The sequence below is a fragment of the Hydra vulgaris genome, chromosome 03, assembly GCF_038396675.1.
Source record: "Hydra vulgaris chromosome 03, alternate assembly HydraT2T_AEP".
Classification (NCBI taxonomy): Eukaryota; Metazoa; Cnidaria; class Hydrozoa; order Anthoathecata; family Hydridae; genus Hydra; species Hydra vulgaris.
The window spans coordinates 66,138,534-66,282,712 of NC_088922.1; the positions used below are offsets into that span (position 1 = coordinate 66,138,534).

At 29.0% G+C, this 144,179-nt stretch overlaps 5 protein-coding genes across 10 annotated transcripts in view; 2 read left to right on the forward strand and 3 right to left on the reverse strand.

The window, feature by feature from the left end:
- LOC100205428 (E3 ubiquitin-protein ligase TRAF7) overlaps window positions 1–28,075 on the forward strand; it is a 56,462-nt gene extending 28,387 nt beyond the window's left edge. The window contains exons 6-12 of the mRNA XM_065794013.1: window positions 13,966–14,070; window positions 19,158–19,235; window positions 19,555–19,641; window positions 25,507–25,642; window positions 26,798–26,946; window positions 27,073–27,192; window positions 27,316–28,075. Coding sequence (XP_065650085.1) covers window positions 13,966–14,070; window positions 19,158–19,235; window positions 19,555–19,641; window positions 25,507–25,642; window positions 26,798–26,946; window positions 27,073–27,192; window positions 27,316–27,366 — 726 coding nt within the window. The 3' untranslated portion in view covers window positions 27,367–28,075. The remainder of the gene's footprint in view (window positions 1–13,965; window positions 14,071–19,157; window positions 19,236–19,554; window positions 19,642–25,506; window positions 25,643–26,797; window positions 26,947–27,072; window positions 27,193–27,315) is intronic.
- A 20,117-nt stretch (window positions 28,076–48,192) lies between these two features.
- On the forward strand, window positions 48,193–73,747 carry LOC100212447 (bis(5'-adenosyl)-triphosphatase enpp4). Its single transcript, XM_065794014.1, has 4 exons — window positions 48,193–48,618; window positions 48,784–49,007; window positions 72,958–73,241; window positions 73,312–73,747. Exons 1-4 carry the CDS (start codon window positions 48,231–48,233, stop codon window positions 73,637–73,639), a joined length of 1,224 nt encoding a protein of 407 aa, XP_065650086.1. The 5' UTR covers window positions 48,193–48,230; the 3' UTR covers window positions 73,640–73,747.
- An 8,912-nt stretch (window positions 73,748–82,659) lies between these two features.
- On the reverse strand, window positions 82,660–120,003 carry LOC101237035 (uncharacterized). 4 transcript variants are annotated; one of them, XM_065791973.1, is made up of 6 exons: window positions 119,905–120,003; window positions 108,419–108,505; window positions 108,211–108,330; window positions 102,421–102,504; window positions 95,032–95,207; window positions 82,660–82,786 (listed from the first exon to the last, which is right to left on the reverse strand). In XM_065791973.1, exons 1-5 carry the CDS (start codon window positions 119,927–119,929, stop codon window positions 95,038–95,040), a joined length of 486 nt encoding a protein of 161 aa, XP_065648045.1. In that variant the 5' UTR covers window positions 119,930–120,003; the 3' UTR covers window positions 82,660–82,786; window positions 95,032–95,037. The 4 variants fall into 4 exon arrangements, with proteins under 4 accessions (XP_065648045.1, XP_065648044.1, XP_065648043.1 ...); XM_065791972.1 differs by lacking the exon at window positions 82,660–82,786 and adding an exon at window positions 86,776–86,885; XM_065791971.1 differs by lacking the exon at window positions 82,660–82,786 and having other exon boundaries at window positions 94,687–95,207.
- Window positions 120,004–129,986: 9,983 nt separating this feature from the next.
- LOC136078849 (histone-lysine N-methyltransferase SETMAR-like) lies at window positions 129,987–130,766 on the reverse strand. Its single transcript, XM_065794664.1, has one exon. It carries the CDS (start codon window positions 130,764–130,766, stop codon window positions 129,987–129,989), a length of 780 nt encoding a protein of 259 aa, XP_065650736.1.
- Window positions 130,767–135,042: 4,276 nt separating this feature from the next.
- LOC100215190 (probable E3 ubiquitin-protein ligase HECTD2) overlaps window positions 135,043–144,179 on the reverse strand; it is a 50,032-nt gene continuing 40,895 nt past the window's right edge. For all 3 annotated transcript variants that reach the window (XM_065794017.1, XM_065794015.1, XM_065794016.1), the window contains exons 12-21: window positions 142,826–142,933; window positions 141,855–141,987; window positions 141,682–141,770; window positions 141,178–141,339; window positions 140,518–140,592; window positions 140,215–140,302; window positions 136,546–136,652; window positions 135,750–135,865; window positions 135,403–135,552; window positions 135,043–135,308 (exon numbers count right to left, since the gene is read on the reverse strand). In XM_065794017.1, the coding sequence (XP_065650089.1) occupies window positions 135,188–135,308; window positions 135,403–135,552; window positions 135,750–135,865; window positions 136,546–136,652; window positions 140,215–140,302; window positions 140,518–140,592; window positions 141,178–141,339; window positions 141,682–141,770; window positions 141,855–141,987; window positions 142,826–142,933 (1,149 nt within the window). In that variant the 3' untranslated portion in view covers window positions 135,043–135,187. The remainder of the gene's footprint in view (window positions 135,309–135,402; window positions 135,553–135,749; window positions 135,866–136,545; window positions 136,653–140,214; window positions 140,303–140,517; window positions 140,593–141,177; window positions 141,340–141,681; window positions 141,771–141,854; window positions 141,988–142,825; window positions 142,934–144,179) is intronic.

Here is a 144,179-nt window from a genome sequence, read left to right on the forward strand (position 1 = left end):
GAGAGGAAAAGTTCCTGCTTTATCATTCTAACCAGGAAACAATTTAATACAGATTTAATTTTATACCAGCCTATTTAAAAAAGAAAAGGTGCTGGTCAACAGAAAATTTTTGCTTATCCCCAAAGTCTTTGCGTAGGAGGAGGCCGTTTACAAGACAATAAGTAAATGCAGTCAAATACTAAGTTGAGTATTTTTTAAAAATTTGTTGTTTTAATTTTAATTTAATAAACAAAATATCAACATATATACTTTTGCATTATTGTTTAGGCTTGTAAACACCTGGGTTTGAATTGGAAGAAGTTTTATTTTGTTGTTGCACAATATATTATACAAACTGAAAGCTGATGTAAACATAACTCAAATGCTTTTTTTTCTAAATTCTTTCTAGAGTTTCAAACCAATAAAAAGCATATAAAATAGTTTAACAAACTACCTTGTTTAGCTAATAGCAAACATATAGTATTTTCTCAAACTGCTGTCTATAATATATTAGTCTATAATATAATCTTATAAACCTGTTCTGAAAATATCTCACACAAGAAATTGATTTCCTGACATTTTTTAAAAACAGCTATGTAAAAAATCAAGAGTTTAGCCGAAGGCTATTTCAGACCATATTTCAAAAAAAACTATATCTTAACAATTAAAATACCTTAAATTAAGTTAAATGCCTTAAATTTGTATCATTATTTTGAAACTCTAAAGAGAATTTAGAAAACAAAACATTAGAATTATATATACATCAGTTACCAGTTAGAAAATCATATTGTGCGACAAAAAAGCAAAGCAACCACCAAACTCAAACCAATGTGTTTATCAACTTGCTCATGCAAAAGTATATATATTGACAAAACCAAATAGAAAATTATTTCAAGTGTTTAACACCAAGGAGTGTGTAAAAACTCAACACCAAGGAGTGTGTAAAAACTCAACATTAAGGATTGTGTAAAAACTGGGAAATAGAAGAATTAAGATAATGGCACTAAAAACTATAAACTTGGAGACTATTTTTTATAATATTTTAACTGGCATTACTATTATAGTATTTGATTGATTATAGTATTTATTATATATTATAGTATTATATTTTATAGTATTTTATTTTCTTTTAATGTCTTCATTATAATTTTGAAAAGACATTTAATGTCTTTTTTTTTACTGTTTGTTTTAACAGAATAAAATTTCATTTTTTTTATTTTATAAAAAGATTTAAGTTAATAAAGTTTTGTTTTGTTTTGTTTTTGTGTAAAAAACATTCAAAATTAATTACACACTCATACCACGGTGAACCAAGGAGACTGCCAGGTTTTATGTCATGGCACTCATAAAACCTTTTAAACATAAAAGCATTTGTCCTGTAGGTTTCAAAAATTACATTTTTAAAATCTGGACTAAGTACTTAAGGTCAAAAACAGGGCAAAATAGTAAGCCTGAGAGGTTCTTTGCCCCATATATAAAATTGGAAATCTTTTTTTTTTTAATATTAATAAATTTTTGTTTGTAATTAATCTATTACATCAAATTGTTTAGATTTTTTAATGAAAAAACTCTTGAAAATAAGCATAAATGTTTTTATTTAATTTTATATATAAATAACATCTACAACAGCATAGTTATAAATATCGGTAACAGTACATCCATATCTAAATTAAATCTAAAAAAAACATTAGATCTAAACAGTATTCCCACAAATATTCTTATAGATTTTAACTATGAATTTTCAAATTTTCTTTCTAAACTATTTAATACCTCATTTATAAATGGAACATTTCCTGATATTTTGAAATTATCTTGCGTTATTCCAATATTTAAAAATGGCTCTAAACTTTCATGCACTATCTACAGACTATTTTTCTCTTTTTCTCTATTCTCTTTTTCTCTTTTATTTCTCTTTTATTTAACTCTATTTCTCTTTTATTTAACGTTAGTAAGCTTCTTGAGAAACTTTTGTATTCTAGAGTGTACTCTTTTCTAAACTCATTTAATTGTTTAAATGATTTTCAATTTGGTTTTCAATCAAAACATTCTATTTGCCATACATTATTAAGTATAATGGAAAAAATTAGGAAAGGTCTTGATACTGGTCATTTCGTTTGTGGTGTTTTTATCGATTTGTAAAAAGCTTTTGATACCGTTGACCATAATATTTTGATTTCTGAATTAAATTATTACGGAATTTGCGGTATTGTAAATGACTGGTTTCAATCTTATCTTTCCGATCGAAAACTTTTTGTAAGTATTTTTAAGTATTAATGGTTTCAATTCTAGAAATAATTCAGTTTTGTGTAGTGTTCCTCAAGGTTCTGTTCTAGGTCTTTTTTTATTTTTAATCTACGTTAACGACCTAGTCAACTCTGTTCACTTCTCTTCAGTTCATCTGTTTGCTGATGATACAAATCTCTTGCACATCAACAAATCATATCATTCTTTACGTAAAAATGTTAATTCGGATCTAAAAGGTATAGTTAACTAGTTAAATCCTAATCTAATATGTCTCAACCCCTAAAACTATTTCTTTAAAAATGTTGAAATCAAAATCAAAATTGATGATAAACGGCTATATCCTTCAAGAGTTATTAAATATTTTGGTGTATTAATTGATTGCAATCTTTCATGGAACTTTTATATTAATGAACTAAGCAAGATACTAAGCAAAATCTCGAGCTAATGGTATGCTTTTGATAATTCGTCATTATATCAATAAAGTTACACTAAAGAATGTTTACTATGCATTATTCTCATATCATCTTAAATATTGTTGTCAAGTTTGGGGTCGAGTTGGAAATTATTGCATTAACAAGTTGCTATCGTCTCAGCGTCAATCCATTAGAATAATAAACTTTCAACCAATTAAATCAGATACATCAAAGTCCTTCAAAAAACTTTTCATTCCAACATTTCCAGCGCTAGTAAAGTATGCTGATCTTCTTTTTGTTTTTGAGTCCTTAAATAAAAACTTACCATCTCCTATCAGAAACTTGTTCACAGAAAGTAAACTATTACATTCCTACTCTACTAGAAATATACACAATAGAAAACTAAATGAACCATCTTTTAAAACCCAGAATTGTAAAAATTCTATTGTTTATCAGTGCGTTTTGAATGGAACAGGAGCCTTGCATGCTTTTTAAATGAGTCCAAAAAGCTATATCCTAAAATACCTTTACTCCATCTTAAACAATATCAGTTTAAAAAAATTCTTAGAAATTTCTTATTCTAACTTTAAGACAATATTCTTACAATCAAAATATTCTTTTAATTTTCTTTTTGTCATTACTATAATTATCATCAGTACTTTTTTTTTATTTTTTTTATTATTAAAACCTGCAAATTATGATTTCTACATGTTTTTTTTAATGTATGTTCTATGTGCTTTAATCTATGTGTTTATGGTCCAAATGTTTCAATGAATGTCTTTGCTTATTATTACTTATATTATGTTTAAAAATTGGTGTCACTCCTTTGATCAGATTTCTGTATGAGTGACACCATCCTTAATAAATCATTAACTTATTATTATAAATAATTTTATGCTCGTAACTACCATAGTATTAGTTATTATTATTATTTTTTCATTGTAGTTATTGTAAACATACATATTATTACTATAATTTGTATTTTTTTTTTTTTTTTATCTTATATTATTATAATATATTATCATTATTGCTATTATTACTATTATCAAAACTATTGTAAAAATGATTTACAGAAAATAAATACCTTATTGTTGTTGTTATATCAATACATGTATACACCTATGATTATTATATGAATTTATATACATCTATTTAGATATATAAATAAATGTACACACAGACGTGAATATACATATATTCCTATATATGTATAAAAATATATACTTGTATGTTTGTATATCATGTATGTTTATATATCATGTACATGTATATATGTGTACACACGCACTTATATCTGTGGCTTAATATAAGATAGTAAAAATCTCTTCTACTAAAAGTATCTCTTCTACTTCTTTTAACAAGCCACAGATATATAAGTGTATATGTAGATGCATCAACATTTTTTTTTATGTACCTAATATTTTAATAATGTGCATTCATGATATGTATAGATATAAAATATACATTATGTATTTGTTATCTATAAACATCATGTGTTTTGCGTATATATATATATATGTGTGTGTGTGTATATATATGTGTGTGTGTGTGTGTGTGTGTGTGTGTGTGTGTGTGTGTGTGTGTGTGTGTGTGTGTGTATATATATATATGTTTATATATATATATATATATTATTACTCTGTTCCTTAAGAACATTGAGCACTCTATATGTAGAATACACTAACTTAACTTACATATATATTTATATATATATATATATATATATATATATATACATATATATATGTATATATATAAATATATATATATATATATACATATATAACCTATATATATATGTACATATATATATAGGTTATATATATATAGGTTATATATATATATATATATAGGTTGCATATATGTATATATATATATATATATGTATATATATATATATATGTATATATATACATATATATATATAGGTTCGGAGTTTGACTCCCACCACGTCCCTGGATGTACCGCGCTCAACTTAGTTTCTCCGCGCAGCGGCCTTTCGTGTTTCGGAGTTTAAGAGTTGAGAGAGGGTTGCACCACGAAAAAAACACAAAAAAATAGTAGCCTCTTCGACTGTAGTGGCCCCCCTCGGGCCTTGGGGAGGTGAATAATCTAAAAAAATATATATATACACACATATATATATATATATATGTATATATATACATATATATATATATATACATATATATATATACATATATATATACATATATATATATATATATACATATATATATACATATATATATATACATATATATATATATATATACATATATATATACATATATATATATACATATATATATATATATATATACATATATATATATATATATATATATATATATATATATATATATATATATATATATATATATATATATATATATATATACATATATATATACATATATATGTGTGTGTATATTAGGATGTTGACTTTTTGGTATCTCCAGTTTCCTGTATAAAAAACAGATGAACTTTGGGTTGAAAGTAACTGAAAAGTCCTTGTTTTTATTTAATTTTTGAAAAAGGTCAACCACCATGACCCTTGATTACACACTGGCTCCCATATATCAGTGATTTTTTTTTCTTTCAAAGTATATCAACCTGGGTCTCAAAAGAATCAAAGTTTCATAGAGATTTCAGAAATAATGGTTTTAATTAAAGACGAATTGCTTAAATTTTATATAAAAAAAACATCAATTTTTTTACTAAAAATTAAAAAGGTCGTTTTTTAATTTTTAGTAAAAAATCCATTATCTTTTCTAAGATTTTATGGTGATTTCAAAATCCATAATCTTTTCTAAATGAAACTTTAAAAAAAAAAAATTGCAAACATTTTGTTTGCAATTTTTTTTTTAAAGTTTCTATAAAAAAGATTATGGACTTTGAAATCACCATAAAATCTGGTTCTTTTGAGACCCAGGTTGATATACTTTGGAAGAAAAAAAAATCACTGATATATGGGAGCCAGTGTGTAATCAAGGGTCATGGTGGGTGACCTTTTTTAAAAATTAAATAAAACCAATGAGTTTTCAATTACTTTCAAACTAAAGTTCATAGGTTTTTTATACAGGAAACTGGAGATACAAAAAGTTTACCAAAAAGTCAGCACCCTAGTGTTTATATTAGTGATTTTACAATTAATCGGCATCAGCTAAATTAGCCACTTTTTGCACATTTGGAATTGGTATTGGCATCAGCCTTTTTTTATTAATTTATCAATTTTCCAGCCGATGGCATTTTAATATTTTTATCCTGCATTATGATAATAATTAAATAATAAATCAACTAAACTTTATGCATTACTAAGAACTTTTTGGAGAAATTATTTGTATAGACTTTGTTTACAGGCAAATTTCTTTATTTTTAAGATGATGTTTATAAGCTTCAATTTAACAGCTGAATCTACTTATACTTATATTACCATAATGTCATTTTTAGAATTATTTTATTTTGTGTTATTCGATTGTTATACCTAAAAGTAACTTATTTAAGTATTTATATCTATATGTATTCAAGTATAGCCTTCTATATTTCTATATGATTGTTTAGATATCTAAATTACTAATAAATTAAAAAGTTACAGAATTAAAAACATCTATCTTAATACCATTTTCTTTTTAAAATTGAAATAAAAAGCGCTCCTCTAAAATAGTATTTATTTTTTAAAAGTTCAAATATATAAATAAATATAAACAAATTTAAATACTTTTTTTGCTCCAAAATTTACCACTGCTTATAGTAATCTGTCGCCATGATTTGGATGCTCTTTTTGTCTCTTAAACCTACTATGTTGGTTTAAACTTTGCATGAATAGTTTCTCCACATTGTTCAGCAAAGTTTCTTAATCCTTGGTTATGGTGTTCCGCATATGACTGTATGAGACACAGTAAAATGTGAACTTTCGATGTTGTATTAATTTTTTTATTTAAATTTAATGCAACCTCTTATGCAGAAAAAAAAAAGCTGTAAAATTTGTTATTGCTTCTTTGAAGCCAGGTTGTAACTTGCTAGCTAGAAAAACAACAATATTTTACATTACGAAAATCTTTTAAACACTGAGCAATTGGAATCAAACATGTAAAAGATTCTAAAATTTTTCGTTTTAAGGGAATCGAAGTTTTCTAATATTTTGTTTGAATTGTTTCCATCCCAGCCTCTACCTTGATAGCTTCTCTGAATGTTGTTTTTTGACTTCAGCCAATCATCAAATCCTGGTCAGATATCCAACAAAAAATTTCAAAGGAGTGAAATAAAGCCAAATAATAAATAAAGTTTAGGTGGAGGAACTAGTTGCTCAATCAAAGTATCTGGATCTAGATCAATACAGAAAATTCGAGGATTAATGCAGTTCATGGCCTCTTTCATGGATGATTTCACTGATTTATTTTCTAAATACTTATTGTACCAATAATCAATACTGCCAAGAGTTTGTTTTATCCCTGAATATATAACTTATTTATTTGCATATTGAGCCATAAAACGTCCTTGGATATTGTAAATTTGCAGTTCAAAAAGCAAACCGCTAGGCACCCTTTTTTAGATCAGGTTTATGCAATCAAAATAAACTAAATTTGAAGAACTTAATGCAAAACAAAAAAAAAAGTAAAAATTTTCTTGAAAAATATAAATTCCTTTTATGTTTCAAAAAGTAGAATCCTTAAAAGAATCTTCAAAGGTTAAACTATGCAATTGTTTCATGTAAAAGTTTCTTGTGCAGACAAAGGTTGCAAAACCTCTTATTCTTGGTTGTTTAAACCTCTAATACTTGCATTATTTTCTGAAAAAAAGGAATTTAATAAAAGGTTTTGACCTTTATTAAGAAAATGACCGATCTCCAATTTTTCGGTCTACAATTTCCCACAAATGTTCAATGGGATTAAGGTCCGGTGATTGTGCAGGCCATTCCAAGACCTCAACATTATTTTCAGCAAACCACTCCTTTGTTTTAGTGGCACAATGCTTGGGATCGTTATCTTGCTGAAATGTAAAACCAGATCCTAGCCGAAGTTTTCGAGCAGATGACTTCAGATTTTGCTTTAATATGAGTTTTGATAGAAACTTAATTATACAAGTCAAGAAAAATCGCTTCATTTCTGCTCAAAAACTGGCTGAGCAAGCTGAAGAGAATTATGGAATCAAATTATCCCATCAGACAATCAGAAATCGTACCCAAGACCAGGGATTTCAAGGACGACTTGTGCGTAATAAACCATATTTGAGTTAGAAACACATGAAAAGAAGATTAAAGTTTGCTAAGAAGTTCAAAAACATGCCGTTAAGTTTCTGGAAAAAGATCCTGTGGAGCGACGAATCGAAATTCAACTTAAAGTCATCTGATGGAGCCCAAAAAGTTTGGAGAAAAGCCGGAGAAGCCTACAAATTAAGCTGCGTGAGAGGAACTGTCAAGTATGGTGGCGGTAATGTGATGGTATGGGGTTCAATGGCTTGGAAGGGTGTTGGAAAACTCCAATTTATTGATACTATAATGGATCAGGTGCAATACAGAAACATATTAAAGCAAAATTTGAAGTCATCTGCTCGAAAACTTCGGCTAGGATCTGATTTTACATTTCAGCAAGTTAACGATCCCAAGCATTGTGCCACTAAAACAAAGGAGTGGTTTGGTGAAAATAATGTTGAGGTCTTGGAATGGCCTGCACAATCACCGGACCTTAATCCCATTGAACATTTGTGGGAAATTGTAGACCGAAAAATTAGAGATCGGTCATTTTCCAAAAAAGAAAACCTCAAAGTGGCAATTGAAGAAGCCTGGGAAAAGATTCAATCAGAAGAAACAAAATCTTTAGTTGAATCAATGCCTAGACGTCTAGAAGCTGTAATCTAAGCAAAGGGAGGCCCAACAAAGTATTAAAATAATTGTTTTGTTATATAATAATTTATTATGGAACAAATAATGCGTTTGGTCGAATATTTTTTTGACAATAAAAAAACGATCTAAGTTCATTTATTTAAAGACTGAAAACTTTGTGATTCATATTTTACATTGAAATAAAGAAAATCTATTTAAAAACATGTTCTTTTATTTTTATTAATCTTGAGTTTACCAAAAAAGTCTAAATTTACGAAAATACAGCACTTTTTTTAAGAAAAATTTTTAAAAATGTGTTTGGTCTGATAATTTTTTGAGACACTGTATATATATATATATATATATATATATATATATATATATATATATATATATATATATATATATATATTAGGGCAGGTCATACTTTGTTGTTTTTTTTGGCTATAGCATAAAAAGTTGTTCTATTGGTCCAAAATCTAGGGATCATAAGATTTTTTAAATTTTAAGCTTAGTAAGTACTTGCAACTTGTAGTTGAAAATGAGGAAGTAATGTGAAAATGCATATCAATTTTATAAAGGCATATTCTTATTAGTGTTCACTATGTTTAGTTTACAGGGTGACCGGAAAGTTCTGTCAGTAATCAATTTGCATACTTTCTGGTCTCCCATATTTCATTATTTACAAGTGTTTATCATTAAAATTTTTTATCAGTTTTGTATCAGTTTAGTACAATTGTAACTGTGCAATGATGCTTATCAATTGAAACTGAATTTTTCAATAGTAACTGAGTTTGTTCTTTCTATTGTAGTTATTATGAATGTTCATTGTTTGTTGATTCAACGACATTATGAGGAAGGACTTACGGGTGCTGAAATATTCAAATTAGTAAAGGTGCATGGAATTACTTAGAGATGTGTTTATCAAACTATCCAACGGTTGCCTCGAACTGATGGTGTTGAAGATCGTGTAAGTTCTATGAAAAGTTCGAACCCCAGATCGTATTAAACAAATACGCGAGAAAATTTGGAGGAACCCTGAAAGGACAACGCTAAAATTGGCTCTAGAGGAAGGAGTACCAAGGGAGTCGGTGAGGGAATTATTGAAATTAGACCTTGGTTTGAAACCTTATCGTAAGCATAAAGTTTATGGATTGACTGCAAATCAAAAGCTGGCCAGGTTGCAAAGATGCAAAATGTTGTTACGTTAGTATGATCATTGTGCGGTACAGAACATTATCTTTTCTGATGAAAAGTTATTCATGATGTAACAAAGTTTTAATGCTAAAAACAATGTTGTGTGCTCAACATCATTAAAGGACATACCTCAGTCTTCAGGAACAGTTCAGCGGTATCAGAATCGAAGTTCGGTGATGGTATGGACAGCAGTGTGTAGCAAAGGAAAATCACCATTGGTCTTTATTGAACGTGGCACTAAAATTAGTGCAGTATCTTATCAAGAGAGTGTCCTGAAGGCAATTTTGCAACCAGAAGCCAATTTGTTATATCGCAATGGAGACTGGTGTTTTCAACAGGATTCAGCACCAGCTCATACAGCTAAAACAACGCAAGAATGGCTCCAACAGAATTGCCCTAAGTTTATTGCTAAGGATGAGTGGCATCCGTCCTCTCCCGACCTAAGTCCACTTGATTTTTGCGTGTGGGGTATTTTGGAGTCCAAGGTCAATGCTAAACAACATCCCAACTTGGCCTCTATGAAACGAATGATGATCCGCGAATGGGAAAATTTTCCTATGGAAACCATTAGTGCTACCACACAATCATTGCGTCATCGATTATCATTGACAGTGGACCGAAAAGGAGACCGATTTGAATAATTCTTGGTATACTTACACTACATTTGTTACTTGATCCATTACTGTAATTTCAGTAGTTTATGTATATTACATTAAAAATAAATTGATTGTGAAGTACTGACGGAACTTTCCGGTCACCCTGTATATTACATCCGCTGGTACATGAAATGATATTAGATAAGTCTATGTAACCATAAATTAATCATACACAACCTTAACTCAACCCAAAGTAATCCTAGCATATCGTAAATTTACCCTTATCAAAACCTGTATTACGGTAATATATGTGTTTAGCATGTTCTGTTTTATATTTTAGATTGTTTATAAAAAGTGATTATTGATTCTTGCTACAACAGGGATTATTTCAATCAGTTGTTTATAATCAATCTTTTCTAATTGTCATCTGATATTGTTTGGACAAGTTGGTTTCCATTGTATTGAGTATTAATAAATGGCGTCCGTCAGCACAAGACTTTGGACTAAACACTCAGTTCTGAGCCAGCCTGCAGTTATAAAAAAAAATCAACTTCCTACATCTAGTGATGTTTACAGACTGTATGACTACTACTTAAAGCACAATAAATATGATTGTATGCAGAAGAGAGCAACAACACTGCAAGTATCCCAGTAATTGACACAAAGAGTGTAGTCAACCGTATAAAGAAATTGATTGATAAAGTTAGGGTCTTGCTAAATATCCCAGTTCTAAGAAGACATCCATCAACTACCAAGACTGTTTGAAATCATTACAAACTGTATTTGATATATGTACTTGTAAATGTGTTGACAGCGGTATACAAGAGAATTTGCAATGTATTTGTCCACTGTTGCATAAAACACCTCCAACAGAATGGTCTTTCTGGTTGGACTAAAAACCTGAAAGGAAAATGTATATAGGTGCTATAGATTTAAAAGCTACAGGTATGCTGCCAAAGAAAGAAATGAGAGCAGTCAAACATTTAAAATTTGAGCACATTCAGAAAATAAAATATGAGACAAAAATAAATTATATCTACAACAACATGAGTGATGATGCCGATGATGATGGTGGTGAGGACGTAGAACTTCAACTAAACATGGATGATGAAGTTCTTGATCATGAAATTTCCAGTGGTGAATCTGATGATGGTGTTGCAGCACCCAGAAACATGAAACAATATCCGGAGTTGTGCAAAACTTTGGACAGATGCAAGATTAGTAACAGAGATGCTTGTCTTGTAGTGAATACAGTGCTAAAAGATATGAAGCTATTGTCAGCAAAACTGTAATAGATCCTGCAAAACTTAGACGTCAGAGAGGTCTTTGGCGGCATAAAAAAGTTTCTAAGCATGTTGCCGAGATGCAAGAATTAGTTTGTATTGGATTTGATGGGAAGAAAGACTTTTGTTGAGAAGTCTGATATACGCAGAAGCATAAAGGAAGAATATTATACGTAGAAGCATAAAGGAAGAACATTATGTTATTGTATCATTTCCAAACAATAACTTCATTGATCATGTAATGCCAGAAGCAGGTAAAACAGCTGAGGTTGCAAATGAGATATTATCAATAATTGCAAATACAAATTCAGCAAGTACGCTACAAGCAGTTGTTTGTGACAGTGCAGTAACCAATACAGGCAAAGGAAATGGTGTGATTCGAATATTAGAGAAAGGCGTTGCAAGACCACTGCAATGGCTTGTTTGCCTGTTGCATGCTAATAAACTACCATTTCGGAAATACATTTCTGCTATTGATGGAAGATTTACAAGAGGTCTTAGTAGTTCCAGTGGTGTAATTATGAGTGCGCTAGACTTAGATCCCAAGGATTTACTTATTTTAAAGTTTAAAGCTATGTTGGGAAAAGTGGTTGAGATTAATGATGAGGTTAAGAACAATTTAAGTACAGATCAAAAATATCTTCTTAGAGCATGCTTAGCAGTGCAGCAAGGTTATACAAATAGTGATGAAATTAGGTCTTTACAGTACGCAATGCCTGGAAATTTAAACCATGCTAGGAGGCTGACAAAAGCAAACAGAGTTTTGAGATTGTATATGTCAAAAGAAATCTGTTACCCATCACTATACAAAATTGTACGCTTTATAGTAAATTTTTACGCTCCTTCATGGTTCTTTTTACTTGCTGAAGCAAGTAAAAAAAGTTCTTTGCACCATCAGCGCAAGAAGGATGACTCTTGATATTGAACTTGATGAGCTTGGAGCATATTGAACTTGATATTGAACTTGATATTGAACTTGATGAACTTGATGAGCTTGGAGCAGAAGATTGGAAAATATTAAAGCCTGTTTTGCAGAACAACAACTACTTTGCCCACTCTGAAAACATTCTTCTTTCCAGTTTTGTGACGATGATTTTGTGCGACATTTCTGTTGTGAAAAAATAATTAATTTGTGTAGTTCTTCTGTGCGTGTTTTTGATAAGTCAAGTATCAAGCTAAACGTCAATGCTTTGACTTATGTTAATATGATTGACTGGACTACAGCTAACCTCACACCACCACCATTGCTAGCAACTATTGAGAATGAAAAACTTCAACACTGTAAATTTGATTTCATTTTTGGTATACCCTGTCACTCTCAGGCAGTTGAGCGTGCTATCCAAGATATCTCTTTAGCAAGCTCAACCGTTTTTGGATATGAATCATGACATTGAATGATTTATACTTTTTTTTTATTTTTTTAAATGTGTACTTTTACTTTATTATTTTATATGATAGTAAAGTAACTTCGCTGCATTTTAAATCATATACAATACTGAGTGAAATGTTTGTTACCTATTAGTATTTTTTAAGACATCAAACACAAGCACTACTGATAATTTGTGTTTTACACTTTCTTATTATAATGTTTTTATTATTGTGTTAAAGAAAGTTTTAAAAGAATTTTAACAGAAAATTAAAAAAGCTGGTAAAAAAGTAACTTTCACTCTGAATACATTTTTAATGAGCTACTCTTTACTTTTTCCTAAGTAAACTTTCTGACCGGTAACGTTTACTTGTAGTCAACTTGTTTCTTGGTGCATGTCTTTTTCTTATGGACCGTGTTTCAGATTTATAGAGTTGAGAGAGGTTTGTAACCATAAATTAGGTAGCCTCCTTAACTATAGTGGCCTTCTTGGCCTTGGGAAGGTGAATAACCAAAAGAAAAAAAACTGGAATAAAATTTCAATAGTATCAGTACTTTCACTTAAGTTCAAAATTTTGTTGCTTTTTCCACCTCTGGCTTACTGTCATACTGAGAACTATGAAAACAAGTTTGTAGTCATTTGTATTAATTAATATAACATTTTATAATGGGATTTTAAAGTTGTATTTTTTATTTTAGTTGTATTGTTTGAGTTCTGTGCATTTAAATTTAAAAAAGTTAGAATATCAAATATTTTAAAAAAACTTTTAGCAAACATTTTAAAATTTAAATAAAGTAGCTCAATTATGATCGTTAAAAAAAAAAAGTATTAAAGTCATTGTTGATACTTTATACTAAATAGTGAAAAATTTTTTCCTCTTTCTACTATTTAGCCCCTCTATTTTTTTAACCCCTCTTCCTAATATTTAGTCCCTTCATTATTTTGTAGATTTTGCTAAGCATTCTTTTTTTAAGCATTTTTTCTAAGCTTCTTTTTCTAAGCATCAAGTATTTATTTTATGTTAAAAATGGAATTGAATTTTTTTAAATCCTTTTTATTTAGATTCATGCTATATGTACATCTGGTCAATATTTATATAGTGCTGGCAGCGATAAATCAATCAAAGTTTGGGATGCAAATACCCTAAAGTTGCTTTCTTCAAAAGGGGTAAAACTTTAGTTTACAGTTCTTGAATTCAAGTAAACCTAAATTTTTAAATTTTGTATAACAAAAAAGGTTTTAAAGATCATATTTAACAGGCTGGGGCTGCGCTAGAAATCAGGGATACAAAATCCTTCAGATTTTTAGGGACTTCGAGACTACAGGGTCAAAAAATGATGGGACTCTTTTTTTTATTTTGCAACTTTTTTGAGTCAATTTTAGGGATGAAATAGTCTTTGAAAACCTAAAGTAGACTAAATAAAGTTTCAATTATATAAAAAGTATAATTTATTTTTGATTTCATTTCTTTGCTCAAAAAAAATTTGCAGCAATTTTGTTGTAGCATAAAGTTTTTGTTTAAAGATATAACTAGGAGACTGGCTAGCTGATCTTAAGTCATTGAGTAGTCACGGCTGCTCTCCTTTAGCGACAGTAATAGAAATCGTGTTTAAAATATGCAACAAAATGCATATTGATTCGATGAAAGACTGTAGATCTTTTTGGTAGATCCCATTCAATTGCTTCATTGAAGTGAGAAGTTCTATTGGACAGAAAAAATTGACACGCTTCAGAGTAACCAGATGGCAAACCTCTCCAATAAGTTTTCCTTCATCCTCAATGTTCACATAGATTCAACTTCTTCTTTTTCACTCAATCTTCTATTAGATTCTAAAAGCCATATGAATGAAAAACTGTTCATTGTCTAAAAAGTTTGTGGAGTAACTGAACTTGACTAAAACAGTTCTACACTTTAACACTAGATTCATTGGAATGAACACCAGCAAGATTAAAGTTCTAAGCACTACATGGCATGTAAAGAATTTTAGAATTTTTCTGAAGTAATTGTTTATACTCCTTTGTACACATCAGACATGCTGGCTCATTTGTCATATCCTTGACTTCCACAGTTTTTTACATGGTAGGGACTTACAAATGACTTTAGAAACTTTATAAACCGCTATTTCAATGAATATAATTTTACAAATTACATATAATTTTTTTTTCAGAACATTCAAAATGGTGAAAAAATTTGAGTTAGAAAGTATGAGAAACAAGATTGTTTGTTTCTATAAAAGAAAATTTACAACAACTGAAATTATTCTTTATATTGAACATCATAGATGTGGCCGCAAGAAAAGGAGAAGTGTGTACTATTCATAAATTCATTAAGGTTAATGATGAAGGAATTAGAAAAAATCATGTTTGATCAGGAAGATCATTTGCAAAAGAATTTGGAACCGATCCTAAAACCATCAGAAATTTGATTAAAACAGACTTAGGTATGAAAGCTTATAAAAAATAATTGCTGGTCTGACATTTTTCTGCTGGTCTGACGAATTATCTGCTGGTCTGACGTTTTTCTGCTGGTCTGACGAATTATCTGCTGGTCTGACATACAGAAGTAAGCTTGAGCGTGTTAAGAAATGCAAAATGATAAAGAAATGGCATGGCCCACCAATAATTTTTTCTGATGAAAAATTATTTGTTTTTGAGTACCCTTTTAACAAACAAAAAAAAAGGAGTTTATGGAGTAAATTTGTAAGAAATCCTGCATATTGTAATATACCTTGATATCAAAATGCATCAGGAGTTATGCTTTTTGTGCATTCTCCAAGGAAGGAAACTTCCACTAAAATTTATTGATAAAGAAGTTAAAATCACGCAGTAGCTCTATTTAAGTGACTTTGAAGTGTGAAACCTAATGCAGATAAAATATTTGGTGATCATCCAAATACCTTTCAGCAAGATTCATCCCCCATAAAACAAAAATTTTGCATAAAGCAAAAACCATTCAAGTATGTGTAAAAAAAATTTTCCTTGTTTTATTCGAGTATTAGAATGGCCTGCCAGCAGTCCAGATTTGAACCCATTAAATTACTTTGCATAGGATTATATGTTTAAAAAACTAAAAAACGTGAAATGCAATAATTTTCATATTTTTTAGTTTTTTCAAAGAGATTTTCAACCCTGAGAAAATGCTTTTTAACTACCCATCTTTTATCAATACCATAAAAAATAACCAGAGCACAAAGTTGATTTACTCTGTATAATAGATGTCAGGAGTTCCTTTCATTGAAAATGGATTAGTAAATGGTTGTATGACCCTCTTTAATATTGCACCTTTAATGATTTCTCAATCATATTTTAAAATTTTAAAATAATTTTTACTTACTTTTTTTGAATAATCCTAAAAGAAAAATTTATGTAGTGAACTTGAATGCAAAAAGTTTATATAGTTATTTTAATGGTATTTAGCCAATTTAACCATACTGAGTACTCTTTTGTTAAATATTTTAAAACAAATCTTTAAAAAATTAAAAAATATATATATATCATCCTATTTTAATAAAGTAAAAAAAAAATTTGAACACTGTGCCTAGGATTCTGATTCTGCGCCCGCAAAATCAGAATTTTAAGCACATGAGCAGCTGCCATACGCAGCCTTATTCAATGCCTTTTTTGCTTTTACTGGTTTAAAATTATGTAATTATTGGCCAAACAAATTTGAATTAATAAACTTGTAAAAGTTAATAAGGATTAGTTAGGAAGCGTTCATATACCGATATAAAATTTAAAAAATCCCTGAGTAAATGAAAGGTAAATCTTTTTACCTTTCTCAAGAATAATGTAGAACTATTTGAAAGAACTTTTCCTCTAGTTTGACTCTTGAATCTAATGGTTGCACTCTTCCTGTCATACTAGAAAAGCAGGTTTATCCATTGTTAGACATTACTCATGCTTTTTTTGCAGAATTTATATTTCTTTTAAACTTTTGTTTATCAAGGTTTCTGTTTCAGAGTTATAGAGTGGAGAGAGGGTTGTAACCACAATTAAAGTAGCCTCAACTGTATTGGCCTTCTTGGCCTTTGGGAAGTGAATTAACATTATTAAAAAAAAAAACTCATTTACTGCTTATGATCCAGATAACATTTATGTCTTACAAAAGTGTTTTCTAGAAATATCTTCAATATTCCCTAAAATAATCAGTAAGTGCTTAACTTAACCTTGTTTTCCTATGTGCTGGAAAACAGGATCTGTGATTTTAATATTTAAAAATTCTGGAGAACACTCTGATCGATTTAACTATTTTCCAGTCACTCTTCTTTCTATTATTCGTAAGTTCTTTGAGTCTTAATTTAACACATTTCTGATCATCTTGAGTTTAATAACATACAATCAATACAAACTGACAATCAATACAAATTTTAATCAATCTTGTTCTACAGTTGACTTGTAAAGTGTAATAATAGAAAGGTCCTATCAGGCATAAGATGGTTGCAGTGAGGCAAGCGCTATTGCTTTTGAGGAATCAAATCAAAGGCTTTTGATAAAATTTGGCTTCCTGGTCTTCTCCAAAATTTCTCCATATGCTCTATTTGCTGATGATATCTGTCTATATCTTCTGTCTTGACAAAATTTGTCACTTGAATCTGTCCTCTTTTCTGTAACAGTTTAAGGTTTACAGTGGGTTGTAAATTTTAACATAACTCAATTATTGACAGTAAACAATTATTATTTGCAATATTGTTGGTATTACTTTAATGATAAATGACTCTCATTGAGTGTTGTTGAGTTCTCTTTGTTGTTGAGAACAAACATAACTATTATTAGCTGTGTGAATGCGCTTGGAAATTGCAAACCCCCTATGATGGTTTTTTCAAGAGTTAACTTTAAAAATCATATGCTGAAAGGAGCACCTCCAGGAACTATGGGAACAGCGCATAAGTGGATGGTCTAATGCAGAAAATTTTTTAGAGTTTTCTAAACATTTTATTTACCACATCAAATGTTCTGTAGATCAGCTGGTATTATTACTATTGGATAAACATAAAAGTCACGTCAGTATTGAAGTGAATGCTTTGGATGAATAAAATGGTATAATAATGCCTACTTTTCCTCCACATACAAGCCATAAGCTTTAGCCATTAGACAGAGGTCTAATGGCTAAAGTTTATGGCTTGTATTGGACCTTTAAAGAAATACTTCAGCACAGCTTGTAGTAATTGGATTTTGTGGAATCCAGAAAGGTCAATCACCATATATGGCATTGCAGAGAACATTGGCAAATCATATCCTTTGGCTTTTACTTCTTTAAACATTATAGCAGGTTTTTATGTGTCTGGTTTATGCCCACTTAATCAAAACATATTCACTGATTGATGAATATTTGAGTTCAGGTGTAACAGACAGACAAGATCCAGCATTAAATTGCCCAAATAATTATATTTCTGACAAAAAAAAGAGTTAAATAAAGATTTATCAGTAAACTCATGAAACAGTTATATCCCTTATATTTTTATAAAAAATGATTTGTCAGCTATAAAAGTAGACTTTTCTACATCAAAATCTGTTTTATGTATAACTCCAGAACAGGTCTGTACTTTTCCAAAAGCAAAGTCTTGTAAATCTAAAAGAGGGGGTAGAAAATCAGGTAGATGCTGAATTCTCACTGACACTCCAGAAAGAAACGCCATTTCCCTTTTATTTTATTCATTTCCCAAGAATTAGAAATGCAAAAAAAAAGGGAAAGCTTATTTCAAAACCTTTGATTTGAATTGAACCATCATAATTAAACAACTTTTTAATAATATTTATGTCTAACAAAATTTGTGTAACAAAATTTATGTGGGTATATCTTTGTTGTCTGTTTATTACAGAGTTTAACCTTTCAGAGAGTGGCCCTAGTTACAATTAAAAAAATGTTTATCGTACCAAGGTCACTCATTTTTAAACCCTTTTTCATGGTGGATCATTATATTTTAAGTCATTAAACCTATAATAGTACAAATTAATTAGTATAGAGATGTGGTCAGATTCACCATTAAGATAAGTCCCAGGCCTTGAATTAGGGTATTGAAAAAATCCAGCCTTAGGTACATAAACTTCCCCTATATATTTTTCAAAATTTATATAAGTTGTTTATAAAATTTTCCTTTAATAATATAATATTCAGTATTATTCTTAATAATACTAGGTATATATATTTTTTTAAGAAATTTGTTACTGTTCACTTTTTTTTGCTTATCAGTGAATGAATATTAATGTGTTACCTATATAAGAAAGAAAGTTATCATTTAGTAAATCTTGTTTAGGATGCACACTTAGATGTGATTGGTGCATTGTTGTCAACAGGAAAATACATATTTAGTGGTTCCTATTCATCAATAAAGGTTGTTGTTTTTTAGTTTTAAGAAATATATTTGGTTATGGAGTGTGATCTTTTTTTTTATTATTTTTTTAAAATATGTATCTATAGGACAGAACAATGGTAAAGAAATTTAAATTTGAAATTTTTTTTTTTCCTAATAATTTTAATACTTAATGCTAAAAACATAAATATATAGTAATTTTAAAAATGGTAACTTTTTTTTTATTGCATCATTTCTTGATCTAAAAACTTAATGCATTTTTTTTAACAGAAAATTTATTAACAGTTTTATAGATAGTTAAAAACTTGTCTGTGATGTAAGTTTTTTTTTTAATAATTAGGTTTGGCGGACTGTTACTCTTGAACTGTTGCATAGCATATCAGATATTTACCATTGGGTTCGAGCATTCGCTGTTTCTTCAAAACGAGTAATTTTTTTATTTAAAAAATATTTTTAAAAATAAAAAGTATTTTAAACAATATATATTTATTTTTAGATAAATAATGATTATTATATAAGATCATATATATATATATATATATATATATATATATATATATATATATATATATATATATAAATTTCATACAAAGGTCTGACCATAAAAGATAGAAATGTCAAACACTTTTAGGTCGGCATTGCTGAATACTGACCCAAATTCTGAGGTTTGTATATATATATATATATATATATATATATATATATATATATATATATATATATATATATATATATATATATATATATATATATATACAGGGCTCGAAGTAAGCGCCAGACATCGGACATTGTCTGGCACATGTCCTGTAAAAACAGCATCTATCGGTCATTTTGTCCGCCATATATTTTATGTGCATTTATTTTCTAATCATTTTATTGTTCCAAAATTATTAATAAATTCAGTATTGTATAAACTTTATTTTTTGAATTTTTTATTTTTTATACAAAACAAAATTGAGGTTAAACATACATTTTAAATTTATAGTTTAGTATTTATTAATTTTTTTTGACTGATGGTTTTTATAAATTTCAAACATATATTTAAGCTTTTAAAACCTCATTTTAATTTTTTATTTTTTTAATTTTAACATAAAAGTTATTTAAATGCATAAAAAAAGCAGTACTTTTTATTACTCTATTAAATTTGAGTTGTTATGTAACGGTTGTTTTTGCGCTTAAAAATTTCCCTACTAAAAGTGTTTATAAAGTTAATCCATGAAAAAGTTTGAAAAGATTTATAAAAATATATATATTTATATAAACGTAATTACATTTAATATACTTTGATAATTTAAATAAAATGTGTTTATTGTTAAAATTATTAATCTGTTACTTTATTTAATATACTTTGATAATTTAAATAAAATGTGTTTATTGTTAAAATTATTAATCTGTTACTTTATTTAATATACTTTGATAATTTAAATAAAATGTGTTTATTGTTAAAATTATTAATCTGTTACTTTATTTAATATACTTTGATAATTTAAATAAAATGTGTTTATTGTTAAAATTATTAATCTGTTACTTTATTTAATATACTTTGATAATTTAAATAAAATGTGTTTATTGTTAAAATTATTAATCTGTTACTTTATTTAATATACTTTGATAATTTAAATAAAATGTGTTTATTGTTAAAATTATTAATCTGTTACTTTATTTAATATACTTTGATAATTTAAATAAAATGTGTTTATTGTTAAAATTATTAATCTGTTACTTTATTTAATATACTTTGATAATTTAAATAAAATGTGTTTATTGTTAAAATTATTAATCTGTTACTTTATTTAATATACTTTGATAATTTAAATAAAATGTGTTTATTGTTAAAATTATTAATCTGTTACTTTATTTAATATACTTTGATAATTTAAATAAAATGTGTTTATTGTTAAAATTATTAATCTGTTACTTTATTTAATATACTTTGATAATTTAAATAAAATGTGTTTATTGTTAAAATTATTAATCTGTTACTTTATTTAATATACTTTGATAATTTAAATAAAATGTGTTTATTGTTAAAATTATTAATCTGTTACTTTATTTAATATACTTTGATAATTTAAATAAAATGTGTTTATTGTTAAAATTATTAATCTGTTACTTTATTTAATATACTTTGATAATTTAAATAAAATGTGTTTATTGTTAAAATTATTAATCTGTTACTTTATTTAATATACTTTGATAATTTAAATAAAATGTGTTTATTGTTAAAATTATTAATCTGTTACTTTATTTAATATACTTTGATAATTTAAATAAAATGTGTTTATTGTTAAAATTATTAATCTGTTACTTTATTTAATATACTTTGATAATTTAAATAAAATGTGTTTATTGTTAAAATTATTAATCTGTTACTTTATTTAATATACTTTGATAATTTAAATAAAATGTGTTTATTGTTAAAATTATTAATCTGTTACTTTATTTAATATACTTTGATAATTTAAATAAAATGTGTTTATTGTTAAAATTATTAATCTGTTACTTTATTTAATATACTTTGATAATTTAAATAAAATGTGTTTATTGTTAAAATTATTAATCTGTTACTTTATTTAATATACTTTGATAATTTAAATAAAATGTGTTTATTGTTAAAATTATTAATCTGTTACTTTATTTAATATACTTTGATAATTTAAATAAAATGTGTTTATTGTTAAAATTATTAATCTGTTACTTTATTTAATATACTTTGATAATTTAAATAAAATGTGTTTATTGTTAAAATTATTAATCTGTTACTTTATTTAATAAAGTAATAAGCAGAGTTGTTAGTCCTTGGCCTTGGTCTTGCCTTAAGGCCAAAAAATAAGACCTTGGCCTCGAAACTTTTGGCCTTGGCCTTGGTCTTGGCCTTGACCTTGATTGTTTTGGCCTTGGCCTTCATTAAAAAATACATAAAATTAAAGAATTTTTTTTTTTTTTAAACATCTTCGCTTCCAACAAGGCTGCAAGCAACCACTAATTAAAATTAGAAGTTACTGGAAGAGAAAGATGAAGATTGTAGAGCAAGATAACGATTGACGGACGACTTAAAGGATTGCAAATTATATGAATCAGGAAAGCATGATGAAGGAAGCGAATTACAAAGAGCTGTTGTTCGAGAAAAATAACTAGACGAATAAGCGTTTTTGGAGCACTTAGGAACAGTCACAGAAAAAGGATAAGACTTAATTGAATGACGAGTAACACGAAAATGAATTTTAGTAGATGGCACTAGAGACGCTAGCCCTTTAGAGCAGTGCCAATTATAGTATTTGTAGAAAATAGAAAGAGAAGCAACATTACGACGATGTGATAATGGTTGGAGGTTGGCTGCAAGAGCAGGTCCAACTATGTTTACAATGCGTTTTTGCACCTTGTCTAAAAGAGAAAGGGCATCATTAGAAGATCCGCCCCAGATATAGCAACAGTATTCCATACAAGGCTGGATTTGAGATTTATAGAGATAGAGAATAGAATCCGAAATAAGAAAGCGTCGAGCTCTATAAAGAGATGCAACCTTAGCAGATGCTAATTTTGCAACGGATTTAATATATGTTTTCCAAGAAAGATCGGAAGATGAAGAGTAGATGACTCATCGAGTACATCACCGTTCATAAATATAGGAAGATCTAACTTACTGTGATAACGATTGGCTGAAAAAATGTTTTATCTGTATTGACATTCACCAGCCACTGTGAGCCCCATGCTGTAGCAGAAGTCAGTACCTTTTCAAGCTCAAATGCCCCCTCCAAGCAATCAGAGGGTGTTGGTTTCTTATCACGACAAGAATAAATGGTAGTATCATCAGCAAACAATGCCACCTTCGATGTGAGAATATCTGGTAGATCGTTAATGTAAATTAAAAAGAGTATAGGGCCAAGGATAGAACCTTGAGGAACCCCTGAAGTTACAGAATAAGAAGAAGAGTGCTGTCCATCGAGGACAACTTTTATACTACGATTGGAAAGGAAGGATATAATAATCTTAAAGATGTTGCCAGATACACCATAAGAAAAAAGCTTATGGAGAAGACCAGCATGCCAAACTTTATCAAAGGCTTTTGAAATGTCAAAAGCGATGACCTTAACCTCTCCACCTTTATCTAATGCACGATAAAACCTATCGGTTATTACTGTTAGCAAATCAGCTATAGAACGAAAAGATCGAAAACCATATTGTTGGTCAGAAAGTAAGTTATTATATTAAATGTTTTCATTCTATATTTTACATAATTAATTACGTAATTAATCATTCTTTATTTTACGTAATTACTTTATTACCTTAAAGCAAAAATTTTAGTCTTTGGTCTTGAAAAGTTTTGCTTAGGCCTTGGCCTTGAAACTCTAATTCTTGGCCTTGGTTTTTTAAAATTTGGCTTTGTTTTTGACCATGTAACTTTTGGCCTTGGCCTTGCTACTTTTGGCCTTGTTAACAACTCTGGTGATAAGTATCTATTTAATATACTTACATAGTAATTAATGTATTTAATAATTTTGTACTTTTATTCCACATTTTTATTACATATTTAGTTATGTATTTAATTACATTATTTATGTATTTAATATATTTACGTAATAATTTATGTATTTAATAGTTTACAACAGAGTTGATAATGCCGCCCGGTGGCAAAGTAACTTTTTGCCGAAAGGGCAACTTTTTACGGAGGCGGAAGCTGTCAGCGGCGGCCTCCCATTCAATTTTTAGCGGCAAAATGTTCTTTCTTCCGCCTTCAGTAGCTTCTGCCCTTATATTGGCGGCCGCAGCTAGAGTTATGTTTTGGAGGCCGACGCCATTAGGAGGCGGAAGCCATTGGTTGCCGCCTCCAGAAAAAATTGTGGAGGCAGAATCATTTAGAGGCTGCCTCCAATGGCTTCTGCCTCCCAATTGGCTACGGCCACCAAATTGGAGGCGGAAATATTTGCCTCCTGCCGGCAAATGTTAAATATTTGACCTCAAGTTTTATTATATATGATTATTTGCAAAAAATTTGAGTATTTAAAAAAATTCTAATTTTTTTTAAACTTATAAATTAATTCAAATAAATAAGTAGTTTTATTATTCAAAACAAAAGTTGAAAGTTGGAAATTTACTTCTATGCCATTGGCGAATAAATCTTTTTAAAGATTTATTAAGATAATAAAAATTATAAAAACTAATTAAATTGACTGAATTTGGTTTTTTAGATCAAGTCGACATGCTAAAATTCTTATCTATTTTATCATTCGCCATAACGATAAATACTTATTTTTAATAATCGGATATTGTAAAAGTTATTGAAAAAATATCTGCTGTTTATTAAAATTATATTTTATTAAACAGCAGATTTTTTTATATTTATTGACAAAATTATAATTTTTTTTTTTAAAGATTTTTTAAATAGTTAATAAATCATATAAAATAAAACTGATGTCAAATATTTAACATTTGTTCTCAGTTAATATTTTAATTGCTCGTTAACTTAAAAGCAAACGTGCAATTATTTTTCTTTAAACCCGCCGGCGGAAGGCAAATATTTCCGCCTCTAATTTGGCAGCCGCAGCCATCTGGGAAGCAGAAGCTATTGGAGGCTGCCTCCAAATGGTTTTGCCTCCAAAATTTCTTCTAGAGGCAGCCACCATTGGCTGCCTCTAGAAGAAATTTTGAGGCAAAAGAAAGAAAATTTTGCCGCTAAAAATTAATTGGTAGACAGCTGCTGTCTGCTGTGAAAGAAAAGTTAAGGCGAGAATATTTACGCCGTTTATCAACACTGGTTAACAAAGCATTTCGCATAATATCGTAATTTTTTAAAAACGTAGTATATCGTAATATATATATTTTGCTTTTCAAATTTTAGTTTTTGGGCTTAGATTATTTCTTTTTCTTTAAGATTTAAGATTTTCTTTAAGTCTTTTTGATAGATGATTTATCTTAAAAATTTTTTTTTTTTTTTTTTTTCAGTGCATTTTGAAACGCCTAAAGTTATCAAAACAAATTGCGTTGTCAAGTGGTAAAAACAAAATATTTTAAGCGTGTTCAGGAATGGCGTTCTATCGCACTTCTTTAATTTTTATCGGACATGTCCGGCAAACTTGAGTCCGGTAGAAAAAAGTTCGTTATTTCGATACATACATAAGCACACAAAAACGCGCGCGCACACTTTTATATACATTATAGTTAATTATTATTATAATTTTAATATAACTTTTGTTATTAGTTTAACCATAGTACAATTAAAAAGATAAACCATAAATACAAATATTTTGTTCTGAGTTGGAAATTATTTTTAAAAATTTTGTTTCTCTGTTAGAAGACAGTCTATAGTGGCTCACACAATAAAGTTCATTTATGGAGTGCTGAAGAGCCGTTTACATGTCTTGGAGAACTTACTCACACACATGGCTCAGTCTATTCTCTTGCTGTTACTAACCACTATTTGATTATAGGTAGGTTATATTTTAATCGGGGCTGGATGATAAGACCTTGTCTTCTGCCAACTCCAGTCGAAACTTTTATGTTATACTTTTATATTGTAAAAAAATTGTAAAAGCTTCTTTTTTTTAATGACAAAATATAAAAATAAAAAAACAAAAAATCTCAAGTTTTGTTTTGATAAGTACTGTAAAATGTCACTCTATGTTTAAGTTTTGAATTTTGGGTTATTCACAAAAAGCTATGCTGCATTCCTGTCAATTTATTGATTTGTTAAATATATTTTGATATAATCAATTGTTACTACTTTATATTATTAAATTGGATACCAAAACATTAAAAAAAGTTATTTAACTGTTTTGTATTAGTTATATCAATAAACTATTTTATTTTAGTTTGTCTTAAAATAAGTTATAATCATTTACCTCATTCGAAGGAGTGATTTAAAGGAATCATTCAAAGTAGTCACTTGAAGGAGTCATTTGAAGGAGTCATTTAAAGGAGTCATTTAAAGGAGTCATTCAAAGGAGTCATTTGAATAAGTCATTCGAATGATTCCTTTGAATTTCTTCAAAATTTAAATGTAAAGTGGCATTTTACAGTATTCAAATACTGTATTTAACATAAAATGATATAGATATAGATTAATTAATGTAATATTATATATAATAATAATATAAATGAATTTAACATTTGACATATAGATGATTATAAGGTTTGATTTATTTATTTTTTCATTATATTATTATAAGTCGGACTTTTTCTAAATAGTTGATGCATCAAAAGATTTTTATTCTTCCATTCTTAATTATATTATACATACGTCGGACATATATTATACATACGCCAGATATATATTATACGTACGTTGGACATATATTCAGTCGTACAATATATATATGCATTATTCTTGAGGGTCCGAGTTAAAGGAAGTCTTCTATGTATTGTAATAAGTTTTTTATTTTAAAAACATATGACATTTTCATATTTATATAATGTTTTATAGTCTTTTTAAAGTGGCTTTACAATATGGTTTTAAAAAAATTATTATTATTATTATTGTAAATTTAAACATAGTGATATGTTGTTGAGCAATAACCTTGTAAATATTCAATAAAAATTGTTTTGTTTGTATAAGGTATCTTATTTTTATTAAATTTTATCGAAAGGCACATACAATCAAAATACACATTTATACAACGTTGTTACACATCAACATATAAAAGTGTTAAATGCTCATATTGGTATAATCAACGACATAGTTGTTTCACCAAGTGGGAATTTTTTGTTTACAGCATCCTATGATCACACAGTACAGGTAACTACTGGTTTTGAAAGTTTATGTGTAATGAGAATGGCTTCAAAATGTATGTGTGATAAGAAAGGCTTTATAATATATGTGTGATAAGAAAGACTTTAAAATGTAATAATTGTTTAATTTCAGTTGTGGGATCTTGTAAAACTACTTCCTGTTCAAATACTAAGCCGTCACGAAGGAAGCGTCAATTGCATGACATTACGTGGTGATATGCTTTTCACTGGATCTGAAGACCAGGAGATTAAGGTGAAGTATATGTTTCGCAAAACTACACAGTTACTACTTCTGCTCGTAGAAATTGAGGATTACCTGCTAATTGTTGTAGTTGAGGATTTATGTTTGTTATATTTTCTTTTTCTTTTTTTTTAGGTTTATCTTTATTATCAAGGGTTGGCCAGCAAAAATCTTATGGTTGTTTAGAATTCAACGAATAGTTATTCCATCATATAGCACTGCGAAGTCATTTGGGTATAATAATTTAATTGTGGGGCACATTAAACTTACAAAACTTACTTAAAATTTATAAAAACAGGAGTAGGTATAGAAGTAAATAATTGCAGTAAATGATTTTTAACAAGACCGCTATTCAATCTTAACAATCGACCGACACGAGGCTGTAATGGTTCTGATCACAAAGGTATGATAAATGTGTTTTAAATGTTATTTAAAATCTTTGATAAAATATCTTGTTATCGTTTTCATCACTGCGCATTTTTGGAAAATGTTTTTGAAAATGATGTTGTTTTTTTTTAAAAAGTATGAGTTTGCCTTGCATGTGTCATACATTTTTGCATTTGGTAAAAAAATTCCTGATTTTCAAACCTTTGATGTTAATTAAGTTGCATTCTATTGGAAATCCGTTGTTTACAAGCTTGGTATACTGCATATCATCAAAGAGGAACGAGTGAAATTGTCATTCATATTATAAGTGCCCGTGTACTTTATCTGGAATTTGGACTAGAGTAATACCAAATTTGGACATTCCAGTTTGAAACGATTAAGAATGGTTTAGCTTTTTAGTTAATTTTTGAAATGTTAAAAACTTTTTTTTGCGAAACATTCATTTAAATAGTTTAAACATGTTTTTTGAAGTGAATGGTAGGTTAATAAAGCAAAATAAAATAAAAAAGTTTTTTTTTGTTATTGTTTTCATTATAGTTGCTTATAAAATAATAATGATTGAGCAATTGTATATTTACCAGTTGTTTAGATCGTAATAAAAAGTAGGTAAAAAATTTTCATAGGATTCTAAATTTTGATCTTAGTTATTTAATAAAAAAATTTAAATACATTTAAAAAAAGAAATTTAAATGTGTAAATTTAAAAAAAGAAATTTTGATAGTTACTAAAATTGAATTGTATGCAATAAAAATATGGATTTTAATACATACTTTTTATAATTTTTTGGATCCTAATGAGTTAAACGTTTAAATACAAAGTAAATAAGTTACGTCCTTTATCACTTGAAACAGGGCTGTGGAACAGGTTATCAAATTGCGTTACTCCCGCTCTAACCTTAGCTCTGGAAACGCGGTTTGGTATTTTGTACCATAATTAATCTTTAAACTTTGCTTCATAAACTTTCAAAATTTCGCTTTACTAATATATAACTTGTACGTTTTATATTTTTAATTTCGAAAAGCGAACTGCTAACTAATAACACATAAAATTGTAAAAAATGAATTAACATGATTTATTTTATTTTAAATGAATTTAAGCAATCGCAAACAGTTTGTGTAAATTGTGGTGTTTCCTCAGGATCCGTACTAGGACATATGCTAATGATTTTTATAATGCCTAAAATATAAGGATAAAAATGCTTGTTGATGACAAACTTTTTTCGAAAAAGATAAAAAGTAACCAAAATTACTGCTGTGTACAATTCACTGCTCGCGACTGTATATAAAATTAATTTGTTTGAAAAAAAAAAAAGCTTCGTTATTAAAAGATAATCGAATTTTCGTACATAACTTTCCCGATGAAGAGAAAGCCCGTTCAGCTTCTATGCTCGCTGGGGAATAGTTAAAATCTGATCGTATACCAACTACAAGTTGGTACCATGTGTGCCGTCTTCGTCAAATATAAAAATTTCTTTTCGTATCATGTTAGTCAAATCGTAAATTTTTTGATTTGTTCTTAGTACTGTTTTCATCTCATTATTTATGACCGTGTCCAGCTGCTCTTGTAATGTCAAGCTCAAAGGTTTGTCTTCGCACATTATGGTATCTTTGTCATCTGTTTCGGATGGCAATGCTGTAGTTTCAGCTTGGACGGATGAGAGCCGTTGAATAAGATTCACAATTAAATTTACTAAAACAGTTTTAGTTAGCCGATCAAATATGATATCTGAACCAAAATTATTTTAGGCTTGATCTCCTTTATGAAGATATTTTATGAGATGAGATAAATTTAGCCGCATAAATGCCATGGTAGTATCAGCTGATAGAAGATTAGCATTTCTCCGACATAAAACTTTTACAGCCAATTTTACTGGTAGCAACATGGAAACTGTTGATAATATTAAATGTGATTCAGATTCCGTTAAGTTAATAGTTGAATTTAAGACAATCAGGGCTTTTTAAATGGATTTTTTTAATTTATAAAAACTTTGTAGAATAAAAAGAAAGCTGTTCTATCTTGTCTTATTATCTAATATTATTGGCAGTTCTTTGCCATGTTTCGTTTTTAGATTAAATTGAAGGATTTCATTTTTTGTCGGTTTCAGACGATCACCAACAAAAAATTTTTTACAACTTTTCTAACTTTGCTTATCAATGGAGCCAAATTATTTACAGGTTCATTTAAATTTGGTAAGCTCTGAAAAATCCTTAATCTGTCTAAATTTTCTTCATTATATTCATCTGAAGTCTCACCAGCACTATCTTCATCAGATTCAAACTGATCATCTGTCGAGTCCACGACTGTTATTTTATACAAGACGTCAACCATAGCCAATTGGATTCCATGGGTTAGACAAAGTTGTTGGTCGATGGACATTAATTGTCCCACTTTCTTCATAACTGAAACACCATCCGCGGTAATACATGCAATGGTTGTGTTCTTTTAGTAGGTTGTCAATTAACTTAACACACATTTCTGCTGGAATATGTCCATTAACTCGTGCTAAACCCAAATTCAAAAATCTTTTTCGAGAATGAACATTAATGTTCAAATAACGTCTATTTTTTACCCAAGTCCACTCGTTAAATGTAAGACTAAGTTGGTTACCTTGCTTTTGAAGTTCAGACAATTCTTTTATTATCAAGTTTTGAATTTTAGTAGCATATTTCATAACTATTTAGCGAATGGATTCGGATAACTTTAGCACATCGAAACCTCGAGCTATCAGCGATTTTCTTAGTTCATCGGATGTTATAAAAGCTCTGAATAGCAATCCATCGGTGGCCGACATTTCAGCTAAAACATTTGGCAGTGTATCTTCGTCTTCGTTTTTTCGTAAAATAAGTTGAAATTTTAATTCTGGGTCTAGCGAGTTGCAACTTAGGTGTAGTGGAAACACCAGCAGTAGATGGCGAAATTGAAACTTTAACTGGATAACATTTCAATAAATTTGTTTGGTGAGATGTCAATGCAAAATTGAATAAAATTTGTTCGACAAAAAGGCTCATATAGAAGGTTGATATTTCTTAGAGAGTATTATTGGTAGGTTTCGAGGTAATTAGATCATTAAAAACGGCAGGAGAAAGATTATTTTTGCATATTTATACAAAGCATAAAATATTTAAAATATTAGTATAATAATATAACACCACATGAAATATCTAAAACATTTTTTTGATAAGGATTGTTGAAAGAAAAAAATTGTTTGCGATTTGTTAAATAACTTTTAAACCGTTTCAAAATTACGTTATTCACTCCATAATATTTAAGTTTATGAATCAAAATTCCACGATTTACTGTATCAAATGTTTTTGATAAATCCAAAAAAGTACCTAAAGTAAGTTGTGAACTTTTGAAAGACTTAAAGATTTCACGGACGAATTGGATGATTGCATGCTCAGTAGAACTATTTTTAAAACCAAACTGAATTTTATAAAAAAAGCTCTTCTCCTTAAAATAAGTATATAATCTATTGTAAATAATTTTTTCTAAGATTTTCGAAAATGTTGATAAAATAGAGATAGGTCGGTAGTTACATCTAATAGTTCTCAGTCTGCTTCTTTGTAAATTGGGATTATCTTAGCTATTTTTAACTGATCAGGAAAAACTTCTTGTTTTATTGACGCTTTGAAAACTTTAAAGAGAATATCTTTTAATTGTTCAAAGCATTCTAAGACTATGTTTCCATTTATTTCATCAGCTCCAGAGACTTTGTTTTTTTAAATATTTTTTAAATGACACTTGAAACTCCTCAAATGATTGCTCAGAAGATAATTTATTGGAGCAAATACAATCATCCATCGATGTTAAAAAGTTTTTGAACACAACTTGGGTATTAGGAATTTTATTTGCCAGTTTGGAATCGATGTCAATGAAAAATTTGTTAAACTCATAAGCCATCAATCTATGTTCAAAAATATCTTTGTTATCCACTCTAATCACTTGCGGTAGGTGGCCTGAGCAAGTTTTTTGTTTTCCGTCAATTTCTCTTAATATTTTCCAAGTGTGTTTAGAGTCGTTCTTAATATTTTCAATTAATTTTGACTAGTAATTCTTTTTTAAGTTTTTTTAAATAGATATTTGTAATTTTTGTATAATTTTTCATTTAAAGGTGTTTTTATTTTTAAGTAATTTATATATAGCTTTTGTTTTATTTTAGATGATTTTTTAAAACTCTTAGTAATCCAAGGAGCATTTAAACATTTTGATTTATTGTTTTTTCACTGATAGGAAAATTGGCATCATAGACAAAATAAAATGTTTTAAAAAATTTTCATAAATTTTATTTGCGTTGTCATTAAAATTTATATGCTTTCATATAAATTTTATTGTTTTTAAAACTATTCAATATTGTTCATGTTATATATACGTTTACTTATTTTATTATTAGTTTTGGTTTTAATTTTAGTATTTGAGTTGAATGATAGAAATATTGGGAAATGATCAGGTATATCTGTTTTCAATATACTTTTTTGTATATTGTTATTGAAGACATCAGTTGTAATAATGTTATCAATGAGAGTTGCTGAGTTTGTAGATACTCTAACTGGACATTTAATTAGGAGAATATTAAATCATAAAATATTTTTATTTTACAGTCATTCTCATAGTTAAAAAAGTTCATGTTAAAATTGCCAATAATAATTTTTTTTTTCTCTAATGCCTATTTTGAAAACATTTTGTTCAAAAAACGTGCTCAGATTCTCACTCAGACCGTCAGGTGGTCGATAAGAAACCTAAGTATTACATTTTTAGATTCATTGTTTAAGATTTCAATAGTTAAGATTTCTTTATCGCAGCCAGAAACGCTTAATCACTCCTAACATAATGTGCAATGGTTTCCTTCACGTAAATAAGAACTTCACGTAAATAAGCTTTTCAAAGTTGCGATTTATGCTTCTGATATTTACATGAAGGATTTTAATTTGTTCGCCGTAATGGAAATTAAAAGAGATTCTTATATTTTACTTGGATAATAGTAAAAGCAATCATTATTTAAATCATGACAATAATTAGGGTCTTTTTCTACATTTACATCTATTAAAGTTTTCAGTTTAGAAAAATTAAAAGCTTGGTGTTTAAGGTCGCTAATTTCTGCCATTCCGGTGAGAGTTATAGAATCTCCTTTTATTTCCGAATTACGTTATTTTATTTATCCATATCTTTAACAAAAATTTTATCAAATTTGATTACTACATACTTACCCTCTTTACGATCCCTTTTAACTTCTTCCTACAATTTTTTACTATGTTCTAGGGTTACTTTCGTATAATCTTTATTGATAAAAATTCCTGTGCCTTTAAGTTTTTTTACAGATGTTAAAATTGTGCATTTATCATAATAATTCAGGAGCTTAAGAATTATAGTTCTTCTAAAAAAGCTCGCTCAACCACTATATCATCGGCAATTCCAAGCTGGTTTTTAAAGATCTTTTTAACTGCTCTTGCACAATCATTCCAAGTTTCAAACGGTAGTTCACGTTTCAGACACGTTTCTGCAACGCCATCAACTCTTAAATTATCGCGACGAGATTTTCTAGATCTATAATTATTTTTTCGAAGTATTTATTTCTTCATTGATCTTTATATTAAGTTGAGAGATGTTTTCCTCTTGGAAGGTAATACTATCTTAAATGTCGCTAGTAACTTTTTTTAGTATTTCAACTCGGGATTTGTTAAGACTAAGTTCTTTTTCAAGTTTATCTTGTCTGTCTGTCTGTTATCTGGTCTGTTATTTGTCAAGTTATCTTGTTATTTTTCAAGTTTATCTAGTCTGTTTGATATTATTTTTATGTTGGAACTCATTATTTATGTTAAAGTTTCTTCTTGTTTTTTAAATAGCTTTTTAGTTCCTTTTAAAATGTTTTGCTTCTGATCTTCAAGCTTAGATATTATTGTCTCAATATTTTTCATTGATAAATCTATCTTTGCACAATTAAAAACAATAACGGCTCACCCTCAAATCAAAATTTCTAATCACATTTCAAATGCGGCAACAACTTTAAAAGCAACATTCACTTTTACAAATTTAAAAACAACTTTTTTAAAAAAAAAAAAAAAAAGATAACGACAGACTTTCAATTTCCAAAATCAGATTATAATTAAACAAAAAAAAATTTTCAAATTCTTAAAAATGCTTTTTTTTTTCTAATAATAATCTAAGTTCTCTTCATTTATAATTTTTCGAATAGATATTTTAGCTAATTATTAAAAGAGTTTAATATTTCAAAATATAAATGTAACTTATTTAATACTTTGGTAACTAAATATTATAAAAGGCTTCCTACATCTAAGAAAGTCTCTTTTTTATCTATTTTTATAATCGAAGTTTTATACGGTGATTTTCGCGCTTATAACTCTCTAAAAATTTTCGTGTCAAAACACGGAAGAAGTCTTCTCGAAAAAATTTTGTCCAATGAGGAAAAATGGCCGGTATCTATAACGGTATACCGAAAACCGGTATAGATACCGGTTTTTGGTATACCGGTTTTTAATATACCGGTATTGGATGCCTAACACACACGTGTAAAAAGTTTTAAAGTAAATTTTTATTAAAAAATTACCACAATTGTATGTATAAGCCCGTTTATGCTACCATGGACGCAGAGCCGTCCCTGGGGGGACAACCGGGGCAAGTTGTCCCGGGCGCCGCTGGAAGTTTTTTTTTATTTTAAGCAAGCTTCATAATTTTATAAAATATCTTTATCATTTTAAACCTTGGGCGCCCAACATTTTTAGTCATTGACTTTATTTCAGGTTGCGTACGTACACAAAGACCTGAGGTATCAAGAAAAAGTTTATTTTTTACTTTTTAAAGTTGCTTTTTTAAAAATAAATTTCTTTAAAAATACTATTTAATTTTTTAGTTGTTTTAAAAATGTTTTTATTAAACTTTAATCATTGTATTTTTTAACGATTTTTTTTATATTCACTAAACTAAAGTTTGTTTTGAAAAGTTTTTTTAACATTTTTTTTATTTGCGCTACAGTAAAAAAAAATTTCGTGTTTGTTTTAATTACTTTTTTAAATAATTTCGATTATTAACGCTGAACTCATGGTTGTTTTGTGCGGATAATAAAATAAATAAATCGACAAGAAAGTAAGTTAATAAAAATGTTGTAAAAAAAAGGGTAGCAAACTTTAAAAAACTTACATAATGAAGAGTTTATGTTTTCAGAAACGAAAACAAAGTTTTACAGTGTTAATTTAAATTTGAATATTTTCTTATTGAAAATGTTAAAAAAAACTGTCAATTTTCTAAAGAAATAAATTTGCCAAGGACTCTGAAGCAACCCATTAAGCTGTTTTTAGTAAATAGCCACAACTAGCACATTCTTTTCATTCTCCAAGTTTTTCACAACCTTGCGAATCAAACACTTTGTGTGATAAAAACTCCTTAAAAATACCTAGTAAGACCTCCACTCTGTCTCAATCTAACCAAGAAGATAATGTGAGTAACCCTTTGTTGTATAGTTCAATTTCTTCAGCTAGTTTTGCCACATGTTCATCAACTTCATTCTTGAACATTTGTAGCCGAAAATCTCAGGAAGCATCAAAGAAAAACAAAGAGCCTGAATGTAATTAAAAGCATACAATAGTTGAAACAGATGAGAGTTTTACAATTACAAAAGAAGTGACACTTGCAGAAGTGACACTTGCAGATTTATATCTAATGACCCTTCCATTTGGCCGGAACGGCTGGCTGTAATAGAGAGAGAGTGACTGCATCATCAAATTGAATCCAATGCCTTTCCTTAAAAACAATAAAGAATATCCTATAACCAAAAAACGCCATTTCTCAAATGAATTTTGATACAGGGTAGCATGAAATGGCGAACAAGTAAAAAGAGATGGCTTATATACTCTCCAGAATCTGATACAGCTTATTGTCTTCCTTACAATGTTTGACCCAACTCCAAAATCATTTTTGGAAAAAAGAAGGTTTCCCCAACCGGAAAAAGTTCACAGAGCAAGTCTGAAAGGAACTTATCCATCTTATTTCAGTTGTTATGAAAAATAGATTAAAATATCATCATGTAAATCATTCATGTCAGTCATGTAAATTTTTCTTTTATTGATTACGATTGTCAAAATTTTTTACTAACTGGCAAATACATAACATTATTATTATTATTATTGTTATTATTATTATTATTATTATTATTATTATTATTACTATTATTATATCAATCAAGATAAAAAATGAACAAGCTGTCGATCAAGGTCCTATCAAACAAATTAACACAGAACGGTGGAGAAGCATTCTTAAGAAAATAGTATCAATTTTATACTTGGTGGACATAATACAGCGTTCCGCGGAAGTTCATCAAAGCTTTAAAGTTAATTAAAACCTACCTCCGTACATGAGACGCAAAAAGATTAACGTTGTTTGAATATATATATGTGTGTGTATTTATCTTTATAGTGGCTTTGTAGGTGGTGTAAGTATTAAAGTATTAGTAGCTACACAAAAAGTTTATATATGCAACTATTACTGAAAGGACAGGGGGCGCCGCAACTACGTTTGCCCCGGGCGCCACCAACCCTAATGACGGTCCTGCAAGGACGTATTAATATATGTGTAAAGTTTTTACAAAACTTGAAGCTTATAAAGTCTATAAGAATACAGTATTTTAAGTTTACAAAAAATATATAAGACTCGTTTAAGACTTTTATTCAGACTTGAGTTTACAAGATTAACTATAGCAAGTTGCGTAGCTGCTTTTACTTTACATTGTATTTTATTCCTATCTAAGTAGTTTTTAACTTCTCCCCTTTTTTTATTATTTGTGATGAGTTTCTTTTGTTGGTTAGTTTGGTTTAGGGCTCTCTTTTCTTCTCTCAAACTAATTTCATTTCTGATTTGAGAATCAGTTAAGATCCTTGTTTTTAGTTTTACTTTTTTGTTTTTTTTATGTTAATTCACCCAAGGCTTAGAAGGCCACTACAGACGAAGAGGCTACTTATTTGTGGTTATAACCCTCACTCAACTCTATAACTCCGATATAACACGAACCTTGACGAACAAGGCCGCATCGTGGAGAAACAATTTGAGCGCGGTAATACCAGGGACGTGGTAGGGATCTAACTCGTAACCTCTTGCTTATGAAGCTAGCGCTCTACCACTTGACCATTACCGCATTTTTGCCTACATTAGCTGCCTACTATTAACATTTCATTCTCTAGGAGATGCTTTTGCGTAATGCTTCAAAAACTTCAGGTGAGAGTAATGAAGCAATGCTTGGTCACACTTTATTCAAAAAACTTGTTTCATGATGTACTACAGGCATTTCATTCTCCATGTGCTGCAATCATTTCAGGCTCCACAAGAATTGTATTTACTGTATTTGGAGCAGCACAATCTGTAACTGATGATGGCAAATATTCATCATCTTCAAAAATTTCTAGATTAAATTGTTCGATGCCTGCTACTTGAAATCCTTTCTGTATATTAGATGGGGAGAAAGCTTTGTATATAGTTCGTGAACTATTATTGTTTGCAAACCATATATACGATATAAACAATATCGTAAATGGTTGTAGGTCTTGGATTTGTGACCATCCAATTGTCAAATGTAGCATTGTAGAACCTTTTCAATGGTCCGGAAACAGTTCCATCCAATAGCTGCAATTCATGGGTGCTATAGGGAGGAAAACTTAACATTGTAATTCTATGTTGAGTTACAAGATCCAAAGCTCTAACAAAAATATGACTTTTATGGCTGTCCAGAAGTAACAAAACTGGAGATTCATGAGAACAGTTTGAATACCTCACAAAATATTTTATCCATTCTATAAAAATGTCTGAATTCATTCAACCAGAAGGATTTGCTGATTCCACGCATCCAGGAGAACTCTCCTTAATCATGTAATCGTAAAATTTGACTCTAGGAAAAACAAATATTTGAGAAATAGAGTTTTCAATTCCACTTGCAGTATAACTTACAATTACCTATGTTCTTCGTTCGGCATATGTGTTTCTTCCTACTTTTTTACTTCCTTTACCTGCTAACACTTTTACTGGCTTTCGTACCGTTGTTGAACCAGTTTCATCAACGTTATATACGCAATAAAGACCAAATTTATATTGCTTGCAATGCCTGCAATTTTATTTTTGATTCATGATGATGGGCAGATCTTATTATTTTTTACAGCAAAACTCATATGCCAATAATCGTTTTGACTTCGTTGAAAGTCCATAGTTCATTTTTGATGCATGCAGTAAATAACTTGATAAATTTTTTTCAACTTCTGCAGAAAAAACTTGTTTACTGTTGTAATTAGTAATAACATTATGTAAACTAATTGTAAAACTTATGTAAAACTAAAAACTAATATTATTTATAAAGTTCGAAAATATTATTAACATTAGTTTCTTGCACTGCTACATTTTAAAAATGATATTGTTGCATTTTTAATATTAATAAAAATGATATTGTTGCATTTTTAATCTTAATAAAAATGATATTGTTGCATTTTTAATCTTAATAAAAATGATATTGTTGCATTTTTAATATTAATAAAAATGATATTGTTGCATTTTTAATATTAATAAAAATGATATTGTTGCATTTTTAATATTAATAAAAATGATATTGTTGCATTTTTAATATTAATAAAAATGATATTGTTGCATTTTTAATATTAATAAAAATGATATTGTTGCATTTTTAATATTAATAAAAATGATATTGTTGCATTTTTAATATTAATAAAAATGATATTGTTGCATTTTTAATCTTAATAAAAATGATATTGTTGCATTTTTAATATTAATAAAAATGATATTGTTGCATTTTTAATATTAATAAAAATGATATTGTTGCATTTTTAATATTAATAAAAATGATATTGTTGCATTTTTAATATTAATAATTATACTTGTTATGTAAAAAATTTTATTCGTCTTAAGTACATGTCATGCGTTTTATTAATTATAATAACTTTGTTAATTCGTCTTATAATATAAGTTATATGGAGCACTTTGATCCTCCGATCCATGAGCATTGTCTGCATTGTCAACGATCAATATGCCCCAATAGGTACAGTTGATATATTGATGCCAGTAGCTTCTGTAAATATTGTAACCAACTCTAAAAAAACATATTTATTATACGCTTAACACATATGAGTTTACAATAAAATGGTTGCAAAGCCATACGGAAATCTAATTAAAAATTTATTTGAATTTGTTAACTACTTTCAAAAAAATCACTTTTCATGATGAAAAACTGTAATTTCTATTTCCTTAACGCAGAAGTTGATCAAAAGTATTACGATTAATCAATAAAGGGTAGTATAATGCTTAATTAAATTTAATTAACCATTATACTACCCTTAATTATTTGATTAGGTTAATTGATCTCTGTCAAATTAAGACAAAAATAAACGAGTAAAAGCTAAAAGATTATGCTGCCCAAACGATCAAGGCACCCTATCTCCCCTATTGTTAAATCGGTATCATAATCTTACATTTATCTTCGTGTTTCCGCGTTTTATTAACGTCACAAGGTCAAAGAGCCAAAGAAAGTTGTTTTGCGCTAAGTTGTATTGATAATAATTATACCGTATGAACAATAATGCAAAATTTATTTTTTTTGTTTGACTAAGCATGGATTTTCAGCGACAATTACGGAGACTTTTCTCCTATTAACACTTTTTAAGAACTTTTTTATTAATTCTGTGTCTTACACAAACATCCATTTTTAGAAAAATAAAGTTTTTATGAAGCATAAAATTCTTTATTTAACATTTCTTTCATAAAATTTTCTGCTTCCTTTACCACCGTATTTCTAATATAATGTCTGTCAAATAAATTCTCTGAATTTATTTGCTAATTCTCTGTTAAATCCGACAAATCCTGATAGTAAAAAAAATAATGCTAGAAACACTATTTACAACCAGTTGGATGATGCAATTTTCGAATTTTTCTGATTGATATTTTCACTTTTTCGTTTACTAAAAAAGTTTGAACAGTTTGATGGTTTCTTTTCAACTGGGTTAACTTTACTTTTGTCTTCATTTTCCATAGTTTGTGTTCATCTTCCATAGTTTTGTAGGTATCTTCCTTTCTAATTGGGGTTTTTAGTTATAAGTTTTTGTACGAAGTTTAAAATTTTAATTGACACTATCTTTTTTTGTTTAGCAATTTTTATTTTTATTCATTTTTTAAAAGATATTTAAATACTAATGATTTTTAAATACTTATGATATTTAAATACTAATGATATTTAAATACTAATGATATTTAAATACTAATGGTATTTAAATACTAATGATATTTAAATACTAATGATATTTAAATACTAATGATATTTAAATACTTATGATATTTAAATACTAATGAGATTTAAATACTAATGAGATTTAAATACTAATGAGATTTAAATACTAATGATTTAGTTTTGTCGTCCATTTCATTTTTGTTGTAATCTCTTTTTTTAATGAAATTTTTATATTTTAATTTTATATTTAATAATTTCCTATTACATAGATATTAGGGTTAGCTAAGAAAAATTATATAGGGTAGATTAGGGTAATATGAGCACCTTGGTAATATGAGCATACTTAAAGATTTCTTAGATGTAAGTTAAAATTACTTTGTATTTTTTGAATCGACTTTATGTGGTGATAACAGGAATCAGTACAATTAGCTTAAATTTATATGCAGTAATTAGCGGCTATCATCTAATTAAAACGATGTTAAATTTTTAGCGTTGTTAAGATAATATCATCACGCATGAATAAATCTGTGGCGCAGAATTTTGGTACTAATATAATGAAATTAATTTTTTTATAAAGAAAAATATGTTAGCAAAAATTCAATCGATTTTTGTTTAAAAAACGATGCTTAGAAACATTTAGTTTTGTTTTTATTTAAAGATGCCATTTTGGTATAGTATGATCATGCTCAAATTACCCAGTGTTTTTTATTGAAATTACCTAGTTTAAAGTCCTAAAATGTGGTTTTAAATAAAACTTTTTGAAGAAAACATAATAAACAAAAAAAAGTTTTATGTTTTGGTAGTAAAAAAAATAACTTTTTTTCTTTTTTTTTATGTTTAATATTTATAATTGAAAAAATAACGAACTCATTTTTTTTCTTTTTGCGGAAAACATAGCAGTGTTGCTACAAAAAGTGGCATAAAATTTGATTTTTTAATGATAAGTTTTGTTTATAACAAATCATTGTATTCCAAAAATAAGATCACTAAAAATTGTTTATTCGCAAAAATTTTGGATCCAGCATTATTGTTTTTAAAAATATTCCATTTTTCGCTTAAGGTGTTAATTTTATAATCTACCCTAAGGATATTTTATAACCTAAAAAGATAGATATAAATCAATAGAGAAAAAGCGAATGTTTTTATAGGCTATTCCATAAGCTAAACCGCAAAAATAACTGTTAGCCTTGCTATTATTAAAACACAGAGTTTAAAAACAGAATAAGATATATTTACGGGCATATTTATTATAAACACTTTATAAAAATCAAAATTCACTGTATTTAAGAGATTAAGTTATATATTTATATCATATTAAGCACACTATTGCGGTTATAATTTATATTAAATTAGAATCAATGAATAAAAAATAGAACATTTAACAAAAAATCTCCAATTTAAAAAGTAACAGCTTTATTTATTGTGATCCAAAGAACAACAAAAGTTCAATGTATAGAACAACAAAGTTACATCAAAAACAACACACACAAAATTTTTTTACTTTAAATATAACATTAATTAAAAAATAGGTAAAAATACAAATAAATAATCAAACAAATTTTTATTTAGGTGCCTCAAGAAGTCCTTACAGTCTTATCACAGAGCACCGTGGATGAGCATATAATAGGAAGTTTACGCCTCCTTCCTAACCAAACTCTTCAGCAACATTTTTTCCGTTTGTGTTTGCTTTATATAATATATTTTTGTTTTATATAATAATTTCAACACAAAATCCTCAAACAAACATTCCAGATGAAATTAAAAGCAACTTTTATAAAAATAAAAATAGACAAAAAAAAGCGTAATAGTTTAGTTTTGGTAAAAAAATCAAAAATAAATAATATAAAACTGATGATATATTTATTGATGAGTATTGAAAACTTGGAAATGTTAAAAAACACGTCTTAACATGAGTTCATTTTGTTAAAATGAGATATATCAAGAATTAAACTCCAATGCACTTGAGGTGGTGCATACCCATAAAAAATAAAATTCAGAATAAGATAATATATAACAGTTTTCTAATTTGTTTTTATTCAAAATATAATATTTTGAAATAATTTAATTTAAAAGATAGTTAATTGAGCCTTTTTGCCTCGATTATTACTGAAAAAACGGTACTTTGATGGTATTTTGTAGACAAAATATCTAAAAAACTAAAATAATTTAGGACTTAATAATTCAAATTTTCACTAGTTTTTCATGGTATAGTAATGCAGGAGTTGAACTAAAACCAAGTCATAATGCAAAAAAGTTCAAAAGATAGTGATATTTCTTACTCATAATAGTATTTCCCACTGTAAATGCCCTTAAAAAGTGCTAATTATAGACATCAGTTTTAATTTAACTTCTGCCGTGATAAATAAAGAAAAAAATCAACCTAAAAAGAAAATTTCAACCTAAAAGCTTATGTTGATTTTAAGATATAATGCTTTTAAGTTAACAAAATTGCTAAATATTGAAAAACTGAGAAAAACACAAAAATAAAATTAAACTGATAAAAACACTATGAATTCATTAATATAAGCCTGCAAAATAAGCATGAGTCTCTCCATACTATTTTATTTTATGTTGAAATCCATTTCTAGTGGCTTTTTATTTTCCTCAAATATATACGCTTTATGTTGATGATGTTGATCTTTGGTTATTTATATGAATGTTTTTTATGTGCTCTTTATAACTTTCAACTAATGCATTATGCATAAACTGTGAAACTGGCAAAGTTTTATATTATTGGTCTTAAACCAAAGTTCTCATCATTAATCTTAATAATGCAAAACCAATACTTATTTCAATAACTTTTCTTAATACAAAAATGTTCTTCATATGTTCAGTGAGCTGTGTCCTCTCTTCTGCCATTAACTATCAACAGAAACTGTACAGGTCATTGTTTCTTCATTTTTCTGTCTCTTTATTTTTGTTGTTTCTATGGCTGTTTTAGTCATAAATGCTTTACAAACGCTAGTATATATACCATGCACAGCAATAATAATATTGTTGTAAGCTTTTAAAAATAGATAGGAGAAAAAAATAAAATAAGAAAATAATGAAGTAAAAGATTTTACAGCTCTATAAACTCTATAATCTTCTCAAAATGCTACCACCATTTAATCATTAGAATCAAAGAAGTATTTGCCAAAATATTTTGTGATATTGTTTTTATTTTATATATAAGCAATAAGACTCTTGTCAGTTTCGAATGTTTGATGTCATTGACAAAAACTTCAAATACGTGATGGGTGTAGTTCTAAGCTAAATCCTTCTTGTTTAACTTCATTACTTCTAACGTTAACATTATTTTCACAGTCTGAGCATGTAGCTACCTCTTTTAACAAAAAAATCTTAAACTAAAACTATTTGTAATGTTATAGATATCTTTGTCTTCCAGAATTTTTTAGTCGAGTTTATTTTTTGATGTGTCTGTATTGATTATAAGCAAATAATCTATTTTCAATTTCAGAATGAGTTCTTATTATATTATTTAAATATAAATTTCTAAATTAAAACTATATTGTTATTACAAAAGAGTTTTAATCACATATGAATAAAACTAAGTAAGAGTTAGTGAAAAGATGGTTGCTAAGGACGTTGCTATGCCTGAAACGTTTAAGACATTAAAAAAGGTACTTAAATTGGTTTTTCTGATAAAAATATTTGAAAAATAACTTTTAAAACGTATTCTTCATAAATTTTTTTGATTTTTTTTTTAATTTCTGTAAAATAAAGGGTATGTACCACCTTAAAACTAGGGTTGTCAGACTTCCAGCTTTTATGGAGGAGAATACAGAGTCAAAGCTGTAAAAATAATTTTTTTTCTTCTGTGTTCTCCTTTGTAAAAGCCGGACATTTGGTAACCCTACTTAAAACGGACTCTTTATTTGATAACAAATTTCTATAGATTTTTAACATCCTCCTTAAACTTTTTAATAAAACCAACTTTTTAAACCTTAATAAAAAATTTTTACAGCTATATATTTTTCATATACATATATATATATATATATATATATATATATATATATATATATATATATATATATATATATATATATATATATATATATTGTTATTTATTTATTTGTAAACAGGGGCTGATAGCAGTTCTACTTTGTATTAAAATGTTGTACTCTGTATAAATATAATAACAATGCTACTACTACTACTACTAATAATAATAATAATAATAATAATATTAATAATAACAATAATAATAATAATTATAATAATAATATTAACAATAACATTAATAATAACACTAAATACACCAATTCAAGCCGCGTTACGGAGAATTAAAAAAAAAAACTGGATCAAGTTTATGAGGGAAATAAATCAAGTCAGCTTTTAATTCTTGAGTAAACGAAGTATAAACAAACAACATAAACTAAGCCAATAATCTTTTAAACAAATATAAAACATATATAGATCAAAATGGATTATGATATAGTATGTAGTATGAAAGTTGAAGAATTGAAGTCTTATTTACGTCTTCGTGGCTTGAAGATATCTGGAAAGAAAGAAATTCTTGCAGCTCGAGTATATTGTGCAATGGAAAATAATGTTATGCCTATTAAAACAGCTGAAGAGGTGGAACATGATATAAATACTGAGTACAAAAAAAAACTTTTTATTAACGGTGTTGAATTACCTGATCCTTTTAAGCTCAGTAATGGCTGGTTATCAGAAGACGAAGGCCTAACTTGTTGGCCAATATTATTATATCCTGATATACACAATTATTTATTATTTAACTCTGCTGAAATAGCCAGTAAAGACTTAAGTAACTACAAAACGTGTAAAGCCTATAGTTATTTTAAATGTGGCTGGCTTGAACCTTTATTTTAACATCAAGTTGGAATAGAAAGTGAATACTGTTACTTAAAAGGGAACTATAGGAAATCTGAAAAAATTAATGATCTCTTTCACAAGCTATGGATTATTTTTAATAAAAAAACTGCTAAAATAGTTTCTGCACATTGTACTTGTCTAGCTGGTTTATCGCAGACATGTAATCATGTTGCTGCAACCCTCTTTCGAATTGAGGCTGCTGTTAGAAATGGTTTGACGAATGTAGCTTGTACTAGTTCAAAATCAGAGTGGCTTCCCAACCGCAGCATAGTAGCACCATCAAAAATATGTGACTTAAAATTTGATCGTGATAAATTTGGTAGGCGTGGAAGAAAAAAGCGTTCTCTAGTATCAAATGAAAAGCGTAATTACAACCCATTAGTTAACTGTGGCCTAAAAAATTTAAATTTAACAGACATAGCAAAAGCAATTGAAACCGTTGCTCCTCATAGTATCATAACTTCTGTTGTACCTAAACCTGACATTTATTATATGGAAGAATTGATTGTGTCTTCAAATGTTATCAAACCTACAATTTTGACCATGGATGATATTATTGTTATGTCAGACAATAAATTTTCCTTCAGTGAAAACATGAAAACAAATAATTGTTACTGATATAGGGCATATAACTGTAGGTCAAAGCACAAATGAGCTTTGGTTTAATTTTCGAAAGCGAGTTATAACTGCTTCAAAAGCTCATGATGTTCTAAAAAAAATTGAAAAAATTAACATGGGCATTAAAGTTGATAGTGGTCATTGCACCAAAGTATTTCAGGGCTAACATTTGTGAACCCAGATATACCTGCATTAAAGTATGGGAGAGCAATGGAAATTGAAGCAGCAAAGCAGTTTTTTGAAGTGATGAAATCTTTTCATCAAAATTTAACTGTAAATGAATGCGGATTATTTTTAGATGTTGAAATGCTCTATATAGGTGGAAGCCCTGATAGAGTAATCAGATGCTCGTGTTTCCCACCAGCTTGTTTAGAAATAAAATGCCCATTTTCAATTAACCATACAACACCACAAGATCCAAATATATCTCTTCCTTATGTTAAAAAAAATTTAAATAACAAGTTTGTCATTAATAAAAAGCATAGATATTATACTCAATGTCAGGTTCAAATGGGAACTGCTAAGATGAACAATTGTTATTTTATGGTATGGACAGCTCATGGGTATACAATTGATAAAGTTGCATTTGATGAAGCTAGTTGGTTGAGTATGAAAGTTGATTTTTTTAAATACTACAACGATCATTACTTAAAAACTGTCTTTGTAGATTTTTCTATTAACTGATTGGAACAAAATTGTAAAATCTTTTTTTTTAATTATAAAATCCTTCTTATATTTAAATTGGTATTTTTATTGAGTTTAGAAAAAGAAACAATAACTTATTGTCTTATTATAAGATCCAAATAATGGTGTACAAATATTTAGGTAAAGAAAATACTGAAAATCAAAATGGTTATTCAAGCTATTTATAATAGTAAAAAGCAGTAATAGTGTGAAACATATATATTCATTAAAAGTGCATGGTGGTGTCCGGCATCCCTTACAAGTAATTAAAAAAATTTACAATTTTAATACTCTCGCGTGCTTACTATTGAGTCCTTAATACAAGGGGGGGGGGAGAATTAAAGTGTGGGTGGGAATTTTAGTCCAGATCTAACAAACTGGAGGGTTTTATTAAAAAGTGGATATATTGTATTAAGCACGCGTGACTAATACTAAATTAAAAATTATGTTTTAAACTTTTAAGCTTAAATTATTTTTTTATTAAAGCAGGCTTTAAATTGCATAAAGCTGCGCACGATAAAATAATATCATCCATATGATGAAGCATAGAAATGGATAATACATTTTTTAAGATTCGAAAAGTTTTTATTGGGTTTATGGCCCTTTCAATGTAAATTCTTAAGTTCGCAACATCAGTAGTCTTCTTGCATTCAGTTGCAGTCATTTGACTCTTTACTCTTGCACCTGGTGGAACTGATAAACTGCAATAACGGAATAATAGTTCTTCACTTATTTGAAATCCTCTGTCTGCCATCACCTCGTCGCCTCTTTCCAACAGATTGTAAAAACCACTGTCACTTGTAATAAATTTATCTGATGCTCTTCCACCGTAACATTTAGATAGAAACGTTATGTACCCATTTGGTGCTAAACCAATTAATACCTTGACAGTGTTGTTGTTGGTTGTAAAGGGACTTTAGACGTTCAATAAATATTTCAAAACAATCAAGAATCACTCTACACTTGTGATGCTTTGCTTTCACAAAGGACTCTGGTAAGGTTTTTTTTATGACTTCACTTGGGAGCCAAACAATAATAGCATTTCTGAGAATATAAGCAATAATTCTAATAAAAGTGGTAAATATATTAGAACACAAAGCTTTTGAAATGTCAAAACGATCAGCAATATCTTCATTTAATAAACCTAAGCGCAACCTCATAAGTGTCATTAAAAATTCTTCTTTGTGTGATAACAGTTTACATTTAGATATAGATTTTAGTTGTTTAACTTTGCTACGTGAATGTTTTGGGCCTCTCCAATAACGAATGGAGGGTAAAAATGGTTTTAACAAACCAAAAATAACATTAAAAATAGCAATCGAAGATATACCAGTATAAAAGTTCATTCTTTTATCATTGTTAACTAATCTTCAAGAGAATTTTTGTTTAAGCTTGACTGTTTGTTTTATTTTTGACTTTTTTAATTGATTAGTAAGGCTATTTACCTTACTAACATAAGAGGTGATAAGTGAAGAAATGTATTCAGATGAAGTACAATAGTTAAGTTGTGGTAAGCTCAATGAATACGTATGGTCTGATAATATAGGTGATAAAACATCAGCATTAAAACTAAGACTTGAAAACTCTGTGACAATACTTTTTTCAGTCAACAAAGGTTCTACAGGTTGCATTTTACTAGAACATGGTAAAGAAGTGATTGGGTGCTTCATTAAAGTTCTTCTAGGTTTTTTTTGTTCAGGTTGATAAAAACCCATATTTATTGTTGGATTAGGGTTCATAACAGTTGAAATTTTATCAACAAAATGATCAGAGCATACTCTATCTGCAGTTCCTGGTTTCCATGCACTTTCTTTTTTATTTCCTTCTCGTCTAAGCTGACTAATCCATTGTTCTCTTTTTATGCTATTTCTTTTAAAACTAGGGAAACAATACATTCGAAATGGTGCCTCACATCCACACTCGGAGAGTATCTTCCCTTCGTGTTGAAAACACGTTTTATCTTTCAACTTTTCTAGCTTATAGGAACTATTGGTACATCCTATAACAGCACAGTTAACTTTCATCTTATATATTTTATTACTAATTCGCAACTGAGAAAATAAATATTTACCTTTCTAAATTCGTTCCAGGACTTTTCATCCGCGTTATTAATAATGGCAGAAGTTCGCTTGAACTCGTTTATTAGGAAAGAAATGCCGCCAAAATCATGAGTTATTCAGCCTTTCTGTTTCAGCTGTTAGAGTGTTCGGCATGATTATCATTCAGAAAACGGCGATATCTTTGTATAATACCTTCCTTAGTATCTTCTTTGCATAAACTTTTCAACTTTAGAATGTTAGTTTCTTTTTCAGTTATTTTTGTTTTTATCTTTTTTTTTGAAGTTCAATTAAAGCCAAATGGAAAGGTTTTTATGCTCGTTTTTGATGGATTTATTCACAATTATAAAAGTTACAATATATCAATGCCGAATCTCGATAAAATAGCAAGAGATGGAGTTTACTCTGAAAGAATGATTCCATCTTTTCCTTCAGATACATGGCCTGCAATGACAACGCTTACAACTGGTTTGTATAGTGAATCGCATGGCATCATAGGAAACAAATTCATGGATTACAAGAAAAATATTTGGTTTAGCTATGATTCTGATCCTAAAGATTACGAAAAAAATGGACAATTTTTTACACAAGAACCTCTCTGGCTAACTAATCAAAAACAAGGCGGTAAATATAAATGAATTTTATGAAAAGCTTTTGTATTTGCTGACAATAAACACAGCACATAATTTAGTATACAATTTTATTTGTAGTATATTTTATAAAGTTCATGTTCAGACTGCAGAACAACTTTGGGTTTTAGTTCTAATTGTGTTCTTCAAATTTTTACAGGGTCCAGTCTTGTATATTATATGCCAGGCTACTATGCTTTTAAAGAAAAACCTACTTATCACAATAATCCAATAACTTCAAGTAACAGTGATGTAGAAACAGGAAGAAAGTCTATAGATGAAGCTATTAAGCATTTAAATGAAGATCCCTCATTAAACTTTTTGCAGATATGGATTGATCAACCTGATGGTGCAGGACATGATAATGGAAAATCCTCAATTGAGGCAAGGTATTTTTTTAAATAACTTATTAAATATAATAAACATGTAGTAAAGATGCGATAAGATAAAGCAAAAAAGATTTATAATGTTCATATGAAAAAAAATAAAGCAACTATGTATATTAGGTACCAGCAATTTTTGGTATTAAGTTGCTTCAAGCTGGAGTAGATAGCTTGTAAGAAAATAAGGGTTAACTCAAAAATAATAAGATTTCAAGTTAACTTCTAGCTATCTTATTTAAACAATAATTTTTGAAAAATTGACATAAATAGACCGCATTAAAAACGCCATTTTTTGTAAAATTATAATGAAATGCGTCATTAAAAATACGTAAAGAAAAAAAAAACTAAAACTTTTAAGCGGTTTATTTATTTTTTCCGGCATTATATTTTCCTGCAGTTAAAGTTTTCAAGCTAAAAACTTCTTTGAAACTGTTTATCTAAACCCAAATATACTTCGACCATGTTTTTTTAAAACTTTTTATTTACATAAGTTCATTTAATTATATGGCTTTTATGTAAAACTACCCATTTTTGCAGGACCAAAACATGTCTAAAAAATTAAAAAAATTAAAAAATAAATTATTTACGTTTCATTTTATGTGAAAAAACAAAGGAAAATGTTATACATCAACATTCTTTTTAAGAATTTGTTAATTATAACTCATTCTAGTTTATGTTTAATAAAAAATTATATGTAAAAAAAATAAATTAAAATAAGAAAGAATCGAGGAAACTTGCTACTTTCAGTTTTTCCACATTATAGTTTTATAGTTTATTAAAGGTACTTCCGCATTAAGCAATTGATTTTTCTAAAAAAAAGTTGAAAAGCGCTCGTGTCTAATGTACATGTCACGGATATAACTATCGAAGTTCAAAAAGTTATTGCAATGGCCCAGTGAGAACAATACGTGTTTTAGATGTCTAAAACACGTTTTGCGCCTAAAAAACATTACTACTTGGGGTAATGTTTTTTATTTTTTTATTTGTTGAATTTAATGTCGCTTATAATTAAAAATTAGTATATAACAACAATGATCAGAGCAAATTACAGACCGAAAGGTTTTATACAGTAAAATTTAGAAATGATAGCTAGTGCGGAGGTGCAACCTTGAACTTTGAAACTATTTTAAAAGTAAGAATATTTTTTAAAGTTACTCAAGTGTTTCCGGTAGTGCATATAATTCATAACTTTGTTTTAAGGACATCTCGAATAAATATTTATACTAAATTATCTTAAATAACTACTTTATTTGGAGACGAGTAAAAATAAATAAGTTATTTATAAGTAAAGTTTTAATAATATTGGAGTGCCTTATCATTAAACTATAAAATAAAGTATCTTTTTGCAAAACTAGTAAAAGGGAAAAGATTTGTTACGATTGGTTAACCAAATTGATCTCAAATTGCTCATTTCATTGTTAAACAAAAAAAAAACAGTTTTAATAGCATAAAATTTTACGAAAATTCAATATAGTTTGTAGACATCTGGTTAATAGCGCTCAGTAAGCGCTCCTGCTTATATCGTTTGTAAACTAAAATCAGATTTTAAAGTAGCTTTGTAACCAAAACTCCTACTTTTTTAAGTTTCAAACGTATCCCAGGTATACACGGCAGCGTAAAATAAGGTCGTTAAAAGAGCTGTTTTAACATTTTTGTTAAATTATTTCGATTATGTTATTTTTTTATACTATTTTTGTTATATTACTTTTGTTATATTATATTTGTTTTTTATTATTTTTGTTTTTTTTCCTATTGTGATGTTACATTTCCAAGTTGGACATGTCGAGTACGATTTGAAAGAAACGCCTTTTTTTTTTCTTTTTTTTTTTTTAAACCTCTTCGCTTCCAACAAGGCTGCAAGCAGCCACTAATTAAAGTTGGAAGTTACTGAAAGAGAAAAGATGAAGATTGTAGAGCAAGTTAACGATTGACGGACGACTTAAAGGATTGCAAATTATATGAATCAGGAAAGCAAGATGAAGGAAGCGAATTCGAAAGAGCTGATGTTCGAAGAAAAAAACTAGACGAATAAGCGTTTTTGGAGCACTTAGGAACAGTCACAGAAAAAGGATGACACTCAATTGAAGGACGAGAATTTTAGTAGATGGCACAAGAGACACTAGCTCTTTAGAGCAGTACCCATTATAGTATTTGTAGAAAAGAGAAAGAGAAGCAACATTACAACGATGTGATAATGGTTGGAGGTTGGCTGCAAGAGCAGGTCCAACTAAGTTTACAATGCGTTTTTGCACCTTGTCTAAAAGAGAAAGGGCATCATTAGAAGAACCGCCCCATATATGACAACGGTATTCCATACAAGGCCGGATTTGGGATTTATAAAGATAGAGAATAGAATCCGAAGTAAGAAAGTGACGAGCTCGATAAAAAGATGGAACCTTAGCAGATGCTAATTTTGCAACTGATTTGATATATGGTTTCCAAGAAAGATTGGAAGTAGGAGTTAATCCTAGAAGATAATGAATAGATGACTCATCGAGTACATCACCATTCATAAATATAGGAAGATCTAAATTATTGCGATAACGATTGGCTGAAAAAAATTGAGTTTTATCTGTATTGAAGTTCACCAGCCACTGTGAACCCCATGCTGTAGCAGAAGTGAGATCCTTTTAAAGCTCAAACGCCCCCTCCAAGCAATCAGAGGGTGTTGGTTTCTTATCACGACAAGAATAAATTGTAGTATCATCAGCAAACAATGCCACCTTAGATGTGAGAATATCTGGTAGATCGTTAATGTAAATTATAAAGAGTATAGGACCAAGGATAGAACCTTGAGGAACCCCTGAAGTTACAGAATAAGAAAAAGAGTGCTGTCCATCAAGGACAACTTTTATACTACGATTGGAAATGAAGGATTCAATAATCTTAAAGATGTTGCCAGATACACCATAAGAAGAAAGCTTATGGAGAAGACCAGCATGAAAAACTTTATCAAACGCTTTTAAAATGTCAAGAGCGATGGCCTTAACCTCTCCACCTTTATCTAATGCACGATAAAACCTATCAGTTATTACTGTTAGCAAATCAGCTAACAGAACGAGAACGAGCGGTAGAACGAGAAAATCGAAATCCATATTGATGGTCATAAAGTAAGTTGTTAGATTCAAGATGAGAAATTAAGTGTTTGTTAGTTAAAGATTCAAAAACCTTGCTTATGATAGGAAGAAGACTAATGGGACGGTAGTTAGATAAATCAGATCGCTCTTCAGAATTTTTGAAGATAGGGATAACAGATGCCGCTTTCCAGCAGGCTAGAAAACAAGACTCTGATAAGCACTTGTTAAATAGTTTTGTGAGTATAGACGACAGTTTTTTTTTGTTTTGTTTTTTATAATTCACCTCCCCAAGGCCGAGAAGGCCACTACAGATGAAGAGGCTACTTGTGGTTATAACCCTCCCTCAACTCTTAAACTCCGAAACACGAACCTTGACGAACAAGGCCGCTGCGCGGAGAAACAAGTTGAGCGCGGTACTACCAGGTACGTGGCGGAAATCAAACTCGGAACCTCTTGCTCATGAAGCGAGCGCTCTACCACTACACCACTACCGCCTTAGTTCCGGAGAACACTTCTGCAAGACAATAACAGGTATGCTGTCCAGGCAACAAGCTGTAGAAGAGTCTAGGCAGAAAATCATTTTAGATACAGAAGCTGGAGAATGTCAAGCAATGGATCAACCTGATTGTTGGCAATATCATGTAGAACGCAACTAGTGGTATCAAGAGATGATATTGATGAAAAGTATTTAGCAAACAATTCGGCTTTGTCTTTAGATGAGGTGACAAAGTCTGAACCATACAAGAGAGGTGGAATTAAAGATTTGCCCTTATTATTGATACTATTAAAGATTCTCCAGGAGTCACGAGAGCCTAATTTTTGAGATGAGATGCGAGTTCATGACCTGAGAATAGCGGGTTTTGGCGTTAGACAAAACCTTTTTACAATTGTTTCTAACAGTAATAAACAAACGTCTGTTTTCTGGAGAATTGTTTTGCTGATAAATATGAAAGTAACGGTTTCGATTAGCAATCGCAGCAGCACAGTGTGAAGAAAACCATGGAGGAGAGTGAAGCTTGACCTGGAATCGTCGAGAGGGAATAAAAGATTCCATGCCAGCCTGAATCCACGAAGTTATGTAAGAAGCACATTTGTCGACAGGAAGACGAAAGATTTCTACCCAAGGGCCATCACGAAGAAAATCACGGAAAGAATCCGAGTCAGCTTTACTGTAGTTGTAAGAGGTTCGATAATAGGGGGATTCAGGTGATGAAGAAGAATGAGATAAAGCTTTAATACAGTTTAAAATTTTATCTTCAATTCCATAGGATTTTAGCTTTTGTAGCAATCTAGGAAATTTGTCTAACGCCTTAGCGAAATCTAGAAAGACAATGTCAACAGGAAGCTTACTTGAATTATCGTAGGTCAAAAAAGATTTTTTGTTTATGAAATCATGCTGACAATTTGATATAAGATTTTGAGACAGTAGATGCTGCATTATCTTATTTTTAACTATTTTCTCCATTATTTTACATGACACAGAACAGTATTGTTTCCGTTAATAGATATATTTCCGTTTCAATTTCAATTCCGTTATTGGCGATGTATTTCAGTTCTGTTTCTATTATCGTTTTGCAATGTATTTCCGTTTCAATTTCAATTTCAATTAAACAAGTTCTTCAGTTTCAATTTTGTTTTACAAGTATTTCCGTTTTATATCAGTCATTGAATTTTGTATTCATTTTATGTGGAATAAAGAAACAAATCTCAAAGTTAATGCAACAGATTGAAAACTAAAAATATTTTAAAATTGTAAATGTGTTTTTCAAATCCACATTGTTTATCTAATTATCAATCAAGAGAAAAATATCTAAAAGACTAAAACTACTGAAACGACATCAAACAAAAATACTATATAATATAGTACTATGGTACATGTAATGTCACTACTGTGCTACGAGAAGAGTATAATGGGTTATTGTTGGCAACGATAACAATTCCTTATGACACCAAACAAAATTTAAGTATTAAAAAGTTTTATCGATTAAGATGACATCATTGACTTGTTACAAACGAGAATGACCGGACATTATATCCATGTTCGCTTTAAGGAACACTTGTCGTTTCAAATTTTTTGCTGTGCGATTGTTTTTCCCTGCAGTAAGAAGACCACAGATGCTGAAAATTCTTTCAGCGTAGGCCTCGGACGCAGGAATTGAAATCAAATCAAGAGCCAAAGGCGCCAGCAGAGGAAAATCGTTCAAGTTATCACGCCAGAACGATATTGAATCTGTTGAGATGTCGGCATCGAGCTGAATTTGTCTGATGTATTTCTAGAATTCATCAATGGCTGAAGACCGGGGTGCTTGCGTTGGTGCAACTCGGTTTTCCTCTATTCGCCGAGATAAAAATTTAAACTTTTTAGCCGGTGGTGCGACTGCAATCGAAGCATTTGACAATTTCGCCACTTACAGAATCATGTGGTCGAGGTTCGTGCAAACTGATGGCTGAATTTGAAGGTTAGCTGACATTTTTGGATATGCTAGAACCAGGATTTTCTTATGAACTGATACTTGCCACTCTTCCCTATAAAATATCATATATATTCATTTGAGTTATAACAATAATAATAACCTGGTATTTGAACACACCCTACACTGTCGAAACACACATTCGAAGGTGTAATCCGAGTCAACTCAATAAACAGCCCATATTCATGGCAACATCTCTCCACCTGACACAGCCTTGAACACTACATTAAATGTAATTTTACATTACACACTAACCCAGACGAGTTTCACTAATACAAGATAAAATACTAAGTATAATGTATAAAATAATAATTATAATAATAATAATAATCTGGTTTTGTGACACTGTCACCGTGACGTACCTTACAAAATGTAATACAAACTCAAAAGTGCGAGCTATGTGACCATGTCAGCTCAACAAACCAACCTCACCCGTTCCTGCAGGGGGCTTTCCACCTGACACAGCCTCACCCATATGCCCGAAAATGCAAGCATGACCGCAGTTTAACCGTCATGCCCTGAACAACGTCGGAGTTTAACGTCATACCCAAGACACAAACGTCATTCCCAGGACAGAAATAATAACAATTCGATGTGATTTGATTTAAAATAATCGTCATAACAATGACTACCTCATTAAAACATAATCACAATAATAATAATAATAATAATAATCATAATAATGACTACTTCATTGAAACATACCAAGTAAAATCTGATAAACGTAAGACAAGAGAAGGTTCATAAGAATAAGTTTGAATTAGGGAACGCAATTTGGATTCGAAAGCCTCGATGAAATCTTTTGAAATAATTTAAATTAAAATATGTAGGTACATAGCAAAAATAAACCCGATAAACGTTGCTCCGTTCAAATCATTCATCAGTTTATATTTATTATCACCTCATATAATTTGGGCCAGCGTGGAGTTGGACATGGCCTAAATGATGTAATGGGCTAATGACATAATTTGTAAACATGTCAGTAGCTCAAGTTAAGCTCAGTTGACTTTGATAAGCTCATTAATCATGAACAGTGAGCCATTAATCATGAACAGTGAGGACAGTATTTACAAATTAGGTAATCATTAACAACATCCCCGATTTGGTAAGACATTTTTCGCACTAAAAAGAGAAAAATCATTAGATGTCAAGTATTAGTAATGTTGATAGCAAACAAAAATAAATCACCTCTAGTGCTTCAATGGAAAAATGAATTGATGACAAAATGAATATTTGGCAGCTTCTAGCAGTTCTTCAGTTTCTTGAGTCAACAGTGTCAGCTTTGCGACGTCTGGTGACATGAGACAACATGCAGCAGGTATTGGATCAAATAATTGGTTTGACAGCATAATAAACATGTCAAAACGGCTTTTTATTTCTGAATACAAAATTTTTGTTATCGATTGATTCAATTCCGGATTTTCGAGATGACACATCAAATCAAAAATGCATGGCAATACATTGCAAAGAGAAGATGTGTCTGTTTGAAGAGTGTCCGTGTGAATTTTGAATGGTTCCAAAATCTGTTTGATGTTTTGTAATTGTATCCACTCTCTAGGATACAGGCAATCGTATTTCATTTCTTCAGTTACTTCTTTAATTGATGCTTGCAGGTCCAAAAATTGCTCAAGCATAGTGTATGTTGAGCTCCAACGCGTGGGACAATCTAAGATGATCGTTAGTCCACAACGTTGAATAAGTTTCTGTGTAGCAACGGAAGATTTCCTGATTGTTCGAATAACAATTTTTGCTTTGTCGACCATTTCTTTATATTCCGTGCCTTTGTCGAGTGACCTCACAACGAGTTGTATGAACAGCACATGGTAGCCGTTTCAACGAAATATTTCTTTCAAAATTAATGTCCATGTTTTCAAAATCATCTCTTAGTTCGCCATCTCCAACATCTGAATCTGACCCATCGTCTTCATCATCTACTCGTTCCAACAAAATATCTTCATTGAGTGTTTTGATTGCTTTCTTCATGTTACTACCATTATCAGTAACAATCAACATTATTTTTAAATAAGTGCGAAGGCATTCTTCAAGTTTATTTGAAATCATTTCACCAGTATGAAGATGATCGACTGTGAACAAATTCAATATGACGTTCATCGATTTGTGCAATTTTGGATGATATAAACATACCATTATGCCAAGATAGGAAGCAATGTAGCCCTTTTTGGTCCAAATATCCATTCCAATTGTCACCCTACGACAACTTGTCACCCGTTCTTTCACATTTTCTACACAGTTATTGAACTTTGTTTGGAACAGCATGTTAAGTTTTTTTCTGACAGGAACCGTATATTTGTCAGTGCTTTTATAGAATTGCTTGAATGACTCTTATTCAACAATGCTCATAGGTAACCCACAATCAATCACCATTCTGACCAGGGCATCATCCCTATTCTTAGCCTCAGTCGATTCAGCACTCCAATTCTTTGGTTCACGCAAATAATTTTTCAAATTTGATGTAGTAGTGGCTTCATGGGCAGCATTCCTTCCGGACGTACTTCCAATTGGCCTCTTTTTTTTCGATTCAGTGTGAGTAGACAACGAAGCTTCTTTCTTTAGAAACTTGGCATACTCCGATTTGTGGTAAGATTTCAAATGAACTTTCGCATTCGTTGAATTTCTACCGCAAAAAATACGACCGCATACAGTTCCACCTTCTGTAACAACTTTGCATTCGGAAGTGTTAGAAACAATATCTTGCTTAAAATAATTCCATACAGCAGATTCCAGCTTTCGACGAGCTGCATATATTCTCTGACTTGATGCCATATTGTAATTTATTAATTATAATGTTAATAATAATTATTGTTATTAATTGGTTTTCTGCTCGAAATTTGAAAACCGTCTAATTTTTGTTTGTAGAATATGTTTGCTTCTGATTGAAGTCAAACCAATATAAATCATTTGTGGTTATTATAGAGTTAAACGTTTACTTAAGGTATGAAAAAAAACTTTTAAAAAAATACACAAAGATTATACGCATAGAAAATGATGACGTAGGCTTCTAGACAACAAAACCACAAAATAGTGAATATTATTGAATAGTAATATTTCAATGGACTAAAAAAAAAAAGCGCTAAGTGACAAAATTTAATTGAGAAAATATGAAAATTTTAAGTGTAGGTGCTTTTTAGAAGGTTAAGATTTAACTTGATATTAAATGAATATATTTCCGTTATTTACAATTCTATTAATGTTCTGAAGTATTTCCGTTAACGATCTGTTTCCGTTACCACTATTTCCGTTTCCGTTTTATTACCGTTTTAGCATATATTTCCGTTTCAATTACCGTTATCGTTAACGGATTTGATCTATTTCAGTTAACGGACATTTCCGTTTCCGTTAACTAAAACAACACTGATACAGAAGTAATGGTAATAGTTTGTCTGTAATTGAGTGGATTCATTTTAGAACCTCCTTTGAACAAAGGAATCACATTTGCTACAAGCCATGCCTTTGTTAACATGCCTTGTTCCATTGATTTTAGTAGATTATGGCTAGTGGAGTTGCTATTGTGTTAGAGTGTGCCTTAAGTTCGTAAGGACTTATCCGATCTTCACCTATAGATTTATAACCATGAAGAGTAACGAAGTGACTTCAAACAGGCTCATAGTCAAAGGAGATGTAAGGAAGCGATACAGCTGTTTGTTTAGTAAAAAAAGGTAAAGTTTGATTGTGAGGTTTAATGGTAAAGACAGATGGAAACTGTTTGTTTAGTGTGTTGGCAATAAAAACTTAGTCGTTATTTATTTCACCAGTCATAAATTGTAATGGTTGCTTACAGTGCGTTTGCTATTAACATAAGCAAAAATTTTGGAGGGTTTTTCTTGTCATTAGATAAATTAATTTCATAGGGATGGATTGCATCACGAGTTGATTTCTTTATCAGATTTCGAGTTTGTTTGTACTTATTAACCATAGGAATGTTTTTCCATTTGCTGTTAACGTTGAGAAAAGTAATCAATTCGTAATCAGTTCTTGCTTTACATTATTGTTAATCGTGAAATATATATGATTATTTATGTTTATTAGGATTATTAAATATTAATAATTTTTAATACCAGTATGAATGATTTTACATTTTTTTAAATTGATTCGCATTTTTTAGTTTTTGCCTATTTTTCTAATACAGCAACTTCCAACTTCCAAGCACTGACTAATGAGAAATTTTTCTACATTTGCTAAATGCTCAGTGGTCTTAGTCGGTTCGAAACGGGTCGCAAGTCCCGTTATAACACAATCCAGAGATGCATAGAAAAGATGGCGGTAGTGGTCCTCTGGAGTCGTAGCAAAGTATGGAACTCCACTTCCAGTAAATTTTGATGCAATTTTACGTTTCCGTGGCATTTCTGGTTTGTCAAGCAAACTACATTCTGCTGCTACAACGGCTGCATCCCATAAGACTTTGAAGCGAGTATCACCCCGGGCTTCTTAACACCTACTAAAAGCGCGTTGATAGTATTTCTTGCTTTGCAAAAATTAAGCTGCATGCCTAAAATGATTTTCAATAAATGCTTACCATTATAACTTGCTTAAAATAATATATTAAAAAAAAAAACTATGAAATAAAACAATATTTACCATGGAGTGCTGTATTAGCATCCTCGATTATCGTGAAGATCATGTGCAAAATTTCCAATTTTAAAAATGTGTCAAACTTACTAAAAGATTCCAGATAACCCGCTGCTTCTGACTTATTTTTGGCTAAATTATCAGAATGATTTTCAAAATCCTCTAACCAGTTGGTAATGGCGGAATAGTTACTCGTAATAGATATAATGGACGGTTTTCTAAGGATCCATCGAGTGGGGCAAAATGGCCGCAGTGATGTTCCGCTTTCTACATCCTCTACATTTCGAAATTTATTAAAACATGCCAATCGTTTTGGAGATACACGGGCAAGTGCGATGAATGATTGCACTAAATTTATAATATTCCAAATCTCTATTTGATTTTCAACAGAATCTTGTGCTACCAAGCTGAGATTATGAACGCGGCAGTGCACGTAAATTACCCGCTTTTCTTTCCCCCTCATTAAAGTCTGCAATCCATAGATACTTCCAGACATGTTAGACGATCCGTCAAAACATTGACCCCGGCAATTTTAAATCAACAGACTAAATCGACACAAAACGTCCATCAAATAGTTTTACAAAGTTGCGCTCTTGATGTTCTCGGTTTGGTAAAATCCCATAAAAAGCTCCTCAATTTTAAATTTTTCATTAACAAGCCGAATGCAGATCGAGACTTGTTCTTTCGCGGACATATCCGTTGTTTCATTGGATTTCAAACTATAGAATTGTGATTTCCTTATACTTTAGCATAGCTTACAAGCGTTGCACGAGCAAAGTCTTGTAGGACTTCGTTTTCAATTTCAGGCGAGAGTCACTTTTAATTTTCACGAAGATTCAACTATTTCTTCAGTTCCAGAGAATCGTTTGCTCGTAGTTTGAAGAGCATGCGAAAGTTGAAATTATTTTCAACCTTTCCACGATTAGCAAGACCTTGCGTTCTTTAATACATTAAGAAGAAACATTTAGTTATCCAGGAAATAAATTTTATGATTGATAGTTAATCTAAATTTTTCTTAAACGAAATTGAGGAATTACCAAATAAAGAAATGTTGTAAATATTTTTGATAAAGCCGTACGATTATCCATCATTTCTTTATTTTGGTGATGATTAAGCTGTTGGATAGCAGTCGATGCCAGTGTTGCTGAGGCGATCATACTAACAGGCGCCCTAATGAGTTCAGATCGCTCGTGAGAACCAAAAATTTGTAAAGCTTTCTTCCAATTAGAAAATCCGTTTAAAATAAAAGCTTCGTACGAATCTTTTTCTTTGAACTATGAGGTAAAGGCATTTTCATTTGGGTAGCTTTGATGCAGGTAGAACAAAAAACTTTTTCTTTCTCGCGGCCATGTAAAACCCATTTATATTTTCATTCCAGCTTTGTTTACATTTTCTTCCCTTCTTTGATGGAAAATGACTATCTTGAACAACAATGTCCAAGCTCCTCTGTAAAAGACCGCGACTCAACAACAGCGGTTAAATTAGTTGCATCATCTAACTGAACAAATGATAAACTTTCATGAGTATTATCTTGGAAGTTATTAGCATTTTGAGATTCAGAAAATAATGCAACTGTTACAATTTGATTTTCTTTTTTTGAAAAGTATTCACTAATCTTCTTCATTCTACAACATCGTACAACTTATTACGCAAAAGTCAATGTACTGTTGAACAATTAAAAAATTTCTTCAAAGACTTTCATTTTTTTAATTCAAATGATTTTTAATTCAAAACTTTTAAACAATTAATACAAATAATACTGCCAAAGTATCAAAGAAAAAAATACTAAACGAACGCTTAACTCACATAACTCTTTAGTTTATGTAGTTCCGTTAATTTGCTTTGTGTTACGTTTTTACCGATCTCAAACTTCCTTGAGACTCATCAGAAGCGTGGAATTTCTAAAATTCGAAAAATAATGTAAACCTTTGAAACCTTTAAACTTTTGAAAATCACCTTAGGTATTTGCGGAAATATTATAATCGTTTTTAAATGGTTATATTTGTTAATGTTTAAGTATATTATGGTTTTTATTTTATAAATATTTTTGAAAGCTTGGTGAATTTTCCCGGGTGGGGAAAAACCCTAGCGACAAATATCCGGATGGGGCTCGAGCCCCAGCGCGTTCTATGCCTATGATCCTAGTTTTATACCGCTTGCTATATTTTTCATGATCTGATACCAAGCAAAACCATTTAGATTTCTATCAGTTAAAATTGAATTTACCCAATTTAATATCGTAGATGCAATGCCATATGCTTCAAGTTTTAGTAAATATTTTCTGTGCAACACTTTGTCAATGGTTATTGTGAAATCAATAAAAATAATATCAAATTATTTACCACTTTTTGACACCTGTCGTTTTCTGCATCCATATATTCTAGCAGATTTGTTGTACAACATTTATCTTTTGTAAAATTGTTAACCTACAAATGATGAAAGAGTTAGTTAGATATTAAACGTTCTAAAGTTTTATAAAAAACAAAATTCATGGAAACTAGTAATTTAAAGTTCTACCACCAATTTTTGAATAACGGCATTAAAAAAAAGCATGTAAACATACTTATAATACGGAAGGATGATTTCCGTCTAATCAATTTTCTTGGGTTTAAAGCATGTTAAATAAATTGAAGTGAGTTTAAGCACATTTTTATCAAAGTTTTGTAAAATTTTATCATTATCTTTAATAAATAAAAGTTGAAATAATTAAAACGATTGTTTACAGTATCAGCGATCTGACAGTAGACAGTATCAGCGATCTGACAGTAGGCAGTATTAGCGATCTGATTTTGGTCCGTAATGATACACATGATGGAGCCTTTAATTGATTTTAATTCATTTTTCTTTTTAGTAAAATTTTGAGTGTGGCAAATTCAGAATTTACTCAAATAATTTCTTTTTCTTTTTCCTGTTTTTCGCAAAAAGAATAAAAAAATTAAATTGGCTTAATTTAAATAACCAACAGTTAAATTAATAAGTTAAATATTACATTCAAAATCTGTTGAAAAGTTAAACTCTTAAATTTCTACACATTTTTATAGACTTTTGTATTTTTTTTAATTTGTATACATATATATATATATATATATATATATATATATATATATATATATATATATATATATATATATATATATATATTTATAAAAATGCAACACTTACTACATATTATGCATATGTTTATTGAAGTCGTAATACAACTTTTTAATAAAATAAAACATTTTTTTTTATTAACATATACAAAAAAAAATTAAATCTTTAAATTAGGCCTGGTCATAAGTATGGAAACTTATGACCATTTTAAATGTTCCCTTGCAAACAATAATCTATCCATCTTATTTTCCTTAGAAATAAACGGTTTTTTGACAGCCACTCTTCCAAATAAGCCCACATCATTTAACCTTCTACGAACTGTCCTGTCAGATAATAAAACTCCATGCTGTTCCAAGATTTCTTCTTTTATATCCTTTGATGACTTTCTAGGATCTTTTGTAGAAGTATTTTTTATAACTTTATCCAATTATTTTGTTGTTTTTCTTGGTTTTCCAGGTTTCATTTTCACTTCCACAGTTCCCCTTTCATTTTCACTTCCACAGTTCTTTGAGTTTTTTAATAATTTTTGAAACTGTACCTTTTGGAACTTGAAAATTTCGAGAAATAATTATTGGTTTATTACCGTTTTTAAAACACTCAACTATTTTATTTTTAATATCACTAGAATAATATTTTCGTGGTGCCATACTGATTAATATAAAAGTAAACTATAATGAACTAACAAAGATGTCAATTCTAACACGTTTTAATTCTAAATGATAAGATTTGTTTATGTTTAGTGACAAGTTTGAACAAGTTTCCATACTTTTGTCCAATCGAAATTAAGAAATATTAGTATGTAATAAAATGTCTTAGAAAAGACAAGTTCAAACTTGTAGTAGGGGAACATGGGGTAAGATGACGAATGGGGCAAGGTGACAACCTACAGTTATCTCTTAAGCAAAACTAAATATAACAGTTGACTTTAACTGAAAGGGAAGTAGATTAGTTTTACTAGATTTATTAATGGTTTCTTTTTAAACATTATTTTTGTGACGAAAGTTAAGTATTAAAAAGTTTTTCCGACATTGAGAAAAAAACTTTTTATCCTCGTTTTACTTGATTTATTACATCGCTACATCACCAGCTAAAGGTAAACGAGAAATTTTTTTTTAATTTGATGAAACTGGAAGCCATACAAGAAGTATTAGGCTATGATAATTTGATTATGTACTGATTCTGATTCATTTTAAAGATTGTATTAGCCTGGGGCAAGATGACCGGGGCAAGATGGCTTGTCCGTAATCTATATTAAACGGAAGTTTACTTGCACTGTTTGCTATTTTTTTATTGTTCAGTAATTCTTTTATTACGAAATACAATATTTGTTTGACAATAGTTTTATTTTGTTGCGTTGGAGTTTGCTACAAACTGATTACTAGGTTGTTACTGTGTTTTTTTTTGCATTGACCGATATAAATGTATAATTTATTAGTTTTAAAAGTTACACCTTTATTTGTATTACTTTTTTAATAAAAAAGAATTTGTGATGATGGTTTTTGAGGCGTTTATAGCTTCATAGAGTTTTCTTTTCTTAAAGTTGTAAACTTTGTTAACTCAAATCGTCATCTTGCCCCGTATGCGGGGCAAGATGACGTTTTGAGTTAACATCGTTTAATGAGTTTTTCCTTAGCTATTTTCTACTTTTAGAGTGGTTTTTTGATACATAAGTGACGCGGAATGATTTCTTATCACTTTTAAATCAAGTTTTAATTTTTGGGACAGATATTGACTAAGATACAGGCGTTTTCCGAAACGTTCGTCATCTTGCCACATGTTCCCCTATATATAGTAGACTATTGCAAGTACACTCGGGTTAAATAATTTTGGTTTTATTTAATACAAATTTAAAAAAGTGTAATTTTAAAAAAAGTTTCCATACTTTTGGCCACCACTGTATATATATATATATATATATATATACATATATATATATATATATATATATATATATATATATATATATATATATATATATATATATATATATATATATATATATATATATATATATATATATATATATATAAATATATATATATATATATATATATATATATATATATATATATATATATATATATATATATATATATATATATATATATATATATATATATATATATATATATATATATATATATATATATATATATAATGGGCAATTTCACGGCGGAAAATGAAAAAGTAGCCAAATTTTATTTTCTTTTTCTTCAACTCTTAACAAATAATCATTGATGTAGAAACATGAAAGTTGATTCAAAATATACCTTTAGTGCTAAAATTAATTTATATAAGGCATTTTTAGGCTTCCGAAAGTTACGGTTTTTCTCATCGTTGCATGATTAAAAAAAAGTACTCTTGCAAAACTTTATTTTAACCATGAGTTTATTTGCATAATCCGAATTAATTTAGCGTGAAAATGGAACTAATACCTTCAAATTGTTGTTGGTCAGGTTTTATACTTCCTTAAGTTTATATATTTCAAGAAATTAGCGAAAGAACTTTTTCAATTTTAATGTAACTTAAGTTAACAAAAGCATGATAAAGTTTTATTTGTTCTAAAATTTAGTTTAAAAACTTAAGGTTTTTAATTATATATGCGAAAGAATATTAAATGTTACGTTTTTACATTTAAAGTTTTGAATAACGAAGCTTAGTTAAAACACATTTTTACTTTCAATTTGTGTAACGTAAGTTAAAACTACATGCATTTACTAAAGTTCTGGCGCTTTTTCTTTAAGAAAATGAATTACGTTAGTAAGTAATTCTTATTTCGTTGCAATGGTTTAGGACCGCCTAAAAAGCTGAATTCTAAAACGCCGAAAAGCCGAAATGCCGAAAAAAATGGCGGAATAATAGACCTGCGGTGACCGTAAAAAAAGGTAACGAAAGTTATTTTAAAAGTTAAGTATCCCCGGATTTTTTATTGAGCATTTGTAAATGCGAAAGTTTAAAAGGACAAAAGCAAAAGCCAAATTTGGCTTTCGCTTCTGTCTTTTTAAATTTTCGTAATAAAAATTAATTTTCATAAAATTATTTTTAAACTCATTTGATAATTTAATATTTAGTCGAAAAGATTTGCGCAAAACTTATTAACTAATTATATTTTGAAAACTTTAATCGGAGTTGGAACAAAGAGACTGATATTGTTACATTAACTATGCAAAACATATAATACACAACCAGCCATATAATAAAGGCCAGCATTCATATAATCATTTAAAACTGACTTTTATTAATTATCACATATATAAGTAATACCATTTTTCATCAGGTAGATTGTGCTACGATATGAATTTATACTGGAGCAATGACAACCAGTTTCTTCAATGAATTGAAGATTACAAAATAATTTCAACCGTTGAAGACTAAAACTGTTTTTTACTATTTAATAAATTGGATTGAATCTAAATGATTAAGTTTTAAAAAATTGATAAAACAGAAATTGTCAAATAAAAATTACTGCCAATTTTATGCCTTATAAAGTAACACTTTAGAATAAATGAGTAAAAGTTCTTCTTAAATTACGCTTTTATTTCACTCATCCACAGTATATATAAAATATTAAGAAAAGTATTGGTTTGTCTAAATTTTAAAAATGACAAATGTCTCATCTACGAGCAATACAAAAAGAATTTAACTCGTCTATACCAAATTAATTTTTCAAACATTTTGAAGATGCCAGGAAGAAAGTCTTGGTAATCTTCTGAAAGTTATTTTTATTATTAATTCTTGTAGTACATTGACTAAAGCCAGATTAGTTTGTGTGAAAGTACGTTAATGTCTAAATTCCTTGCCCCCTCACACAACTTCGAAGTTACATCAGCATAGACTAAAAGACGACTTAAAAGATTGCAAATTATAATTATATAGGTTTAACGTCAGTGTTTCAACATATTTTGGGTTTAGGCAGGGGTGCCCACTGGCGTTAAACCTATATAATTATAATTTGCAATCTTTTAAGTCGTCTTTTAGCCTATGCTGATGAAACTTCGAAGTTGTATCATTTTTAAATCATTTTTAGGAAATCGGTGTCATCAAACATTAAAAATGTCATTTTTGATGTTTGATGACATCGATTTCCTAAAAATGATTTTTTACAACCCAATGCCTTTTAAGACGTTAACCAGTTTTGAGATCCGGAATTTGTAACATTATAGTATCATCAAGAAATTAAAAAATAAAAAAGTTTTTAGAGAATAATAGAGGATTTTAGAGAAAATTTTAAAAAAAAAGAGAACTTTAGAAGATTTTAGAGGAGCTGTGACCACCCTGATATATATATACAATTAATTTTAAATGCATACTACAAATTTTTTTTTTAATTCTGAACCATTATTAAGTTGAAAGTTACTAGGAAAAAAAAAAGAATAGATTTATAGAGCAAGGAAATAGTTGACAGAAAATTTGAATAGAGTACTCAATGTTCTGAAAAGAACAGAGCTATAATAAATTAGTAGAAAATCAATTATCAAACTTCTTTCATTTTACACTGTGTTTCATCAATTAAGACTCATCAGATTTCTAATGAGTCTTAAATTAATTGAAAAACATCTATATATATATATATATATATATATATATATATATATATATATATATATATATATATATATATATATATATATATATATATATATATATATATATATATATAAATATATATATATATACCTGGAAACTCTGTTTTTCAGATGATTTTTCAGATGAGGTATATTACATATGTAAATTAGCAACTATCACTTTTGTTTCATCAATTAATTTAAGACTCATTAGAAATCTGATGAGTCTTAATTGATGAAACACAGTGTAAAATGAAAAAAGTTTGATAATTGATTTTCTACTAATTTATTATATACTATATATATATATATATATATATATATATATATATATATATATATATATATATATATATATATATATATATATATATATATATATATATATATATATATATGTATATATATATATATATATATATAGGGGAAAGGCGCCTATGATGGCATAGCGCCTATGATGGCATACCGGTCATATTTCCATTAAAATTGGTTTTGGTAAAAAAAATGATTAGACCTACATGACTATACTGACTTTACATTAGTTTTAGTGAAAAAACGTCCCTTGTGCACAAGTATTGTTTTTATAATCAACAAAAATCGATTTTGGGATGTGCTGTTGTAGTTTTATTTCCTTCATATATTTAAGGTTGTTTTTTTACTATTAACTGTGCAGAAATGAAATTTTCATGCATTTTATATTCAAGTTTTGTGTATTTAGTGGAATAGTTACTTTAATTTTATCTTTTGAACAAAGCAGACACAGCTTGTTTTAATGAAAATGATGACTTTTACCCATGATGGCATACTGACGAGTTGGGGGTGTTGAAATATTGACGAGTTGGGAAAACCTTTTTTTTTTTTATAAGGAAAACTTATTTTTAAGTAAAGTTAAAAGAAAGCGATGCTCCAAAATTTATTTTTGGTCCAAAAAATACGTAAAACGCAATATATCCTATGCGCATGCGCAAAATTTTACAATGCTGGCGTGTAGCATGAAATGGTAAATTAGAATGATTTCGAGTAATTTCTGGCTTTTCTGAGGGAAGACTCTAAGGTTAAATGAAATCATTAAGTTACCCTCGATTCTAACTAGCCCCATCCTCCCCTATGCCATCATAGGAGCAGTGGTTGCCTATGATGGCACACTTGTGGTTTTTTTTACAATAAGAATAACTTATAAAAAAAACATAACTGATGAAAACTCCCAGGGTAATTATTTTTCTAGATGTAACAAGGAATGTATCCATATCAAAACTTTTATTATTGGTCTTCAGGATACTGAATAATGAAGCTTCAAAGTTAAGTATGCCATCATAGGCGCCTTTCCCCTATATATATATATATATATATATATATATATATATATATATATATATATATATATATATATATATATATATATATATATATATATATATATATATATATATATATATCCAGGCCCGTAGCAACCGGGTTGGCAGCAGGGGCATTCCCCCCCCCCTCCTCCTAATAATTTTTCAAATAAATAATTTTGAAGAGATTGACTCAAAAAATGACTGAAAAAAAAAAAGGTCCATAAAATTATTTCGGGGTAGTTCTGCCCCCCCCCCCCCAATATAATTTTTGTTCCTACGGCCCTGATATCTGTGTGTTATGTGTGATGCAGCAGATTCATTAATAAAAAAAACAACAACTTTAAAAACAGTTTCTTTTTCTACTGTTGTAACTTTTTTTTTTCTTTTTTTTTTCAACACTTTTAAAAGCCATTTTGTTTTCAATGTTTTTATTACTTATCAACAACCTCAACGTTTTTACAAAAAATTGTTCGCTATATATAGCATTTAAAAATACAACTTGTGACTCTTGTCAACAATTACTGATCGTTATACAAAACTTTATAATAATAAAAATATGCAACATGTGACTTTTGTCAATAATTAGCATTATTGACAATAACTAATTATTGACAAATTACTAAAAGTATTCAAAACTAAATACTATATAAAAACAAATGGGTTTTAAAAAATCTCCAACACTAGAAAAACTTTTACTTGCTGTAAGTGTTTAAAAAGCTACATACAAACTTGCTGTAAGTGTTTAAAAAGCTACATATAAATAACAGAAGTTACCCTAATAAATAAAAAACATAACTTGTTTATTATAAAACACCAAAATATCATGTTAGTTTTAATACTATCATTATAATAAGTAAAAAATGCAACCTGAATGCTAAAATATAAAACAAAAAACTTCATAGTACAATTTACATCTGTTCAAAAAGCATTAATAAATAAGATAAATGATATGGTTTGCATCTTTACTTAGCCAATTAGATGGTATCATCTTTCCATTTTTTGCATACTATCATAAAAAAACCATTGATTTTTTATGTAGTGCAAAGATGTGAAGTGAGCATTAAATCCAGGAGTTATGCATGCCAAGGAATAGTAATATTTTTCAATAACAATTTTTTTGGCAAATTCATTAGCAAAGAAATTGAAATCTTAGGAATATCACACTCAATCACAATCATTACAGTGTTTTGAGATTTTAATGTTGTGCCACAGTGATTTAATTCTTTATTGCCAGAAACCGGACAGTTTAGAAGCAGTCTTTTATCTTAACCTAGCAAATAACCTAGCAAATAATCTGTCATGGGTCATGGGTCATGGTTTGGAGGCAGTTCTATAAAATCAAGCAGATGAAAAGAATAACTTAAACATGTAAAGCATTTTCCAACACTCTGGAATGTAAATGCTTCTTTAAAGTGGTTGAAAAAAAATGTTTTTGATGGTCCGTATAAATTAAAACAAGGCAAGCTTGTAATTTGTAATTTACTTTTTAAAAAACATGCCCAAACTTCTTTACCATAATTGTCATCATTATCATTTAAATATCTCATTGCTTTTTTAAGCTCTATTTCTGATTCTGAAGTACCCAAGCGATTTAAAAAGTACTCATCTGCATGGCAACGCAACTTTAACATTGTCAAAGCATTATCAATTGTGCAACTGCTTAAAACCAAACCAACACCCCACTGTAGTCCTCTTGGAATAGGATGTTTTATTTCAGGTGCTGTAGATTGCTTATTCTTTTCTAAACTGAAAATTTCATTTTTTGGAACTGCAAGTTCACAAAAATTCAATGTTTTTAAATTTGAATCAATATCACATTTCCTTGGGTTTTTTTGACTTTATATATTTTTTTTTTATCGCCTTTTCATTTTTTTTGTCCATAAAAAAAATCAACAAATACGTTAACTATGGCCTTAAAAAACTATGCAACTGGCTAAATGCCAACAAAACTCTAAAAAAACTGATTTAATATTATTTAAAAGTTGCCACAAAAAATTAGACTAGCAGCTCAAGATTAAGTTATTTTGGAAAAACTTTGGTGCAAAAAAATTGTAAACTACTTCAATATAAACTAGACATTAGCTTAGCCTGGATTTATAACAATATGTCTAATAAGTTGAATACATCCCTTGCCATTCTGTCAAAGCTAAAACATTTCATACAACAAAAAACTTTAAAATCTATTTACAATGCTTTATTTCACTCTCACCTCACATAACGTTTTCTATCATTGAATCAAAACATAAGTGAATCGCCTATTTATCATGCAGAAAAAAGCAGTCAGGATTTTTGAATTTCTACCGAAAAATACCCATACATTCACATTTTTTAACGCACTAAAATTTTAAGATTTTATGATATAATCAAAATTGAAATTTTTTTATTTATTCACAGCTGCCTCAACAAAAAGCTACCTCAAATATTTAATAAATGGTTTACTCTTTGCGGTGCAACTAGCTGTCAACTCACAAAAAAATCTTGTAAAGGTACACTGAGTGTGCAAACATATAATACAAAATCCTACGGTAAGCATTCCTTTAGATACTCTGCATTAATGGACTGGAATGAACTTTAAAATGAATCAAAAACAATCTCTCTTTATAACATTAAAAAATATGTCCTCAAAACTAAATTAAAATACTGGTGATAAAAAATATATCTACATAAAAGATATATAAGACATAAATATGAATGTCAACTAATAGCAACCTTCAGTGTGTGTGTTATTTATTTTGTTTGATTTGTTTATGTTTTGTTTTGTTTATGGTCGCTCTCCTCTATTTAGCCAGGCTATATGAGAGTGAACCATCCCGAATGTAGACTTTATATATACTTTTTATAACATGCTTATGTAAAGTATCTATATATCTAGTAAGTATATTGCTTTTTGTTGTTGTTTCAGCTTATTTAAGGAAAACATGACTAATTTCCATATATAAGTAAAATAAAGTACTTGAGGTTTGTCAAACTGATGGATCAACCATACTATTGAAACAGGCATACTTCAAAGATTACTTTATATTATATAAATAAAAATTTTAAATTAAAATAAAAAACTAAAAAAAGAAACTTTCAATTCTTTCATTTCTAATTTTTCTGTTAAAAATTAAAACTAAAACAGATTAAAAAAACACAGATTAATCTTTAATCTATGTTAACTAACACATAATAAAGAAACATATAGAAAAAATTAACAACAAAAAATTTACTGAAAAATTTACTCTTGCTGTGATAACAGATTTTTCTCTTATTGTGACAGACTTTTCTCTTATTGTGCAGATTCCACTAAACTCACTTAATTGCTGCAAATCACTCTAACTTCGATGTACGATAGCAGATGCCATAGCAATGCAAAACTTATTGCTACACTATTTTTTTAATTTAACATGTTTTGAATTTTATAATAAAGTTCAAACAATAATTTAAACATTAATGCGGGGGTTGACTACTGGTGTTTAATACCAGGGGTTGAGACTACCATTGCTTTCATTCCGTTTTTTATTCAGTTTCTCTTAGAAGGTTTTTTGGCATTTCGACGTTTCGGCTTTATAGAATTCGGCGTTTTAGAAACTCCCGAATCTTTTGACTAGGTTCTGAAACTTTTTATATTCGGAGAACTTTTAAGAAAAAAGTATTTATATATTTTTTAATGTTAATTTAATTTAATAAAATTATTTATATTATTGTTTTTATTTTTTTATGTATTCTTATTTTGATTGACGTATAAATATACATAAAAAAACAAAGTTAAGAATTATATAAATACTTTTATTTAGGCTTTATAAAAAAAATAAAAGGTTTATTTGCTATTCTCCTTATATAGAAAAAGTCAGTAAGAACCTTTTTTATTAAAACAAATTGTTTGCAAATGCAATCAAGGGAGGTCATCCATAAAGCACGTCATCCTATATTTGTCAATTCTTAACCCCTTCCCTCCGGTCACAAACGATCACATATACCCTCTCCCTCCTAAACTGTCATAGCAGTTTTTACGTCAAAAATACTTTAAAAGATTTAAATGTAAATACTTTGCAGCATTTTAAAAATTCAACCTACTGGAAATAAGGCTATACGCATAAATGTAAGAAGCGTAAGTAAAAACTTCCACAAACCAGAAATTTTCTTATTTAAATGACTCAAATAAGTATTCATAAAGTGGTAATAATTTTTTAAAGTTGCTCTTGGTCTTGCGGAAAAACTGTTTTCGATTTAATAACTTTGATAATTTTATGAAAACTCAGAAAGAGTGCACCAGTTTTTTAAAATTTCTCTTGTTAATTATTTTTAATGAATGAGTTCAATATCTTTGCAATTCTTTTGTTACGTAATTCTAAGTCTTAATAATAGATATAAAATATCCACGATGAATATTGCTCTGTAACGTAAGTTAAATATATGGTATCAAAATAACCAGTTTATTTTCCTTAGCCGGTCACTTCTGATAAACTTTTATATATTTGTTTAATTGGCATAGAATTCTCAACATATTGTGAAGGTTTCCAATACAAACTGCTTTACTGATTCGCAGAAATCTGACCTAAAAGCTGAAGCAATTTTTTTACCTTGTTTTCCGTGTAACGTAAGTTAAGTGGTATTTTCAGTAATATGTTCGCCCTCTTTTGGCCAGACTCAAAACTTTTTAGCTTATTTTATTCTTCAGACTAACAGCTTTCATACAAAATAGCTAAAGGTTTAATTTACAATTTAAATAGGTAAATATTAGATAAAGTTGTTGCGCGTGTAACGTGAGTTAAAAATGGAATTGCCCATACATATTTAGCGCACTACAAAAGTGCTAACAATTTTTTTTTTTTTTAACAGTACAAACAGTCTATGAACAGACTTGATAGCGATGTGATTGGGTATGCTTTAGAAAAGTTGAAGGATGACGTAAACTTTATTTTAGTTGCAGATCATGGTTTCATAGACGTGAAAAATGATACAAATATTTCCTATTTAGAAGATTACATTAACCTTACATACATAACATACTATGGTGATTGTAGCGGTTCATGCTTTATAAGCCCCGTTAAAGGATACCCGATGGATGATCTTATAAAAAGACTTGCGCCTTTAAATGAAACTAAGCATTATAGAATATACAGGTAACTGTTTGTCAGTTTAAAAAAGTTATGAACTGGGTTATCTTAGTTAACTTAAAATTAAAATCTTTAGGAGAGGCGACACTTCTTGCGACTTTCCAGATCATCTACACTATAGAAATAATCGCAATATTGCTCAAATATTAATTCTTTCCGATGAAACATGGTTGGTTAGGCCTTCAAGAAAAAAATATATCAAGTATGGTGGGCGTCATGGTTACGACAACGCTTATGAAAGCATGGGGACAATATTTTTTGCAAAGGGTCCAGCATTTAAAAAAGGAGCAAAACTAGGTCCTTTTGAAAGTGTGAACATTGTTCCATTAGTTGGATTTTTGCTTGGTATCAAAGCCCCACCAAACAATGGGTCACTTGAAACATTTAAGGATGTTTTGCATTAAAGAAATTATATACTCATCACCTATATTCAGAACTTGTAAATATGTAATTAAACTGTAAATCAAATGCTATGCATTGTATTATAGTTGTAATTACAAGTTTTAATTACACTTGTTATTTTTACTTATTGCAGCTATTAAAAAATTTGCATTTTTAATGATGTAACAGCATAAAATTAGTAACACCATGATCTACTTAAAGTATACTTTAAAGGTATACTTAAGCATCCATAACGTAATACTTGAGTATGCAGAAATTAAACAAAACTTATGTATAAAGTATACTCTAATTAGACCATTATAACACTATGCAATAACAACTCATTTAAAAATTTTCTGTAAAAAAAAAAAAGTTTTTAATTTTTAACTCTACTCAAAAATGTATCCGTTTAAATTGCTAGATATGAAGACAAGCTTGCTAAAGCCATTCATAATGGCTTTAAAAATGTCAAATCTTTTTTTTTCAAAAATACTTATCCTGGAAATCTACATAACTTTTTTCAATTAAAAAAGCTTTGAACTGTTTTTATTTCAAATAAATATATTAACTTGGTGCTTAAAAAATATATGTTTTAGTTATATATTTGTTTTTATTTATTCATAATATGAAGACAAATTAGTTTGTTTTTTTTTGTTTTTTTTATAATTCACCTCCCCAAGGCCGAGAAGGCCACTACAGATGAGGAGGCTACTTGTGGTTATAACCCTCTCTCAACTCTTTAACTCCGAAACACTAACCTTGACGAACAAGGCCGCTGCGCGGAGAAACAAGTTGAGCGCGGTACTACCAGGGACGTGGCGAGAAACGAACTCGGAACCTCTCGCTTATGAAGCGAGCGCTCTACCACTACACCACTACCGCATTTAATAATAGCAGCGATTTGATTGCAATTATGTTCCGAAAGTAATAAAATTTTTGAATAAATTTACACTAAATTGTAGGTATTTAAATTTTCTTCTTAAGTAGCATTATTAAAACTCAAGTTATTTTATAAATAATACACAAATGTATAATAACGTAACTCAACTTGAAGTATTTGAAAAAATTAAAGACGCAATTTCATCACAACTTAAGTCAAAACAATATAAAGTACGCTCAAAAATGAATTAAACAAATCTATCAATTTAAACCATGATTTTACTCGTTTTGAAAAAGCTCTTCTCGAATTTGTATGCAAATGCTAATCAAAACTTAGCAAAAAACATTTTCGAAATAAGAGCAAATTTTTAAGTGGCGAATCATTTTGGTTTAATTTTAAAATTTTGCCTTTAATTATTCAGCAACCTAGCAAACAATCATCACAAACCGTTGTTAGTAAATCGTGACCATGATAAAATCTTAAAAGCACCAGAAATGGAATTAAAAAAGAAAAAGCGATATAGTTTGTTGAACGTATTAAAAGAATTTTTATCAAATACAGATTTGGCAAATGAAATAAAATGTTTTATTTAGGACAAAAACAAGCAAATTGTAACTAATAAGCCACTAGAGGGATTAGCATTAATGACAGCTATGAATTTATTAAAGACGCAATATCAAATTATGCGAAATAACTCAATTAAGTGTAATGCGAATATATATCCTAAATTTAACAACATTCGCGACGAAAAAAAAGTGTTATCCTGATGGTATTTATATAGCTGACAATGGAATGAGAGACGAAGTTCCACTGAAAGAATGTTATACCATACTGCTCACCGAATGCTACTACTAACTACTGTCAAAAATATAATATCTCAACTTGATTCCCTTAAATCATGTTAAGGAATGACTTTGTATAACAAATAGGGCTTTGACGGTGCAAATAGCCATAAGCAGTATAAACCAAGATTTTCCGTCCAAAAAAACAATAATGATCAATGCAATGATTTAATGTCTGATCAAAACTTATTTTCTACTTGCCTAGTACCACTTAAGTTATCGTATAGTGTTCAAACAATTTGGTAAAATCAAGTGCCTTCTTCAACACAATTCTGCCGCCCACTAAGAATTCAGTATATTGCTGAAAACTCTTTAGTTTTAAAAGAAGAAAAAAAATAACTTGACAAGCAAATCAATTTGTTTGAGGAGAGTGCAATGATTATTGATGTAGAAATAATGAAACCAGAAGTTGAAAAGAAGCTTGTAATTAAAGTAAGCTTCGATCTTAAGCTTACAATGATTGATGGAAAAGCAGTTTTTTTTTTAATTTACCGTATATGTAGGGTTTCCAATCGGTTTAAATCGTTAACCGAAAACCGCGGTTTTTCGTTAAAACTGATATAAATGAAAACTGTCGGTTTTAAAAAACGGATTTGGCGATTTTTTTGTATAATGTCTTTTGAATGTTTATTTATTATAGAGAAGTATAAAAAAACAAGTTTAAAAGTAATTAAATTTTCATTTATATAGATTGTATTTTGCTGGAAAGCTTTACAGATCTTTTCATTTTTAAAATTGTATTCTAAAAAAAAGTTTGAATAACGAATAAACACGCAAACATATATGAATATAAAGTCTAAAGTATAAATTTAATTTTTTTAAAATAATAGAACCATGTCATCAATTTGGAAAATTGCTATCTGGCGTAAAATTCCAAATTCAAGGGATGCTAAAGGCATCTGTAATACATACGATTCTGTTGTAACATGCTCCTGTGGATCCACAACTACTTTGCGAAATCATATTTTGCGTCATGGACTTATCGATAGTCCTGCGACTGGAGAACCAAGCAGCAGCTCAAGTCCACCACCGGGAAAAAAAAAAAACCATGGATAGTTGATTACAAAAAAAGAGACTTAAATAAATTGCAGCTGATCTAGCTACAGATGGTGTTTTGATTTATGCGATAACGAACAACTTTATTCGCTCATCGATTCAACAAAGAGGAAATCATCTTCTTAAAAGCCTTACAACTGTGATGAATTTAATCCATCAAGATTTTTCTTATAAAAAGGAAGTGATGAAACAAAAAATTATTGAAAAAATTCAAATGGGACATAAATTCAGCTAAGTTCATGAATAATACACACCTTTGAGGCACACAAGGTATACTGGTGTCAACCTGCATAAAAGTGAATGTAAGAAAATCTATAATACTAGCCTCATTAAGATTTATGGTTCCTGTCCAGCTGAAAGTTTAATTGAAAGTATTAAGTATCATTTAAATTCATTTTGTGTCTGTATCGATAGGATGTAGTAAGTTAAACTCAAGATGGTGCAGCAATCAACCAGAAGCTCATGCATTTAACGGACATTGTTGATCAGTTTTGCTTTAATCATGGAATTCATTTTAGTGTATACAATACGTTATACAAGAGAAATAGAGACACAAACGTACCAAGTCCCAAGAAAATAGACAGTGATTTAGAAGAGGATGAACACGGAATTTACAATGATAACTTTGGTTTTGAATTAGCAAACAATAAGATTAATGTTGACTACCCTAAAAATTTAATGAGTGCACAAAAAGTAGTGAAATTCATAAAAATGTCATCAATTTGTTATCAAATTTTTCAGAAAAAAGTTACTGAGAAACTTGGTAAAGAAATCAAACTGCATCAAAATATTTGTCATTGTTGAAATTCACTTTTTTTATGGCTGCACCTTTTTTAAAAACTAAGAAATGTTTATTTCAGATATTTGCTGAATTAAATGCTCTTGATACAATCAACAAGTTAGATTTTGAGTCATTAGCTTCATTACATGCTGCTTTAGAGCCAGAAAAACTAGCAGTGGAATTTCATAGCAGAGAAGATGCAACGTTATTGAAAGCAGATATGTTCTTGAATTCATGCTTCCAAAACTTTTTGCTCTGAATACAGAGATCGCATCTTTATTGCATTCAAATTTAAAAATGCACGCCGATGAAAGATGGAAATGTTATGCAGTTGTTAAGGTGTCTAAAAGATCCTTCAGGTGCTCCATTAAAAAATATTTTAAATTTTGCTGGAAAACTTGCGTTTAGGCTTTTTCGATTTTCTTCTAATGATGAGGAACCACTACTAGCTAAAGCACCATGTACAACATTGGAAAGTTCACCTGTTTCCCTTTAGGATGAATTAAACCCACTTTTCAATAAAGATATCACCACACATTTGCCCAAATCTAATGATCAATTCAAAAAACTTAAGCAAGAGTTTTTGTTGTACCGAAATACGGGAAAACGAACATTAAATCTTGAAAAAATTTCCAGTGCGATTCTCTCTATAAAACCCACATCAATTGATGTTAAACGCATTTTTCCGAGCTGAAACTTTTTTACAATAAAAATAAGTCATTATAAGTTTTATTTCGAAACATAAAATAATGTTAAAACACTTTGTTTAAATAACTTATTTAATAAACAATGCAAGATAAACTTACATAAGTTTCATTATCTATCAAGAAAAATCGAAAACCCCAGTTAACCGCAGTTTTTTTCCTAATTAAAATTCAAACCGCGGTTTTTTATAAATGCGGTTTTTTGAAAACCGTAAGTGTCTAACTTCAATTTTCTTAATGCTTCTTTATGCTTAAGACTTTTTTTAAATTTTAACGTTACTATTAAAGTTTTACGTTAATTTTTTAATCAAATCGCTGTAATTATCAACTAATTAGTCTTCAATATCATATAAACTTCAAATTTCCAGACAAATAAATTTTTTAACGTCACAATGCATTGTAAAGTAAGAATTAAATAGTCTAAAATCTTGAAATTTTAAAATCTATTTAAAGTTTAAATTATTGCTAGTTGCAGCTGATTTTATTTATTAGTATTAAACAACCTTTATACTTCCTATATTTTCATAATTCCGATTTTAAGAGAGTGGGATTTAGTTGGAATCGAATACTTAAGTATATGATTTTTATGTATTTATAGTGAAATGATTTTCTTTTTTATTTCCTTTTTTGAAAACATTAAAATAATAAAAGTTCGTTATAGATAACAACGGTTCGATGTCTTTAACAAATTTAAAAAAAACAAGCTATATTGCTTAAACAAATATCTTGACTTTAAATCGGTCTTTTTATAAAAGCAAAAAAAAATCGTCGATTTTGAATTAAAAAATATATCATAAAGAATACATGGTCGCAGCTGCTTTTTTTTTTTTTGAACAATAAATGCCGTTTAGTAAATGCAAAAATCAGACAATTAAACAATCTTCGAGTGGCATTTAGATAGAGGAAGATGACGAAATTTAGAAAAACTCCTTTAAGATACCAACAATTCTTATTGTATAGAATTTAAAAACAAGGCAACCACTGCTTAATCTTGTAAAAAAAAAAAATTTAAATCAGTATGGTTAATGAAACAATAGATTTTGAAACGCTGTACAGTGTATTGCTAAATGGACAAAATTCAGTTTATGAAATCAATTAATTGATAATATTTACAGTCCCGCATTGGTAATAACTTGCAGTGTTAGTAGAGCAATGAGTGATAAGTAATTTCATTTATTAAAAACTTTAATTACAACTTTAAAACGTTTGTAATACTATTTAACAATATTTTTAAAGAAGGTGTATTTTCATTGCATTTATGGATTAAATTTAGAGGATGATGGACCATTTTTTTAAAAAAAAATTGATAAAATCTAAAGTTGGTTAGAGGGAGCAGGAGTAAAATTGCAAATAAGTATATATCAGCGTTGTCCCCTTTCATCATCTAGAGGAATTCGCGGACGACCTAAACTCGTTCTTTAAAACCAAAAACGGAAGGTTGAAGACTTGGTCAAATCACAAAGTGCAATGAGTTGACCAAAAAAGAAAATCAAAAGACTTTATTTGTGGTTGCCGGCAGTTGAATCGTGACAAGCCATTAGCTTATTACATTAACTCTAAATGCACCAGCCATTGTTATAAACAAGCGCCTAGGTGGTCTTTAAAGACAGGGACTATAGTATTTCCATCATATTATAGTCTATGCAAGTCAAAAGTGTTATGTTGTCCAATAGATGAACTTATTTTTGTGATAGAATCACGTGTCGAAAGAACCAACAAACAATTAAATTCAAAGTTCTTAAAAATCTTACTCTTCTCACGTCATTCACATTAATTAGCAAATGAAGATGTGATAGGAGCTCTGGTCACAGCACTTAAAAACAGAGATTTACAAACTCTGTTGCTAGTAATGAGTTTCTGTTTGTAGTTTCATTTGTTCCTTTGAGACTGAGTGACAACCAAAAATTATTTGGCAAAATCTGTGACCTTAATCCACACTTTATTGACGACCAATTAAGTTTACAACAGAAACCAAGTTTAAAAAAAAACTCAACTTATTCGAATGTCTATAAGACCCAACAAATCTCCAATTGTTGTTACTAACCTAATACACTGAATGATAAATGGAAAAGTTTTTAACGAATTGACTGACACAAGTTTCCAACATGTTACATTTGTGTTACGACTCTGAAAACGTGTATTCGTTTTTTTGAGTGTATTTTGCACATTAGTTATTGCTTAAATATAAAAAAATGGCATTTTAAAAGCGATGAAGATAAATTTAGTGTTAAGTGGTGAGATTACGGGTTTAGACGTCAATCTCTTAAAAACTTTCATTATTTTATTAAGAGCACTTTTCTCTGGCTATTATATTAATTATTATAAGTTTGAAAAACTTTGTTCTGCAATTAAAACTCTTTACCATAATCTATATCCGTGATATTATATGTCTGTCACTGTGCACAAAATACTTGTACATAGCACAGAAGTTATAAAAACATCCCTTTTTCTAATCGGGCAACTATTGGAAAAGTCTCAAGAAGCCCACAATAGCAATTTTTTCGCATTTCACGAGCATCATACAAGAAAAAACTCACGTATTTCTACAGATATAGATTTGCTCAATATGCTTTTGGTAACATCAGATAACTCCATTTACTCACACAGATAATTGTCAGTGAGAAAACGGTAAAGACAATTAAATTAATCTGACAACTTCAAAACTTCCGTTAGAAGTTTTGAAGTTGTCAGATTAATTTAATTGTCTCGCCTGTAAAATCATCACAGCTGGTTGCAATTCTGTATGATGATAAAGATTATTTAAGCCCGATTTTTTGGATAGTGAAAATAACAATTATTGTCCAATGATAATTGTTAAAATATAATTTTTTATTTGTATTACTTAGTAAACTTTTAAGGAATTATAGTATTTTCAATACTATAATTCCTTAAAACTTAAAATAACCAAAAATGCGTAACTAATCAATAAAACACCAAAATATTATTAATTGGATTCTTAGGAGTCAAATTGCAGGACAAATTATTTTTGTCCACCTAGCTTGTTTGGAGCGATGCGTTGCGCGTTTGAAAACCGTGAAATTTTTCTGCACATTAAGATGACACTAGTTTTTTGAACGAAAATTTTTTTTGTTATTTAAAAAACTAATTATTTTTTTTTTTTTTTTTTTTTTTTTTTTTTTTGAAATGCATGAAAAAAATGCATATTTTGATATTCATAACTATTCTGCATATTTTGATATAACTTTTAAACTGAACTTAAAACGTTTTAATTTTTGACGATTTGTTTCAGGTTAGTATATTTCCTATATTTAACAAACCAACGTCAAATTCCATTACTGTTAATGACAATATATTAACAAACTCAATATAAGATACATCTCGAAAATCAGGAATAGTTAAAACGAATTTTTCAGACCACTTTCCTACATTTTTTTTCTTTTTCTTAAGTTGCTACAAATATTGATAATTCAAAATTCGCATGTTTTAAAAGAATTATTAATGAGTCAAAATTGTATTACTTAAAAATTTAACTACTTGCTATCGACGTCGAATTGGACAGAGTTCTACCAAGGAAATAGTTGGTAAAAATAAAGTTTATTCTAAATAAATGCCTTCTAGAACAACTACTAACAAAAAAGATTTATGAAGCGGTGATATCTCTAATGTGGTGCTGATTATGCATTTAGAATTTAATGCCCTAAATATTTACTTGAAAAATACTTAAAGATTTCTCACTGCTCCATTAAACTTCAAAAAATTAAAACAAGACAAACTCAAAAAAGCTGTCAAATTTTTCAAAATAACTAAATCACCACGTATTGATGACATCTTTTGTAAGGTAGCTTAAGGTATATACTTATATTCTAAAAAAATTATAAATAAAAGCAATACGGTTTCCAAAAGCAACAGTAACAGAGTATGCAGTCCTTGATCTTACCAACAGAATTAAAAAACTACTTAACAATAAAAAATTTACATTAAGGATCTTTATTGACTTGTCGAAAACGTTTGACAACGTCGATAATGTAATTTTACTTAAAAAAGAAAAGCAAAAATGGTATACAAAATCAAGCCTTAAAATGATTCAAAAACCTTGATAACATTATTATACATAAAAATAACAACTCAAATAAAAACTAGATGTGTCTCAAAGTTTCTTGTCTGCTCCCCTTTTGCTTCTGATTTTTATTAACGACCTTCCAAATGTCTTAAAAGCTTTAAAGCTATAATGTTTGCAGACGGTGCAAACTTATTCCACAACAACATTCTATTCCAATATTCTATAACAACAAACTATTCCAACATTCTATTCCAACAACATTCTATTTTAACATTCCAACAACATTCTATTCCAACAATAAAATATATTGTTATGCTTAAATAAAATATATTGTTATGCTTAAATAAAATATATTGTTATGCTTAAATAAAATATATTGTTATGCTTAAATACAAATATATTGTTATGCTTAAATAAAATATATTGTTATGTTTAAATAAAATATATTGTTATGCTTAAATAAAATATATTGTTATGCTTAAATACAAATATATTGTTATGCTTAAATACAAATATATTGTTAGGCTTAAATACAAATATATTGTTATGCTTAAATAAAATATATTGTTATGCTTAAATAAAATATGTTGTTATGCTTAAATACAAATATATTGTTATGCTTAAATAAAATATATCGTTATGCTTAAATAAAATATATTGTTATGCTTAAATACAAATATATTGTTATGCTTAAATAAAATATATTGTTATGCTTAAATAAAATATACTGTTATGCTAAAATACAAATTAGATCTGTTTTAGAGTACTTTACGACAAACTTTTTTGAAAAAAGTTTGAACAAGTATAATACAAATGCGATAGGAAAATTAAAATAACCGTTCGATACAATAAGACTCTCAAGATTCTTGACTTCAAATCAAGGTTCCTAATTATACAATAAAATAAAATACTGTCTAATAACGAATCAATGATAAATTAGAATAACAAAAACTCTTTGAAAATTAAATTAAAAAATCTAATTGCTAAATTAAACAACTGGAAGAAATTTTTTAAAACTACTTTCATTCATAAAAAAAAAAAGCACGCTCGGAGGGGAAGAGGGGTTCTGCAAATGACGTATGTGAGATGGGAGAGCAGTGGGTCAGTTATAAAAAAAGGAGACACCTAATTAAAAAAAATATCATAAAATGTTAGATAAATAAGTTAAAATCGTAAATGCTTTTAGGGAGGTGTAGGGTACTCAAAAAAGCGTATAACAAAATGCGGGGGAGGGGGGGATGGACGAAAAAAAAGCGTACGTACTTTATGGACGACCCCTAATTATTATAAAAAAAATTTCTAAGTTTTTATCAATTAAAAAGTGACTTGTTTATGTATACTATATTTTTAGTATAAAGGTACTCGATGACAAGGCTGATTTCAGCTTTCTGTTAGCTCCCTACGAATACGTATAAATAATTGCAGCCTAACCTTTTTTTCTCTTTTAAAAAAAGTATAACAGTTTAATTAATTAAAAGTATAACAGATAAATTAATACTTGTTGAAACATACCACAAAATGCAAAAGTTTACAAGTTATAATAAATATAGTAAAATATTTTATTCTTAATAATATAGATATATTTATCGGAGCTTTATACCTCAGTGGCCATTGGACGTGAAAAAGACGTCTTTTAAACGTCTTTGGAACGTTTTGGACTTTTTTAGGTCCGGTGCCCACTGGGACGCTTATATTATGTTATTGTCGAATCATCTTATTATTTTTATATTGATATTGTATACAACTGTTTTTTGGATGTATACTTGGTATATTTTATGCTTACGCTATTTTTTTTATTTTATTTTTTTTTATATCTACACCAATAATATGTTATTTTAGAATGGTTACTTGTTACATTGTAGTTATTAAATATATATGTACTAAATATAAAAATAAAATAAATAGAAATTTTTTTATTCAAAAAAAACATTTTAAACATATACCGTAAAATCGTAAAAGTTCGATCACTTAAGCTTTGAACATTCATTTATCACGCATAAAAAAAATTATAATTTTTTCGCCTGAAACATAGAAACATTTATATTGATAATTGATTCTGCAAAAATAAAAAAATGAAAAATAAAAGCTACTACTCAATATTTAATTTCAGATAAGAATATCTACTAAGTTTGGTCGCTATATAAACCCTAATAACGCATCAAAAACTTTACGTCACAAATAATGAAAACTAATTTTTAAATGTTATATTATTGTAAAATGATGATAAAATATCAGGTAATACCAGTAACCAAGAAGGGCGTTGCTCCGGGCTCAAAAAAAACAATATATATGGGGCACCAAAGAAAACAACAAGCAGTTCATTAAAAAAAGGCCTTTTTAAGTATAAATAGAATTATTTTTATTATAATTAGTCAAGCATTTTATTAATTTGGCCTTTGTCACTTTCGCAACACCAATGGCTAATAAAATAAAAAATATTTTTTCAATTAACAAAAAAATACTGCTTTTCTTTAAATAAGCATTGTTTATTGGCAATTGCTCATATTGTCGACCAAAGAAGAACAGCAAGATCCACACAACCATTCTTCACAGGACTTGCAACGCATCCTTAATTCCTAGCAAACATTGTTTTAGTGAATTTGGTTTGGACCTATATAAAAATTTTTCAGCGGTTCATTGGAGTTTTGCTCACTGGTTACTGAGTTGTCCATTAGTGGCAGCCACTATAAATGGCAAGCCGATAACTTTTCGATATGTTAATGCAGTTGGTCCATTAAGTAACCGATAAGCAAATCGGCTATATAATGGACCATTGTCGGTTACATAATGGTCCATTAAGTAACCGATAAGCAAAACTACAGTGGTCCACTCAAAATGCCTATATAAGTCCATTAAAATTTTGCTATAGAATGTTTGCTTGGATTGTTGTTGTGCTGTAATTTTATTTCCAAAAAAAATGTCACAAGCTTGACATTTTTTTGAATTCAAAGAATCATCAGATTTACAGTCTTGATATATGGAAGTTGCTTTGGATTCTGATATAGTCGGAATTTTAATTAAATTTTCACAAGCAGTTGTGCAGCATGTTAAAGAAGGTCTTTGTTTTAATAAGCTTGAAGAAGTTTGTTTACTTGAAATTCTATGCTTTTGTATACTTGAAGGAATTTCTGGAATCGTAGTGACAGGTATAGGCAGTGTTGGTAAGGCTTGAATACTTTGAGAAAAATTGATCCGATAGCTAGTTTTTTACATTGTTGCCGAAGATGCTTTGGTCAATAAGCTCTTTGAGCAACCCAGGGCAGCTAGGTTTTTGAGATCTTTGAAACCGCTTTCAATGAAATGTTTGTTCAGGATTCCGTTCTATTTACTTTCTGAATGCGCCTATATAAAGTGGCTGTAGCACGTGAGATAAATAAGCCAGTAACTTAAAAATAATGATACTCTCATCTTTTACTAATTAAATTGGTTCCAGCGTTACATGTGAATCATGGCTGTCTATGAGAAGGACTTAGTAACTTTCAAGGTTGCGGCAATGTGAAACAAATATCTTTTCAAACCATTCATCAAAAGCAGGTCTTTCTATCCAGCTAGATTGCATGACACCATAGATAGCACCGTTTAGCTCGTTGTGAGTTGAAAGCCATATGGACATTAATCTAAAAATTCAAATAATGAAATAGCAGTTTGTAAAATGCGGAGTTTTTTGGACTTTTTGCACATCTGTTTTAAATGCTTCTTAAAAGAAATACCCAAATTCATCATAAATGCAATTACCTTTGGCCTTGGAATAAAACATGAACAGGCAAGATTGTTAAAGCTTCACAGCAAACAAGTACTGTGACAGAAGCTTTTCTGTTGTTATTGCAAAGTTTCTTAGGTCCTTTTAAACACACTTTTTGACACACTACCTTAAATTCTCATTAATCACATTGACGGCCAGATTTATCGCAATTAAAAATGTGGAGTGGCTTAGTTGCGAATCCAAATATGTTGTACATATCAGCAACTTAAGCAAACTTTGATTAAATAATTTAAAGAAATTATAAAGAAAGTCATTAAAATGCTATAAGTTTATAGAAAAGCTGTTTAAAGAAAACTTGTAAATATGGCCAACATTGAATTTTATCATTTAAAATTTGCGCTTTTTTTTAATTAAAAAACAGTTTATTATAAAATGTATTTGTATCTAAATATATAGCTTTGATAAATACCATCGATCAACAGTGCCTGGCTGAGTCAACATTGTTTGACAGCGTATTGTGACGGCATAGTGGCTGGTGATTCAAAATGGAGTCTAACAATGTCTGCACTAATTGGCAATGGAATTCACCAGATCTTAATTGCATTAAACATGTATAGGCAAGGCTTTAGAACAGCGTTTTTTTAAAAATCGCAGACCCCAAAACCGCCAACAACTTATCACAAAAGTTCAAAAAGAATGAGCTTTCATCAACCACGAAGAATCCTATTTACTTATTGAAAGTTTTTGCGCCAGAATTCAGGAATGTTTTGGTAAAAATAGTGGAATAACTTACTACTGATCAGTAACATTGTTCTAAAAATTTTGTGAAAAAGTGAATAAAAATGATTAACTTAGGGGAGTTGGGGGCTCTTTGATCTGTGGGGCAGCTTGATCTATTAGCGCTACATCATCTATTCATAATTATATATGCGTGACGTCATAAGTTACTATCAGCATATACTTCCGGCTATTTATTTTCGTTGTTGTTTTGTCAAAAAATCAATTTTGCGAATTTTAAAAAATAAAAGTTTGATTTTCACGATAAAAGGTAAATTTGATAAACATGAGAATTATTCATATATTTTTATTACTATGTTAAATATTTATAAAATATCAACTGCAGTCACTAGGTATTTTATCGACGTATATTTTATGGTATGATTTCGCCGTTGAATGTTATTTATCAGCGAGATACAGCCATTATTACATGATGTATACATATAGGTGTTTCTTGATCTCTCTTACACGGGGCTGGTTGATCTGAGGATCAAGGTGTCCCATACTAAAATTATGATACATGTATAATTTGTTGTATTTAATTTCATTAGAATAACTATTGAAATGCATTCATTACACAAAGAAAAAATAATTCCATTTGCTAGATAAATAAAAATTATTTTATCAAGATAGAGTAATAATACTCGATTTAATTTTGTTGAATTTTTGATAGACATAAATATGTATCAGCTGCCGCTGGATTTGAAACTGTCGATACGAAAAGTCAAACATTTGAATAAGATGATTGCGAACAAGAGTAATTTTTTGTCTTACGTTTTCCATGCTGTTCTCATTGAAGAAAAAGATCGGGCTATTGGGCAGTGGTGCACGCTTGGTGTCGAGGTTCAATACCTGTGCGTAGCAGACGCTTGGTCAATTTATTCTGAGCGTCTGTATTTAAAAATAGCTGCTAAATTTATGTCACTGTTTCTCGTTCATTTAGTTTTACGTTGTTTTTCTTCATGTTTAGTTTATTGATGCTGCTTCATTGATTGATTGACTGAATTTGTATTATTACTTATGTTCTTTTGTTATGTTACTGTCATTTTTGTGACGAATAAAGATATATATATATATATATATATATATATATATATATATATATATATATATATATATATATATATATATATATATATATATATATATATATATATATATATATATAATTATTGTATCAAACTCTAAAAATGTTTATGATTTTTATTCAAAATTTCGGATTTGGTGTTGACTGAAAATGGTTAGAAATAAAATAGAGATAGAGGAATGGTACCTCCCAAAACAATGAGAGCAGCTGCGGATGAAGTTTTATTGATAAACAAGCCTAACAATGAAGCTGCTCGAGAGTTTGGTATCGATCGTATGTCATTGAAAAGATATGTTAAAAAGCAAAGACTTAATCCGGGTGTTACTTAAACCGAGATTTAATACACGACAGGTCTTCACAGAAGAAGAAGAAGACTACTTATCAAATTATTTGTTTCAAGCTTCGAAGATGAACTATGGTCTTTTAACGAAAACAACTCGCCAATTAGCATATGAAATGGGTGTTGCTAACAATAAAGTTTGTTCGGATTCATGGATTAAGAACAAAATGGCAGACATCGATTGATTACTGACCTTTATGAAAAGAAAACCAGAACTATATTTACGAGCTCAGAAGCTACCAGCTTTGCAAGAGCGACAACTTTCAACAGATTCACCGTTAGAGAACTTTTTCGGAATCTCCGAGAAGTGCGAGAACGTCATCAGTTTTGTCCACAAAGCATTTATAATGTGGACAAAACGGACTAACAACCGTACAAAAGCCTGTTAAGGTTATTGCTAGTAAAGGTGTCAAACAAGTAGGTAGCATAACATCGACAGAAAGAGGAACTCTCGTGACAGCTTGCTGTGCTGTAAATGCGATCGGCAATTCGATACCACTACTGTTCGTTTTTCCGAGGGTGAAGTTTCAAGATTTTATGATTAAAGATGACCCACCCAAATGCGTAGGGTTTGCTAATCCATCTGGTTGGATGACATCAGATACCTTTGTCGAGTGGTTGAAACATTTTATCAAACATTCGCGCTGTTCAAAAGATTCTCAAGTTCTTCTTGTGCTAACCACGAGAGTCATATATCTGTGGCAGCCCTCAATTTGGCGAAAGAAAACGGAATAACAATGCTTAGTTTTCCACCATACTGCAGTCGCAAGTTGCAACCGTAGTACAGATCTAGCCTCTGAATAGGTATTACAGAGCCTCTGAATAGGTATTACAATGCGGCTTGTGGCAACTGGCTAGTCAGCAGTACCAGACTGATGAATATATATGACATTGTTCCGATTGTGTATGAAGCATACGGTAAAACCTTTGCAAAATCAAACATTGAATCTGGTTTTAAAGTTGCCAGGATCAAACCATTCAATCCGGACATTTCCACAGATGACGAATATTTGCCAGCATCAGTGATTGATCGTCCAGCACCCACTCCTACTGTTGAACATCCGGAAATCATTGCAGGTATTTCAGAAGCTATTACATCTAAACCCGATGAAAATCTGCAGAAAATGGCTAGCTTGGATGAGCGAGACTCTTCTGAATTAGCAGGACCCTCTGTTGCTGTAGCAAGACCATCTGTTGCCGTAACAGCAACCCCAAATATTGTAACGCTGGAAGTTCTTAGACCCTTTCCGAAGGTTCCAGCCAGAAAACAACAATTTAAAAGTAGGCAACAAAAAACAAGAATTTTGACACTCCTGTTTGAAATGAGATTTGTTTGGCAAAAGAAAAAACAAAACAAAACAAACAGGAAAAAAAAAAGTTTCCATTGTTCAGAAAGATCCAAAAAAGACCGCAAGAAAGCTTAAAACAAAACATGTTGCCACAAGACTTCAGTTAAAAGAATCCGATGATGAGTTTGAGGAAGAATTGAGACTTTGAATGATAAAAAGTAATAAGAAAAAAATGCTACAAGCGCAGCAGTTGAAAACGATGAACCAATGGAACTTTCCGATGATTCTGATAATATTCATCGCCTACCATCGCTTGAAAGTGATGACAGTGAAAATGATTTTGAAATGATATCTTCTCAACAGATAGTTGAATCGTCAGACATGAACTTCGACTTTGATGCACTGAATGTGAAGGATTTTGTTCTTGTTAAATTTAGTACAAAAAAGAAAACTATTCATTATGTTGGACAAATCTGTGAAGAAGAAAATATTTGAAAAGAGAAAATTTAAAATCGTATAAATTCATCTCTGTCAGTGAGAAATTGTACCAGTTTATCAGAGATGATATCGTATGCAAGCTTCCCGATCTAATGCAGCATGGTGGCACAACTCGCCTCGGTCGGCATTTGATTTTCAATTTAAATTTTTTAGTTTTTGCAAACATTTTTTGAAATTTCAGCTGAAAAAACTTGTCAACTAAACTTTAAATGTGAATCTCTTGGCAGAAATTTGAAGAACTATGTTTTTAATTATGCTTTATTGCCAACTTTTTATTGATTTTGTAAAAAACTGTATATAAGATCAAAGTGCCTCATAGTGCAGATCATGGTGCTCCATATATGGGGCACCTTGATCTGCACCGTGATCCTTTGTAGGTGATGTTATAAAGTTGAGCTCAAGCTTACTAAATATTATTTGGACCAAAATTAGCTTGTTGATTTGAATAAAGAAATAAATATTCTTTTAAAAATATTGAAAAGTATTGTTGTCTGCAAGGGTTTTCAAGTAATCAACTATAAACCATAAAAAGGATCAAGGTGCCCCCATCTCCCCAGCAACTGAGCTAAAGTCATTTATAAAGGACACTAGTAGGGTCAGAAATTAATTGTAAACCCTATAGTTCATATCAGTCATATAAGCTTACAAGTAATTTTTGAAATTAAAATTTCCCTGAAAATCGACCGGTATATTTTATTGTAAAACAGGTTAATTTTGAAATTATAAACAAATTTTTCATTCAAATAGAATAACATGGCAAGTATCCATTATAAAAAATGTCAAGATTTACAGGTAAATTTTACATTAGCAACACTAGTTTATATATTTTTCCTTAAATAACCGAAGTTACATGGTGACCGAACTCAGGCGATTTTACGGTATAGATGTTAAAATCTTTTATCAGTGTTTGTATCAGTATTTAACTTATATTAAAGCATTAAGAATTATTTTAGAGTAAGAGCAGCATTTTGCTAATTTATAGAAAAAGTTTTGTAGGAGACAAACTTTTTTTTTGAATGTAAAAGTTTTTTTTTTATTATTTCCATTAAAAGTATTTTGGAGAATGTAAAAGTTTTTTTTTTTACTTCCATTAAAATATTATTGTAAAATAAGTAAAATAACTAAATTATTTTATTTTGTAAAACGTTGTGATTGGGTACTTCCACCAATCTTTATTTTTTGAAAAATATTCTAACAAAATGTATATTATTCGTGGTATAAAATGCCAGGTAAATTGAAATTTCAACACACACCTGCACTTTTCTCAAAAAAAAATGCTTAAAACATCTTTCTACACTAATTGCAGAATATAATATAATGCCAAGTAAAGAATAATGCCAAGTTAAGGTGGTTATTATGTAAAAAAAAAACTTTTTGTTTACCTACATATTCATATGCCAAGATTAGTTTAAAAGAAAAATACTTCTTAATATATCTAAAAATGCTCAAAAAAAATTAATTTGCTTTTTTTTTGCTGATTCAGCATAAAATGCAAAAAAATCAATGAAAAGGAAAACAACATTTTCTCAGCCTTTTTATTACATTATAAGCTAAAACTTACAACACTGATAGATAATAAAGTAATAAACAAAAGCTTACTAGAAAAACTAAAAACTAAAATTATTTTTAAAATGGCAGCACTTTCAATTTTAAAGGGTATTATCGGTACAAAACCCTAAGGTAAAATATCAATATATTCAAATGGAAACAAGTTTAAGATTAGTTCTAGTAAGGTGTTGTAGTTTTATCTATAAAGAAACAACCCTGAAAATTTAAACTCAATTGCATATCTGGTTAAAAGGATATGAATGATTTGTTGTTTGCAGTCAGACAAAAAAATACAATTGAGAAATAAAGTTTAGAAACAATATATTCATTAAAAATTTCCTGAAACATAAAAGTCTACTCCCTCTTTTTCTTTCTCCTTTTCAATGTAACCCTTTCTGATACATCTCCTTTTCCTTCTAGCCACTTTTTGCTTAGGAGTTGAATTTTACATTGTGTTCTTTACTCTCAATATTTTTTTTTTTTTTTATTCACCTCCTCAAGGCCGAGAAGGCCACTACAGATGAGGAGGCTACTTATTAGTGGTTAATGACCCTCTCTCAACTCTATAGCTCCGAAACACGAACCTTGACGAACAAGGCTACTGCGCGGAAAAACAAGTTGAGCGCGGTACTACCAGGGACGTGGTGGGGATCGAATTTGGAACCTCTCGCTTATGAAGCGAGCGCTTTACCACTACACCACTACCGCATATGTCCTTCTTCCATGAGCCTTGGATCATAAAACTTCCAGGCAAGAGCTGCAATAATTGAAAATTCTTGTGAAACCTTAAACCATCATTATATTTTATTACAGCTGAAGCAATACCCAGATCTTGTACCATTTTAGTAACAAAAATATGTTTTGAACACTTTTTCTAGATAATCTGGTTGAAAGCTTTATTTGGATTTTGTGTTGCACCATTCAGACATCTTGATAACAAATCATCTGACCGTAGTGCCAAGAATGTGTCTTTTTAATAGCAAGAGGCAGATTAATTGATGGCTTATAATTTTTGTCATTCTGCCAATACTTGCACCAGCTTTCCTTTGTACGTGGACAAAATAGAGTAATGCCACAATACAGCCAAAACATATTCTTTCATATTGTACAAAGCTTTATGGTCTCCACTCCATGCTGCTAAGGTATTTTGCCTAATGCTCATGCCATAAAAGTTTTGCATTTTATTATTGATCTTGTCTGTCAACCTTGTCATTCCCTGATATAATTTTTCTGTCATTTAACTTTTTACCCTTTAAGTCACATCGAATTTGACGTAGCCAAATACCTAGGCATTTTTGGACATGACCAACGTACTCTATCTTTACTGGGACAAGATAATCTCCGTATGGCTTTGCCTTAACGATGTTCTTATAGTATTCAGTATCTCCGTCTCCTATATAATCAGAATAACGCATATTGCAATTTACCAATGATTCTTTAAAAAATGATAAAGCACCTGCTGATTCCATGGCACCTGATGACTAAAAGTGGTTGAAGTCACAAGCATGTGTATTCAAAAACTTTCCATAAACGCTTTTATTGGTCTTACTTTGCCACAAAGCACACCCACGACAAAACTTTGAAAATACTTGGTAATCAACAACTTTACGGTTAGTTTTTGCAACAGCAGCGCATACACCATTTAGAGATGAATGACGACGTTTCTTCCATTAACCATCAATTCCAATTTGTATATCAACAATATCATTTTCAGCTGCACTTGGAAAATTTTTGTTTCTAACCTCTGTCACAGCATTCTTCATGCTATCACAAGAGGCAGCTTCATAAGTTTTAATAGGTCAGAGTTTATTTCATTATACGAGAACAAACTCATTGGTGGGGGCATATTCAAGATAGATGCAAATACTTTCATTGCCTCGTGACCTTGTCCAATTTCTCTAAAGGCCATAACAGTTCTCACATTAATTTCTTGAGATTTTACTCCTCTGGTATCTCTATCAGACATACTAAATGCTCGGGATGAATTATAGAAGTATGTCCATTCATAAATTGCACATTTAATACAAAATTTTATTGAAAATCTCTTTGCTTTTTCATCAAGATATTCAAGAGCAATTTCCTTAGAATTACATTCACCACAGGATCCAATGCTACAAATTAAATTTTTAAATATTGAGAAATGAAAAAACAAATACTCGTCGTGTTTAGTTAAAGGTTGATCAACAAAGTTAAACATTTCCATAAATAAAGCTTATTTATGGAAATGTTTAACTTTGTTAAAATAGCACGTGGCAATATATATATTCCATCATTATTTGTATCTTTTTCAGGTTGTTGCGAAAAAACTTTTTCTTAGTATATCTATTTCCTTGAAATATTCGGTTAACTTTTCTTTTTTTTAAATTTTTATTCTTTGCCATAATAATTTTTTTTAACAATTTTAAACTACCTTCTCTCTGCGTAACAAATAACATCAAAACATACTCTTTTGCTTTACAACTCTGGTTCAAAAGTTTAGTTAATTATACAGACCAAACAAATAAATAATTATATTTAAATCTAGTTAATATATGTAAAAAAACAATTGGTTGCTATGCGCAACACTAAGTAAATTTTTTTTACTCTTATCGACTAAAACAATTTTTTTACATTTTTTTATTTTTAAGCACACGATATGTTTAATATTGTTGAAAAGCCAATTAAAGTTCACACAAAGTTGGCTAACAAACTAAAAAACACATTTTTTCACAAAAATCGCTATTATTTTATTGATAACCACCTTAACTTAATAAACCACATGATCTTATCATGAAGACATTTTGCATTTATATCACAACAAAAATATAATTTTTTATAATAAATAATAAAATCAAAACAATTAAAAAATAAAAATAGATAAATATATTTTGCGTTGAAATAATTATTTCTTTTATTTTCTGTATAAAAAAAAAGATAAAGTACATTTAAAAAAAAATTCAAAATTAGGTGACGTCATTTTATTCTGCATTTATTGACGTCATTTTATTCTGAATAAGGTGACGCCATTTTATTCTGAAGAAATAGATCACGATTAGAAATACAAAAGTGGTCATTTTTATTTATGCAAAATTTTACCGACGCCAAAATCATATTTGTTTTTGGATTTCAAATAATAAAGATTTATAAATGTATTAGGCAATACATTTTTTTTTACATTTAAACATGACAATGTTTAAATGTAAAAAAAAATATTTGTCAATATTTTACATACATAGATTAATAATACTCTACCTAAATATATTTGAAATTTGAAACTAAGTATATTTATCTATGTTTCGAGCTACATAATAACAGTAACATAGCTAACACAGCTACACAATAAACAGTAACATAGCCGTCAAATTTCTTATATGCTTTTTTCTATTTTTTTTTTTTTTTTTTTTTTTTTTTCTAAAGAGTGCCAAAAGAAAAGAATGATGATGTATCTGATGATGATGTATCTAGCATTTTAGCTAGATGGTTTCTAAAGACAAATGAAAAGATTCTATAGCTGGGTTTTCTTTTAAACATAAATAGTTTAGTATATTATTAAAAAGTTCTAAAATTTAAAACATGTAATAAATAGTTTTATTAAACAAAATATTTAATAAATAAAAAAAAAGTAATAAATAACAAGTATATATGAATAATTATTAAATCAATGTCGTTGAGCGTATACACATGGGTGTCTATGTGTGTGCGTGTGTGAGCGTAATAACTTTACTTTTTAATTCTTTAAAATTGTACAATCAACATAGATTTCTAAATCAATTTTTTAATCTACGTAAACATACTATTGTTTTTAATAATAAACTTATAGATACATATGCATATACCACATATAGATGCATGTTATATATAAAAAAAATAATAACAAGAAGCAAATAAAAAGGAAACGTAAAACTTGTACATTTTTTTATTGACGTGTTTTGCGTATCAGTTGTCCAGTTAAATTCGAATTTGAATCTTTGTTAGATTTAGAGGTAGTCGTACGCCCAGCACCTTTAATTTTACTTGTAGCAAACCTTGCATCTTTGTTATCTTTAACAAACGAGTCAGGATTAACCTTTCGACTTGATAAACGAACTAGGAAAAAAAATGTTCATTATAAACCGTAAGCTATAATTTTCCCTCCCCCCCCCCCTTCCCCATGATAAGGGCTCAGTTGAGTGTGGAGGGCAGCTGGCTTAACAGCTTCTATCCAAGCAGTTTAAAGTATTTTGAAAAGATGATTGACAACTCCTATAAGGCGATGTTTCCATCGGTGGGATTATATCCAAAATAAGAGCATTATCAAGCCTATTAATGCAACAACCCCGAGATTTTTTTATTTTTATTAAAGAGGTTGTATTACTATTTTATATATAAAATAATATATATAAACTTTATTTATTTATTTATACTCAAGTCTCCTTCTAAAACCCGATATATTATTATTATGTGTCACGTCAAAGCACTATATTTTATTATAATGTGTCACGCATTTTTTACGCTTCTTTTGTTATAGTCACTTTAAAAAAGAAATAAAAAATTTCGGAAACCGGTTAATCTTTGTAAGAGGTTTGTGTTAAAGAGGTTGAAAACTGATTTTGATCGATTTTGAAAAAATAATATATTACTGATGGAACAAAACCTATTTGCTAAATAAAATTATATGTAAAAATATTAAAATAAAATTACTGAAGGTTCTTCAGTAATCTAGCTGGGTTGTCGCTCAACCCCGCAAGATTACTCGAGGTTAGATTTGATTGAGCCCAGTGTTCGCAAGTTTCCAGATTTGGCAAGACACTTGGATGTGATTTGAAGACCACAACTTATATTTGCAACTTTCATATCGCAAGCCAAAATTAGTTAAACTCTATTTGCATTAATCAATGTTCAGATTTGTTCAATGCTGAAGTGAGTTTCTGGCAAAACTTCTCATACCGCAACAAGAATTGGTCTCTTAACCCCAGTGTCTTTGCCAGTCCGTTAAGTAAGAGATTGTTTTTGAGACGATGAGCTTGTATCAACCCTTAACGCAGTATCAATATATTTAGACAAAACTTGAGAAAATCTTTACCACCATCAATTCAGAGATTTTAAACTTAACAAAATATCCACCAGAAATTTTCCGAGATTAAATAACATGATTCACAGACTTGATCAGTTACTAGAACTGTACTAGAATTTGCTTTTTCCGTCGGTAATTTTTAAGTCACTGTTAATGAAGAAATCACTCTAATGTTGACCTGCCCTTAAGAAATTTTTATAAAAGTTTGGCTCTAGCATCTTGCTGCTTGATGTTTGGTTTACAGTTCTTACCAGTTTCTTTAATGCATCGTTTAATAGTCTCGTATTTAATTTGTATATTTACGAAAGCTAGAGTGGTCAATTTTGGAGCGCTTGATAGTGGCTTGGCATTACTTTGTCCTGAAACAAAAACATACATATTTTATTTTTATAATAAACTATGTTCAGAAAGTTTGTTTAAAATTTTTAAATTATTTATTTTTAAAGTGATTCAAAACTTGTTAAAAATATACTTTCCAAAAATTATCTTGTCTCTTTTTTAAAGAGCAAGTCAAAAAGTTTCTTTATTGGATAATTCTTTATTTGAAATAATTCAAGATGCAATTTATTTGGCTGGTTTTCCCTGAACTTTATTTAAAAGCTTTGGTGGGGCAAACCTTTTCCTAAAAGGCAAAAGCATGTGCTGCAACTTACATTTGGTTCATACTCAGTGGTGATTTGCTCCTGAAGAGGATGTTTTTCTTGCAGCTTTGAACGACCAATATGGCAGATAAGCCAATAACACATCATGCCTTTTGTTTCAGGTCTCACTTTTATTAAATGGAAATTAAACAAAAGAGGGAGTATAATTTCTTTCCACTTTTGTTTCTTTCGCAAAATTGTTCTATACAATTCACAGAGTCCTTGTACTCGAGAATCACTGATATTGATCTTTGTCTCGTACACTTGGCGAATTCGATCTGCTTCAAAAGCAGTAAGCTATCATAAACATTTTTTCCGACAGAGCAAGCATTTTTTGATTTTCATTGTGAACCTTTGTTGATTTGACGTTGCAGCAATTCACTCATTCCAACTTTATCAAATTAAACTATCCCTTTTAACCTAAATTTATATTGGATAACAATCCATTAACATACCTACATATATTATTAATTACAAAGAATTAAAATTAAGGAAATGTTTACTTAAATTACAAGGAATTAATTCTTGCATAATTTTTTCCTTTAAAAAAAATTATTATTAAATTAATGACATTCACGCCGTGCATAAGTCAAGTCAAACCACGCTTTAAATAGCAAATCAATATTTTGGTCTATTAAATAAAAATGGTAGTTGTAGCAATAAAACAAATATGACAAAAATTGTTAGTATTACAGAGTAGAACACTCATGTAACCATTATTTTGACAATAGTGACCGAATATCACAGTAGCCGCCCTACGGGCATTTGTTTTTCAAAGTTACGTTCTAAATGTCTTTTAAACGTTTTTTAAACGTCTTTTAAACGTTCTTTACGTAAGAATTTAGAAGATATAGAAGACGTTTAAAAGACATTTAAAATACATTTAAAACGTAACTTTTAAAAACAAATGCCCGCTCGGCGGTAACGTTTTGATTTATAAGCAGCAAAAAACTAACAAAATATAAATTAAAACTGCCTAAATATATAACCAATTAACTAAACCGGCTGAAATTTTATCCATAGCTTGGTGCGGCTGTATTAATTGCACTAATTTTTATCAAGTTATACTAAGTGGTTCTCATTTTACTTTATTTAAAGCTATACTATAGTTTTTTCTAATTTAATTTTTTTTTTGTAATTTTAAGCAACAATAATAAAGAATTATTACTGTTAGTTAAAAAATCAGAAATATTATATCAATCATAGCTTTTTTGCTGGATTTTTTGCAGCAATTTCAAATTCTATTTAATATTGCCGGTGAGATTTTATGTCATAAAGAAATCATAAAGAAAAACGTACATTTTAACTGATAAAGTAACAATTGTTAGCCACTGAATATTTTGCAAAAAATGTTAGGCGGAAATAAGAACAATGAATTTTGCAACTTTGTCGTAAAGGAGATTTAAATAAGTGTAAAACCACTCGCTACATTTATCATTGCTCACAACTCAAAGACAGTTTTAAAAACAATTCGGATGAAACAGATTTATTTCTGCAAGAAATATTAATCGGTAGTGCGCATTGCAAATTTCTAATCATTGCTAATCTTGACTAGCAAAAGTTTTCTTGGAAACACAGGTTACAACAGTCTTTAGTTGAGTTCAATAGGTAATTAAAATGTAGGAATACTTCAATCAATATTAAAGGAATTGATTAATTTATTCCCACCGTTTACATGGGTAAAAGTTGTTATATTATATGATAAATATTTATATATACATACTGATTTAAATTTAGTTTTCCGAACTGATTTAGGGCGACTTATATATACAAGTTTTAACTTATATTTGTTCAAACTACTCATCAAGCATGACGTCATCCACTTTTTTTATAACTTAGTATACCTTTAGCTACATTAATAGGTTCTTATTACACATTTAGTTAGAGTATGGCAAGAGGTTATTTTTTAACTATATATTACATTTATTTAACTATACATTTAACCATAAAATACCATTTGACTGTTGAGACATTTAAAACTAACCTTAAGCGGTCAGTATTTGGTTAGCTAACCACAAGCGGTCAATTTATGGTATATAAAAAAAAGGCGTTATTAGTTTTATGTTTTTAAACTTTATTGTTTTCATATATTTTATAGAATGATTGAAAGAAAGCATTTTGAACCGCAGGTAAACTAACAGAAATAGAGCCTTCCAAGAGTAATTAGTTTTAAAAACTCCAAACTCTGGATCAATTTGATAAAGTTGATAAAGAGTGTTTATCAGTTGATAAAGAGTGTTTAAACCTTCCAAGCCTAAGTCAGAAAAACGTTTTTACTTGCTTCATTCAGAATAATAGCTTAAATCTGATTTTCCTTTCAAGCGTAATAGAACAAAATTTTTGTCATGTTTAAAAAGAAATAGAAAAAAAAAATCAATAGCATATTGTTAAAAAAAAAAAAGCAGTTTATTTGTTGCTATTAAACGCATATATTAAATTCTATGTATATCTGCCTCAGCGTGTCTCCAGCCATGGTGACCTTTTTATGACAAAAAATTGAGCACGTCGTGGTGATAAAGTAATTAAAAATTGTTTTCGATAATTTTAATTTAACAACCGTGTGTTTCAATACTGCTATTAAATAATTAGGCATCCAATAATTGTTAGGGTAGAGCGGGGCATACAGGGACACTTAAGAAGCAAATGCTAGTTGCGGATAAACTAATCATAGTTAATACCGTTTTTTGTAAATTTTCTAAAATTCGTTGATATAAGAAAATGAAAAAATAAGAATAAAAATTCTAAAAATAAGTTACGACAACTAAAGTAACGAAACTCTAGACAAGCAAAACTTTTACATTTTGCAAGTGAGTGGGGCAAAACGGGATAGTTAAAAAGCAGCAGTTATTCGTCGATTGTAAAGCTTTAAAAATGATAAAAAATGAAAAGTATCTATTGTCTAAATATGTTCAGACATTAAACTCTCAAAAAAGTAATACACCCATAGAAACTTCACGCTCTTACACCCATACACCACAAAAATGAAGTAACAGCTGAAATAAAATAAAAATTTCTGTGTTTTATTATAAAATATCTCCGCTCTACTCTAACCTATATATTATTAAATTGGTAACTACTACTAAATTTGAAATTAAAATATTTTATGGATCACAATTCACACAAAAAATATCCTGAAATTTACCTTTGGAAACATTTTTGATGAGCTGGCTTAATAACAATATTCCAATGTAGAGCAAATTTAAATATGTCATATTTATCAACAGCTTTTCTAATTCTAATTTCCCTTTTACTCACAGCTAAAATTGCATTTCATCCTATTTTGGATGATTGATCTTTCTTATATAATTACTTACCATCGTTGTTTACATTAAACTCTATTAATAATCAGGTTAACTTATAAAAATAAGAATTTCTTTCAATTTATTACTAAAACAGCTTTTCTGAGCAGAAAAATTATATTTTTGATTAAAAACAAAATCATCACAACATCACAAAACGGTAGTATTATATTTAATTATATGAATAACTTGTAGTTCCGATAGGCCCCACAAAAGTCATTTTGCTGAAATTAATACTATTCAAAAAGTTCAATTCTATATACTTTTTTAAAACCAGATTTGTAAACAAACGGCTGTTTTTTTTACTTTATATTTGTAAACAAATAATTCTAAATACATTTATTTAATTTTAAAACATATATTTAAAATAAAAAGGTTTTGTCTAACTGTCTTATGTCGTCCGTGACACTCAATTTGTTATGTAAAAAAGTGAAACAAATTTTCACAAAAACGAAAATGTCATTTTCTAAAGTTCACAAGGATAACACACCAATTAGGAAGCACTTTTTGCACTCAAAAGAACTTGAATTGGCCAAGTGCAAGCTCTGCAACCAAGAAATTAAGTGCAAAGGAGGAACCACAAGCTCCATGAGGAACCACCTGAGGACAAAGCACAACATCACGTTTGCTGCTTTTGTTACTCCTGAAAGGAAACTCGAAGTCATCAAACCCATTGATTCATTTTTTAAGACAAAGGATCCTGTTGATGTTGTTTTGGCTGAGCTTACTTTATGAGTTGGCCCTTTCGTGTTTTCTCAACTAGTCAACGTTTGAGAACAGCTCTAAAGACACAAGAATATAAATTGCTCAAAGATGCTAAATCGATTAAGGCTCTGCTGATGAAACATTATGAGGATATCAAGAAAACATATCAGCAGCAGTTTGCAGAAAAGAAGCTTGTTGGTCACAAATTTAGCGTAACCCTTGATGAGTATACTTCATCCAGAAACAGAAGATATATGAACATAAATGTTCATATGGAAGGTGATTATTGGAATCTTAGAATGATCAGGGTACATGGGTCTATGCCAGCAGAGAAATATTGTGTAATTGTTGACGAGAAACTTAAAGAATTTGGGCTACATTTTACCTGTGATATTGCTGCAGTAACCATAGACGGAGCTGCTGTGGTAACAAATTGGTAACAAATCTTGAAATCATATCACTAGATATGATTTCAAGATTTGTTATCTATAAGAAATGTATTTAAATGTCACTGATTGAGTTATCAAGCGATATTATGGTTTCTGATTTTGAGTTTACCACCTTATAACCAAGAAGCTTCTCATAACTTTTGTAATTTACAATATTTTTCTACGAAATTTAAAATCTGTCGATAAATTTAAATTTAGTTTAAGATAGTAAAGTTGAAAATTTTACTCATTAGTGCCCTCGCGGCACTAATGCAGTAAAATTTTGTCTTGGACAAGTAAAGTTTTGTCTTGGGCAAGGGGGGGGGAAGGTTTTCTTTCAAGAGCATATGTAATATGTGTTCATAACAAAATATTCAGAATGAAATTGAGTTTCTTGCTAATGTTTTCCCAAAATGGGTATTCATACAAACATATTTCATATATCGCTAAACATTATAAACTATCATATAAATATACAATAAGCCAGCAAATAGACCCTGGAAATTGTAATACTGGCGTGAATACCCAAACTAAGCATTATACTTAAAGGAGAGTTTTGTAAAGTAGGTGTAAAAACCGTTTTTCGCTATGATAATTCTTTACTTAACATTTTATGTTGCAATATATCATTATTGCATCCAAATAGTTATCTTGGTGTCTTTCAGTTAAATTGTTTATGTGGTGCGAGTTACGTCGGTGAAACAAGAAAGAATATTTCCACACGTGTTAATGAACACGAGAAAAACATAACTAAAGGTAATTGGAACACATTGATAATATTCAAACACGCCCAACATTGTAGTGGCTCAATTAACTGGACTAAACCAAAAATAATTTCTGTTACTCCTAATAACTATAAGCGTAAGATTCGCAAAGCAATTGAGTTACAGCGCTTACAATGCTCGAAATCGCAGGAGAATGTCGCGACAATGGTAACTTAGTGATGACACGCCATTGAAGTCTACTTTTTGTTAAATTTGACATGTCTAAATCTGCTATGTTGCATGACATTACTTTTGTTTTAATTTTTTTGAATTTTGTCTAATGGTTTTTTTAGTTTAATAATGACTTATACTATATAAGTTGAAATATCACTATTAAATAATAAAAATAATATTTAACCGATGTGTGTGTGTGTATGCGCATATATAATATACACTCACAAATACTCACGAAGAAATTCCGGATTTGTCGATTCTAAGCCAAATAACAAAGGAAGATATTCTTTATAAAATTGTCCATTTTCGTCACATCGCTCTAAAATTATAATATTATAAAGTAAATTATTAATATTACATGTAATTCTTTTTTTTTTTTTTTTTTTTTAGATTATTCGCCTCCCCAAGGCCCGAGGGGGCCACTACAGTTGAGGAGGCTACTCATTTTTTGTGTTTTTTATTTTTTAGTTATTATTCGTGGTGCAACCCTCTCTCAACTCTTTAACTCCGAAACACAAACCTTGCCGAACAAGGTCGCTGCGCGGAGAAACTAAGTTGAGCGCGGTACTTCCAGGGACGTGGTGGGAGTCGAACTCCGAACCTCTCGCTTACAGAGCGAGCGCTCTAACCACTACACCACTACGGCATATATATATATATATTTCACATATATGTATATATATATATATATATATATATATATATATATATATATATACATATATATATATATATATATATATATATATATATATATATATATATATATATATATATATATATATATATATATATATATATATATATATATATATATATATATATATATATACATATACATAGGGGAAAGGCGCCTATGATGGCAAAGCGCCTATGATGGCATACCGGTCATATTTCCATTAAAATTGGTTTTGGTAAAAAAAATGATTAGACCTACATGACTATACTGACTTTACATTAGTTTTAGTGAAAAAACGTCCCTTGTGCACAAGTATTGTTTTTATAATCAACAAAAATCGATTTTGGGATGTGCTGTTGTAGTTTTATTTCCTTCATATATTTAAGATTGTGATTTTACTATTAACTGTGCAGAAATGAAATTTTCATGCATTTTATATTCAATTTTTGTGCATTTAGTGGAATAGTTACTTTAATTTTATCTTTTGAACAAGCTTGTTTTAATGAAAATGATGACTTTTACCCATGATGGCATACTGACGAGTTGGGGGTGTTGAAATATTGACGAGTTGGGAAAACCTTTTTTTTTATAAGAAAAACTTATTTTTAAGTAAAGTTAAAAGAAAGCGATGCTCCAAAATTTTTTTTTGGTCGAAAAAATACGTAAAACGCAATATATCCTATGCGCATGCGCAAAATTTTACAATGCTGGTGTGTAGCATGAAATGGTAAATTAGGATGGTTTCGAGTAATTTCTGGCTTTTCTGAGGGAAGACTCTAAAGTTAAATCAAATCATTAAGTTATTCTCGATCCTAACTAGCCCCATTCTCCCCTATGCCATCATAGGAGCAGTGGTTGCCTATGATGGCATACTTGTGCTTTTTTTTGCAATAAGAATAACTTATAAAAAAAATAAAACTGATGAAAACTCCCAGAGTAATTATTGTTCTAGATGTAACAAGGAATATATCCATATCAAAACTTTTATTATTGGTCTTCAGGATACTGAATAATGAAGCTTCAAAGTTAAGTATGCAATCATAGGCGCCTTTCCCCTATATATATATATATATATATATATATATATATATATATATATATATATATATATATATATATATATATATATATATATATGAAATACAGGTAATTTATATATACAGGTATTATATATATATATATATAAATATATATATATATATATATATATATATATATATATATATATATATATATATATATATATATATATATATATATATATATATATATATATATATATATATATATATATATATATATATATATATATATACAGGCCCTTTCAGAGATTGAGTGAGGCCCGGGCCATTTACAAATTTTGAGGCCCTTACCATAAAATAACTGCCATTGCATAATAAATAAAAAAACAGCAAATTAGTAATAATTTTTATTTTAAAAATGCTTTTCTTGCTTTTGCTTTTGCAAATGCACTGACAACTGTTGAAAAATTGAGTTTTCTTGCAATATCACAGTTAATATTCAACATTGCAAGTCCATTCAAGCGTTCTTGTCCCATGGTTGAACGGTGATAGTTCTTTACTTGTTTCAACACATTGAAAGATCTTTCTCCTGAAGCCACTGAGACAGGCAAACTGATAAAAATTCGCAAAGCAATTGATATGTTAGGAAAAACACCAGACAGTCCAAGTTCTAATATTTCTTGAAACAATTCTTTTGGTTTGCAATCTGATGTAAAATTTGTGGAGTAAATTTGTTTCAGAAAGATTATTTCATCAGAAGTATCAGACAGTATTTCCTTGTGGTACTTTTTTTGAAAGTTTGTTGTGGTACTGAGTAGTTCTTCATTGCTCATCTTGTTGAAGTGCCAAAGAAATCCAAAAATGCTACAAATTTGTTGTTGTGACTCAAATCGACGTTTAAGACCTTCTAGAATAGAGCCGATTATTACATAAAATACATTGATTTTATAGTGCTGTTCTGAATCAAACTGTGTTTTCAACTTTCGAGTGGTAGAAAATTCTGGTGAAATTTCAATATTCATTGCAATTAATTTTGACTCACTCAGAACAGCATCCCATTTTTCACGAATCTGTTGAATGCTGTCCATGAGATTTTTAATGTTTTCCATTTCAACATCTAGAGTTGCATTTCTTGCCTCAATTATAAGATTGGTTTGGTGAATCATTGTGAGGAGCTTCATCCATAAAGATGACATTACAATGCATTCAAATTTTGACAAATACTTTTGAATGGACTGAAGTTCTGACTGAGCTGATACTGTGAGATTGAGAGATTGCAGCTCTTTTAAAGCTGTTCTCAGTGAATTCAAGTGACGGGCAACTGGTTTTACTGCTTCAATCCTTGCTGACCATCGGGTCTTGGAAATACCATGTAGTGAAGCAGGTACATGGTTGCTTGAGAATTTCCCACCTTTCTGGACTACTGCTGAAGAAATTGTACATTTGCTGCACAATTCCAAAGTAAAGAATTGCTTCTTTGCATGATTCAGCACAGTCAACACCAACAAGGTTTAAAGTGTGATTTCCACAGCTGGCAAACATACAGTTTGGGTTTTCTTCTAGCAAAACTGCTTGCACACCTTTGTATTTTCCAGCCATGTTTGGACCATTGTCGTATGCCTGACCAGAACACAGTTTAAAATCTATGTTCAACAAAGTTAGAACGTGAAGAATCCTTGCTGCAATTTCTTTTCCAGTTTTTTTTTAGTAATTGTCAAAATAGAGAAACCGTTCTTCAATGGAAAATTTAGATCCATCAATTTTTATATAACGGATAATGAAAGTTGTTTGCTCCTTGTGAGAGCAGTCTGGTGTTGCATCAACAACAATTGAAAAATATTTGGTGTTTTGAATCTCTTCAATAATTTTGGTTTGAACAAAAGATCCACAGAGTTCAATAAATTCATTTTGAATCCGGGTGGACAGATAATGAACTTGTAAGCGCTTTTTGTTCAGTTGAGATTCATGGACCTTTTTTACATGCTCTGATAAAATTGGATCATATTTGCTGAGGAGCTCAGTTATTCCGAGAAAGTTTCCATTGTCAGGGTCATAAATGTGTTGACTGGAACCAAATAAAGCAAGCCCACGTTCAGAAAGAAAAAGAATGACGTTCAAAAGGCGCTTAAGAAGTTTTGTCCAATTACTGGTTTCAGTTGACAATTCTGTTATTAGTAAATTATCAATCGAACTTTTTCTGATGGCTGCTCTACTGGCTGATTTCCATTTGACATTTCATGTGCTGGTATTCGGTCTTTAAACTTTCTCCAAACCCTGGTGATATTCCAACCTAACTGTTCTGAGAAGGTGGATACCTCGGAATCACTTTTGTTCAAAAGAAAGCAGGGTGCACAATAGAATGACTGTTGTACATCACTCCAGCAAAGCCAATCTCTTGTGCATATCTCACTATTGGGAAGAATTTTTGATCTCAGACGAGTAGGAAAGGCGTGATTATAAGAATCTCGTGGAATATTGTTTGGAATTAAAAAGTTTGTTTGGAAACTTTCTTGCATTTGAGTAATATTTCGTTTGTCAACAGTGCCAATGTCAGACACAATCAATTTTGATATATTAGAACAATCTGATTCACATTTTTGGTCCAAACTTTCTGAATATGAAATTTCAGAACCAGAGATGCAATTATCATTTGAGATGGCTTGCAAATTTGTTTCCCTTTGCTGACTGTTGCTTTGGTGAATCAATGAATTTTCACAATTTGATTCCAAGCTTTCTAAATGTGTAATTCCAGATTCAGAGACACAAGTTGTATTTGAGATGTCTTGCACATTTGTATCTATCTAAGGATTTTTGTTTTGTTGTAACATTGATTTTTCAGAAGATGTAGTTCCGGATATTTCAATATCTGATTTACCGTGTGTTGGGTTGGCTTGATTTTCCAGTGGTCTTAGAAATGATGTTATTGACTTTAGGCTCTTCGTTTCTTCTTCAATTTTTTGTCTTTTTCGCCTTTTGGATGCACCACTTTCAAATTTTCTCTTTATGTTTAAATTTAGCAATGACATTAGTTTTAAAAGTTTTCGATCTTGCTGCAAACAACAATTATTAATGACTGAATTAAAATAAATATCAGAACAAACTTAATACAACACAAATAATTTAATTAAAATAATAATTATGTGTATTAATAATCAACTAATTAAGTATATTAAAATATTGTCTCAACATTGATTAAAATTTTATGTAATTGCTCATGTTATCACAATTTAATAAAAATATATTAAATTTCCGATAAAATTTGGAGGCCCCTATTTAGGTCGAGGCCTAGGCCAAATGGCCCGTGTGGCCCCCCCTCTGATAGGGCCTGTATATATATATATATATATATATATATATATAAATATATATATATATATATATATATATATATATATATATATATATATATATATATATATATATAATATATATATATATATATTTTATTGGCATATTTTATTGGAAACCATATATCAAATCGGTTGCAAAATTAGCATCTGCTAAGGTTGCATCTCTTTATCGAGCTCGCCACTTTCTTACTCTGGATTCTATTCTCTACCTCTATAAATCTCAAATCCGGCCTTGTATGGAATACTGTTGCCATATCTGGGGCGGATCTTCTAATGATGCCCTTTCTCTTTTAGACAAGGTGCAAAAACGCATTGTAAACATAGTTGGGCCTGCTCTTGCAGCCAACCTTCAACCATTATCACATCGTCGTAATGTTGCTTCTCTTTCTCTTTTCTACAAATACTATAATGGGCACTGCTCGAAGGAGCTAGCGTCTCTTGTGCCATCTACTAAAATTCATTCTCGTGTTACTCGTCATTCAATTAAGTGTCATCCTTTTTCTGTGACTGTTCCTAAGTGCTCCAAAAACGCTTATTCGTCTAGTTTTTTTCCTCGAACATCAGCTCTTTGGAATTCGCTTCCTTCATCTTGCTTTCCTGATTCATATAATTTGCAATCTTTTAAATCGTCCGTCAATCGTTATCTTGCTCTACAATCTTCATCTTTTCTCTTACAGTAACTTCCAACTTTAATTAGTGGCTGCTTGCAGCCTTGTTGGAAGCGAAGATGTTAAAAAAAAAAATATATATATATATATATATATATATATATATATATATATATATATATATATATATATATATATATATATACATATTTAAGCATTAAAACATCATATACGGTATCATTCTATTTAATTGTTTTTTTGCGTAATATTTCGGCTCAATTAGCGAGAGTCATTATTAAACTAAGTTTGAAAAAAAGAAAAATAACACAAAACAACAGATATAAAAAATTATAAGTGTAAGAGTACTTATGACTTTGATAAGAATATAACATGATCTTGGTTGAATTATTTCTGATGCATAACTTTCATCTGGTTTATCGCATAATTTTTGAACTACGGCTTGCATGTCCGCAATGTCTATGATATCTAAAAAAATAATATGAATTTTTTAATTTAAATAAATCTCTTTGTCTATCAATACCAATAAATAATAAAACTGAAAAATAATTTAAACCATCTACGATGCAGCCACAGTTGCTTTTTATTTTCTCAAGCAGTATTCTGCATTTGCAATTAGAATTTAAAATCATTGATTTGGCATCTAGTTTAAAAGAAATATAAAAAACAACTATTAACAACAAAAGTAAATAAATATGAAACTATTTAATACTGTCTAAATTTACTAAATATAATTTAATAGCTAAATTATAAAAGAAATAGCTAATTTGGAATATTTATTAGAAGATCGTGACAATAAATTAGACAATATTTTATTACAGAATTATGTAACATTAACATACTATTGACATAGGGGCAAGACATACACACATAAAAGTGTGTATGTCTTGCCCCAATGTACAGTATTGGACAAAACATTTGCAACCAACATCGAACAATGCTAAAAAGTGTTCCTAATTTTACATGTCTTAAAAACGAAACGAACTATACTACCACAGCAAACAGTTCAGGAGTCTGGAGTCATAGCATGCCATGACATGAGCAATCAGCTGACAGGTGACAGCACACAGGCAGAATTTTGTTGACAAGGGCCATTTTGCAGCGGACAAAACAAGTGCAACTTTTTTGGTTTGTTTCATTTTCTTAAGTCTGGTCCGTTTCAACGCCACGGAAGTTTTTTAATAATAAAAGGAATTATCCAGAAACTTCCAGAAGTTTCCAGAAGCATGCAGAAGCTTCCAGAAGTTTCCAGAAGAAGCATCTGAAGCATCCAGTAGCATCCAGAAGTATCCAGAAACATGCAGAAGCATCCAGACGCATCCAGAAGCTTCCAGAAGCTTCCAGAAGCATCGAAAAGAAGCATCTAGAATCTTCCAGAACAGGTTCACACAGGTTCATTTTACTATATAAGAGACATGTAAATCGACATGTAATTCAGTCAGTATATGGAAGTCAATCAGTCAGTATTAACAAAACAGCTTATCAAAGTGATTTTTATCAAAGTGTTTTATCAAAGAACATCAATACAAGAAGTGAAATACAACAAGTGTTTCATTACTTCAATACAGTCCACATCCAACCAAGACGTGTGTTCCACAGAGCATTATTGTAATATCACAAGGTAAATGTAACATGGTAAGCCTTGAGAAGCGTGATTATTTATTTTTATTATTTCTATGACGTCAAGTGCAAAAATGGCTCCCGACAGTCTTGGATTGGAACTAAGAAAAAAAATTATTGGCGATTACGTAAGTAGAATGTCACAAAAAAGTATTTGTGATAAATATCGCGTGAAAAAATGTTCCCAATATCGTTCTACGTGGAAGTTGGCAGCAGATAACGAAGGTGGAAGACCGCAATCCACCACTTCTAGAGAGGATTCTATGATCGTCAGATCCGTCAAGAAGGATCCCTGGATATCATCAGTCGAGAAACAAAAGCAATTAGAGCTGCCTGTATCGGACCGAACAATCAGACGACGTGCTGTTGAAGCCGGATTGTTTTCTCGACGCCCTGCAAAAAAACCGCTGATTTCACTAAAAAACCAGAAGAAAAGACTCCTGTTTGCTGCATCTTATATTAATTGGAATGTGCAGAAATGGCGAACTGTCCTGTTCAGTGATGAATCGAAGTTCAACATCATTGGGAGCGATGGCATTTGCCGTGCACGTCGACCGTCCGGAAAATACCTCGATTTACGTTACTGCCATAAGACCGAGAAGCATGGTGGAGGCAATGTAATGGTCTGGGAGTGTTTTTCTGCTAACGGTCTAGGTCCAATACATCGAAACGATGATATAATGGACCGTTTCATGTATAAAAATATCCTGAAAGATGTTATGTTACCTCATGCTGAATGGAATATGCCAATAAAATGGATTTTTCAGCAAGAAACGATCCGAAACACACTGCAAAAGTAGTCAAGCAGTGGTTTCAAGACAACCACCTATCGGTGATGGATTGGCCGCCTCAATCTCCGGATCTCAACACTATCGAGAACCTGTGGGAGATCGTCAACCGCAGATTTAATCGTGAAGGTGTTCGTAATAAGGATAAACTGTTTGAACAAATCCAAAAGGCCTGGGCAGCGATTCCACAAAGTTTCATTGTTCACCTGATCAAATCTATGCCTCGAAGATGCAAGGCTGTGATCGACAACAAAGGATTCGCCACGAAATATTGATAGAGAATTATAGCTTGGTCAACATTTTGTCGAGTTGCACTTGTTTTGTCCAGAAGGAAATCAACTTTTGATTAATTTATTAATTTTTGTGTACAAATAATGAACTTTGTAATAAATACAACTTGAAGAACTTTGTCTCTAAACAGTTACATAGTTATTTCTCTAAATTGAAAAAATGCAGCACTTTTATATAAAGAAACTAAACTTGCATTATTTGGTTGCACTCGTTTTGTCCGATACTGTATATTAGTAATGGTTTTCAAGTAAACTATGAAAGATTTCAAATAATTTTTGATTGAGCCCAAAATCTTCAATTTGGTATATTGACAGGGTTTAACGCATATCTGACTTTTTTTACATTGAAGGTTCTCTTGAACAGTTTTTTCATACCGAGTAGTTAACTATTCTTTTGCAACTGCTTCGTTGGTTAAATGCTTTCTTTAAGAAGTTGATATTTGCTTGAGTTGCAACTTTTGTCCATTCAGTTCATTTACCCAATGTTTATACTTAGCCTTGTTTTTTTGAAGCTTTTTAATGAAGACCAGCAGTGAAGTAATGGGTGAAGAAAAGTAAAACAACGTCAGCAAAAAAATAACAACAACAACAGAAAACTGCTGTCTGCATCAAGTGTAGTAAATAAAGAGATTTTATTCATTTCAAAAGATCTTCTCTACAATAAACAATGAAATTTCTAACTTTTTGTGCTATAATTGTTTGTTTTTTTAGTTTAAAAAGATTCAGACAAAGTATTTAAACAAAAAAAATCTTTATAATATTTTTGAATAAGTTTTCATGTTTCTTTTTTACATGTTTGTAACCTTTTTTACATGTTTGTAACCTTTTTACATGTTTGTAACCTTTTTACATGTTTGTAACCTTTTTACATGTTTGTAACCTTTTTTACATGTTTGTAACCTTTTTTACATGTTTGTAACCTTTTTCATGTTTGTAACCTTTTTACATATTTGTAACCTTTTTACATGTTTGTAACCTTTTTTATATGTTTGTAACCTTTTTACATGTTTGTAACCTTTTTTACATGTTTGTAACCTTTTTACTTTTGTAACCTTTTTACATGTTTGTAACCTTTTTTACATGTTTGTAACCTTTTTTTACATGTTCGTAACCTTTTTTCATGTTTGAAACCTTTTTACATGTTTGTAACCTTTTTACATGTTTGTAACCTTTTTACATGTTTGTAACCTTTTTACATGTTTGTAACCTTTTTTACATGTTTGTAACCTTTTTACTTTTGTAACCTTTTTACATGTTTGTAACCTTTTTTACATGTTTGTAACCTTTTTACATGTTTGTAACCTTTTTACATGTTTGTAACCTTTTTATATGTTTGTAACCTTTTACTGCAATTTTTTGTATAAAAGAATTTAGTTATTAGGTAATTTAATTATTAGGTTATTAATCAAAATGTTGAGTATATGATGAATGAGCTGTTTCAGTGTTTTAAAGCTTTGTTTTCGAGTTTGTTGTCGTTGCCTCACGGAGCTGCGCTTTATACTAAAGTTCATGAAAGTTTAAGAATCCTTAATTCTTCTTTTACATTCATTTTTTCTTTTTTACATGGTCTGCTGAGATTTTTAAAACTTTATGTTATTATTGCGCACATCAAATTAATTTTTTTTTTCTTGAATAGTTTCACAACTTTTTTTAAATTTAAGCTTTGAGGTAAACTTTTATTCAGCTTAACATAAAACTTACATGCTGCAAAACAGAACAGATAATAAAATTTAACAAACATCAAGAATATTAAAAATGTTAGTTACACTTAACAATATTTATGCATGTATCAGTTTTGTTTTATTAGTAATGATATTTTAAATGTTGACATCTTCAATAGATTTTATTTGAATAAATATTTTAATAAATTTATTTTTAACAAATAGAAATTATGGATTAATTTCTATTTGTTAAAAATAAATAAATATATTTTTAACAAATAGCAATTAATCCATAAAAATAATTTTTTTTTAAATAGTAATGATACAAAATATTTTTTTAAAGATTTTATATTGTTATTTTTTAAAAAAATACGGCACAATTCAACATCTGGAAGTTAGTCTACTGTTTGTTCGTGTCAACAATTCAACTTTTGGAAGTTAGTTTATTGTTTGTTCGCATCAACCATTCAAAATGTAAAGTGTAATAAAAATAATGTATGACGACTAATATAATGACTAAATTTTTGAAATAGAAAGAATAACATGCATTGGAGAATTGAAGAACTGAAGAATGGCATGCACTGAAGAATTGAAGAATGGCATGGTAAACTGGTTTGGTGCTCAACTTCTAAAGCAGATGAAAGGAAATCTTAGGAAATTCATCTACGTGTTTGTCTTCTATATTTTATTAGTTTTTTTTATGAAAACCTTGTCATGAAAACTCAGCATGTGGAAGCATGCGTTTTTTGTAAACCTCGTCATAAAAACTCACCATGTGGAAATATGCTTGTGATTTAATGTTATGCTTTTGATTAACATCATTTTTTGCAGGTTTGATTTTTTTCTAATTCTGATGGGCGATATTTATGCTTATGCCACCACAAGGGTTATGTTCATCATGGACCTTATATTGACCTGAAGTAAACAGAGCAGCTTGGACTCCAATCTGATACAAAAGCAACGTTTTAAATACTAGTTATCGTTTCTTTATATGTTAGCAAATTTTATTTTGAAAAATTAGTAATTAAATAGGTCTTGTAGGTTTGCATAAAAAGAAATTGAGACATTTAAAACCTTTAACCATATTGGAAAATAGGAATCTGTATGCTAGGTAGCCTTTTTTAAGGTAAATTAAATCCTCATTTTGAGTCTTTTGTTTTATGGAATGAGTTTCATTTTTAAACAAATAGCATGTTACATTACAATAATTTAGAGATGGTGGTCTTGTGTTTTCTTAAAAAAACGCTTGTGTCAGGTAATATGCGTATGACTTTACTTTTACATTGTTTTTTGAACGGCATTTTCAACAGCTTTTTAGTTTAAGCTTTTTTAATTTTTGCTTTTATTGTTTTAAAATTAGGTGTTAACATTAAAGTTATATTTGTTTTATTAACATTTTGTTCAATGTAGATACACCTATGTTGTGGAATTACTTGCTAACAACTCGCAATGAGACATAACCCTTTCAAAAGACACTCTTAAAGACCAAGAAGGTTAGTTTATTGTGCTCATTCTAGTATCTCTTAACTGATTGGTTTCTATATTTCGGTTAATATATTAGTATCTGCTTTCAGGTTTATTTTAGGAGTCTACAGACAACTGCATGAAGCGATTTTCGTTTATCGTTGTGTTTTCTCTACAGTATGTAGTATCCGAATGAATTCTCAAGTGTGGATAAACTTGATATAAAGTTAAAGTTTTGATCAAGTTTATCCACACTTGACAGGAAGTTCAAAAGTTTTTTCTTTTATTAAAAAGATTTTAAAATAGAGTTTTTGCAGACATTATATTTTAGATAATCATTTTATTGTGATTGTAATATTTAAATTTTACTTGTAAATCTCAATTTTAAAATGAATTTTATAATTTTTCAGATTTTTTTATTCATATTTGCTAACCAGGTTTATGATTAAAACACCAACACGTTGATCTATTGATTTACCATTAATGTTTCTTCGAGTTAGTAATGTTATATAATAAATTCGAAAAAATATCAAATGTTTTCTTATTCAAAAAAAATAGATTTTTTTTGAATAAGATTATGTGGTAATAATAATAAAAAAATTTTGCTACGGATAAGTATTTATATTCAAAGAAAACTATAGCAGTATTAATAAGTATATTCATGCCTCGAAATAAGAGCGCAAATTACAGAAGATTTTATATCGGAACGCTGTCGTCTTAACATCGGATTGCCGCCGAAGGACTGCTGTTTTGCCGCCATTGGTTCGTTGTCAACCGCATTGACCTTTTCCCCCAACAAACCAATATAAATACGATGCGCAAGTCAGAGCGACATCACACTAGGTGACTGACTGACGCCGGTACGGCATGTTTACTAATGGCGGTTTACAAAAAAATTTGCGTCCGATCTTAAGTTAATCTCTAGAAAAATCAATTTGAAAAGAGATAAAAAAAAAATTTTTCATAATATTTGCATATATATATATATATATATATATATATATATATATATATATATATATATAATAAATACTTTACAGCATTATAAAAAAACTAGTATATTAGTGGTATTATGATTTAAATAAAAAATGTTTAACTTATTTCCTACGAAGAAGTTGCAATTTAAGATTGCAGAAGTCGCTTGCAGGTACAGTGTAATATAGTTTTGTAGCTGGCCATTTGAAATCCTTTTTGTTCATTTTATTTTCATAATTTTACACACGCTATTCTCATCATCATTTTTTTATTTGTTTTATTTTAAATTTCAGGTTCCCCAAGAAGATCTAACGGTCTTGTCACAGAGCACCGCGGAAGAGCATTTAACTAGGAAGTTAAATTCGTAACCGATGGTACAAGTTATTCTCAGAGCTCGCTTCTAACCCTCGATCTCTTGCTTCTAACAACTGCGCCACGGCCGCTGAATTTCACATTCATCAGTTTGAACAGTAAAGCAAACTATTAAATTTAATATCTTCATTTGAATAAAGCAATGTTTAATCTCGGTATTCCAGAAGACACCAAATTTTAAAAAATTTTATTATTCTGCGTAAAATTATTCAGAGAATTGATTTAGCAATTTATTTATATATCTTAAATCATATTAGTTTTCGTTACTTGTGGGGACAATTTTATCAAATTGTAGTTTAGCTGCTATTTATATAGAAAATGTGACGCGTGAATTTAATTCGAAATTTAAAACAAAAAATGACACTTTGAAATTTTTTAACAAATGGCAACCCAATGATTACTTGGTTTTTGTTTGAATGTATTTATTCATTTTATCGAAATAACTCACTTGAGCGTGGAATTGCCCATAAACGTTTTCTGATGTAATCAATGTTTTTTGCTGTCGCACTCTCACAAACCTCATTGATCCTTACCTTTTTATGGCTCGCTGTAATTTGTAATTAACTAATGAAGAGATTCGACTTTTCAGAATTCATTAAGTGTCTCAAATATATAACTTCCATGATATGAACTAGCATTATCAGACTTTGTAAAAAAAAAAATTTATTACGGGGTTACTTTACTTGAATTCCTTTAGAAAGTGTTCAGATATACAAAGAAAACTTACAATTCCTTGATCACATCAATTAATTACTGTAAGAAAAACTTGTTTCGTAATGTCATTCTCTCTTTTTAAAAAGAACACATCGAAGTGCATACTCATGTCCTTCTTTTCAAAGTAGTCTTTTTTACCTTCTCTAAATGTAACCGGGATTATCTTTTGGATAAAGTCTTTTAACCAACAACAAGTTTTTTCATCAAGATTTACAAAACGCTGACTTTTAGTTTTTTTTGCTGTGCATTTGAATAAGGTGTTTGATGTAATTCAAAGTACTATTTACTGCAATAGATGTGTCATGCAACATATCTTCATTATCTCCAACTTTTACTGATCAAGAACTGTTTAGATAGGTTTAAATAGATCTAAACAATCAACACATACTTTGTCACCAATATGAGAAAGATTATTATATAATTGGGGGTTCAACGTGTTCAATAAATGCGAAGGATATTGAATGTAAAAAAAAGCGCTTCTGAATAATGATCAGTACAACGAACAGGATAGGGTGTTTTCAAGTAACATTTTACACGTTCGAGAGAATCAGATACACCTTTATCACATGACCTGCGCTTTGTCATATCCAACAATTTATTGAAACCATTCATTTCAGATGAGTGATATCGTCTAGCAATACTTTTTCTATTAGAAATAGTTTAATCACTAAATAATCGCCATTTTCTGACTTGAATGGCTTCCACTTTGTATTTAGAGCAACCAAAAGCATGAATAATAGTTTCTTTTGAATATGATGGTCACTAAGTGATAAAGTTATAGTTTGGCCTAAAGAATCACTTTCTTTGTATAAATTGATATATCGAACTAATTCAGTCGAAACTATTTTCTTTCTTCCGTCAACAACATTATGCAATATGGATGTAAAGTCGTCTGACTGTGTTGGAGCTAATGTTCTGCAAATCTTTTTGTGACATCGTTTAAATATTGTTGATGTTTTCACTCCAGGTATTTCTTAGTATTTTCTAGTTAGTAAGAAATTCTTCTATTTAGTTCTTATTTACCAAATATTCTTCTAATAAGTTCATCGTATTTTGATGAACATGAGGAAGTGTATTATTTTGAAGGAAATCAAATTAAAGTAACCCAGACATCATCAACTTTTGTCAAAGTAATAATCAAGAAAATTTAAGGTTCAATCTATACGATAATGTCAAGAGTGTTGAATTAAGGGTAATTAATTTATGAAATAATTTCCTCTATAGCATATAGTAATAAAAAAAAACAGAAGATATTTTTTTGAAAGCAATCAAAAACAGTTAAAACATGATCCTTAATGTTTATCGTTACAAAGTTTTTCAATTTTTTAATATTTTCAAATTGATTTTGATGAATTAATTGGAAATATGTTCACTTTTATGAACATATTTCCAATTAATATTTTTTTCTATATTTTTTAATCTTTTTGACTTAAGTTTTTAGAGCGGTCTAAATTGTTTTGATTAGACAGACAGACGAAAAAAACAAATTTTAATTCTAGTTTTCATGAAATTTTTAATTAATATGCTTTTGAAACAAAAAAAGCATCAGTTTTAATAGTGGAATTAAAAGTTAATAACTTTTAATTCCACTATTAAAGCACTTTTATAATTAATAACTTTAACTTAATAATTATAAAAGTGCTTTAATTAAAGAGATAAGTAAAATAATGAAAAATTAAAAGATTTAAGAAACTCGCCAAAAATATTGAATATCCTTCTAACATCATTGGATGACTTGAAAATGATGATGCTCCATTATTTTTGGTGTACGACTTTTTTGGTGAAACAAACAAGAAATTCGCGAATGAGGAAATTATTCTGGAAATGGTTATGAAGCACTTTAAATTCCTTATCACCTTAAATAAGGGAATTGCCTACATGCTGACACCGATATATGCTGCAGAAGGATTCTATTTTGGTGAGTTCAATTTTAGAATTAGCCTCAAAAACAAATCCAACAATTGCGGAGACAACACTGACAGAAAAAAGAAAAAAGACAATTTTCAAAATGAGCGCAAAGAACTATTGGAACATTGTTGGTCGTCAGAAATATCCAGCAGTCTTTGAAGTTGCAAAATCTATTGTTGAAATGATTTGTTCGTCAGCAACAAAGGAGAGAACTTGGTCGATTTTTTTATTTATTCATTCACAATTGAGAAATCACTTGACAAACGAACGCGTAAAAAAATTAATTTTTATATATACCAATAGTGGTTTGATGGATACAAACGACAAAAATGACTAAATTTTAGAGGAAGGAGCAGTTCTCAGCGAGTTTGAATGTGATGAAGTTATAAATGAGCAAATGTAATACAAGAATAAATTAAATTGTTAAGTTTTGTGATATAGAAATTCGTTTAAAAATCATGAAAATAATTAGAAATAGTTACTAATAAAATTAATTACAGAAAATCAAACGAAAAATTATTTCTTTTAATTAAAAGTCACCGGCGTTTATTTAAAATACGCCGGTGACTATATTTAATTAACTTAACATACCATTCTATTTGTATGCGCATCAAATGCATACTATACGCATAATTATGAGCATAACTTTTTAATGGTACGCGTATATAATCGCCAATATGCGCACAAGTTCCGAACCCTAATTTTTATACTTGTTATCTTACATTTTAAATATGTAAAATTTTTGTGAATATGTTTTTATTTGTTTGACAATATAAAGCGGTCCTTGATGATTAGACCGTTTGGTCTTCTGCAAGCTTCCCACGTTCTTTTTACACAGTATTACAGAAGTTTATATATTTTGAATGTGAAATCATTTTTGTAATTTTTTGTTTTTTCATGTATATTCATGAACCTTTATTGGGTGGGTGACTTATCGGTTTTTTGGCGATTAACAACTTAAAATGTAAACATGCCAACTAAAACTAGAAAAATAATAATTATGTCACGAGCAAACGTTAGAAATAAAATAACAACAATAACACAGGTCAACAAAAAAAAATTTTTTTTCTGGTGCCGAGCAAACAATTTGTTTTTTGTATAGCATTTCTCATTTTGATTTCAAATATGCAACTCTTTTTTTACCATCACGTCAAGTTGTAAAGATATTTAGGTTCAAATCTTAAGTATTTAAGGTAAAGTCCCTAATATTGTCGAAAAAAAAGTTATTCAAAAGTATGTCAACCTGGGTCTCAAAAGAAGCGTATTTTCATAGAGATTTTTAAAATGTTATTCATTTGAAATAAAAATAAGTATTTTGTGTATTTTTGGTGAATAACATTATGTTGACTTTTTTTTAAGAGTCTTTAGCATTTTTTCACATTTCCTTAAAATTTATTGACATTTGTCAATAAATTTTAAGGAAAAATATTTATGTTTTCTAAAATCTCTATGAAAATACGCTTCTTTTGAGACCCAGGTTGACATACTTTTGAATAACTTTTTTTTCGACAATATTAGGGACTTTACCCTAAATACTTAAGATTTGAACCTAAATTTCTTTACAACTTGACCTGATGGTAAAAAAAGAGTTGCATATTTGAAATCAAAATGAGAAATGCTATACAAAAACAAATTGTTTGCTCGGCACCAGAAAAAAAAATTTTTTTTGTTGACCTGTGTAATAGTTAAACAATTTAAAGAATTGATTTTATAAAACAAAAGTTATGCTAAGTATAAACCCATAACTGTTGTCTACAGTATGTTTAAACATAAATAAACTTTGAGTAACACAAACAACACTTATTTTTTCTAATTTTTCTTATTAGATTATAAGACAAAAAATAATAACTATAGTAATTAGGCTAATGAGTTCAGGTATTTTCATAGCCAATAATAATAAAAAAAACGTATTTGATTATGGGTAATAAAATAAAGTTTTTGATTATGGGTATTCGCTTCATATGGCGAATAGATATAAACAAGTTTACTGCTTATTAGCGTATTATTTTTATTATTAAAAATTTATATTATATTACATTGTCAAATCTGATTTATCACACCGGAACCACTAAAGCTATTTAATTGTGTAAACATTTCGCAATAAAAATACAACAAAAATGATTACCACTTTCAATAAAAATGATACCAATACTAAAATTTAAATGTTTAAAATATTTAGTGAATGTTTAAGTTACATTTAAAACACTGATTTTTAAAAAAAATTATATTAAATAAAAAAAAGAAGTTTACCTCCCCATTGTAAATTAAAATGCATATTTAATATTTCTTTTCAGCTAATTAATTTCTTTTCAGTTATTTTTTGTGAGCAAAGAAAAACTGCAATGAACATTATAACGACTTCATTATGATCAAATCAACAACAAATTAGTTTTTATTTAACATCTTTCAAGTTTATTCCTGTTTCTCAAATATATTGAATTAACAACTTAATAAAGAAAATAAGAAAAAAAAAGATAATTACAAAAAATTAAGAAAGGTTTACGTAGGTCCCAGCTCCCTCCACGACACTATTTATGCTTGTGTGTGGATGTATCTAATCTATGTATGCATCTGTGTGCGAGTATATGTTTGTATACGCTCAGTGCCGGTTTTAGCACTACCAGCGCCCTGGGCGAGATTTACGGCGCCCCTAGCTCAATTTAACCCCATTCAAAAAAAAAGCAAAGGGTATAATAACCAATTAGTTTCGCCCCTTTATATTCGGCGCCCTGGGCCATCGCCCAACCAGGCCCTACCCTAACGCCGCCACTGTATACGTTTGTATATATATATATATATATATATATATATATATATATATATATATATATATATATATATATATATATATATATATATATATATATATATATATATGTATATATATATATATATATATATATATATATATATATATATATATATATATATATATATATATATATATATATATATATGTATATACATTCCTAGTCGGCACTTTCGGAGACATGTTTTTTTTGTTCCCGTTTTGTTGTTTTTCTTTTCCTTTTTCTATACAATTTTTGTCATATATATAATTAATTTCTAATTTTTATCATATTTTTATTTTTATTTATACATATTTAAATTTGTTTTTTTTTTTATTATAAAAATACGTTTTTCATATTTATATTTGTTATTTTTATGTATTTATAATATATCATATTTCATTTTTATTTTCATGTAGTTACAAAACAATTAATTACAGTAATATAACCATATTTAAACCTTGCCGTAACCCTAACCCTAAGCCTGACCATGATGCTGACCCAAATCAAACCCTCAGTCGATGTATATATATATATATATATATATATATATATATATATATATATATATATATATATATATGTATATTTATATATATATATATATATATATATATATATATATATATATATATATATATATATATATATATATATATATTATATTTAAACTTAGCTCAACGGAAATTTAAAGAAGTTTTGAATAAGTCAAAACAATATTTTTTTAAACTAGCATTCAACAAATATTTTTGCTATTTGGGTAAAGGTGACACTTAACGGAAATCTAAAAATGTTTTCATTTTACCTTTGTTGGGTTTAATATTTTTTGAGTTAAAAATGTATTTTACCGGTTTTTGAGTTAAAAATGTATTTTACCGGGTTTTTTTACGAATTTTATATTTTTTACTCTACTTAAATTTCAATTTTATTTAAATTTTTAAAAATAAAATGTGAAAACGTTAAAAATAGTACTAACAAAAAAAGTAATAACATTTTACAACACTACTTGAACTCATGAAAGATTATAAAATATATTTTTTTGATAAATTTTTTGATTTGATTGTCTTCGAAGAGAGTCAAATATTTGTTTAATGCTATATACAAGTAAGTTAGTTAAGGTACTCAAGCAAATTGTTTGCATATTCTTTAAACATCCTTTTTTTCCGTAACTTGTTATTTTGTTTTTCTAACAAAAAACAAACCAAAAACAAAGCAAAGCAAAACAAAACAATATAACATTTTTTTCATGTTTTTTTTTCATCTTTGATTTTTTGATAGTATTACTTTATTTAATGTTAAATATTTACTTATTTTAATTTTTTTTTTATTGTTATTTCTATTATAATTATTATTACCTTGGAATTATTATTTTTAATTTTATTATTATTTTTCCTATATTATTTTTTTCTATTTAAATAAATGTTTTATGTTATTGTTAGTTGTTACGTTTTATCAGTTTTTTAACTGTTATCAGTTGACAGTTTTTAAACTGTATGTAATCGTCTAGCATTGTATATATAGCTATAGTGTTTATATAAACAAGTAACTTATTGTTATTTTTATTATTATTATTATTTTTGTTGTTATTATTGTTATCATAATTATTAGTTATGTTTTTTTGTTTTTTAATTCTTATCTTTATTTTTGTAAATATTGTTTTGTAAATATCAGGGATGCGGAGTCCCAAAGAGGACTCCAGATTTAATGTTACAAAAAGATTACTTCTTCCTAGTTTTTTGTATCCAGGAGTTCTAAAAATATAAAATAAGCTTATGGAATACTATTAATGAAAAAATTAGGCCTTTTAGTTTATAAGTAGAGTCCTTAGGTATAATGGCGGCAAGGACTCTGGTCCTAAAAACAATATGTTTCAAATCATTAAATTTCATGAGTTTTTTACATATTGCAGATTATAAGTCAATCAACATATTAAGAGCTTCTGGACACTAGAGGCCAGGAAAAAAATAGAGATATAAAGCTGGAATCTTTTTGGGACTCGGCATCTCTGGTTTTTATTATTATAACAATTATTACTTTAATCATTTTCACTAGGTGTTTACTTACTGTTAGAAATATTACTATTTATAATTAACTTTGAAATGTAACCAACTATTTCAGAAATATATTGTTGATTATATGAAGCGTTGCGAACGAAAGGGGCACACCAACCAAAATCAAGTTTTGAGTAAGCGCGCGTAAGGGATTTTCGTCAGAAAGAGGCCCACTGACACGTTAAGTTTTTTTTTTTTTTTTTTTAGGTGCGCCTAGAAGTCCTAACGGTCTTGTCACAGAGCACCGCGGAAGTGCATTTAACCAGGAAATTCACGCCTCCTTCCTTACCGTGACGCGAAAATATGTCCAGAGCTCGTTTCGAACCAACGTTGATCTTGTGTTATATTGTAGATGACAGACTAAAGTAAAAAATGGTTAAAAAAAACGGATTTTCGAAAATTGGTTGGTGTGCCCCTTTCGTTCGCAACGCCTCATATTTAGACGTGCATTGGTGCGTACTTTTGGCCAATGTCGATTGATACAGGCCGACGCATTGGCATCAGCCCTAATTTTGAATTTGTACTCTTTTCTTTTTGTAAATTGGTTATTCTTACTATATTATAGGAATAAACATAGAAATATAATTAAATAGGCATAAATGAACAAAGCAAGTCCAATCTGGGATTATTTTAATATAGATGTAAATAGATATTCAAAAGCAATTTATAAGATTTTGGAAAATATCAAGAGTTGAAACATTTAGCAGAACTTTTTATTATTATTTTCATTTCTTGATTTTAAACTTATCTCTTTGTAAAGTTTAGATCCAAAATTCATGTAATTGCTGTTCTAAATTATACTAATTATAATTATAAATAAGACACTAAAAAAGTAAAGAGCCACTGGTGCCTGTTTCACGATTTAGGTTTATACATAGATTTTTATTTATTAAATAATTATGTTTTTGCATTCAATAGAGAAACACAAAAAAAAAAGGCTGATGTTCTCAAAATAATCAGCATCAGCCAATTACCAATACCAATGTCGATGCATTGGTGTTGGTAATTGGCTATTCTATATAAAAGTATTCAGTTGTTATTGTTATTCTTATTTATTTATAGAAATAAAAGTATTAAATTGTTATGTCATCATAGATAACTCAATAGAGAAAAATTAATAAAGCAGTATTTAATTGATTTACTGAGTCAGAAAGTAAAATAAAAAAAGTAGAACAAATAAATGTTTCAGATTATGGAGTTGTTTTAAAAACATTTCTTTAATCAAAAATACTTATTAGTTTTGTAAAAAAAAAACAGTTAAAAGAAAAATATTGAAGTTGACAAACAGGCTTCAATCAAAGTTCAATTCATTTGGTTCGAAGGAAGAAGTAACTGTGATTTTACCTATCGAAGGATTAATTATTTAAAAAAGCTATAATTTGTAAAATATTACTTTAATTTTAAGTGTTTAAATTAAGCAAGATGTTGTAGATCAACATTTTTTATTATTTTTATGTTTTACTGAATTTTTTTTTTTATTGAATTTTTTTTTTTGAATTTTTAAGCATCTTCGCTTCCATCAAGGCAACCACTAATTAAAGTTGGAAGTTACTAGAAAAGAAAAAATGAAGATAACGATTGACAAACGACTTAAAGTAGTGACTCGCATAGTCCGCTATATTGGATCCTGAAGTACCATCGACATCTGCGTCCATTTTCTGTTCCGTTTTTACAAAATGCTTTTTTGGCACGTCAGTGCTTCAAGCATTGTTTGATAGATCAGCCACTTTCAGTCACATTGTTTGTTTCATTTTACCAACAAGAAGGATCTCTAAGCATCAGTAAATTTTTATTTTTGTGTATCCGTAGCCATTTTGGTGTTTTTTCCCTTTGAAATAAGGTAAGTTTTGTTTTTTTAAATAAAATTTATCTATTGACCGTACATATCTAATTTTAAACCATACACCTAGCAAATTCGTTTTTCTATGTTAGTTTAAAATTGTATTACAATCAGTTTAGTCAACAATATAAAATTTTTAAGCACAAATCTACATGTTACCATTGTTGGCCGACTACCAATTATCGATAATGAGATCGTTTTTTTTTTAAAAAGTAAAACTAAGGAGCCATGATACTAGTCTAGACTCTAGATTACTCTAGAACTAGATCTATTTCTATCTGTTAAAATGTGAACTTATTATAATTGTAAGTTATTAGATCTAGAATGTAGATTATTCTAGATCTAGATTGGAAAATTAGACTTAGTGACTTAGACTTTATTACTTTATAAGTTTATTCAGTGAACTTAAGTGACTAGTTTAGTCAGTAGTGACATAGTCTTGGAACTTTTAATTGTTGATTGATCTATTCTAGACTCTAGAATCTGTGACTATACATATATTATTATATTATGGATCTAATTCTTTCTTTTTTTTCCGTTTTTAGGTCCACAAATTCAAAAACACAAGAAAAACAACCCAGGATTTATGGAGTTTCATTGGAGAAAATTTTTCCCTAATCAACATACCTATTAAGAATGGGTGTATTTTATATCTAAAATATCAAAGTAAAAAAACTCTTGCAGAGTCTACAAAGATTTTAACTGAATATTTGCCAAAGGCTGATGTTGTTAAGCTAAAGACTGCCATTAAAGGAACAGAAGATGGTTTTTTTAAATTCAAAAAAGTTCCTGATCGATACTGGTTTGAAATAGTTAATTATTGTGATATGCCTTTCAGGGATCAACCAAAGGAGGATGAGTCTACTAAAGCAATGACCAGTATAGATCTTAATACAGCCTTTATGGCAGATACTACTGATACAGGAATAGTTGACACAACCTTAGATCTCAACACAGCTTTTGCTGATGCAAATGAAACTCAAGATGCTGCGGCAGATGGCATATCATGTACAACAGGCTTCAGCAACCGAAAAGGTTGCCCGTCATGTTTTGCAAAAAAACAATCTCTTCGCCACTCTAGAGAAACTGTTCAATTTCTGAGAGATAAACTAAAAATATATAAAAATCTAAAATTTACAAATCGTAATTTGACTCAGAAGGAAAACAGAAAATCTGCTTCATTGATAATGTGGAAACAAAAGTATCTTCACGCTAAGGACAACCAGATAGTTTTGAAATCTCTGGATCATAAAGAGTACATTAATTCAATAAGGAAGCTGAAGATATCAAACAGTAAGCTAAGAACTCAGTTAAATAACTTATTAGAAAAAAACAGATCTAAAGCAAAAGAAAGAGATAAACACATTAAAAGCATTGAACTTAAGTTCAAAATGGAGTTGGTGAAAGTAAAAAAGGAATGTTGTCAACTCACAGAACAAAACCATTATCTGTTAAGTTTGATCTTAGAGCCACAAGACAAAAGTGTGGTTGAAACCATGGTAGGAAAAGCATATGGTCCAGCATTGAGGAAATGTGTCTACAGGTCATTAGTTAGCCAAGTACCTATCACAAATATAAGTGATGTTCTAACCCATATATATCAGATTTTGACTGGGACAGAACTGTCTTTAGTTCCGCACAAATCAATGTCAGAATGTCTTTTGAGCTAGGAGTGATATCTCTTATTCAGACAGGAGAGGCTCTACATACTTGTGACGTTGCAACTTTGGCATTTGATGCCACTACAGTGGTGGACAAACATCTCGAATTCCATGTAAGTGTTTACCCACAAAAGCAGTCACTTACCATTTCTACCATGAGACTACCAGGGGATAAAGAATTTGATTATGCCACACACATATTAACAGCATTGAAAGAAGTAGCTGATACTTATGCTGATTTTACACAGATGTCTAGAGTAACAGTTAAAGAAATCTTTTTGTCCAAAATTAAAAGTTGTCTTTCAGATAGGGCAGCTGTGAATCATTGTGTTGTTATATTGCTAAAACAGGATATTAATGTTGAACTTCTAGAGCTTCATTGCAATGTTCATCCATTGGACGGAATAGCTACAGCGTCTAAAAAAGCTCTCATTGATGTAGACAAAGAGCTGAAAATTAAAACTGTCACTGGAAAAGAAGGATCTGTAGTGTCTTTTCTGTACAACCTTTCAAAACTTAGCTAACTATATCTAATTTATATATTCTTTGTTTTGCTAACCTTTTTAAATAACAAATATGATGTATGGTACTATAAACAAATATAACACATAATATATATTATACATATATATATATATATATATATATATATATATATATATATATATATATATATATATATATATATATATATATATATATATATATTTATTTATTTATTTATCTATTTATTTATTTATTTCTAAAAGTAAAACAAATTGAAAACTATTTTTAGATATAGCTTCAAAGGTGAACCAGCAACATTCAAGTCTTTCTTGAGAGAACATGGAGTTGCTCCAGGAACCTTTCTGCGCTATGTTGGAAACAGGGTACATGTAATTTTTCACATGGCTGGAGTGGCTATATTCCATCTACAGCTGCTAAAATCATTTCTTCAGAAGTAAAAGTTTTATTTTTACAAATTATTGATAGAGCTTCAAAAATATAATTGAAAATCAAGTTAACATTTTGAAATATTTACTTTCAGACACAACAACAATGTCTGAAAGCAAATCTGTTATAGTAAATAGAGTAACGGCTTTATAATAATTTTTATTATTTAATCAATTGCTTAATTCCATTGCTCTTGCCCAAAATCCTTGAATCTTAGTATAGTTTTTTGTTGATTGTAATTTTTTGTCTGCGTAAATCTGAAGTTTTTTCTTCTCTCATTTTATTTATTTATTTGTTTAATCATAAATGGGAACTAGACAATTGACAGGACAAAATTTTTTATGGACGAATACTAACAGAAAGGCAAAAAGACAAGAGAACTGTGTATGCTACATCTTACTGGGGTTTCGACGAGGACTCATCAGAGGATTTTGACATGTTTATTGAGTCAATTATTTCTGACATGATACTTGGCAAACTATTTTTTGAAGTTTAGTTAACTGTTATTGTTTATGTAAGAAAAAAATTTTCATGTTCTTTTGCTACTTATAAGTTCAAATTCATCTCTTGAAACTGTTCATTTTGATGTGTTTTTTTTACCTATATGTAATCTTAAAAACTTATGAAATATTCATATTTATTTTTAAAAAATCATCAAACGTTTTTTTGTGATATGCATAATTTATGGATAATAATTTCTTTATTTCATTTCATTTTTCATTGCAACTAGTACAAATAAATTCCTCTTTTGAAACTGCTCATTTTGGTATATACTTTTGTTAATGTATTCATAATACTTTCTGAAATATTTACATTTGAAAGAAAATTGCTTCACTTTTTTTTATTTCTCTATATAAAGTCCATAGGATGTCAAGGCACTTCGGACAAACTAAAAATCTCAATAACTTTTGAACCAATAATGCCACCATCATAAGTTTGGTGTTGTTGGAAAGCATTTTTCATTCTCTTTCATTTTAATACACATTTATTGGTATTGGATTAAATTAACTTTTTTGGTGCAACTACCTAACTTAAAGGAATGGAAATTATATGAATCAGGAAAGCAAGATAAAGGAAGCGAATTCCAAAGAACTGATGTTCGAGAAAAAAACTAGACGAATAAGAGTTTTTGGAGCAATTAATTTAATGACGAGTAACATGAGAATGAATTTTAGTTGATGGCACTAGCTCTTTAGAGCAGTGCCCATTATAGTATTTGTAGAAAATAGAAAGAGAAGCAACATTACAACAATGTGATAATGGTTGGAGGTTGGCTGCAAGAGCAGGTCCAACTATGTTTACAATGCGTTTTTGCACCTTGTCTAAAAGAGAAAGGGCATCATTAGAAGATCCACCCCAGATATAGCAACAGTATTCCGTACAAAGCCGGATTTGAGATTTATAGAGATAGATAATAGAATCCGAAATAAGAAAGTGTCGAGCTTGATAAAGAGATGCAACCTTAGCAGATGCTAATTTTGCTACTGATTTGATATATGGTTTTCAAGAAAGATTGGAAGTAAGAGTTAATCCTAGAAGATGAACAGTAGATGACTCATCAAATACATTACCGTTCATAAATATAGGAAGATCTAAATTATTGCGATAACGATCAGCTGAAAAAAAATGAGTTTTATCTGAATTAAAATTCACCAGTCACTGTAAGCCCCGTGCTGTAGCAGAAGTGAGATTCTTTTCAAACGAGAGAATAAAAGATTCCATCCCAGCCTGAATCCATGAAGTTAAGTAAGAAGCACATTTGCAGGAAGACAAAAGATTTCTACCCAAAGACCATTACGAAGAAAATCACGAAAAGAGTCCCAGTCAGCTTTAAGGTAAGAGGTACGATGATAGGGGGTTCTGATGATGAAGAAGAATGAGATATAAGTTTTAGAAAGATCAAACCGTGATCAGAAGCACCTAAGGGTGAATGTGGACAAACTGAGCACTGACTAGGATCAGAAACAAGACATAAGTCGAGTAGAGAAGGTAAATGATTCAGGTTGTCTGAAAAGCGAGTTGGAAAGTTGACTAATTGAATTAGGGATTGAGAAAGGCAAAAGTTGTGATCTTTAATTCCTGCAGATTCACAATCTCTAGAGCCAAGCCATTCAGTGCAATGAGCATTAAAGTCATTAACAACAACGATATTGGCTGATGGATAAAGAGAGAGGGCTTTGTCAACTTGATCAGAATTAACATCGAAAAGAGTGAAGTCTTAAGATGAAGTAGAGCAATATAGAACAAAGAGAAAGGCAATAGAGTAAATTAGTGCTAAAGGAAAGAAAATAAAAGAATAGTCTGTGGATTAAAACCTAGTCAACAAACGGATGAATTCTTACGAACGTAAATGCCCAGGCCAAGTATGTGACAATTGGAGTCTTTACGAATTAAAGAAAGATAACCGTCAACACTAAGATCACAAGATGAGAACGCCAAACTCAAATTAGTATCACAAAAAGCAAGTAGGTCTGGTGAACTTTGCAAGAGATAAGACTCAACTGAAGAAAGCTGTAACAAAGGGCTCCAAATGTGGCCTTGGCAATACACACATATAGTACAAACAGGGACACCACCCATGCCCAACATGGCATTGTTAATACTTTAATATTTTTCAGCTGTTGATGGAATCAGCCTCTTTGAGTGCTACCACAGAGTTCGGGAAACCTGACTACCAGTCGGCCTCAGAACCTTAAAACTGAGTTTTAGAGCTGTACCCTCATTAGGAGATAATATCAGGTAACCAAAAAAGTTCGTGCGGTTTTTCCGTATATAATAAAAACACACAAAACGACAAAAGTAAGTACATTTATTCATCAAAATAGTCACCATTAGCATCTAAAACCTTTTCCCAACGTAAAACAAGCTTATTTATTCCACTTTTAAAAAATTCTCGGTCCTTTGAGTCTATAAAAGCTTTCAACTCCATTTCAACCGCGTCCTGGTCTCGGAACTGCTGTCCTTTTAAATGATTTCCCAGGGAAAGGAAAAAATGGAAATCAGTAGGGGAGAGGTCTGGCGAGTATGGTGGATGAGGCAAACTCTCCCAACCAAGGCTTTAGAGCTTGTCCTGAGTCACGCGAGCGGTGTGCGGTCTCGCGTTGTCGTGGAGAAGCAGAACTCCTCTCCTGTGCACCAGTGCAGGCTGCTTTACAAGCAACAGGTCGTGAACTCGTTGCAGCTGTGCTGAGTAGACCAGTCCAGTAATGGTTTGGCCTGTTGGGAGCAGCTCGTAATGCACCACACCAGCTGTAGTCCACCAAATGCAGAGCAAAACCTTCCGCTCGTGGAGATTGGGCTTGGGTGTCTTTGGGATGGGGTCATCGGGGGACAACCAATGGTAGCAACGCTTGGTATTGTTGTACACAATCCATTTTTCGTCGCATGTCAATAAACGATCAAGAAAAGGCTCAACATTGTGGCGTGATAAGAGTGATGTGCAGATCGTAAGCCGTTGCTTCTTGTTGTTGATCGACAATTTGTGCGGAACCCACCGACTCAGCTTCCACGCTTTCCCAATCGCATGCAGATGCAGGCGGATGGTTTCAACACTCACAGCAAACCTCACTGCAAGTTCTTGGCAAGTTTGGCTGGAGTCAGACTCGACAGCGTCCTTCAGTTCCTCCTCATCAACCAACAATGGGCGTCCAGAACGCGGCAGGTCTTCGATGGACTCATCTCCCGAAGAGAATCGCTGAAACCATTTCTGTGCTGTGCGTTCACTTACTGTACCTTCTCCAAATGCTGTGCAGATGTTTTTGGCCGCTTGTATTGCATTCCTTCCAAGTTTGAACTCGTAAAGTAAGCAAGATCGAATAATCGTTGGTTGGGTTGCCATCCTTTCTTTACACAAAACCTTTCCTGTAAGCTCGTTACAAGCCTACACTATATATGCAGCAACTGCGCGTGACACACGCGTTCTATTACGCAACAAAGCTACTTGCCTTGTGCGATGTGGGTGTTGTAAAAAATGCTAAAAACAATTCAATTACCAAAAACCGCACGAACTTTTTTGGTTACCTAATAGAATGAGTTCTTTAGTTATAAAAACAGAGACACAAAACCAATGCATTGAGTCAAGAAGATCCAGCAATCAACATCCTATACTGGAAACAATGTATTAAAAATACATCTGTGCCAGCCTATTGGCTGAAGAAGGGGTGCAAGGCTGGTCAACAGATAGAATCTGTTTACCCCTTAAGTCTTTGCCTAGGAGGCCTTCTACAAGACAGTAGATTACGGATGCATTTAGCATCTACCCAAGATGAGTACTTTTATCGAGACATCATTTCTAGCCTTTACTCAACCAAGAGCCCCAAGGCAGGGGATGTTTTATGTCCGAGTTGGACTCTCATAGCCTTTGCCTAAAACGGAGCATCCTACAAGGCAGCAGGACATGAAGCAGATTGTACTAGGTTACATGTTACCAGTAGCAGGATGGCCTAACCTGACATGGTCCAGCTACAAACCAGTAGCGAATAACCTTACCTGACATATATATATATATATATATATATATATATATATATATATATATATATATATATATATACATATATATATATATATATATATATATATGCATATATATATATATATATATATATATATATATATATATATATATATATATATATATATATATATATATATATATATATATATATATATATACATATACATACACATAAATATCTTTCATGGCTGGCTCTTAAAAATAATTGAGTTAAGTTAAATTTACAAAAAATAGTTATAACTTTTCTTTATATTAAAACAAATTAAAATAGTAAATAAATCAGTTTACGTGAAAATTGTAAACTTCATGTATTCATACGAAATATTATAAAATTGAATATTTTCTTTTCTCCCTTCTGTACAGAGTTATTTGCTTCATCAAATTTGAATATTTTTGCATTTATTTTCTGGAATCGATTAAACGCTGTTATGCAAAAGCAACAGGCAAAGAAACTCGGACATTATTAGCCTCCTGCTTGAAGTATGCACCTTATCGTTTTAAATGGAGGTAAACAAAAATCTTACAACCTCGAAAAAGAAGATGAAGAAGTTAATAAATGTTTTTGACAAAGATAATCTAGATGAAGCTGACAAAGATAATCAAGATGATGATGACTGTGAAGTAGAATGTGATATTTGAGTCTAATGAGTGTAAAAGTAGTTGCGAAAATGAAAATTAAATTACCCCATCACCCCCATTTGTCAAACTTTTTAAGTGTTATCTTTCGAAAACGTAGCATCAGTTCAACGTTGTTTTTTTTTTATGTTGAATCAATGTTGATATTTCAACGCCGGTTTCTTATTTTTAAATCAACGCTCAGGTCAACGTTTGTAAATCAATGTCAGTTCAACGTTAATCTACTGTTGTTAAACCGCTGTTGATATTTCAACGTCGATTTTTTGTTTCCAATTCAACGCCTATATCAACGTCCTTAAATCAACGCATTTTTAAATCAAATTTGTTATAACTTATCCCTATTAAAAACGAATTCGATGTTCAAGCACTTATTATATTTGGGTCAGGATTTTATAAAAAAAGCGAAACCTGGATTTGCTCACTGGAATTAAGTTTCTACCGTTTTTTTAAAGTTGTTCTCCGCGGAGCTTTATTTTGGTATTTTAAGGGCGAAAGTTTTTTCAAAAAATAGTATCGCAAACTTTTTTACAGTTAGGAAAGATTTATTATTGTTATTTTTTTATGGTTGAGATAATTACTTTTTACTTAAGTATAGTCCTTAAAGATATAATTTTATTTAACTTTTTTGTGCGATTATTTTTTTTGTTATTTTGAGTTTTTTTTAGTTCCATTAAAAAAGCTCATCATAAGAAACTGGTTTCCTAAGATAAGATGATCGAGTGTGTTGGAAATAATGCAAATTTGTGTGTTGGAAATTTTTGGTATAAAGATTTTTTTTTAATGAGCTATTCATTAATATTCTTTAAGAGGAAAGATCAAATTATAATAATCTGCAAAAATATAAATATAAATATTATAATATTTCGGTTTTAAAATAACAATAGATTGTTATCATGCTCAATATATGCAACCTTCCCCTATATCAAAAACATTTAAAAAAATTATTTTCTGCAATTTTTCACAAAAACTAGATATTTATTTAAATATGTTAATATTCGTTTGATTTTTTTACACCAAGTTTAGAAAAAGAGTTTTTTGAAACAATAATTTTGTCATACCTGACATAAACATTTTCGCCGTTTAATCGTCTTTTCTTTACATCAGCCAATAATCTTTTTCTTATATCTACAGTTTCAAGGGAGAAGCATATTGAATAAATATATATAGTAAAGTATTATACCTCTTTATTTTAATTTAAAAACCTGATAACAAGTATTAGATTGGTTGTTGATATTAAATAAACTTTTTTTTTTAGATTTCCACGGGTTCTTACACTTTTAAAGACATTGACTAAAAAACCCCAAATTTATCTGTAGTTTGTATTAAGCGTTTATTTATTTATTTATTTTTTTACCCGACCAACCAGAGACACCAGCAATATGCGGTGGCTCTGAACTCAATTAAAGTATTATAATAATAATAGTAAATAATGAATACGAGACGAACTAATGAAAGAAAAATACGAATACACAAGATGAATTAAGGTGCACAGCCAAATATTCAAAATTGTTGAAAACCAAGAAAAAAAGGAAAATTTATATCAATGAAAATGACATAAATTGCGCCTCGTTTTTATCGGAAAATGCTCGTTTTAATGGGTCAATTCAAAATATAATAACTTGAAATATATATTGACATAAAGCATGGTATTTTTTACATATACTCTACACATGTAAGCTAAATATTCTAGATGTGGTGTTGACGATTGGATTTTAAGATTATTAAAATAAATTAAGACAATTTTCTGATTTTTTTTTTTTTTTTTTAGCTTTTATTTAATATATTCAATAATTTTATTTACATTTTTATCTTTATAACTAGTTATTAATAATTACGTCTTCTAAAATTTGTTGCGCACATTTATTAAATGCTTACTTGTAAAAATTGAGTGACAAAAGTTCTGTATTCTGCAATTTATATTTACTTGAGTTAAGTAAAGTTTTATCATTGTTATTAACGGAATTGTTTAATCAGTAAATATTTTCGCGAAAGAATCTATTTAACTAACTTCTATTGCTTTTTTCCAAGTATAGTGTATTATTGCATTTCGAGTTTTTGTATGTTTCGAGTATTGTGTGTTAATTAACTTCTCGAGTATTTCAATTATTGTGTGTTAAATAACTTCTATTGCACTTTTCGAGTATTGTGAGTAATTTTAAACTTAAAAAATATTTTTTAGACATCAGCACCTTAACATCTATCAATTGAGCACCTTAAGATCTATCAATTTTTTAGACACCGGCATCCTTAACATCTATTAATTGATTTTCGTTTTGGATTTCATATCGGATATAGTTTTGGATTTCATATCGGGTTATTATAATTTGTACTAATTCTCAGTTACTTTTGGCTCTTATAAATTAATTCAAATTTTCGATTTATAAAATTAAGATGGTACAACCCCATTCAAATAATTTTCTTTAAAATAATGAAAACAAAAATAAAAAGCCATGACATAAGTTTTAACAAGTATGCTGTTAATTTTCTAAATAAGAAATGTTGATTTCCTAACTTTTTATTTTATAACATAACTTTTTTACTGTTAATCAAAATTAAAATATACATCAAATGAGCTGAATACCAGATTTTTTTGCAGATTTTTAGAAAATATTTGGTGGTGAACCTTAAGTATAAAAAAAAGTATGCATAAATCGTATAGAGTTTTGAGCATATGAAACAACACTTAAGACACATTTTCAATCAAGTTCAGACTATACTGACATAATTTAGTAATATTTAAACCAAAATACAGTACCGGCATCCAACATTCAGTACTGACATCCATCATTCAGTACTAACATTCGACATTCAGTATTGATATCCAACTTTTAGTACTGACATTCGACATTCAGTACTGACATCCGACATTTAGTGCTGGCATCCGACATTCAGTACAGACATCCATTACTATTTCAAAGATCGTAAGTAAAAACATTGTAAGCATAAACTTTTAGAAAAAAGACTCGCAAAACTTAACTCTCTCATATAAATATTATATACAAATACAGTAATAAATTTTGAGTAATATTATATAAAAATTATATACAAATAATTAATATTGCTTAATCATAAATTAATTTTCTCACAATAAATATCGTAGATACGAGTCATTCTAATCCAAACCCTTCGCCGTTTTCAATTGCTATAGTTAGTTTTTTAGCAAGTGTTTTGCGAGCCTTGTACATAGGTAAACAGAGTTGATTAAAACAAGTGTGCGCAACGGGAAGCCTAAAATAAATTTCTATTATTAAAATCATAAAATAAATTTATTAAAATAAAAATATATAAAAAATCAATAAAAAGCACAAATTGTTCAAATTACATTTGAGTCGCGTTCGCACCACTGACTTTTGTCACTTTAAAGTTAATTTCTTTAACACCACCGATGGGAATCCTATCACTTCCAGTGCAAAAAAACAAAAACTTCCTTTGTTGCTTTTGTGTATACGAATATAGGACGTCCCACAAATTCCTTTAAAATAAATAAGCTGTTTGGTATTATGTATGCATGTTGCATGTTACATGTATTGTGAGTGTTGTAATGTATGCATGTATTTACAGAGCTTATTTGTGGTTAAATAAACTAACAAAAAAATTTAAAATACGCAATCTATTTTTAAAAATATATGATGAAATATTTACCTAATTAAAACACAAATAATTAAAAACCTGATAACAGTATCCGAATAGCGATAGCCATCATACTTCGTTACTTTTTCTAAATCACAAATATTAAAATCCGTATCACCAATAACTAAGGTTTCAACTTCGTCTGGACGAAGAAGCTAAATGAAAATCAAAAGTACAAACGTAAATAATAAACTGCTTATGCAAAAAGTAACTAAACGTAAAACACTAAACTTATGCAAAAAGCGGTAATTATCCTGTGAAGAATATCAACGCTATTGGAGATTAAAAAATTAGTTTGCAATAATTCCACTTAAAAAGTTATTCACTAGAGTAAAAAGAAATATCCTAACAAAAGATTTTTGTGTTCTATCAAGTTCAATTAATCAAAAAAAAAATTATTCAAAATGGTTTCCTAGGTGATGCAGGTTAATATCACATTATGCAAATTAAAAAAATTTGATTTGAAAAAATTGATACACCTTTTATATTTATTAATCAACAAAATATTTGGTATAATTTTGATATAACTATAAATATAACTGATATAGATATAACGTTGATATAACTTTTATATTTCCTAGTAAACAAAATGTTTGGTTGGTATATCTTATTTTTCTTAATAAATTGTTTGGTATATATAACTTTTATATTTCTTAATAAAAAATATGTTTGGAAAAAAGGAGTATTACTTATATATATAATATTGTTTTACCCAATCTTAATTACAGTTTATTTTTAAGAAATAGCAAAATACAAATAATTTGTAAACAAAAACAATAACTAAGAAACAAACTATAACTATATTTATAGAAAAATTACAACAATAAAAAATTACCAATAATGCATTAGATGCACACACACTGTGAAATCCATGATAAAAAGAATAAAATTGCTGGTATATGCATTTATTCATAAAATAATCGATATACAAACTCACATACTCTAAAAAAATATCAAAAAAAGTTGGTGATTTGTTATTTGGTAATACATTATCAACAAAAAATAAAAATTGATGAAATACAAAAACTGAGTAACAATTATTATTTAGGTTAAAAGTATGCTTAAATATTAACTTAAAAAATTGGATGAACATGATGAAGTTCAGTACTCTAAACCGCATAGTAATTTATTGAATCAATCAATATCAAAAGATGTAATCAATAATTTAGCTAATCTGATTACCTCTCTCTTGGGTGATGACAAACTACTTTCTTCTAATATATTTTTTGAATCTAATGAATCGATTGGCTGGTTTTAATTTAACGAGTTTGAGTATCTCAAAGTAAACTGAAAATTGAGGTCAGTAGCCGGCGCCTATGTAACTATTTACTATTCTTATTAATAAAAAATATTTAAAGATTCAAAAATTATATTTATTCATGTTTTAACAATAGCAACGAGTTAAGCATTAATATTAACATAATAATAATAACTTGATTGTAAAGATCGGCCTTGTGCAAATACTATTTTATGCATTGTAAAGTCATTCATTCATAAGCATTGTAAAGTCATTCATTCTTTGAAGCTTTGAATAGACTCCAGTGGCTGATGTCTATTTTTTGCCTCATGTATTGCATTCTGGAAAACTTAAAATGAATTAAGCGGATCAGAGTCAAGATTTTTAAGAATACTACGCATGTTAAGTTGTTGTATGACAGAAACCGCATCAATAACCGGATTACGTATGGCTGCAGATTAGCTATGTTTTGATTGTTTTGATAGATTTAATAACAATATGGTATTTTTATACTTCGTTCATGATAAAAGGTCAAAAAAAAAAAAAAGATTTTCAAAATTAATAAATAAAAAACAAAAAAGGGGTCAGTGATGTTAATTTTTTGGCAATATTACACTTACAACGCAGATGCGATTGTTAGAATAATGTCAAAGCAAGACAAAATTAAGACACTGTTACTCAAGTTGAATAAAGGTTTATTTTTCATAAGTAGTATTTTTTGCATAGTGGTTTTATATCATACCATTAAAGTCACCAGCTATATAAAACAGTGATGGATTGTTACCAGAACATTTTGCTACTGTATCTTCAAGGACATACAAGACTAGTTAAATTGATATTATCTGACAAGTTGGTTAATATTTTGATATACAGTATTGTGAAAAATTTAAGAACTACCAAAAAACAAATCATAATTTATTTTTATTTTTCTGATAAAAAAAATAATAATAAATTTTATAAAAAAGACAAAATAAAAAATAATAATAATGACAAAAACTTTTAAACAAGTAAAAAAAATGTATTTAAAGTAATTTATAGGTAATTTTTATTTTAAAAAAATTGTGAAAAAGTTAAGAACCACAGAACAAAAAATGGTAATTTTTACCTAATACCGTGTAATTCTACCATGAATTTTTAAGCACTCATTTATGCGATTTGGCATTGAGTCTATTAAATTCTTTAAAATATATTTAGGAACATTTCCAAGTACTGTTAGTAAAATATTGCACAACTCCTCAAGGCTCTTTGGTTCTCTCTTGGCAACCTCTTTATCAAGCCAACTCCAAAGATTTTCAATGCAATTTAGATCTGGGCTATTTGGTGGCCAAGTTAGATGCTCAATACTTTTGTTTTTGAACCATTCAGAGACAATTTTAGCCCTGTGACATGGTGCATTGTCTTGCTGAAAAATAAACAGAACGCTTAGCTCTAATTTAAACATAGGAAGACCATAATATGTCATGCAGCACCATATTCCAACCGACCTGCTACCTTATTTTGTTCTTTGAACAATACAATCGAGATTATGTTTTTCTGAAGGCTGCCTGCAAATCATAATTCGGTTTTTTCGGTTATCAACCTTGATATTTAACTCATCACTGAACATTACTGTCCTCCATTTTTCTTTAGACTGTTCTTTGACGTTTCGCAACATTCTTTTCACTTTTTTATATGTTATTTGGTAAGTCGCGGTTTTAGAACAGCTTTTTTCCATAACATATTGTTAGCTATTAGTGATGCCGATGCTTGATACCCATTCCCTTCTAAATTCATGGAATGGCATGGTTCGATTTTTTTTGCCAACCTGATTAAAAGGCGATCATTATTGGGTGTTGCCAAATGCGGTTTTCCAGAACAATGGCAATCAACATAAGATTTTGTCTCTTTAAATCTTTTGATGATTGTTAGCAACGAACTATGTGATCGCTTTATTATTTTTCCGATTTCAGAAGCGGTTTTACCTTCCTGGTGAAAATGCACCACTTCTACACGATCTTCATAGGTAATAGTTTTTCTGCTCATTTTTTCAAAAGAAAAAAAAAAAATTTTGTTTGAAATTTAATTCTTTTTTTTTAATACTTTTATTGGTTTTTTGGTAATGACTTAGGTCATTAATAAAATATTTAAATAAAAAAGGTAAAAATAGATTAAAAAAAGACACTTTCGCCACATTTAGCACAAAAAATTTTTTGTGGTTCTTAACTTTTTCACAAAAAAAATATTTAAAAAAATTAACACACAATATTTAATCCTTATTTTTATAGGTTCTATTAATTTTTACAAAAAATGTCTTCTTTTTCATTTATTTAGTATATTCTTTTTTTTTTTTCTTCATAAAAATATGTTTTTAATTTTTTTTTCATAAAAATATGTTTTTAATTTTTTTTTCATAAAAATATGTTTTTAATTTTTTTTTCATAAAAATATGTTTTTAATTTTTTTTTCATAAAAATATGTTTTTAATTTTTTCTTCATAAAAATATGTTTTTAATTTTTTTTTCATAAAAATATGTTTTTAATTTTTTTTTCATAAAAATATGTTTTTAATTTTTTTTTCATAAAAATATGTTTTTAATTTTTTTTTCATAAAAATATGTTCTATTGTTTGAAAAAAAAGATTATTTTATTATCTTTAGAATGAAAATTAATTTTATTTGAAACTTTTTCACAATACTGTATAAACAGTGTTTATACAGTATAAATAGAAATTATTACTAATATTTAAATTTTGCTTATTTGAGCAAATAGTATAAATCATAGAAAGAACTAGAAAGTAAGTTAATTATATATTTATTATATTTCTTTTTACATCTATATCATTGTTATTATTTTGTCATATGAGCCAATTTAAGGTGACATCTATCATAATGAGCAATAATATTGGACTAAATTAATTACTAAATAATTACTAAACACACTATGTACATAATATTTATTTAATGATAAATCAATAAAAAGAATAAAGTATAGTTCTTAAGGTATCAAATACTAATAATATAAAATATTTTTTTAATAACTTTGAATAAACTTTAAGCTTAAATATTTTACATTTTGAAAAAATAATTAAATCTATAGTTTAGTTATGATTTTTACTATTGTTTATTATGTTCAATTAATTCTTTAATTTTTAACTCTAAGCATCTTCAACACTTATTTTATAAGAGAAATTGAAACATTTATTGATGTTAATTTATTTAATGTTAATTATTTGATGTTAATTTATTTAAAAACTTTTCAAATAATAAAGATAAAATAGCAATAGCATACCCTTCTTGTTGTCATTGGTTACAGGTATAGATTCACCATTTGGTTTTAATATTCGTGTCTGTACAACTCCATATTCAGTGAAAGAAACCTAAAACACTTAATGTATTATTTTAAAGATATATATTTGAGACAGATGGAGATATTATTAGCATATTGAGATGATAGAGATAGCATACTATTAATGCTTAAGATAAAGAAAATTCATGAAAATTCAATAACAAACATTTGGAACTCTTTAAAAGCTAAAATGGGGACAAGAAAGCCTAAACAAATGCACTATTATAAAAAATTATGTATGTAAACCTGGAAAGTTTGACATAAATCTTCCTCTACATTTCCTTCATAAAAAAGAAGTTCTTTCAAACCATTTGCCAAATCCTAATACATAAAAGTAAAAGTATTATACATATACATATATATATATATATATATATATATATATATATATATATATATATATATATATATATATATATATATATATACATACATATATATATATGTATATATTAGTAACGTGCTAATACATAAGTTGACAATTAAAGATACTTTTCAAGATGTATTTACCATTTAACTATTGTCACACAGATTACTATGCGAGATATTATTTCAATACACAGTAAGTGTATTGAAATACATTGAAGTACATGGTAAGTAAACATTTTTTATAGGTTACAAAAAACTGAATCTTATTTCAAAATTTAATAGTCATACTTGGAATTACATGAAACTATTAATATAAATTGTATAAAAAATAAAAATGTATGCAAATTAATTGTACTGTATGTATTTAAAATAAATTTATTGTACTGCAAGTACTATTTTTATATATAATAAATTTATCTTATTTATAATAAATTATAATAATTTATAACAAGTTTATTTTGCTGTATATTCTGTTTTTATTTGTGATAAATTAACCATACTTTATTAACTAAATTCATAAAAAATTGAATTAATTACTGGATAAACTTGTTTGAACTCTTCTATATCCATTGGAGCTACTCCAACTAATGCATGTGGATTGTTGTATGGCACCACAGCAGGGCTTAAAAGTTTTTTATACAAACATGGGGGGAAACCAATATTTAGGTTAATACCATTGTACATAGCTAAACCAATGAGCTGTTTTTAAATTAAAGATATTTTTTTCGAAGCCTTTTAACAAAACACAAATATTTAACAGATATACTCATGACTCTACAATATTTAACTATATTTAACAGATATACTCATGACTCTTTTTTTTCATCATTTATATATATATATATATACACACACACACACACACACACATATATATATATATATATATATATATATAAATATATATATATATATATATATATATATATATATATAATATATAATATAATCATTAAAATCATCATTCAAATATAATATATATAATATATATTTTCTCTTAAAAAATTTACACTCTTAAATTAAATTTCAGAAAAAAGATACAACACCACACAAGTTAAATTCTTTATAATTCTCTTTACAGGATGCATTAAACCACCACAATTTAGTTTCAGAGTTATATTTGAACATACCTTAAAAAAATAATTTTTATTTTCAACAAGCTTCTAATAAAAATCTTAAACTTAAATTAAATAAATTGCAAAAAACTTTTTTACCATAATCTTCATTAAATAACTTTTGAATTATGAGAAAAAACCATTCCTTGCTCACACCACCTAAATCAACAGCTGGCTCCCCTTGAAAAATCACACGAAGTTTTTTTCTTAAGTCTCCATGATTTTTTGAAATCTAAAGCACATTAAAAAATAAATAATAACAAATTAAATAAAGGTAAAAGCATCAATGTCAAATAATCAAAGTATCTTTTTTTTGATTATTTGACATTTGAAGCAAAAATGTTCTTTATAAAATTATCAAAACCTTCTATCATTTGGATATTTTATTTGTGCTATTTATAATATTACTATTTATAATATATGTATAATATTTTATCTACATATACTTGAAAAACTTTTTTAAAAACAAAAAAATAAAAAATAAAAAAAACGCCTTAAACACATATAGTATTATAAACATCTGAAACATAGAGTATTATAAACATCTGAAACATAGAGTATTATAAACATCTGAAACATAGAGTATTATAAACATCTGAAACATAGAGTTTATAAACATCTGAAACATAGAGTCTTATAAACATCTGAAACATAGAGTATTATAAACATCTGAAACATAGAGTATTATAAACATCTGAAACATAGAGTCTTATAAACATCTGAAACATAGAGTATTATAAACATCTGAAACATAGAGTATTATAAACATCTGAAACATAGAGTATTATAAACATCTGAAACATATAGTATTATAAACATCTGAAACATTTTTTTGTTTTATTTTAGAACTTTATATTTGACAGACATAAAATCACAAAAATCACAAAAAGCTAAAAAGTAAAACATAACAGAAAAATTAGGTGAGCCGCTTTGACAAGGGAGATTAAAAATAAAGTGAAAATCAGCGCAAAGTATAATTGTTAGAAATTTTTTGGCATTTAGTAAAACATAGGTTGCTTTTAATATTGTGAATTTTATATATATATGTATTATAACAATTATTAATTTACCTCTGAAAGAGAATCTTCCAAAATAAATTTACGGCGGACATTTAGTGTTAAAAACAGCATTCCCATATTTGGACGCTTTTTCTCTCGAACTTTATTTACAAGACTTTGCTAAAATTATATAAACATAATTGAAGAACTTTTTGTTTTAAATATATTGTATTTACCACCTTGTAAAAATGCACTAGCTTTTATCTGTATGCATATACATATAAATGCATACAGATAACATATTTTTCTATGCATATACATATATATGCATAGAAAAACCAACATTAAAAACCAACAAACATAAAATGATAGGAGGTATATGATAAAGAAAAACATAATTGCTTTTGTTTAATCATAATTTATGAAGTGGTGGTAATAAACTTCTCCTCAGAATTGCATTTATTATTACCAGTGTTTCAAAAAGGCTCAGCATTAATACCTAGTTAATCCTGTCAGATAAACATCGTTGCCATTTATGCTTAACCCAGTGATTTACACCTGCTCCATACTTCAGTAAAAAATGACTTCAATACAAACAGCAAAAATCCTAACTTAACCCAAATTTATAACGCACTAATATTTTTGAAGAAATAATATGAAAAATGAGAGATGTGAATTCAATACCAATACTATAAAAAAATGAAAATTAAATTTTTTTTTTATAGTATTGGTATTGAATTCCCTCACTCCCCATACTTTCCTTTCCATACCACAACAAGAATTTTAAAAATCAATGAACATTTATTTCATCACTTTTCTCCACTTTTATTTTTATGGAGTTAATGTGCAAAAAAATATATATATATATACACACACATATACGCATACACACATAATAAGATAAATATATAGAAGGATATATAAATGAAAATTTTAACAAAAATTAATAGAATAATATATAAATCATGATATTATATAATAAAAATTATTATATTCTAATAAAAAATTACAAAGTTTTCGACTACACTACCAATGTGATAAATGCTGACACTTCATCACAAAAACAAGCCCCTAAAACCGGTACCCATCAGATAAATAGATAAGATATAGAAATACATATATAAAATTATAAAAACAACAAAAATACAAAGTTTAACACTGTCGTAGATACCTAGATCGAATGTCGCTAACCAATTAAAAAAACAGAGTTTGAATAAAATATAGCAACAACAACAAAAACAGTAAACAAAACCCTCACAAGACCAAATGTCAAAAACTACATAGAGCGGGCAAAAAGTATATATATATATATATATATATATATATATATATATATATATATATATATATATATATATATATATATATATATATATATATATATATATATATATATATATATATATATGTACAAAAAATGACAACC

Excerpts from the sequence above, each read along its gene's own strand:
- LOC100212447 (XM_065794014.1), top strand. The coding sequence starts at position 48,231 with ATGTTAGTTTCTTTTTCAGTTATTTTTGTTTTTATCTTTTTTTTTGAA. Across the intron at positions 48,619-48,783 it reads AACTAATCAAAAACAAGGCG|GGTCCAGTCTTGTATATTAT; the intron begins GTAAATATAAAT and ends AAATTTTTACAG. Across the intron at positions 73,242-73,311 it reads AAGCATTATAGAATATACAG|GAGAGGCGACACTTCTTGCG; the intron begins GTAACTGTTTGT and ends TAAAATCTTTAG.
- LOC101237035 (XM_065791973.1), bottom strand. The coding sequence starts at position 119,929 with ATGCATTTTAATTTACAATGGGGAG. Across the intron at positions 102,505-108,210 it reads TATTCTTATCAAAGTCATAA|AGCGATGTGACGAAAATGGA; the intron begins GTACTCTTACAC and ends TTATAATTTTAG. Across the intron at positions 95,208-102,420 it reads GACAAATCCGGAATTTCTTC|TTCGTTTATCAAGTCGAAAG; the intron begins GTGAGTATTTGT and ends TTTTTTTCCTAG.
- LOC136078849 (XM_065794664.1), bottom strand. The coding sequence starts at position 130,766 with ATGGCAACCCAACCAACGATTATTCGATCTTGCTTACTTTACGAGTTC.